Source organism: Candoia aspera, chromosome 4 (assembly GCF_035149785.1).
Source record: "Candoia aspera isolate rCanAsp1 chromosome 4, rCanAsp1.hap2, whole genome shotgun sequence".
Taxonomy (NCBI): Eukaryota; Metazoa; Chordata; class Lepidosauria; order Squamata; family Boidae; genus Candoia; species Candoia aspera.
Genome location: NC_086156.1, coordinates 47,999,638 through 48,104,852, shown reverse-complemented (window position 1 = coordinate 48,104,852; position 105,215 = coordinate 47,999,638). Strand labels below are relative to the sequence as shown.

At 40.0% G+C, this 105,215-nt stretch overlaps 1 protein-coding gene across 1 annotated transcript; it reads left to right on the top strand.

Moving 5' to 3' along the window:
* The first annotated feature begins 26,067 nt into the window (after positions 1-26,067).
* NPSR1 (neuropeptide S receptor 1) lies at positions 26,068-103,944 on the top strand. The gene is made up of 9 exons (XM_063301948.1): positions 26,068-26,320; positions 51,537-51,669; positions 85,086-85,189; positions 86,409-86,502; positions 91,020-91,221; positions 95,571-95,647; positions 97,473-97,562; positions 101,007-101,187; positions 103,810-103,944. The coding sequence occupies exons 1-9, from the start codon at positions 26,174-26,176 to the stop codon at positions 103,895-103,897; spliced, it is 1,116 nt and encodes a 371-aa protein (XP_063158018.1). The 5' UTR covers positions 26,068-26,173; the 3' UTR covers positions 103,898-103,944.
* Positions 103,945-105,215: the final 1,271 nt, after the last annotated feature.

Below are 105,215 nucleotides of genomic sequence, written 5' to 3'. Positions count from 1 at the left end.
CATCCCAAAGAAAGAGAAAACCAAGAAGGCAAAATGGCTGTCTGCTGAGACACTAGAAGTAGCCCAAGAAAGAAGGAAAGCAAAAGGCAACAGTGATAGGGGGAGATATGCCCAATTAAATGCAAAATTCCAGATGTTCGCCAGAAGAGAGAAGGAATTATTTTTAAACAAGCAATGCGCGGAAGTGGAAGAAGGCAATAGAATAGGAAGGACAAGAGACCTCTTCCAGAAAATTAGAAACATTGGAGGCAAATTCCGGGCAAAAATGGGTATGATCAAAAACAAAGATGGCAAAGACCTAACAGAAGAAGAAGAGATCAAAAAAGGTGGCAAGAATATACGGAAGACCTGTATAGGAAGGATAAAAATATCGGGGACAGCTCTGACGGTGTGGTCAGTGAGCTAGAGCCAGACATCCTGAAGAGTGAGGTTGAGTGGGCCTTAAGAAGCATTGCTAATAACAAGGCAGCAGGAGATGACGGCATCCCAGCTAAACTGTTCAAAATCTTGCGAGATGCTGTTGTCAAGGTAATGCATGCTACATGCCAGCAAATTTGGAAAACACAAGAATGGCCATCAGATTGGAAAAAATCCACTTATATCCCCATACCAAAAAAGGGAAACACTAAAGAATGTTCAAACTATTGAACAGTGGCACTCATTTCACATGCCAGTAAGGTAATGCTCAAGATCCTGCAAGGTAGACTTCAGCAATTCATGGAGCGAGAATTGCCAGATGTACAAGCTGGGTTTAGAAAAGGCAGAGGAACTAGGGACCAAATTGCCAATATCCGCTGGATAACGGAAAAAGCCAGGGAGTTTCAGAAAAACATCTATTTCTGTTTTATTAACTGTTCTAAAGCCTTTGACTGTGTGGACCATAACAAATTGTGGCAAGTTCTTAGTGGTATGGGGATACCAAGTCATCTTGTCTGCCTCCTGAAGAATCTGTATAACGACCAAGTAGCAACAGTAAGAACAGACCACGGAACAACGGACTGGTTTAAGATTGGGAAAGGAGTACGGCAGGGCTGTATACTCTCACCCTACCTATTCAACTTGTACGCAGAACACATCATGCAACATGCTGGGCTTGAGGAATCCAAGGCTGGAGTTAAAATTGCTGGAGGAAACATTAACAATCTCAGATATGCAGATGTTACCACTTTGATGGCTGAAAGTGAAGAGGAACTGAGGAGCCTTATGATGAAGGTGAAAGAAGAAAATGCAAAAGCTGGCTTGCAGCTAAACCTCAAAAAAACCAAGATTATGGCAACCAGTTTGATTGATAACTGGCAAACAGAGGGAGAAAACGTAGAGGCAGTGACAGACTCGTATTTCTAGGTGCAAAGATTACTGCAGATGCTGACTGCAGTCAGGAAATCAGAAGACGCTTAATCCTTGGGAGAAGAGCAATGACAAATCTCGATAAAATAGTTAAGAGCAGAGACATCACACTGACGACAAAGGTCCGCATAGTTAAAGCAATGGTGTTCCCTGTGGTAACATATGGCTGCGAGAGCTGGACCATAAGGAAGGCTGAGAGAAGGAAGATCGATGCTTTTGAACTGTGGTGTTGGAGGAAAATTCTGAGAGTGCCTTGGACTGCAAGAAGATCAAACCAGTCCATCCTCCAGGAAATCAAGCCAGACTGCTCACTTGAGGGAACGATATGAAAGGCAAAACTGAAATACTTTGGCCACATCATGAGAAGACAGGACAGCCTGGAGAAGATGCTGATGCTAGGGAGAGTGGAAGGCAAAAGGAAGAGGGGCCGACCAAGGGCAAGATGGATAGATGATATTCTAGAGGTGACGGACTCGTCCCTGGGGGAGCTGGGGGTGTTGATGACCAACAGGAAGTTCTGGCGTGGGCTGGTCCATGAAGTCACGAAGAGTCGGAAGCGACTGAATGAATAAACAACAACCACAGATAGCCTGAAGCAAAATAATAGACCCAATCCTCCTCCTCCTCCTTCTTCCCGATAAAAATAGTTTCTATAACTTTTAGGGACTATCTTCTTGGACAGATTATACAATATTTTGAAAGCCGGAATCCCTTGAATCTGATGAAAAACGGTTTCAGTTCAGGGCAGGAGGTAGTTTATACATGAGCTACTGTCAAATGTTTATGTACCTCATTATATAGTAATAAAAGAATTTCAGGTCAAAAGTCAGGTATTACCCAAAGCTCCATTAACTGTAAAACCTAACTGCAGAATCACTGAAGATTCCTTATTTTCTCTGCCAGCCTTTAAGTAGTTTTGAATAAATCAATAGCTCCACCTACTGGCAGTTAAAGATGAAACATGGAAGTGCAATTTCAACCTATCCAACGGTCCTCAAACTTGATGTAAGAGTGGCACCGTGAATCCCTGTTTAGAGAAAAGAAAACACCTACATTTATGGCTGACTGGAAATCCCTTATAGACTTTTTTCATGAAATGGAAAAAAAATGCACTTATGACTTGTGGTTTTGATGATTAGAAAAAAAAATGGATAATTTTGTGTAATCATAGAGTAAGAGTTAATTTGGTTATTGTACTTATATTTGCTGCAAAGGAAATTGGAAGCTTCTTCTTTCTGTTTCTGTTTCTTTTTCTTCTTTTTGTGCTTTTGCTTTTTTTCTTTCTTTGCTTCTTTTACTCTTTCTTAGTTTGTGTTAGTGTTTATGTTCTTTGTAAAGCTTTTAATAAAATTTATATATATAAAAAAGGAGTGGCACCATGAATATTACTTTCTGTGCTTGTGCACGAATGTGCAGGAAGAAGTATGTATTAAGGAGATGTTTCTGAACAAAAATAAATTAAAAAAGCAGCGTTCAGTTCTATGGAATATCTGCAAAAGAAGTGGTTATATTCATGAAACATACTGGAAAGGACAGGTGTTTGGAAGCAGGAATGATGCAAGAAAACAAGGTTTCAGTGCCTGAAGTATAAATTCAGAGAAGGGCAATCAAGACATATCAAGATCTGTGATGGGTAAATTCTCTGCAGTTTGGAAATGAATCAGAAATTGGGCACATCCTTGAAGAATGCTTGGGAAAACACTTATTTTCTAGCATTTATCATCAGCTTCTGATTCTTAGTATCTGCATTCCTTTTTAAGATATGCATTCCAGAAGAGACCTAAATTTTTTAAAGGCACACTAAGGCCTAGTTAAATTATCCTTACACTGAGACCCAGATTATACACTCCGTTTTCCATTGTATTTGCCAATAGCCTATGCAGCCTAGGAAGGATGGGTGTCATAGTGTGATAGCGTTTGGGACTCAAAGCGGGTTCAATCTGGTGTATGGAAATGAGAGATAATTGCTACACAACATCTTAGTAGTAAGGCCAAATAATTTAGGAACAAGTGAGGAAGCAGAATGCATTAAACTTAATCTATTAAATTTGTATAGTATAGGCTAAAATGGCACTACTGGAGTCCATTGGATTAAAGTGTGACAATTAACCCCTTAATCAATTGGTAATTTATCTCAAAGAGCAAGAGTTATTTTGAAGAATATTTTGCACCAACTCTACATTTTTAACTGGCAAAGCTTATGCTGGATTTTTGGTTTCATTTAATGATGAAGCTGAACAGATGCTTATTTTCCATGAAAAATAAAATATCAGAAAAAAGCATTCCAGGGGGAAATGCAGGATGGCTTTTCTCTCTAACAGATGTAACCAGAAGTTTATAGTACAGGAAGAAGTAAAGGGATTAAGGTCTCACAGGAGTTTTCCAGGGGAAGTAAAGTAAAGAAGTTAACTTAGGTGCTAAGATCTGGCTGCAGAGTTCTGTAACTGGAAGAATTTAAAAGCAGAAGAAATAGGATCTTCAAAGAGGCGACAATCCTACTGAGAAGATGAGATTAAGGAAGAGACTATAAATCAGAATTGGAAGCCTCAAAAAGGAAGGGTGTCTTTCCCAGAGAGTAGAGAGGAAAGGAATGAAGCTTAGTAGAGTCAGGGAAGATGTTAAATCCACTGGAGTGGGCAGGCATAACAAATTTAATTAATTAATTAATAAATAAATAATAATAATAATAATAATATAAACAAGCCATGGAATTGTGGGGACAGGAGACAGATGCACCAGGATATGCACAGGGAAGAAACAGAGGAACAGAAGAAGCTTAGCCTGGAGGTACAGTTAGGAAAAAGAGGAAAAGAAAAAGTAGGAGGCAGCCTAAGAGAACGAAGAGAATAAAAGCTTTTAAGTTAGGAGAGAAAGACTACCTGTGAATAAGGGGTAAAAGGAAGAAAGGGGGATAGTGTTCTTCCTGAAGCACTTTGTTCAGCTATACCTTACAGTTAAGAAGGAAAGAGGCAGCTTGGGTGAAAAGGATTAAGGAGATTGGTTGGCAGTTTCACTGCAAAGAAATCACCCATCTAGGCTGGGGGAGAATTGAAGTTTGAAAGGTCAAGAACAGGAGAAGCAGACTGGATTCAGATCAGCCAGCCAGGAAGACACAGCCCAGTAGATAGGCCTTAAGCAGCCATCAAAGAAGAAAATGAGAACAGTAGTATGTGACTTTGTTGGAGGCAACTGTTTGCTGTATTTTGTCAAAGGAGGAAGAGGATGCTTGTTTAAGTAGATAGTGGGCTTTTGAAATATACTGTACCTTTAGGGGGACTACTCACGTCTGTAGTATACTAGCTCTTCTCTCTGAGCAAACTTTTCAGAACTTAGAAAGACTAATCCCACTGAGTTCAATACTTACCATTGTTTATGGTTATTCTTATAACTCTGTAATGCTATATGGTTATTGTTTCCTAATGCAAGTTATTCTTGTCTACTCAGACTATGCTGAGAAAGGTGGAAGAAAAGAGAAGAGGACAACCAGCAGCAAGGTGGATGGACTCAGTGACAGTGGCAATGGTGTACCACTGAAGGACCAAGTGGGAGATATGCCATCATGGAGAAAATCTGTCCATGTGATCACTAAGAGTTGACACTGACTTGAAGGCTCATAAGCAATCAATCAATCAGACCTAGAGGTTTATATTTTTCTTACTGGATGCTCTAGGCATCCAGAACTTACCTTAGAACTCACCCTGCTGATGAAGGACTTGGCCATCCAGGTAGGCCAGGTCAGGAAAAAGAGTCTACAAGTTTGACTGGAATTGTACTTTATTGATGTAGGCTATAATAACAGAATCTTGAAAGCTTGACTGCGTTTTCCCTTCCCTTCCTCTTACAGTCTAGTGACAGGTGGAGCCAGTCTTCCTCACTGTAAGGATTGCCCTAGCCCCAAATACTCAGACTCACAAGAGGCTGCTAAATGAAATCTGATTTATTAGAGTACTAAAGACAAATACAGAGAAAGCTGAGAATGAGCAAAAGCGCGCCAAATACAAACTTAAACCCTTGGTGCAAACGTATCCCGCCTCCCTCGTAACAGCCCCGCCCGGCACAGGTGCTAGCAAACGTCAGAGTTGCTAGCCTGGGAAAGTAACCTTGAGCGCAGTAGATAATACAAGTACATTCCAAAACAAAGCCAAAAGATAACCGTTCCCATCCTCCCGAGAAAGATGAAACACGCATCCAATTAATGACATGCGAAACGTTACGATGCATCAAAGACATTGAAACGGCGAACATGACATACCGCCTCCCTAAAAATACACCTAGGGACCTGGTTTTGTGGGATAAGCAGCGTGGAAACGGGCCACCAGAACAGGGGAAGCCACATCTGGTGCAGCGACCCACTCTGGATGAGGGAAATGTTTCCAACGAACTAAATATTGCAAAGTATTGCGAAGGCGTCTAGAGTCCAGAATTTCTTTAACTTCAAAGTGTTGCTGACCATCAATCATGATGGGGGTGGGAGGTGGAGGTTGACGATGCCAGCGGTCAGAAGGAATAGTCGGTTTGAGTAAGCTGCAATGAAAAACAGGGTGCAAGCGTTTAAGGTTATGAGGCAAGTCAAGTTTAAAAGTCACAGGGTTAATCTGAGCGATAATCGGGAAAGGACCCACAAACTTAGGCGCAAGTTTCTTTGAAGGCTGTGATGACTTGATAAACTTGGTAGAAAGGTATACCGAGTCCCCAACTTGAAATGCAGGTTGGGGGGCCCGCTTTCGATCAGCATACAATTTATAATCCGCTTGAGCATCAGCCAATGCGTTTTGAATCATTGGCCAGGAGTCAGCCAGTTGTGTTGTCCAATCACCTGGAGTGACTGCAGCTGCTGGAGGTTGCGGTAGATCAGAGATAGGTACAAAGTCTTTACCCTGAGCTACCCGAAATGGGGTTTGGCCAGTGCTTTGATGCACTGCATTGTTGTAAGCCACTTCAGCAAACGGTAGGAGGTCTACCCAATTGTCCTGCTGATAATTCACAAAAGCACGAAGGTACTGCTCTAAAGTAGAGTTAAGCGCCTCAGTGGCCCCGTCCGTCTGCGGATGCCAAGCCGTGGACAGGGCTTGCTTCGTGCCTAACAGCTTGAGAAACGCCCGCCAAAATTGCGAGGTAAATTGTGTACCTCTGTCCGAAATCAAGCGGGAGGGACATCCGTGTAACCTGTACACGTGTACCAGGAATAAGCGAGCCAATTGACGTGCCGTCGGAATGGACACGCAAGGGATGAAGTGAGCCTGTTTGGAGAAATAGTCTTTGACCACCCAAATGACTGTTTTGCGTTGGCTGGGCGGTAGCTCGACAATAAAGTCCATGGAAATTTCCTCCCAAGGGGAAGAAGGGGCTGCCACTGGTTGCAGCAGTCCTTGGGGCTTGCCCGGCTTGCGCTTGGACATTGCACAAACAGTGCAGGAGGCAATGTAGTCTTTAACATCTTTACGTAATGTGGGCCACCAGAATTGCCTCCGAACGAGGTGCAAGGTTTTTACAAACCCGAAATGACCTGCGAGTTTGTCATCGTGTGAACGTAGTAACACATCTTTTCTGAGGCTTTCAGGAATGTAGAGGCGGTCGGATTTCCAAGCGAAGCGTCTGTCCAAAGTAACATTGTCTTTATTCGCAAGCAACCAAGTATCCGTTTTTAGTTCTTTGAGAAACTTTTGTTGCAACTGGGAGGGAATTGACAAAGCACTTGGCTGAACAGCGCTTGTGGTGGGCGGCTGCTGCGCGCGCGTTTGGCTTCGCGTCACAGCCTGCATGCCCAATTGGGGCGCCGTCCATAGGGTGCTTACCACATCTGGCGCTGCCCCAGAGTCCTGAGGTTGCCTTGACAAGGCATCAGCCAAGAAGTTCTTTTTCCCTGGAATAAATTTGAACTGAAAATTGAATCTATTGAAAAACTGAGCCCAACGAACCTGTTTGGGGCTCAGTTTTCGAGGGGTACTAAGAGCCTCCAAGTTTTTATGGTCAGTCCAGACTTCAAAGGGATGATTTGCCCCTTCCAACAGATGCCGCCAAGCTTCCAAGGCAGCTTTTACGGCAAATGCCTCTTTCTCCCAAACATGCCAACGCCTCTCAGTCTCGGAAAATTTGCGGGATAAGTAGGCACAGGGCTTGAGGCATCCTGCCTCGTCCTTTTGCATCAACAATGACCCAATAGAATAATCGGAGGCATCTGCCTGTACAACAAACGGCTTTGAGGGATCAGGATGCTGTAAAATGGGCTCCTTGACGAAAGCTGCTTTCAGCTGCTCAAACGCCGTCTGACAAGCAGGCGTCCACCTCAACAGCGCTCCGGGATTCTTGACTCTCCTAGTATCTCCCACCCCTTTGGTTCGCAGCAGCTCAGTTAGGGGCAAGGCAATCTCAGCGAACCCCTTTATGAACAATCTGTAGTAGTTGCTGAACCCCAGGAAACTTTGAAGTTGCCTGCGGGTGCGGGGACTCTCCCAGTCCATGATAGCCTGCACCTTGGCAGGGTCCATTTCTATGCCTTTAGCTGAAATCCTATACCCCAAGTAGTCAATTTGGGTTTGATGAAAGGCACATTTCGACAGTTTGGCATACAATTCAGCAGATCTGAGTTTACACAATACTTGCTTTACCAGAGCGACATGCTCTTTCATGGTTTCAGTATAAATCAACACATCATCCAAATACACTAGTACACCTTTGAACAGATGTTCATGCAAAACTTCATTGATTAATTGCATAAATACCCCAGGGGCCCCAGCCAACCCAAACGGCAACACCTTATACTGGAAAGCTCCCAACGGGCAATTGAATGCGGTTTTCCACTCATCCCCCTCCTTGATCCGTACACGATAGTAGGCTTCTCTTAAATCAAGCTTAGAGAAGATCTTGCCCTTAGCCAGATGTGACAACATGTCCTTTATCAATGGCAAGGGATATTTGTTGGAAATTGAGACGGCATTTAATCCGCGGAAATCCGTACAAAGTCTCAATGTGCCGTCCTTTTTTGGGCGAAAAAGAACCGGCGCCCCCACGGGTGAATTCGCCGGCTCAATAAATCCGCGCGCCAGATTTTTGTCCACAAATTCCCTCAACAGAGTCAGTTCCTTCTGCGTCATGGAATAAATTTTTGGTTTAGGCAATTGGGTGTTGGGCAACAGTTCTATGGCACAGTCCGTCTTTCGATGGGGGGGCAACTGATCGGCTTCCTTTTCACCGAATACATCAGCAAACATCCAGTACTCGGCCGGCAAGCCTTCCAGAGGAGAGGCCGGGTAAGGCGGAGTCGCAGCTGCCGCAACCCCCACCATCTCCTCTGGGGCACCCTTCCCCTCTGCCGCTTGATAAAACCCATCCCTAAACGTGATAGTTCGGTAGACCCAGTTTATTTGGGGGTTTTGCTGCACCAACCAGGGTACCCCCAACACCACCAATGGTCCCCCAACCGGAGCCACGACAAAAGACAACCCTTCCTGGTGACTGCCCAGTTGCAAGGCTACTCGCCCTGTAAAATGGGTGACCGGTTTGCCCCCTGCCACGGACCCATCCAATTGAGTAAAAGCGACGGGTCGCTGTAAAGGGAACGTGGGGAGCTCCAAAGCCGCCACCACGTCGGGGTGCATAAGACACCGGGAACACCCCGAATCAATCATGGCCCATACTTCCACAGTCTTGGTTTGGGAGCCCAATTTCAATTTCACCATGAGTATGCGGTAAGTGCCACTCACCGATGGAGGCTCGCGCCCGTCCTCTACCACCTGCCCAGCGGCGCCCTTTAGAGCAGGTGGCTGGCGTTTCCCGCCGGCTGCGGGATTTCGGTCTCCCCCTCAATTTCGAAGAACATCACATCGTCTCCCTCGGTTTCAGCCACCGCAGCCTTCTGTTTCCTCGGCAATGCAGGGGACTTTGCTGGCGGTTTTCCGGGCCGTTCCTCTACCTTCGCCTTCGGGCATGCTGCCACTCGATGCCCCTCCTTACCACATCTCAGACACAAGCCTTTTGCGTATCGCTTCTCCCGCTCCTCGTCCCAGGGTCGTTGTCCCGGTTTCCCCCCGGTGGTCGATGGGCGGCTGGGCTTCACCTCCCGCCCCGACTTGGCGGTCTTCCGCTGGGCAAAGATCTCCTGGGCATGTTCAGCCCTCCCCGCCAGCAGGATCCACTCATACAGCGTGTATGGGTCGTCCCTCCCCAGGGACCAGCGTAGCACTTCGGTATTCAAGCCATCCTTAAAGAGCTCGATAATGGTTGCTTGGGACCAGTCATCCACTTTCCCAGCTAGCGCTTTAAACTCCAAAGCATAATCGGCCACTGATCTGAACCCCTGCTTGAGTTCCTTCAGGGCTCGCTTTGCTCTCTCCTTGGCTAAGGGGTCCTCGAAGTGTTGCTTCAACGCCCCGAGGAACTCCTCGAGACTGTCCAGTTCAGGCGCCTCCGACTGGCACATCTGGACATACCAGTCTGCCGCCCTCCCCTTCAGTTTGGTGGCAATGGTGATGATCCTTGCCTTTTCCGACTGGAAAAACGCCCCCCATTCTTCCATATAGGCTTTCGCGTTCGTCAGGAAGAACGAGAGTTTGGTCGGGTCCCCATCAAACTTGACAGGGAAGTCTCGCATGCCGCCTCCCGCCGCACTGCGCCCCACCACCGGTGCTGCCGCGGCTTGTGTTCCCCTGGCTCGGGGCGGCACGGGGCCCCGGGGCGATCGCCCTGGCGATGCTGCGATTTCCATCTGGACCGACTGGTCCCCTTCGCGCCTCCGCACCACCCGTCGCCGTTCCGGGGACAGCCCCTGGGAAGAGGGGGTTGAATGCCTTTGGCTTGATTCTTCCCGGACCTCTCGCAACGAGGTCACATCCAAGCTCAGCTGTTTCAATATAGCCTCCAACGAATCCATTTTGGACTCCAACACTCGGATCCGATCCGGAGTGGGTGAGCCCTCCGTTGGCTGCACCTGCACCACGTTGGGGGATAATGGGTATCTCTGCCTCCAGGAGGGACCCCCCGCTGCCGTGGCATCTCCTTGGGTCTCGTCCCAGGTGAGCAGCTCGCCCGGAGAATTTACGGTGGTCTCTGGGGCCGTTTTCAGCCCCCCGGCTTCACTCTCCGACTCGGAGCTCGCCTCCTCTCGGATGGCTGACATCTCCCCACCTTGAGACGGTCGGCCGGACTGCCTCACAGTCGAGTCCGGTTCCCCTTCCTCCATCATCATGATGTCGGGTTCAGTCATCGCGGGCTCTCTCCCTCACAGGGTTAGACGCTTGTCTTTCCTGGACAGGGGCCAGCGAAGTTAGGAACTTAGATTCTCAGCTTTATGTAAGGATTGCCCTAGCCCCAAATACTCAGACTCACAAGAGGCTGCTAAATGAAATCTGATTTATTAGAGTACTAAAGACAAATACAGAGAAAGCTGAGAATGAGCAAAAGCGCGCCAAATACAAACTTAAACCCTTGGTGCAAACGTATCCCGCCTCCCTCGTAACAGCCCCGCCCGGCACAGGTGCTAGCAAATGTCAGAGTTGCTAGCCTGGGAAAGTAACCTTGAGCGCAGTAGATAATACAAGTACATTCCAAAACAAAGCCAAAAGATAACCGTTCCCATCCTCCCGAGAAAGATGAAACACGCATCCAATTAATGACATGCGAAACGTTACGATGCATCAAAGACATTGAAACGGCGAACATGACACTCACACTTTCTCTGTTCCTAGGCATTGTTTCTGCATAATTTTTCCAAGGTCATCTCCATGGGTCCCTACTGTAGTAGGCTTGTTTCAAATGAATTGGATAGGAGCTGGAGGGACCGTGCTTGGGTGAACTGTAGGAAAGTCAGCTCCATGAACTCAAGACAAGGTATTGTGTTACAGCAGGAACTCCATTATATGCAAAAGATTTGCATTTATAAGCAACATTTAGGATTGTAATCCATGTCAGAAAACATACAAAAAACTCACTGATGTATCAACTGGCTTCAAGTATTGATCCCGCTGCCATATTGCACAGCAATTCCTGATGTTGGTAAATGGAGTATTACTGAAAAATATGAAGCAGTAAGCAATGAGAAACAGGAACTCAGCCTTCCCCAATGTCTTCTGTTAAACCCAGGGGTTTCAGCAACTGAGAAGATGGTCTGCTCACCTCTTGGCCCAGTTTTCTTGACAATTTTTGCTGTTTATCTTTGACTAGTATCTAACTGGCAAATTTAACAATGCAAAGAAGCCTAAGAAAGGTAATCCCTGAAATGGCAGAGGAATTTAGGGATACATGGATGAGTCAAAGTCATCTGATACCGCATCCTGCCTTGGCAGTGAAGGAAAGATGGCAGAGGAGGAAAATGCTCCATGCGAGGATGCAGAAGCCAAGTGCCACCTGACAAGAAGTCTTGAGGTTGACTTGCTTGGAAATCTGATTAAGCAACTCAAGCAAAAACCAAAGGAGGAATGGGATAAATCAGCTATTTTGACTAGCAGGTGTGTTCTGAACAACTCTGCCTTTTCAAGTTTCACAGTCACCCATGAAAAATAAGCTTGATATTGGAAAAGTTCAAAAAGTTATTATTGACATTAGATTTGATTTGGCTGATATAAAGGATCAGAACAGAAGAAATAATTTGAGAATTAGAAGAATTAGGGAAAATGCAGAACAGGATAATCTACTTAGATATCTTATCTCAAAATTTAGCAGCAAGCGACCAGATTTAAAACATTCAGATAATGATGTGGAATGCATTTTTTCTGCTAGGTTCAGTCAAATGCAAAAACCAAGAGCTATACTAATAAGATTTGTAAATGAACAGGTGAAAGAAAAAGAAATCTACAAAAAAGCTGATAGACTAAAAGAGGTCAGTTGGGATGAATATAAATTGCTATTTTTTTCAAGATATTAGTCCTGGCATGCTACAGAGAAGAAAAGCTTTCAAACCACTGAGAGAAGAATATTTAAAAGAAGAGCAAGGTATAAATGGGGGTTCCCTTCTAGCTAATTGTGTTTCAACCACAAGGAACAGAAATTATTTCTCATGGGATACCATGAAGGCAGTAATAAAAGATGGATGCATAAGTCAAATGAGCAGGATCAAAAAGAAATCTACACAGATGAAGGATATATTATCTTCAAAAATTAAGGATTTATGGATAAAATATAATAGAATATGCTCAATTAATATAGACTGTATATAAACAGTTAGCAATGAAAAGAAAAAGCTTGATACTTTAGTAACTGAAAAAATATCAACCCATATTTTATTTTTATGAAATTGACAATAAAAACTCAGAATTATTGGCAAATAAGTTTAAAACAAACAAATGAACAAGAGCTATATACAGGCAATAAAACCCAGGATCCTATAATCAGGATAGGTTAACACAACTGAAGCTTTGGAGAGATATCAGTTGCAATAAAGCAGTGTTTTTCAGACTTGGCAACTTTAAGATGCATGGACTTTAACTTTAACAGTTTTTTCATATGTGATGGACTTGTGAAAAGATTGTGCCTTATTAGAGAAATATGCAAAGAAGGACACTTCTGGGTGAGGAATGGTGAACTAGCATATCTCCGATTGAGTGGATGTGACAATTGCAGCAAAGACCGAAGGACTGGCGAGTAGACCAGTCCAACAGAACCTCTGGTTAAGGAGAGCATGGGAGATTGCCCACTTGTGCTCCAAATGGCACCTCCTTGTGCGGAGACCAGGGGACAGTAGTTTCTCACAGGTTTGAGTGCTGGGAGACGAAGGGAATTGTCATGCTCTCAGTCAGCATGGAGCCTTTTAAAGGACACTGAGTTCACTAACCTCACTTTCTAATCACTTTTGGAAATTACCTGTTTAACTATATTAAGGATGTTAGAGATGTTCAAAACAACCAGTCTGAAAAGCCATCTGGTGAGTTTATCTTCATTGTCGAACAAAATAAAAATTAACTATAAGCTTAAGAACTAAGAATAGAAACAAATGGCAAAAAGCTAAGTAAGAATTTAATTTTTGAAAGATATAAACAGACGAAGGGGCCAGGAAATTTTGGAACCTTAGGACTTTTGCTAAAAGGTTTGGGGAAAAAATAAATTAATAAATACCACCTTGGTGGGAATACCATTTTGTTTAGTCTATCAGATTAACAACAGAGGTTTGAGTCTTTATGATTTCAGAAATTAGACACTAGAGAGAACTAAAGACTCCAGGCAGGAAAAGAAAAAAATCTGCCTTTTGTTGAATTGAAAAGTAAGAATTGGATTGCACAAAATGACAGATAATGCTGTGAAATTTGAGTCATTGCAAGACACTTTTGAAGAATGGGGACAGATTTGTAGCTACAGTGGCAGAAATAATGTTTGCTTATATGGATATATTATTTAAAAAAGAAGAAGAAAAAGTTATCAAAGAAAATGCTTTGAAAGACCTACAGGATGAAGAGGTGAAACAAGATTATGCAGATTTACTAGAAAATAAAGAAATTTTGGATTACAAGATAAGAGACAGGCAGTTAAAGTAGAAATGCAAATGAAAAGCCAAGATAACAACTTCTGGTAACAGTAAGACTGTTAGAAGCAAAAGCAAGGAATTTAAAGCCAATTTGTTTGACCAGGATTAATACAAGATAAATTATATAATAGTTCTTTACAGACTCTTTGCTGACAAGTGGACTGAAATGTTAATAATTTATGGATTTGTGGATGGATAAGTGATGGGCTATGGGAAGAAGAGATATATGCATGCAACATTAAGAAATATTAAGCTTGCCTGTACTTGTGATGACGATCTGAAGCTACTTCTTCAACTATTTTTCTTTTTTTTCTTTAATCTCTCTCTCTCTCTTTTCTCTCTTTTCTTATACTTTCTACTCTTTTTCTTTTCATTTTCTCTCCCTCTTCTGAATTTGGTTTATATTATCTTTTATTTTTTTTAAAAGACTTTCAATAAAAATTATTTTTTTTAAAAAAGGAAGAAATATTCAAAGAAGTTAGAGAAATAACTAAACCAAAAGGAGAATTTGTTCCAGAGCTGGGATTATTCCATATTTTTGAGGGAGATAATTCTAAACTAAACAGAAAGAAGCTTATCGTATTCTTACATCTGACCGCTAAATCAGTAATTGCTCAAAATTGGAAATTTTTAGATAACCTATCATTGAACAATTGGTGTACTAAGGAATGGTCAGTTGCTTTTATGGGGAAAGTTACGGATAAAATTTGAATTACATTTTTATCAGATCTAGAAAGATTACCTAAATCCGGTTAAGCAGTAATAACTCTTCTTTTGATAAATTTAGTAATATATGTAAAATATGATTGAATGTTGAAATATACAGTTCTGGGTTATTATCTTGTATTCTTGTTTCTTTCTTCTTGCATAATATTAAAAATGAAAAATTAAATATAAAAACCAACCAACATCTCTCCCCCCCACCATAAACTTTCATTAAACCCAGCCAACATGCAGAGGACATTAGAAGGTCCTCTTTAGACACTAAAGGCTGGTACAATCAAAGCTGTTGATTTGGCTGTCACTAGTCCTAATAGATTGTTCTCTTGTGTGTGTTTGTCACTCTCCTTTTCTATCAGGAGAGTCCCCATTTGATATACTTTGATAGGACTCCTGGCTGAATGCCTCCCACTTGCAACGTCTTGTAATGAGCTCCTCTAACAAGTTCCTTTTATTTCTATTTTATCACATTTTAAACTCACCATTCAACTTCAGATAGTTTTTTATCCTACTACGGAGCCTCCCTTGCTTATTTATATTTGACTTATACCACTTATCTCTTGATATGGGGAAAAGGAGGAAGAGACAAAGGACTCCCTCGGCAACACAACCCTCTTCTAAACTGCTGAAACAACAGAAGGTGGACAGATTTGTTACAAGTAAGCAAACCTCATCAGTAAACTATGATTCCCCAACTTACTTATTGAATAGAAAGGATTCTTCGGAGTGGGACTTACAGGCTGAGATAGAGAGTCAGCAATTGTTGGAGTTTTCTTCATCATTGATAGAAAATGCTTCTTCCCCAGAAGCTGTTGCTGTCTGCACAGCTGCTGAACAATTAAATAAGGACTCCTTGATCATAAAAGCTTGGAAGTCCAGAACTCATTGGAATTTATAACCAGACACAGTCTATTGACGGCACAGACAGTTCTCTCAATCTTGATTTACTGACTATGATCAAAACTCAAGTTGATTCTTTAAGAGACTCCCTGGTTGAATTTGGCATGAGTCTTGCAAATCAAACTGAGGCCTCTGATAAAGCTAAGGGCTTGCACCTGCACCGCTCCTCTCAGTCAGGCTGCAGAGGAAAGGAAGTTTCAGCTTTTGAAGTTAACCCTATATTAGGAGCTAAAAGGGAAGATAAGAAAATGACAAACATCTGTATAGAAATGGATGAAAAGGGTAAAAAACCTGTATTAGGTAAATGTTACTTACAATCCAATAAGATAGCCCTTCAAATACAAACTAATAGAATTAATGGAGGCAAATGGGAGTTGAAAAGAGCTATACTGCAATCATTAATTCAGTTACTACGATGTGAGAAACGATTTGTGGATTTACAAAAGATAGACTGGCTACCAGCCAGAGGCAGCTTTAGATGGATTCTCTTGACTTTTGGTCTTTCTGTGATACCAAGTATGCTTCTAAAAATGAAACCTTTTTTGAATACTTTCTTAATATTCCCAATTCAAGTTCTTCATTCAGAGAAAGTTAGTCCCTTATAATTCAGCACAATCAAGAGAATGTTATAAATTTAACTCATAGTAGAAATACTCCTGCAGATAAATTCAAGGACACCTCATTAATGGAGACTACGCCAAGGAACAATAATAGTAAACATTCTCTCCACCCGATAACAACTCAGTTGCCTCCTGTTCCTTTAGAACGGAACTTAATTAACTTATCCAGTGCTCCACCAGATAATAGACAAGTTGATACACTTAAGAAATTAAATTACTTAAAAGGAGCTTTAATGGCAACTTGCCACACAGCGAACCCTATTAAATTTAACACCTCAAACAATGCAAGAAGAAAATCCTCACTTGGGACAACAATATGAATGCACTGAAAAGAGAGAGCAAACTAGCTGTAGGCAGAAAGCTGTCAATGAGAACCAAGAACTACAAAATCCAGATGTAATATCTGAGATAGAGGAGCCTTTTGCTCTCACTACAAGTATTAATATCACACAGAAGCAAGTGGAAACAACTAAAGCAAAAATTATTACAGTGGCCCAAGTTCACGAGCAACCCTTAGAAATGTCCAACTTTGGCTCTTTAGAAGATGGGGATATGGATGGGACCCATTTGGGTCATAAAGAGGGTTTGTCTAGATCAAGGATATTAATGCATATCGCCTGACGGTACGCAGACCAGTGTAAGATAAATCCCCTGAAAATTATTTCATGGAATATAGCCGGATGGTATCGTAACAAAGGCCTTAACCATTTAGATCATTTGTTAGATACGGATATCCTTTTGCTTCAGGAATCTTGGACAGCTGATGATCTTGTATTCAATGGCTATTATTTGTACAAGTTGGAGGCAACCGCTGGCAGAGGGCCAGGGCGGATGAAAGGTGGACTGGGAATTCTTATTTCTAGTGCTCTGAGAGTAGGCCATAAATCCATTCAGCCACTTAGTCAAATAACTATGGCTATACTCTTGGATCTGGGAAATATTTCCTTATTAATTATTAATGTGTATTTCCCGCCAATACAAAGAAGAGCCGAAATAGAGGCAATGTGGTCAGATCTAGAGCAGTACGTGGATAACCTCCTTTTGGAATATCCTAGTGCCTCGGTACTACTCGGGGGGGATTTTAGCGCCAGGCTAGGTCCTGATGACCAAACACTGTTCTCCAAATTTCAGCAGTACCCTCCAACCCACACTCCTAATTTACCTGATGCCACTCTTGTGCGCCTCTTCAAAGGTAAAAGATCTAATTATGCTGGGATTTGTCAGGCCAAGTTTGCAAACAAGTTTAATCTATACATACTAAATGACTCCATGAAAAGCGATCACCCAGGAGAATATACATTTATGGCTGGAACTAGGAGAAGTACTATTGATTATATGCTAGCCTCTATTAATTCATTACATTCAGTGGAGTCCTTTAAGGTGCTTCCGCATCTAGAAAATGACCATCTTCCTTTATGTCTACATTTGAAGATACCTACTAGTCAGCTGCGGCCGGAGACATATTTTACCCCTGTCATTGTACCAGCAGGACAAGTTGTCATGCCAGATGGACCTTACAACTTGATCAAAGGGCGAGGAAGAGATTGGCAGAGGATGATTTACAAACAATTTGATCATCATTTATGTCTCCCAATACCTCACAAGACCCATTGATTTTGTATAAAAATTTAATACAAAAATTACAACCGGTATTGACTCGCATTACTAACCCTGACAGCAAAAGGGTTGTGACTCTCTCTAAGACATGGTTCGACAAAGAATGTGTTGAAGCTAAGAAAGCCCTCACTGCAGCTTATCACTTACATAAATCTGAGACAGAGCCTATTAACAACACAAATACAAAATCTCTTGAACACCTCCTTGCTAGCAAAAAACAGTATAAGAGACTGATGGCTGATAAGAAGAAGCAGGATATGAAAACCACATGGAAACGTCTTATTGAAGCTGCCAAACTGAAGAACGCCTCCCTTTTTTGGCAACTATTATCCAATCAGACTGTCAGATCATCTACTATTCTAGACTCTCACATTTCACCAGAGGTGTGGGAATACCATTTCCAGAAAATGTATGAGGATCCTAACAATGCAATGTTGACACAAATGAATGAAGGTCTAACCGAGTGGCCCCCAGTCTCGGTGGCTGAAATCAAATTTCTTATTGGACAACTTAGAAAAGGGAAGGCTCCGGGAATGGATTTTATTTCAGCGGAAGTATTAAAGAATAATGTTGAATGGTGGTCCCCAATTTTAGCATCACTTTTTACCTATATTGATAATTTGGGGAGAATTTCAGAGGATTGGGGCCTGGCTATTATAGTCCCGATTTTTAAAAAAGGGAAGATAAATGAACCTGCCAATTACCGACCTATTAGTCTACTGAATATAATTAGTAAGCTATATGCTAGACATTTGCAAGGAAAACTCAAAGACTGGCTGGACCAGAGCAATCTTATAGCGGATGAACAGGCTGGCTTTAGAGAGGGCAGAGGAACTGTTGAACAATGCCTGATTCTTCAACACTTGATTGAAAAATATTGTTCCAACAAGATAACATCATTGTATGCTGCCTATATAGACTTAAAGGCAGCTTTTGATTCTATATCTAGGCCTAAGCTGTGGGAGAAGTTGGAAACCCCCTCAATAGATAGCAGGCTTCTCTACCTAATACGTGCCCTACACTCAGATACGGCCTTGAAGGTCAGGTGCAATAGATCTGGGTCACTGTCCAAGCCAATTAAAGTACAAAAAGGGGTGAAACAGGGTTGCATTTTGGCTCCCCTACTTTTTAACTTTTACATTAATGATATGGTAAGATGCCTAAGTCACCCAGACTTTCATCCTCCTAAATTAGGGGACCGAAGTATTGCCCTGCTGCTGTATGCAGACGATGTGGTCATACTCTCTAGGACTCCTATAGGTTTCAAGAGAGCTTTGACATCCTTGGCCCAATATTGTATTAATAATCAGTTAGAAATAAATTATCAGAAAACAAAGATAATGACCTTCGCTAAAAGGCCGAAACTTCGCTCCTGGCATATAAATGGGCACAGAATAGAGCAAGTGACAAGCTTCAAATACCTAGGGGTAGTTGTGCATGCCACTGGATCTAAGAAACCTCATTTTGAGTATGCAGCTGATTCTGGACAAAAATCAGCCAATGCCATTCTAAAGTTTTTCCAAAGCAAAGGCGGGCACTATATTCCAGCTGCTCTTAAGCTCTTCCAGGTGAAGTCATTAGCCCAGCTCCTTTACGGGTCCTGCGTTGGTGCTCTGACTTCAAGCATTACAGCTCTGGAAAGAGTGCAGTCCAAATTTATTAGAGCAGTACTCCAAATGCCCAAATGTGTGACAAACGCTCAACTTCGATTGGAAGTCGGCATGATAAAAGTCAAGGCAAGAGTGCATCTAGCCTCCCTGAACCTTTGGCTAAAACTCAAGCATTATCCCCAAGGTTTAGCACCACTCATTTTTCAAGATTACTTCCAATCCTCTTGGTTAAAGGACATTGAATTTAGCCTCACAAAGCTAGGATTTTCTACAGATTCAATTCTTAGGATGGGTTACGAACAGGCAAAATTGACCCTGAAGCAAAGGATAAAGGATATAGAGAGACATATGGACTTACAGAAGGCCCCTCATTTCCTATCTTCAGAGCATAATAAATATATTGTCAATACTGCTAACTACCTTTCTCAACTTGAAATTCCTAGCCAGCGGAAAGCTTTCTCCCTAGCTTGAAGCCATGCACTCCCTTCTGCAGTCTTGGAAGGCAGATACAAAAAAATCCCAATAGCTGCAAGGCGGTGCCCTTGTAACAATGGAGAGATAGAAACTACAGACCATGTGCTTCTCCGTTGTCCTTTTTAAAGAGCTCAGGAATAAACTAATATTACCTTTGATTAGTAAATGCCCTAGATGGATATAGATTGTACGCAAATGTTACTTATAGATGAATATCCAACGGTCACGGCGCAAGTAGCCAGATTCTGCGCAGCTGCTATGAAGATACGTCAGATTATGATTGGAAAAATGTAGTAATGTATCCCTTGTAATAACTTTGTGGTCTATATAACACATTTTATATATGATATTTTACTTTTTATCACTCCTTTTAATATTTTACATATATTTTTATAGACACTTATACCTGATAGAATATTAGTCATGATAATGCAAATTAATAAGGTTGTTTTTAAACTTGATTAAGGGGCTCACTTACATTGTGATCCAAACGTATTTTAACACCTAATTGGAACTTGTAAACTCAAATTTAAAATTATTTTAATTTAGATGGCTCATATTTTATGGCTAATGGCTAATGTGCATATTTTTATAGAATTGTATCTTGTACTGGTCAGTGACCGTAATGAAATCAATTGAATTGAACTGATATACTTTGATATAAGCAGGTGTTCTAAAATTATGACACATCATTATGGCAATTGTTAGTTCAATGCCACAATGAGTTACATGCCAGAGAGTTAAATGAGTGTTCTTGAGTGGACTTGAGTACACAATATTATTGTCTGTTCATTCATTTTTACTTTAAACAAGATAATATTTGTTAATAAAAGCAGTACTTTGGATTGTTCTGAGCTGTTCATATCTTCCACCCCCGGCCAGGAGGTGCTATTGGGTGACAGACATCTTTACAATCAGGTACTGAGTTTGTATTTGGTATATAAGAGCCTATCCCAACCTGATACCGAATGCTGGCTGGAAATTTGGGAAGCTGCAGTCCAAACACATCTAGTAGATCTGCTATATATTAATAGGCAGTTCACTCTCAAAATGTGGATCATTCTGTAGCTAAAATAGAATTTATTTAGTTATTTTTTCATAATGCTGCCAGCATTAATTTTGAGAGTGAGGGATAATGAAAGGGATGTAGACTGGAGAGGTTTTGGGTTGGAAGGTGAGAGGGGTAGAGAAAATAGGTCAAGTGAATGTCAATATAATTTGCTAGATGGAAATGTTTCTAAGGAAGCAAAAGCCCTCAGTGATTTGGAGTGGTTGGAGACCAAGGAGAGCTCGCACAAAGAGAAAGAGGAATACTCATTGTCAGTTGAGAAGGCAGGATATGGAGTAGCAGAGATATCCATACTGCACCAGCTACAGTTTGATGATGTGAAACACAGTGGGAGAGTTTGGAGCAGACAGGAGGGAGGAGCAGAGAGAGTGAGCTGGATCAGCTTTAAGATGCTCTGGGCCATGTCAGTCCCAGCAGGAGATTGTCAGCAGCAGAGGGGGAGAGACTGCATTACCTGAGCCCTGTGGCTGCCCTGGGCAGTGCTGGGCCCAGCAGGGGATCAACAGCAGACCTAAGGGAGAGGCATTTATTGGCCAAGCCCTTTGGTTGCCACAGCTGGGCATTCTACCAGAGTGAGCTGGCAAGGGCTCCATGTTGGGGCATCCTGCTTTCCTGTTTCCTTGAATATTAATCTGTTCCTGGAAAGGACTTGACTGTAGGTCTCCCCTAGAACTCCGCTCTGAAAACTGTTTTGTCAGAGAACTAAGACTATGTCTAGCCATCTAGGTTGCCATGAAGTTGGTGAAGTAGGACAAGGCAGAGTGAAGAGGACTCTAGAAGAGTGTTTGGACCTGTTTGGGATGGGCGTATCTGAAGGGAGTGAATCACTCTCCTCCCAGTCAACCTTGGTGAGAATAGGACCAGGGAGGAGCCTCTATCATCTCTGGTGAGAGAGGGGTGTTTGAGTGCTGAGATATTGGGGGAAGCTGAATGGGATGGTGGCTGCAGAGTTGATAGTTTCTTGTCAAATGCAGCCAGGAAGTGCTTAGGGTGGTATGGACATGATTGATGGTTTGTGGAGGTTGATGGATAACAGAAGGGATGGTTAGTAGCACAGAAGCCACCTGGGACTACGCAGGGGGGAAATGGGACCATGGGAGAAGGTAGAGATTAACTATTTCAATAATTAGAGTGGGGAGATATGGTGGGAGGCAGGGGTACTCTTGGGGAAGGATTGGTTATTTGAGGCCACTTTCCACTTCTGCCCCCTGTCATCAACCTCAACATAAAGACCAGGTTGCAAGACTCTCAGAACCTCTGTCTTATAGCTGTTGCTATGGAATCCCATGTCTGCCTGTAATAAAAGCTTGCCTTATTCATGAAATTATCATGGATGAGAGGACAGACCTTGTTTGCATTACTTATACCTGGTTGGGAGCAGGGGGGTGTCTTCCCTTCTCAGAGATGTGCTCTTCTGAATTTTGGGTTTTGTACCAATCACAAACTCAAAGGGGAGGAGGTTGAGTGGTCATCCAGGAGACTCTGCTGGCATCAAGGGGCCTAGTCCTGCAGATAAATAGATGTGAGGCCTTACTGGTAAATCTGGGCTCTAGGGACAAGGTGAAAATGCTGCTGTTGTCCTGTCCTCCTGGCTGCAAGTTACCCTGCCTGAGCTGCTGGACCTCACTGTGGGATTGATAGAGTTCCCAAGCTTGATTGTCCCTGGGAACTTCAATGTTCCTTCCTTGGGAGAAGCTCATCAGTTCACAAGGACTATGACAGCCATGGACCTATCCCAGGTTATACAGTATAGGACTTGACATATGCCGAAAGCTGCAGTTTAGATTTGTTTTTTGTTTTTGTTTTGTCTTGGGTCAGCTATAATGTGATATAAGACTTGGTGACATTAAGATCTGACCCCTGTTACGGCTGGATCACTCCCTGATTGCTATGGAGTTTTCTGATGCCATGAACCTCCACAGAGGATGGGCCTCTTTAATCAGTCTACCCCAGGCATCTAATGGAGCTGCTTGGTTTCCAGAGGCCACCTGGGAAGTTTCCTGACTTGATGATGGGAAATTCTGTCAAGACTCCAACCATCTACTAGAACAGAGAGGTGACAGTGGCATTACACAAAATTGTACCTGAATGTCCTCTCCTGGTTTGCTGACCAAACATAGCTAAGAATCTATATTGAGACCTACACAAAAGCAGTGAAATGTCGATATTTCTTTGCTCTTATTGCATTCACAGATTAATGTCCAGCAATTTTTTAAAAAATTACCTGGATAGGAGTACTATCAAAGGGGCCTGAAGAAATTTCTAGGTATCTGGAAAACAAAGTCACTCAGACTCACCTGATGCTTGACCTTCCTCCCTCCCCGCTCCCCTCTCTCTTTCTCTGTACTCCCTGGTGCTCTCCCTGGATTTAGGCAGGAGCTAAGCTTAAGTTTTTTTAAAAGATAATGTTTTACTCAAAAGTTGGAGAGTGAAAAAAGATGTATTGAAACTAATTGATCCCACCCTCCTATCCCCCCTATGTTTCTTTCATGAGTAATTTCTTTTACATTCTTTTGTACAAGTACCTATAGTGATGGTAATGATGGCTAATCACTGGAGACTTCCTTGAATTTGTCCTCATGTAGTGACAACCATTCCAGGCATTTATGCTCCTGGTAGGCCACCATAGCATTCTGGGACAAGGAAATCCTCCTCCTCTTCCTCCTCTTCCTCTTCTTCCTCCTCCTCCACCTCCTCCTCCTTGTGTTTTCCTGCAGGTGCAGGGTCTGCTTTTCAGGTCAATGAATGCCATTGTACATGGCAGTTGATCCATTGGTTGTGACAGGAATTGACTGACCAGCTTGTTGCCCAAGCCTGATGTCGGTTGGTCTGTGTTCAGCTCAGTGCCACCATTGTGGGAGGGCAGTTTCCAGTGGCACCAACAAGGAGGAACGGACCTCACCATTATTCTGGGCAAGGAAATGATGGTGGCTATCCAGGAGCTATCACGTGGAGCTGCCACATCAACCACCTGAGACAGTGGCAGGGAGAAGGAATGGAAACAGGCCACAACTAGTAAAGGGAAGGAAATATTTAGTACTTTCAGCAAACTCTTACTCCCCTGGACAAATTGTCATCCCTCTTTATTTATTTGCAACCTGAAATTGGGTGGTGATCTGTGGGAGAGAAGGCATTATTGCCTCAGCATTATGGCATCACTCCATCAGTAAAATGTGAAAGCCACAAGAGTCATCCTTCATTCTAAGCTGTGATGTGATAAATATACCACAACTGGTAGGGTTCACATAACATGTTAAACAAAGTATGTCATAGCTTAGCGTGATGGGTGAACTCAGCCAAATATAGTTCTAACACTTTCTATAATGAAAAAAATGGGAGTGAGACTGAAAGAATGGGCTGCAAAACACCTAGGAAGTCACAATATATGGTTGGGAATTATATTGACCTGTCCCTATTACATGAGTTTCTGTAGTATCATACAACCTTTAAATTTGGATAATTTTTGAACTTAACCAGCTCCTGACATTCATCAGAATGGAACTGTTGAATGGATTTACTGCAATACTGTTTTCTTGTTTATAAGGAAACATCTCCTGTGATATACAGGAGGAAATCCAGTCTTGTGAATCCTGATAGAGGGCATAGTACTGCCCTTTGAAAAAATATTTTGGCCTTTATGTCTTTGGACTTGGTTTTGGAAAGCCTTTAAAAAAGTATGCTTTACAAACTGTTATCAGCCACTTAACATTCTAGAAAATACGGCTGCTGGATTTAACATTTCAATTTCCGTATCACAGCTAATAGCCTTGACTTAAAAAATGGTGCTGCCATATATAGAGAGAGGCAACAGAGAGGCAATTGTCCTCATGAGCTCAGTTCAATTTTATTACGGTCACTGGCCAGTACAAGACGCAATTCTATAAAGATGTACACTTTAGCCTTAACCTTAAAATATGAGCCATCTGATTTAAAATAATTTTAAATTTGGATTTACAAGTTCCAATTAAATGTTAAAAGACATTTAGATCACAATGTAAATGAGCCCCTTAATCAAATTTAAAAACAAGCTTATTAATTTGCATTATAATGTATGTGCAAATTAATAAGCTTGTTTTTAAATTTGATTAAGGGGTCATTTACATTGTGATCTAAATGTCTTTTAACATTTAATTGGAACGTGTAAATCCAAATTTAAAATTATTTTAAATCAGATGGCTCATATTTTAAGGTTAAGGCTAATGTGTACATCTTTATAGAATTGCGTCTTGTACTGGCCAGTGACCGTAATAAAATTGAACTGAACTGATCCTCATGAGCTTATCATGAGGCACCATTTCTGAGAGCTGTCATTTCCAAAAGTGACAATCTGGCAAACACCATTCTTCCAACCATGGCAGCTACAGAAAGCAGCACGCACTCAAAACATTCATCTGCTCTTCATCCATATCAGGGCACAGAGGCAACAAATTCTGAACCTACTTGTGTGAATGGGGAATGGCATCAGGAAACAGAAAATGAGGGCCCAAGTATTTCAAAAGTATGTCTGGAAAACCATGTAGTGCCTTCCTCACAGAAAAAGGAATGGCTGTTTTAAACTTCTAGTCCTCAACTGAAATTTAGAACTTATTATAGTGTCTTCATTTCAACTGCTTTGGACCAGGACCTTTGGAGCTGTAAGATGAAGCAGTACAGATTCAAGTATGGTGAAAGAGATGGAAGTAGTTCAATAACTGAATGAGGCCAACTTGAAAAGTTTTCGCTGGATAGTGATGACTTTCCTTCCCACTATACAGTTTTTATTTATTTATTTATTTATTTATTTTCTATCCTGCCTTTATTATTTTTATAAATAACTCAAGGTGGTAAACATACCTAATACTCCTTCCTTCTCCTATTTTCCCCACAACAACCACTCTGTGAGGTGAGTTGGACTGAGAGATAGTGACTGGCCCAAGGTCACCCTGGCTTTCATGCCTAAGGCAGGACTAGAACTCACAGCCTCCTGGTTTCTAGCCTGATGCCACCCTGCCAAACAGCTTCCCTGAGGCATGCCTATAGCCAACTGCTCCACCACTCCACAAGAGGTAAAACTATTTCATAAAGATGCTACTGAATATTTGCCAGTTGACACCTTAAATATAAGAGTAGTAGACTGATTTCAGATACTGTAAAGAAACAGCTGTCTATGGGATTCTGTTGGCAAACTGAGCTTTTGTTGATGTGGGTGGATGTTTGGGAGGGAGGATTCCAGGCTGGATATTTTGCTCATCTGCTTTGATGTCTCTGGTAGCAGTGAAGGAGCAATAAAGCTGCCTGTTCCATTGTTCTCCTAGGAGGAGAGCGTGGCTGTGTTAACTCCCTGTTGGAAGGAGAACTGAAGCAGTTCAGGAAAGAGCATCAAGCTATGCAAGTCGGTGTCACTGCAGCCAGCAACAGCTCAAATGGAAGCACAGAAAGCCTGGATTCCCCTCTCGGAACCTGCACAGAAACAGTGGCTATCACTCCAGGGCCAGAGGAAGAGGGATGGAGATCCTTTTATTATTCATTTAAGGTACGTTATGCTGTCTTGCTATTTCATGGTTTTGTATTTTTCAAGAGTTTAGCGAGCATTCAGTGCTTCAGGACTGAAAATATCTTGCTTTGAGTTGACATCCAACTTCCTTCCACCCTGACATTCATTTCAGAAGGGACTCCTAGATGTATCAGTTTTCAGTTGCCCTTCAATGTCAATGAACAAGAGGAAATTTCAGCAGAAAGTAGGAAAGTTCTTTTGAATATTCTGGGAATTATATGCAAATATAGGTGTATTTAATTTTTTTCTTTTTTTTAGTGAAGCTAATAGTTTTCTTTTTCTTTCTTACAATTTATTTCTGTAGTGCTATGGCACAAACAATTCCACAGAATTGAACTTTGAAATTTAGTTAGTAAACCTGGCTTATCTTTGACCCAATTGCCACTATCTGTTCTTGCATTTTGTTCCTTTTGTCCTTAATCAATATTACAGCTTGCTTACCAGTTCTCAAGCACCTGATGGTGGGACTGAACTTTCAATGTTTACACAATTGTTCAATCGGTCTTATTCTAGATGAGTTGGATTAAACTTCCACCTTCCACAAAAATATAGGATATTGCTGTTAGCTGCACACAATGGAACTGGGTCAAATGAAATCAAGCACTAGTTCTCGGGTTGGGGTTTTTGCTTTTCTGCAGGTTGCATTTGCTGGAAGACCTCTTCTGGAACTCTGACTCTAAGGTGCCATTGGAAGAGCAGATCTGTGAATGGAGGCAACTGGAGAGTGCCTTCCTACTTGTGAATGCTCTGGCATGTGAAGACAAGGCAGTAAAACTGCTGATATCAGGCTGTGTCAATCTCTTGATTTTAAGCTGGTGTACATCTGAATTTGTGTATATATGGGAATGTAAACAAGAATCCTGCAGCTGCATTTAAATGCTCTTTCTAGAATGTAGAACTGGAAAATGACTGTTATCCCTGTATGGAAGCAGCACTCAAAAAAACAACAACACAGTTGATTTGACCACATAGAACATGCCTGTACTGTTGCTGGCTCATGTAGTACGCACAAAAAGGACAGTTTCTGAAAAGCAGTTTTTCTTCTTATAGCACATCTTATATAGAAAGTAATAAGAACAGCCCTGCTAGATTAGAAGAACAAACCCACCACATCCAATATCCTACTTCTTATAGTAGCCAACCACATACTTCGGGAAACTGAAAAGCAGGAGGTGAATTTAGAATCCTAGCCACTGACACTCAAAAGCATAATGTCTCTTGATACTGAAGGTTTTACAGAATTCCTGTCCTGTGTTGAGTTTATAATGGTGGCCCTTGGGATGTAATGATGCATCATATGTGCATATTCAATACTCAGTGGCCACTTCTGCTCACTGAAAACCATTTTAATCAAACAGTTCAAAGTGGAGTGTGCTCGGTCCCTTCCCTCCTATAACTCTCCTGTTGCAAAGTCTGTAAAACTGTTTTCCCCTCTTGCTGAGTTCTAGGTATAAGTTTAGCTTTTCAAATACTGTATGTTTTAATATTAACAGTACTTCAGTGAGTCATGTCGATCCCTAGCCTTTAATTTCAGTGGAACAGAATTAAGCATGTTTAGTACATGTTCAGTGTTGAAATAAATGGGATTTCATGTCTTAATTTTACCTGGAATGTGCCCATTATGTGGGAACATATACTTGCCAGGTCAAAAAAACTTACTTCCACATAGTAAACACTATATGGACATATGTTTTAACTCTACCAATGGAATTTTTCATGCATGATTATGCACAGGGTTGGAGAACATTGTCCTGATTTAGAGACTGGAGCACCTACTCAACCCCTTTCCTCAGTGAAGGAATACTCAGAGGGAAGGTGTAAAACTTTTTCCCTATCTGCAATAGTAAGGCAGAAATCCACTCTGTGGTGTGGATAGATGAGTCTAACTCATGCAGTTGAATTATACATTCCTTTTTATGAATTCATTTGAAAGTGTTTTATGATGGGGCAAAACATTAAACAATCATTGATTGTTCTTTACTATCAATGAGAGTTGTTGGAACAGTAAACAGTAGCAGACCCCTATCAAAAGAAAACAGAAAAGAAGAGAAGAAGAAAGAAGAAAGAAAAGAGAAGAAAGAAAAGGGAAGGGAAGGGAAGGGAAGGGAAGGGAAGGGAAGGGAAGGAAAGGAAAGGAAAGGAAAGGAAAGGAAAGGAAAGGAAAGGAAAGGAAAGGAAAGGAAAGGAAAGGAAAGGAAAGGAGATTAGGAATGCATGTAGTGAATTTCTAGTTAACCTTGTCAATTTTAAATCAATGTCCTAGCAGCTTGTGCTTCTTAACAGTGGAGATCCCAGATCCAATGAGAAAGAACTATGACACCATATAAAGAAAACTGAATTTCTAAGGTAACAATATGTATTTGTATCATAAAAAAGCATCAAGCTGTCAGCTTATTTTCTCTGTTAGTAAATATCTGATATGGACAAGCACTTGTGTTAGCTGCCTGCGTAAAATATTCCATGTTTACAGACTATGCTAGTGGATTCTTACCACACGTGAAGCCAAAGCCAGACCATATTAAGCTGTGATGTGGCTTTGGCTTCATGTAAGAATCCATTATCATGGCTGATGTCTGAACCAGGCCTGTTTATTAATACCAATACTAATATTAATTAATAATTAATTTTCTGCCTCTATCTGGTTTGGCTTTAACTTCACGAGAGTCCAACCTCATTAAGCCATTTTTCTGAGTCAAACAATATATTGAATTATAAATGTATCAGGTAGGATCAATAGACCAATCAGCACTTTTATAGTTTATGACCAGTCATACCTAAAAATGTGAAAAAAATCCCAGATTTTACAAGAAAAGCAGCATGTGTTTAAATTCAGGAAAATATAAGGCAAAAGAGAACAAGAAAGAAAGAAAAAATCATATTAATAAATCACCTAGTTACCTAATATTTAAACATTACAGTTTTACTTACCCCTTTTTCCTTTATTGCTAGTTGCCTAAATTTCACATTCTTTAATTAATTATTTGTCCCTATATGAGCAGCTTGTTTCCGTGGGCTGCAATGCATGGAGCCAACCTTAGAAACACCACACAAGCTTTTTGATCTGAAAGCAAGAAGGCACCAGACTCTGTGGACCTTCTTGGGTAATTCTTTAAAATAGGTAAAACTCAGCTCTGACAACTATCATGATTTCAAGAGACAGTTCAGAAGTACCACAATTTCTCTCTCCTTTCTGCTGGTTACAAAGGTTACCCTCATTTGGTGAAAGGGAAGCACACTCCAATGAGCCTTTGTAACTGCCCTGCGCTGCTTTGCTATCACTACATCAATTAAGTAACAAACTGGTTTCATCACAACCAGCTCAGAAGCTGTCAAATAGAAATAGAGCTAGTTACAAAGTTAGCCCCCAGGTCCGTCTTCCCCCTTTTTCAGGGGCCATTACTTTAGTTGAACAACCGAACATGTAATTGCCGACATCTAAAGGAATGTTCATGTAATTTCCTCCTGAGTAACCTCAAGTACTTACGCATCTTTCTTCATGAGAAGTGAGCCAAAACAGCCTTAAAATCAATGAAGGCTACATATAGCACTCTGAATTTATTCAAATATGTCACCATCAGATGCTGTAGAATTAAGCCTTGTTTCAGGTCAGAATGTCCCAGCCAAAACCCTTCCTGTTCATCTCCAGTATGTTTTGTCTCTAGTCAAACAAGCTTCCAGTATAAGCACCTTGCATATGTTTTACGATTAACATGCTGCAAATTAATTGGGCTTTAGTTTGATGGATCTAATTTATTTTCTTTCTTATAAATTGGGATGATAATGGCTGATCCCCATTAAATCCTACATCAGTCTAGCCACTTCATGCATCTGATGTAGTGAGCTGCAAGTCCCGAAAGCTTACACCTTTTAATAAAATGAGTTAGTTTGAAAAGGTGCTATCATATCCTTCCTGATTTTTAGTTACCAGAGAATAACATCTATTCATGACATTAATGGCTACACTGTGGGATCAGAGATAAAAGAAGAACTGAAATTCATATTCATTATGATGGCCTCTAAATGCCATGATGGACTCTCTTAGAAGTTTAATATAGATCTACAAATACAGGATTTCATAGCATGATTGTTATAATACCAAATTACTATGCAGTAGCAACAAATGAACTAATCACAGTGAATGGCCATGCTACTTTAGCAGCCACTGTATGTATATTTTGTTTTGTTTTGTTTTATTTTATTTATTTTACACATTTATATAGCTGTCCATCTCACTAAACGTGACTCTGGGCAGTGTACAACCAATAGTTAAAACAATATCACAACTATTAAAATACTCATAGAATAAATAAAAATAAGATAAATCAGATAATAAAACAAGATTGCAGGAAAGCACCCATCTAAAGACAATACAATCATCAGCAGGCTCCCCATGGGATCCCCAAGGCTGCTGGAAGAACTACATTTTCAGAGTCTTCCAAAAGTCTAACAGGGAAGGGACTAATCTCACCTTGGTGGGGATGATGTTCTAGGGAGCCATAGCCAAAAAGGCACGTTGTCTGGGTCCCATCAGATGAAGATCTTTAGTAGATGGCACCTGCAACGTACACTTGCTGCTGGACCTTATGGGATGGATAGATGTGATCGGGAAGAGGAGGTCCTTCAAATAACCTGGGCCCATGCCAAGTAGGGCTTTAAAGGTCAAAACCAGCACCCAGAAGCAAACTGGGAGCCAATGCAGCTCATGGAACAGAGGTGTAACATGTACCATCCTAGAGGCACACATAACTGTCCATGCAGCTGTATTCGGCACCAGCTGAAGCTTCCTGATACGCTTCAAGGGCAGCCCTATGTAGAGTCCATTACAGTAATCCACCCTGGAGGTGACCAGGGCATGAGTGACTGTGGGTAGAGTATGAATGAATCTCTTCTCCCACAGGACCAGACAGTACCAAATGCCACTGAAAGTTCCGGAAGAACTAAGAAGGTGTTCTCCTGTTGCTGGCCATTTATCAAGCTGGTCAAAAAATAAATAGCATTAGGCTAGATGCTACACTCCTGAATTAAGCCTTCCTGAGTGCTATGATCGCTTTTGCTTTTGTTTCTTCCTTAATGCCAATCTGTTCGGTGAAGGGGGAGAGGGCGGTATGTAATTTAGATTATACCATGGGCATTACATGATTGTCGGTGGGCTCCCAGTTCAATTACATTCCTGATCGTTCATCAAACAAGTCTTTGGCAAGCTGTTCAGAAGGCATCTCTGCAGGAAGAGACAGCGCCTAGAGATGGACATTTTTCTTTGCCAAAACTGACAGTAGTACTGGAAAATTTGGAAGGGGAGTGATGAAAGCACCAGGTAAGGACTATATGGGGCCTCTGGCCTGTGTGCTGAAAGTGGCCCATTTGTGTGTTATAGACAGAGTGATACATCTCCAGAAAAAATTATCATCTTAACTACTTTTTGATAAAACTGCCTTTTACTCTTTGGTATCACTTCTGCAGCTAATACATACACCCCAAAATATTATATTACGCAACAGCATTTAGATTATGTAAAACATAAATAAAATGAGCCAAGGATACATTTTTAAAATTGGCTACTTCTGAAAGGGAAGAAATGAATAATAACCATCAGCACAAGCAGTAATGTACACATGGAGAAAAAGTTAGTCTTATGAATCACTCACCATTGAAAGCATTGACTTCCTTTCTATTATTATTCACCATGCATTTATTTAAGGCTACCATTCTCTGTATCATTAAAAATAAAGGCTGTGGACACCTTGTTCTCTATAAGTCTCTTATCTCTTAATATAAAGGCATCTGCAACCTCTTCCCCGTGAAATGGGCCCATTGCTGGTCATGTAAATTTGATAGGATTTTGTTCTTCTTTTGAGGTCAGTATTATTCAGTTGAAAAATGACTAAATAATTAATATTCTTCTTAAAAGGAACTTACCTACTTGATTAAATTAATACATTTATCTTTTTTTAATAAGAATTTTATTAAGTTTCAAGCAAAGATAAAAGCTACAGAAAAACAAAAAACTACTAAAAAAAAAAGGAAAAACTAAAAAAGTGTGGAAACACAAGAGAAAAAAAATTTAAATTACAAAAAGAGGTGACTTCCAACTGTTAACAGCAAGGATATACAACGATTTTCCATAATCAATCCCTTACTCTCTATTAAACCAAAATCACATTACTTCTATAAATCATTCCATTGGCACATTCAAAAATCACTAAATACAGTTGTTCCCTCCCCTTAGATTAAAAGAAAAAAAGAAATAAAAAGTTATGTAAACCTCCTAATCAACTTCCCCTCCCAAGGATAACATTTATTTAATTATTTCCTTCCTACAACTATTCTATACATTCTTATAATAAAGATCAAACGAGACATTTATTATTATTTTATTATACCTTAATAATCTTAATCCAAATTGTTAAAGAAAAATGAAGCCAGCCAAACCCTAAAAGCAATCTGGATAAATATTCTGTATTCCAAAAATAATGATAAGCACCAAGAGAACCCACTCCTCCTTGCTGTAGAGAGCCTCTCTTAAGGTACGCGTACTTAAAAGAAATGTAAATTGGGTGATTTAGAAATGGGGTGGTGGGTCTTAATGTTCCTTTAAGGCTACAGAGCGGCTTGGAAAATGGTGAGGTCCCAGCCTCCCGGCTGCTCTTACCAGTCGAGCATGAATGCTGTTTGCAATCTTCTGGCTGCAAGCAGCCGTCTGGAGGACAGATGGGGTGATTCCAGCTGTTTTCCTTTTTCCGGAAACACACTCCTGGGCTTCAGGAAAAACCTGCCTGAGCCCAAAAAGAACAGCTGTTCAGTCTGCCATATCCCCACTGGAAGTCTCAAATTAATTGATTTATCAAGCAGAAAAAAAACCCTGACTGGTTGGAAGCTTCCCATCAATAGATAAATAATCATGCTTGTAGTGTTTGGGATTATTCTTTAAATGCTGATCTGTCTTTAACTTTTTTATGTTTATTGATTTATTCCTTCTATTGTTCTTATCTTTACTTCTAATGCATACAAGTAATATTTAAAAAATCAATTCTACTTATCTTTAGATACATGAAATGCATAAATTATTTACATATCCATTCTAAATTTTATACATGTATATTGAATACATTCAAAATAAACAATCTGGCTGAAATTATCACTGGGAATGGCTCACATTTAAATAGTTAAGGGAAAACATTTGATATTGAATGAAACCTAAATTCATGCTACAGAAATAATTTGTATTGGAAACATTGATTTATATACTTAATAGGATTTCCAATGATTTTTCCTCTTGATAACACATAATCTCACAGAAAATATAATAAGCTTATTTCATAAAGGAATGCTACCTGGAATGTAATTACTAGTTATCGAGATGCCCAATAGCCTTGAAATCAAGGCCAGCCTCTAATACTGTGTCACCTATTTCGCTGCCTCTCAAAGTTTCGTATTTCCTGTATGAAAAAACAACCCACTACATAACTCAAAAGTAGACACTGTTTACCTGAAAATCTCAATTAATATCCAGAGACATGCCAGGAACTCGCTGCTTTCATCAGAATAATGAAAGCAGCATTTTTGCAGTGTCTCTGAATCTAATGTGGCAACCCCTGTAGAAAAGAGGTGGGTGATGATACCCTAATGCTGCTTTCATCACCCTGAACCCCTGGCTCCCCTCCCACAGCAGATGCTACTGGCAATACCTCTAAACTGACTGTAAGGAGCAAGAATCTCCCATGATATGCTGTAGAATATCCTGTAGCATGGTTTTCATTCTGTATCATATTTATTTTCCAATCTATAGAGCCAGAGGAAATGATTGAGGAGGAGAGAAGAATCTTCCAATAGTATGGCCATGTGGCCTTGGACATATGCTGAGGGACCAAACATTTATCACCTGAGCACGTGTCATTTGCTGTTTGTATTTCTGTACATCTTCCCAATTTTCCTAATCCAAAACCCACACTTGGATCATCTCTTCATTAGGAACATTGAAAATGAGACCAAGGCATGTGCAAATTTTGAACTGAACTCTCTAGAAATCTAACCAGGCAGAAGGTGTAAGAAAGTCTAAAAGTGAGGCCAGAAGTTTGTTGTTGTTTATTCGTTAGTCGCTTCCGACTCTCCGTGACTTCATGGACCAGCCCACGCCAGAGCTTCCTGTCGGTCGTCAACACCCCCAGCTCCCCCAGGGACGAATCCGTCACCTCTAGAATATCATCCATCCACCTTGCCCTTGGTCGGCCCCTCTTCCTTTTGCCCTCCACTCTCCCTAGCATCAGCATCTTCTCCAGGGTGTCCTGTCTTCTCATTATGTGGCCAAAGTATTTCAGTTTGGCCTTTAATATCATTCCCTCAAGTGAGCAGTCTGGCTTGATTTCCTGGAGGATGGACTGGTTTGATCTTCTTGCAGTCCAAGGCACTCTCAGAATTTTCCTCCAACACCACAGTTCAAAAGCATCTATCTTCCTTCTCTCAACCTTCCTTATGGTCCAGCTCTCGCAGCCATATATTACTGCGGGGGCCAGAAGTTACAACCATGAAATTGTAACTCGAAACTCATGATGGTGTTTTGAAACTGAACACATTTGTTTGTGGTAGGTACAATCAATACTGTATCTATTTCATCTAACATTTAGGGGCTTCTCCTGACCTGAAAATACAAACGTTATTGGTCTTTAATCTGTTCCTAACTGCAGGTTCCTGACCTGAAAGAAAGATGAGAAAATGAGAAAAAGAAACATCATCTTTTTATCAGGAAAACTGGATGGAAAATTTCAGTGTTTCACTAGTTTTTGTTTATTTCTGATGGATCAATACAGTTATAATTTCTAATTTTCTAAAATATTTATCATGGAATAAACTGGAACATACACACAAACACACACACAGAGCTAACTCCCTTGCCGTCTATAAGAAATAGAATGTTTTTGTAAAATGCAGCGCTGTCCTCAATTCATGTTCTAGATGTTTGACTTGATGAATGTCCATTGATTTGCTTTTACTTGAAGAAGACATTGGCAGTTCTACCACAGATATCATATGTTCAATGATTCTTAATACTTTTTTGTTTTCAAAAAAGTGACACAAGGCAAAATAATTTCTCTGAAGCTATTTGCAGCATTTTTTAAAATTACCCTTCAGTCAAAATCTTGAAGTACAGACACAGTCTTGTCGCTGAACACTAATGCACTTAGTTTGTGGCATGGACAATATATTTGAAAAACTAGAGAAAATATATGCAATGTCTGAGTCAAAAAGGACACAGAAATCAGAAGGGGAAGATACTTCACAAGAACATGGATGAAAACAAAACTGATGTATAATGAATACTGTCTGCTGTCATGTTCACTGTTTCAATGTGCACTGTACATCGTAATGTTTCACATGTCATGGTGCTGACGCGCGTTTCTGTTGGGAGGAGCTGCTGTGAAACCTTGTGCCAAGCTCTGTATCTATGTTCATTTCAATGGAATGTGTTTGGGTTATGTGCTCTGCTCAAGGACTTTTCCCACGGACCATCAGAAGCCGTTAGGAGCACCTGGGATTGTGAGCCTGGGAAGATTCTATGGGGGGAGGGATCTCGTTTGTACCGAGGGTTTTTTAGTTTGCATTTGGCACACTTTTTCCATTCTCAGCTTTCTTTGTGATCCTGCATACTATTCTTTAATAAATCAGATATCTTTATGATCCTGTTTATGAGTCTGATGGTGTTTTAGAATAGGCAATCCTTACATAAAGCTGAGAATCACCAAAGTTGTACCGTTAGCTCCTACCAAGATTAGTTTCTTGTGAGAGAAAAGAGTTAACGATGGCCAAATCCAAACCCACTACCGGGAGACTCGAGGAGCTGACTGGCTTGATGCACGAGTCAACGGTCAGGAGCGGAGAACTGAGCCTCACCCCAGAACCTTCAGGTTCATGGCAGGATTCGAGTTCCAGCCCTGAGGGAGAGGAATCCAAAGATGGGAGAGCACCAGAGCAACCGGCACCTAGCGAATTGCCCGCAGAGTTGATAACCTGGGATGAAATGGGAGAACCCCAGCCAGGGACATCCCAGGCGTCCTGGAAGTATCGGTTCCTGCTGGCCCCAAACGTAGAATCTACCACGGTATTAGAAGGGAGACAGCCTAACGCACGAGGGAGGGAGGAATCTCAACCCCCCGAAAGGCTAAGAGTGGTAGAGGCCAAATTAGAATGGATGGAGTACATGCTAAAAGCCCTGTCTCTGTCATGGGGGGGGGGGCAGCTGAGGCGCAAAGGAGATTCCAGCTCCACACAATCATCCTCCATCCCCTCACCCAGACCACCAGCAGAGCGGGGCCGGAGACTGCGCCAGGATGAATCTCCACCTTGCAGAGCTCGTCCATCACTGTCCCCACCCTGAGATAGGAGAACTACTGTAACCTGGGGCCCAACCACTCAAGCAGCCACTAATTCAGCTCCAACAGGAGCGGGGATGAAAGACTTTTCTGTCAAGTTTGACGGGGATCCAACTAAGTTGTCTTTCTTCCTCACTAATGCTAAAAATTATATGAAAGTTTGGACCCTGCTTCCCTTCCGAAGAGGCTAAAATAACTACCATTGCCACCAAGCTGAAGGGACGAGCGGCTGACTGGTATGTTCAATTAAGTGAGGCTAGCTCCCCTGAGCTTGAGGATTTTGAGGAATTCATGTGGGTGTTAAAGCTGAATTTTGAGGATCCTCTAGCCAAGGCAAGGGCTAAAAAGGCACTGAAGGATCTTATCCAGGGCCAACTGTCTGTAGCTGATTATGCCCTGGAATTTAAGGCTTTAACTGGGAAAATCCCCAACTGGTCTCAGTCAACCTTAATAGAACAATTTAAAGAGGGACTCAACAGGGACGTCCTGCGGTGGGCGTTGTGTAGAGACGACCCAGAGACATTGTATGAATGGATCTGTCTGGCCGGCAAGGTTGAGCATGCCCAGCATACCTACATGCAAACCAAATGACCTGAAAAGCAACCAGCCACCATGAGGGGACCCCGAAGTGCCACAACTGCTACCTGGGCAGGCTATAGAGCCTGGGAAGAGGAGAGAGATCAGCGCTATGCAAAGGGTCAGTGTCTCCGATGTGGAAAGGAAGGGCACTGAGCAGTTGATTGCCCAAAAGCCAAGGCTGGAGACCGAGCGGGCAAACTGCCAGCCAAATCGCCACCCTCATCGCAGTGGATGATGGCAGCCAAGGGGGTGGCTGACACTGAAGAAGTACCCTACTTCTCGGGAGAGGCCGAAGACAACTCTAAGGAGCCGGCGGGAAACGCCAGCCACCTGCCATGAAAAGCGCCTGCGGGCAGGTGGAGGAGGATGGGCACGAAGATGCTATGGTGAGTGCTGACTGTCCCACTCTAGCAGTAAAAGTGAAATTGGGCTCCCGCACAAAGACTACAGAGGTCTGAGCTTTAGTTGACTCTGGGTGTTCCAAGTGTCTGATTCACCCTGATCTGGTTGCTGCTTTGGACCTGCCTAGCTTTCCCCTCCAGCAGCCTTTGATCTTCGCACAGTTGGATGGTTCAACGGCGGGGGAGGGGGGGCGGTGACCCATTTCACTGGAACGGTCGCAATGCAAATGGCAGCCACCTTTAAAATTTATAGTAGCACCTGTTGGCAACCCCTTAGTAATTCTGGGAATTCCCTGGTTGACTTATCGAAGCCCCCATATAAATTGGGAACACAGAACTCTGACTTTTAAGGATGGGTTTTACCAAGCCCCTGCCGCGGAAAGGGCTTCAAGAGCGGGGGTTGGAAGGGCTGCAATTGCCACGCCGTGCCCTAGTTTGGCACATTTAGAGGGCTTGCCCAATCGATACCAAGATTTTGCAGACGTTTTTGGAGAAATGGAAGCAGATCAGCTACCCCCCATTGGAAAATTGATTGTGCCATAGAGTTGGTTCCTAACGCTCAATTGCCCAAGCCAAAAATTTATCCAATGACTCAGAAGGAGCTTGGAGCATTATGGGACTTTATTGACAAAAATCTGTCAAGGGGGTTTATTGAACCTGCAAATTCCCCAGTTAGGGCCCCTGTGCTATTCCGGGAAAAGAAAGATGGCACGCTTCGACTTTGTATGGACTATTGGGGGTTAAATTCCATCTCGATCTGCAACAAATATCCTCTACCACTAATGAAAGACATGTTAGCCCATTTGTCAAAGGGCAAAATTTTCTCCAAGCTCGACCTTCGTGAAGCCTATTTTTGTATCTGCATACGAGCTGGAGATGAGTGGAAAACTGCTTTTAATTGCCAATTGGGTTCATTTCAGTACAAAGTCCTCCCTTTTGGGTTAGCAGGGGCGCCCAGAGTCTTCATGCAATTGATTAATGAAGTATTACATGATTGTTTGTTTAAAGGGGTCTTGGTTTATTTGGACGATGTGTTCATTTACATGGAATCCGAGGAGGAACACGAACGCCTTCTCAAACAGGTGTTAAGTAAGCTTAGAAATGCCAAGCTTTATGCCAAGCTTTCCAAATGTGAATTTCACAAAACCCAACTTGACTATCTAGGCTATAGGGTATCTGACAAAGGCATTGAGATGGACCCTGAAAAAATTCAGGCGATTTTAAGTTGGGAACATCCCCACACCCGGAGGCAACTACAAAGTTTCCTAGGGTTCAGTGATTATTATCTGCAGTTTATCCAGGGATTTGCTGAGATTGCTTTGCCCCTTACTGACTTGCTATGTACCAAGGGTTTGGGAGAGACACGCAAGGTGAAAAACCCTGGGGCAGTGCTGAATTGGACACCTGAATGCCAGGCAGCATTCGAGAAGTTAAAAACCCTCTTCACTGCTGAGCCTATTTTACAGCACCCCGATCCTGAACACCCCTTTGTGGTCCAAGCTGATGCTTCTGACTCCTCAATTGGGGCTATATTGTTACAGAGGGATTCTGACAATCACTTAAAACCTTGCGCTTATTTGTCTAGAAATATTCTGAAACTGAACGCTGGTGGCATGTTTGGGAAAAAGAGGCTTTTGCTGTAAAAGCCACTTTGGAAGCCTGGTGTCACCTCCTGGAAGGCGCTAGATGCCCTTTTGAGGTTTGGACTGATCACAGGAAATTGGAAGCCCTCTGCACCCCCCGGCGTCTCAGTCCTAAACAAATTTGCTGGGCTCAATTTTTCAGTCGCTTTAACTTCCAGTTAAAATTTATTTCGGGAAAGAAAAACTTTCTGGCCGATGCTTTGTCACGTTAACCTCAGGACTCTGACCACGTGGCAGATATAGTGGGGACTGTTCTTACTGAACCTCAACTGGGCTTGGTTGCCATCACCTGGAGCCAGACACATGCACAGGCAACCCCGCCCCCAGCCCCATCTGGGAGGCGAAAAATGCAAGTTCCTTGTCAGTTACAGAAGGTCTTTCTCCAGGCACTGAAATCTGACACTTGGTTGCTAGCTAATAGAGACAATGTTTCTTTTGAAGATGGTCTAGAGTGTGTGGAACACCACCTTTATGTGCCTGAAACTTTAAGGGCTGATGTTTTGCAGCGTTCCCATGATGATAAACTTGCTGGACACTTTGGTTTTGTCAAAATGTTGCATTTGGTTCACCGTCAATTTTGGTGGCCAACCTTAAGGCATGATGTAAAGGACTATGTTGCTTCCTGTCCTGTTTGTGCCATGTCAAAGCGAAAAGGGGGTAAACCACAGGGGCTTCTGCAGCCAATGGCCAGCCCATCCCATCCCTGGGACGAGATTTCTATGGACTTTATTGTGGACTTACCCCCCAGTCAGAAGAAAACTATCATTTGGGTTGTAAAAGATTTTTTCTCCAAACAAGCCCATTTCATTCCATGTGCGTCCATCCTGTCGGCCCTGCAATTGGCCCGCCTATTTCTCATCCACATCTACCATCTCCACAGTAGCCCCTCCCGTGTGGTCAGAGACCGCGGGACACAGTTCACTTCCCAGTTTTGGAAATCATTTTTAAAATTGATTGGCACCAAACAGGCGTTGTCCACATCGTCGCATCCTGAGACTGACGGATCTACAGAGGTTTTGAACTCTGCCCTCGAACAATTCCTTAGAGCATACATAAATTACCATCAGGACAATTGGGTGGACTTGTTGCCCTTTGCTGAGGTGGCTTACAACAATGCTGTCCATCAGAGCACCGGGCAGACCCCTTTTTGTGTGATTTCTGGTCACGACTTTGTTCCCATCCCTGAGCTGCCACAAACCCCTCCCCAGTCCTGTTCTGCCTCTGACTGGGCTGTTAAGCTGGCTGATTCCTGGCCGGTGATTCAACAGGCTTTGGCTGATGCCCAGGCTGCTTACAAGTTCCAAGCCGATAAGCATCGTTCCTTGCAACACGATTTCAAAATTGGGGATCAGGTTTATCTTTTTACCAAATTCATCAAGTCCCCACAGCCCTCGAAAAGCTTGCTCCCAAGTTCATTGGTCCTTTCCCTATTGTTGGTCTTATCAATCCAGTTACTGTTAAGTTGGACCTGCCTCACAATTTGAAATGCTTGCACCCTGTTTTCCATTGCAGCCTGCTCAAGCCTGTCCACCACTCTTCCCGCTGGCATCCCCAACCTCCTCCTCCTGCTCCGATCATGATTGACAGGCAACAGCACTTTGAAGTCAAGGAGGTCGTTGATTCTCGCAAGCTTCGGGGCACTCTCCAGTACCTGATCTGCTGGAAACATTTTCCTGATCCTGAATGGGTGCTTGCTCGCCATGTTAATGCTCCTGATTTAGTTAACCATTTCCATCTGGCTTACCCTTAAAACCTTCCCCTTAATGCTTTCTTTCTTTTGGGGGGGCAGTATGTCATGTTCACTGTTTCAATGTGCACTGTACATAGTAATGTTTCACATGCCATGGTGCTGACACACGTTTCTGTTGGGAGGGAGCTGCTGTGAAACCTAGTGCCAAGCTCTGTATCTATGTTCATTTCAATGGAATGTGTTCGGGTTATGTGCTCTGCTCAAGGACTTTTCCCACGGACCATCAGAAGCCATTAGGAGCACCTGGGATTGTGAGCCTGGGAAGATTCTATGGGGGGAGGGATCTCATTTGTACCGAGGGTTTTTTAGTTTGCATTTGGCGCGCTTTTTCCATTCTCAGCTTTCTTTGTGATCCTGCATACTATTCTTTAATAAATCAGATACCTTTATGATCCTGTTTATGAGTCTGATGGTGTTTTAGAATAGGCAATCCTTACATCTGCTTAAATTAAGGAACCTGGTAAAAGCTTTTGAAGGCTTCTTTGTCCAGGACATAAAAGCAACTCTTCTAGAGATTAGCGTAGCAAAAAAGAAGATTGCTATGTTATGGTACAATTATTTTATAATGGTTTATTATGACTATGACTATGCCTATCTATATCTATATCTATATCTATCTTTATCATCTATATCTATATCTACTGTATATCTATATCTATCTTTCACTTTATAATATATTTTAATTAATGAGTTAATTAAAGAACACTTTAATCCTGGCTCCATGAGTCAGTATAGCTCTCCCTTCCATGAAAGCCTGAAATTTTTTATATGTTTTAAATGTTATTCCTTTCTAAAAGTTTCTCAACATTTTACTTCTTTGGGTAAAATAACGCTGCAGAACAAAAGGCCCTGTTTGAAAGAAGGGAGTCATGGATGATGATGATTCATGCTTTGTTCATAAAACTAGAAAGAACTTGGAAAGCTAATGAAAGGAGACTTGCTTGGCTCTGTTTGTAGTTGGGAATAAAATACATTTTTACCTGAAGTGTGAAAAATTCCATGCTACTTGATCTTACATCACCTAATTTCCATATCCATTGTAAAAGGACCTGTTGCAATCCTTTGGTAAAGTGGCTGAAATATGCTGCAAATGTATTTTATTCACTTGCACAGAAAATCCGTGAGATCAAAACATTATCTTAAATAGCAGATGCTGAAGATGACTATATAAAGATTCATTATTACTAAGAACCATTTTTACAGTTACACATTCATCACATGAGCAGAAATACTGCTTACAAGGAAAAAGTCAGCAGAAGGTCACAATAATTGCTGAAGATACATTAAAACATCTTTATAAGCTACTAGACAACAAGATAACCCTGTGACCCATTGGGTCATCCTTTGAGAAAAGGTAGTGCAGTCTGATGTGACCAGAATGAACATTAAATTTTAGGCTGACTATAGCAGTTCGAAAACATGCAAATGTGAGTAGGTTAATAGGTACCGCTTCGGCGGGCAGGTAACGGCGTTCTCTGTAGTCATGCTGGCCAGATGACCACAGAAGTGTCTACAGACAAATGCCGGCTCTTCGGCTTTGAAACGGAGATGAGCACTGCCCCCTAGAGTGGGACACAACTGGACTTAATGTCAAGGGAAACCTTTACCTTTACCTTTTATATTTACACACACACATATATACATACATACATACACACAGACACACACTGTCAGCCTATAATTTAATGTTAATTTAAATTTCTATCTTTAAATCCCATATCTTTAAATTTATATCTTCAAACCCCATATATGCCCAGTTTACTCCTAACTTTCTTAATAAAATCATCTATTACTATCTCTCCAGTATTCATGCCAAACCCATTTGACCAGGATTGGGGGAAAAAAATGGTCTTGGATCCAAGGAATCCAAAGCTGGGAACATTTCTACAAAAAGATCAGCAACAAATGTAGAGGCAATTGAGATCGGTTAGCCACACCACAGACACTCCTCCACAGAATTCCTCTTCTAGTTCCACCTTTTCCACCTCTTCCCTGAAAAGTCAGCACCTACTGTCACTGAGCACATCTAGTTTTCCTGGGGCTGCGTGAGTGTCCTCCCTCGTTTTTTAGTTCTAGAGATTATTTGTACTTTTAGACACCTTGGGGTTTTCCCCTGCCCCACTTTCTGTGTTTTCCTCTCTCATACACAGCAGTCCTCCCAGCCTGAATGTTGGAAGAGACATATAAAAAAATAATTACATCTTTTCCCAGTTACATCTACCCACCAGATCGGGGAGGTGTGGTATGTTATGGTCCCCACCTTAGGAGGTCCATCTAGTGGGACCAAGAAGAAGGGCCTTCTCTGTGGTGGCTCCCTCCCTGTGGAACATCATCCCCACAGAGATAAGATTGGCCCCCACCTTAATTTATTTATTTTATTTTATTTACTAATCAAATTTATCACTGCCCATCTCCAAAAAGGGACTCTGGGTGGTTTACAATAAAACATAAATAAAAATATAAAACTATAAAACCCTATAATACAAATACAGTAAATATAATAAAAACCTTGAGGGCTAAAAGTTCTTTATGATTTGCAGGCAGAGCTGGGTCCTTTTAAGAAACTAACCATCCCCAAGAATGACTACTCTCTCTCCCGCCCCAGGCATGATAACAAAACCAGGTCTTTAGTTGTTTCCTAAAGTCCAGGAGGGAGGGAACCAATCTCACTTCCGCGGGAAGGATATTCCAAAGGGCAGGTGCTATGGCAGAGAAGGCCCCCCTCCTGGACCCCGCCAGATGGAATTCTCTTGCAGACGGGGTCCGTAGCATGCCCTCTCTACACGACCGGGTGGGACAGGCTGATGTGATGGGGAGGAGATGGTCCCTTAGGTAACCTGGACCTGTGCCATGTAGGGCTTTAAAGGTGATAACCAACACCTTGAATTGGACCCAGAAGCATACTGGCAACCTCACAGAGCAAAGGAGTGACATGTGCTGATCTTGGGAAACCCAAGATCACGTGCACAGCTGCATTTTGCACCAGCTGTAGCTTCCGGATACTCTTCAAGGGTAGCTCCATGTAGAGCACGTTGCAGTAGTCTATATGGGAGATAACCAGGGCATGAGTGACCATTTGAAAGGCCTCTCGCTCCAGGAAGGGGCGTAACTGGCGCACAACACAAAGTTGCACAAAGGCCCTCCTAGCCACGGCTGCCACCTGCTCTTTGAGTAGGAGCCGTGAGTCCAGGAGGACCCCCAAGTTATGCACCGGATCTGTCTGGGGCAGTGCAACCCCATCCAGAACTAAAGATGACAATTTCCCAGAAATCAAGGAGCCATTAATCCATAGCCACTCCATCTTCTCCAGGTTCAGCCGCAACCTGTTGTCCCCCATCCAGGCCACCACAGCCCCCAGGCACTCAGAAAGGGTGGCCACAGCATCACTTACTTCACCCGGGATGGAGATGTATAATTGGGTATCATCTGCATATTGATGATACCTCACCCCATAGTGACGGATGATCTCACCCAGTGGTTTCATGTAGATGTTAAAAAGGAGCGGAGAGAGTACTGAACCCTGCAGCACCCCACAAAGGAGGGGCCGCGGGCCGGATCTCTCGCTCCCTATCAACACCCTGGAGGAAGGAGGTGAACCAGCACAGAACCACGCCGCCCACCCCCAACTCCCTAAGTTGGTCCAGAAGGATATCATGGTCGATGGTATCGAAAGCTGCTGAGAGGTCAAGAAGAGTAAGGATGGATGCACTGCCTCCATCTTGCTCCCACCAGAGGTCATCCATAAGTGTGACCAATGCCGTTTCCGTCCCATAACTGGGCCTGAAACCTGACTGAAAGGGGTCTAGATAATCGGTTTCATCCAGAATCCTCTGGAGCTGCAAAGCCACCACTTTCTCAACCACCTTCCCCAAAATAGGGAGGTGGGAGACTGGGCGAAAATTGTCCAGTATAGTAGGGTCCAGCGATGGTTTCTTGAGGAGGGGGTGCACCAGTGCTTCCTTAAAGGCTGCTGGGAACACCTTCTCTCTCAAGGATGTGTTTACCATTGCCTGGACCCAGCCACATGTCACCTTCCGTGCTGCTTTCACCAGCCAGGAGGGGCATGGGTCTAATTGGCACATGGTAGCATTTATAGTCCAAAGGATCCTGTCCACTTCCTCGGGTTCAACAGGATCGAACTGGTCCCAGATAACCTGGTAAGTACGTTCCCTGGGTATCTCCTCCAACTCTGTCTCACGCTTGGAGTCCAACTCAGTCCAGATCTGAGCGATTTTATCCTGCAGGTGCTGCAAAAATTCCTCAGCACGGCCCTGTAGATGGAAATCTGACTCCCCTTTTCCCTAAAAGGGATTGGGTAATCTTAAACAGGGCCACTGGGCAGCATTCTGCGGATGCAATAACTGGCTATCCATACTCAGGCAGGTTCTATTTTATTGTTTTATTTACAAATATGCATGTATGTATACATCATCAGGAAAGACCGATCGCTTGAAAGGGACATCATGTTTGGTAAAGTCGAGGGCCAGCGGAAAAGAGGAAGACCTTCAATGTGATGGATTGACACAATTACTGCAACAATGGATGCAAACATTGGAACAATCAGGCATATGGTGCAAGACTGAACAGCATTTTGTTCTGTTATACATAGGGTTGCCATGAGTCATAAATGACTCGACGGCAACTAACAACAACAACTTATATAGATAAATAGATAAATTACCTAGATAGTTAATTTTAATCTTTCTCTGCTGCTGTTGTGTATATGTGTAGCCTGAGCAAGCCCCTTAGCATATTTTGACCTAATATTGTGTTTTAGCCAAAATTATGTATTTTTCCTGATTGCCCTGATTGTCAATTTGATTTTAGATGTTTTAGATATTTGAATACTAATTTCCTTGTGCTGATTAATGACCGCAATAAAGACTGTTGTTGTTGTTGAAAATGTTGAAGAATGCCAGGCCTGGTTAAAACCGGAGCCTTATGGCACTTCTCCTGATGCCTTGCTCCAGAGTTCATCAACAGCTCCTCCTCAGACTAAAGTCCTTCACCAGGCAACAAGGCTGATTACTAGCATGGGAGAAAAAGTGAGACATTTGTGGTATATGGAATGGCCTTAAGATGTGGTTTCTCTCAAAAAAGCATGCCAGCACATGATAATGAAGGAGGGTTGCATTCATTCTGGGCAGAATCTTGTTTTGGTTTATGCCTTGAACCTCCTGCTAGAGATACTTCCTTGACCAAAGTTTCATATCTTGTCTTCTTTATTATGGAATATATTGAATTTAATAGTACAAAACTAAAAGAAACATAGATATATTGCAGGCAGTGCACCCTTTGTTAAAGCATTAAAATTAATAAAAGCATCAAACAAAACCAGCAAATTAATATGCTAGACCACAATAATCAAGCCAATCAAAACTTTATAACAAAAGTAATACATTATCAAAAGCTGGAGCCTTTGCAAAAAGTATTGGAAAGAATTTTCTCATAATTTAAAATACAGTTGGTTCATCTGTTTGCAAATATATGTTGCAAAAAGTGTTTTGTTAAAGTACTTTATATTTCCAAATAGGGTTTGCCCATTTTTCTTACTTTGCCCAAATCTATTGATAGCTGGGCACATTCTAACATGACAGTCCCATGACAATAACATCTTGAAAGAAGTCTAATATGCATTTTTATAAACAGGAATAATACTTACATATGTAATTGTTCTTTTAAAAGGAACATATACACACAGCTGCATAATATTTTAGATGAATACCATGTGCCCAGCAACTCCCCGAATGACTTCTAACATAAATGGGAAAAAAATTCAACATAAAGCATCACTTGAATTAAGCTGATCAAATTGCATGTGTACGCCAAATACTACTAACATTACTACCAGTACAGTTGTTGTTTATTCGTTTAGTCGCTTCCGACTCTTCGTGACTTCATGGACCAGCCCACGCCAGAGCTTCCTGTCAGTCGTCAACACCCCCAGCTCCCCCAGGGACAAGTCCGTCACCTCTAGAATATCATCCATCCACCTTGACCTTGGTCAGCCCCTCTTCCTTTTGCCCTCCACTCTCCCTGGCATCAGCATCTTCTCCAGTGTGTCCTGTCTTCTCATGATGTGGCCAAAGTATTTCAGTTTTGCCTTTAATATCATTCCCTCAAGTGAGCAGTCTGGCTTTATTTCCTGGAGGATGGACTGGTTTGATCTTCTTGCAGTCCAAGGCACTCTCAGAATTTTCCTCCAACACCACAGTTGAAAAGCATTGATCTTCCTTCTCTCAGCCTTCCTTATGGTCCAGCTCTCGCAGCCATATGTTACTACGGGGAACACCATTGCTTTAACTATGCGGACCTTTGTTGTCAGTGTGATGTCTCTGCTCTTAACTATTTTATCGAGATTTGTCATTGCTCTTCTCCCAAGGATTAAGCGTCTTCTGATTTCCTGACTGCAGTCAGCATCTGCAGTAATCTTCGCACCTAGAAATACAAAGTCTTTCACTGCTTCTACTTTCCTCCCTCTATTTGCCAGTTATCAATCAAGCTGGTTGCCATAATCTTGGTTTTTTTGAGGTTTAGCTGCAAGCCAGCTTTTGCACTTTCTTCTTTCACCTTCATCATAAGGCTTCTCAGTTCCTCTTCGCTTTCAGCCATCAAAGTGGTATCATCTGCATATCTGAGATTGTTAATGTTTCCTCCAGCGATTTTAACTCCAGCCTTGGATTCCTCAAGCCCAGCATGTCGCATGATGTGTTCTGCGTACAAGTTGAATAGGTAGGGTGAGAGTATACAGCCCTGCTGTACTCCTTTCTCAATCTTAAACCAGTCCGTTGTTCCATGGTCTGTTCTTACTGTTGCTACTTGGTCGTTATACAGATTCTTCAGGAGGCAGACAAGATGACTTGGTATCCCCATACCACTAAGAACTTGCCACAATTTGTTATGGTCCACACAGTCAAAGGCTCTAGAATAGTCAATAAAACAGAAATTGATGTTTTTCTGAAACTCCCTGGCCTTTTCCATTATCCAGCGGATATTGGCAATTTGGTCCCTAGTTCCTCTGCCTTTTCTAAACCCAGCTTGTACATCTGGCAATTCTCGCTCCATGAATTGCTGAAGTCTACCTTGCAGGATCTTGAGCATTACCTTACTGGCATGTGAAATGAGTGCCACTGTTCGATAGTTTGAACATTCTTTAGTGTTTCCCTTTTTTGGTATGGGGATATAAGTGGATTTTTTCCTGTCTGATGGCCATTCTTGTGTTTTCCAAATTTGCTGGCATATAGCATGCATTATCTTGACAGCATCATCTTGCAAGATTTTGAACAGTTCAGCTGGGATGCCGTCGTCTCCTGCTGCCTTGTTATTAGCAATGCTTCTTAAGGCCCATTCAACCTCACTCTTCAGGATGTCTGGCTCTAGCTCACTGACCACACCGTAAAGCTATCCCCGATATTGTTATCCTTCCTATTCAGGTCTTCTGTATATTCTTGCCACCTTTTCTTGATCTCTTCTTCTGTTAGGTCCTTGCCATCTTTGTTTTTTATCATACCCATTTTTGCCTGGAATTTGCCTCCAATGTTTCTAATTTTCTGGAAGAGGTCTCTTGTCCTTCCTATTCTATTATCTTCGTTCACTTCCATGCATTGCTTGTTTAAAAATAATTCCTTCTCTCTTCTGGCGAACCTCTGGAATTTTGCATTTAATTGGGCATATCTCCCCCTATCACTGTTGCCTTTTGTTTTCCTTCTTTCCTGGCCTACTTCTAGTGTCTCAGCAGACAGCCATTTCTTGGTTTTCTCTTTCTTTGGGATGTATTTTGTTGCCGCCTCCTGAACAATGTTGTGAACTTCTGTCCAGAGTTCTTCCGGGACCCTATCTACTAAGTCCAGTCCCTTAAATCGATTCTTCACCTCCACTGCATATTCCTTAGGAATATTAGTGAGCTCATATCTAGCTGATCTGTGGGTCTTCCCTAATCTCTTTAGTCTGATCCTAAACTGTACAAGAAGAAGTTTGTGATCGGAACTACAGTCAGCTCCAGGTCTTGTTTTTACCGACTGTATAGATGTCCGCCACCTTTGGCTGCAAAGGATGTAGTCAATCTGATTTCGGTGTTGTCCATGTGGTGAAGTCGATGTATAAAGTTGTCTCTTAGGTTGTTGGAAGAGAGTGTTTGTTATGCAGAGTGAGTTGTCTTGGCAAAATTCTATCAGCCTATGTCCTGCTTCGTTTTGTTCTCCCAGGCCATGCTTACCTGTAATTCCAGGTGTCAGTACCAGTACCAGTACAGTACTAACAATAAATTACATATAAAAGCTTTTAGTTGTACTAGAGAAGTCAGTCTATGGAAGTGGCATATAATTAAGTTATTTCCATAAGAGGAAACTATTGCCACCAAATAACTTGGGGGAAAATGAATGAATGAATGAATGAATGCAAGGAAATGGAAGAGAAAATGGAAATGGAAGGTCCCTTTTTTATTAATAATGTTTTTCTTGCACAAGCAAAATCACATGTTTAATATTGTCATGGGTTTTACATCACTCTGGTCTGCTACATATAATCATGACTGAAGAAGTTCATATTAATAACATGATTAATATGCTATAGATTTAAGTAATGTAATCTGTTAATATAGAGGAGAAAGACCTTATTTCATGGATGAGCAAATCTCTGCATGACTGTTCTATGGATGTGAATCCCAGTTACATATATGCAGTGCTCTGGGAATTACAAAAATTGCAGGGATGCATGCGGGCTGTAATTTCCTTGTAATTTATTTGAATCTGTATTCATAATACCTCTGCAAGCTGGAACCTTGGAATAATGTGATTGACATTATAGTCTTGTAGAAAGCTCTGTAAACTCAGACCTCCTTCAGCTATGAGTCATGATAAATAGCTATGCTTTTACTAACCTATTGGTATGGAGCCATTGTTTAACTGGAAGGGATCTGGATTAGAGATTGTCACACTGAATAATCTATCCACAAAACTGGAACTCTTGTACTGGGCTTCCCCTACTTTTGACTTGTGTGTGTGGGTCCCCTCAACATGACCTGAAACAGAATGTAAGATTATTCACTGTCAGCAATAAGAGAGATTGGTTAAGCCTATACCTTTCCTTCACACTGCTTTCTATTCAACAGTCCCAAGGCTGGAATTCATTTGGAAGAGCTGATTATGCCACTGTGCCCATAGTCATCTTTCTACTTAAGGAGAAAATTTGACATTCTGTCACACTATTTCAATATGAGACCAGAACTTTTTTCAGGCTGAAGCTGGACTACCTTCTTCAAAGCAGAAATTGTCAATGGTCTCCCAAAATCTTGGCCTCTTCCACGCTTCTTCTTTGCCTTAGAAAAAAGGATGAACCGCTAGTCATTTCTCAAGGAGAGGAATGCAGAACCTCATCTTCAATTCACCTCTGGCCTACTGCAAAGGGAACTGCCACCCATCTTTTCTCGCTCCATGTCAAATGCTGGGTTTTCCAGTTCAGTGGGCACAAGCCATGCTGAGCTGTCCATCTACTGGGTTTCATCTCACTGTATGCCAGGCTTCCACTCTGTTATCTAGTGTGCACTGTGGTGGAAATGTCCCTTAATCCTAAATATCATTTAGTCCTGGGCCTCCAAGTTGCCTGCCTGTCTGTAGAAAGAACTGTCCCCTTTTTTCCATCAGTGGAATAGTGAAGTACTGGAATCCTCCCTCCCCTCACCACACACCTTTTAAAATATATTACAGTACTTGTTTTTGTTGAGGAATATTCTGAATAAATACAGTGAGGTAGTGCCATTTCCTCTTCTCTAAGGCAATTTTGTATATTCCGTGGGAAATTTGCCCTTACAACATGTATCAATTATGGATATTTGGGGGCTCGGATGAGTTTGCCAGTTCCCCCTCTAGCTGAAGTGACATGTTGTCTTTCAGGGGGAGGTGATACATTATTTCTTTTTGGCCTTATATAATTGGTCATTCTGTAGTCTATTGCACCGTTTCTCAACCGGAAGCTTTAAGATGTGTAGACTTCAACTCCCAGAATCCCCCAGTCAACTATAACTAGTCAGCCCTTGGTCTTTGGTGAATCCATCCCTCTAGCTAGGGATGATGGAAGCTATAGTCAAAACATCTGGAGGATACAGATGAGAAGGGCCTTTGTAATTACAATTAAATGTCATTTTAAATGGCCAACTACAAAACCCTTTTCCACATTACCTTGATAAAAACCTCATTTAACTCTTGATGCTGCATAAACACACCATGAATTCCAATAACAAATTTTTGTAACCAACTCAACATCAGTCACAATTATTATATGATTTACAATTTGATGTTCAGCATTCAGTTCCAAACTCTGAAGAAGCCTTAGTAGAATACAATTTAGTTTTGTACATTTAAGCAAAACCTGTGTTTCGTTATCAAAAGTGTCTGAGCTTCAAAACCTAACAAAATGCAGACATAATCCTTCCATTTACTATCCTATTTTCTTTTCCTACAGACAGAACAGCTTGCAACCCTGTGGGTCCTTTTTGTCGTAACAGTTGTTGGGAATGCAATTGTTTTGCTCTCCATCTGGAAAAGGAAGAGAAAATCCAGGATGACTTTTTTTGTTACTCAACTAGCCATAACAGGTAATGCTGTGCCAGAAAGGTAACGTTCTTGCCATTTAATGAAGAATTTAGCTGACAGTGAAAATTATGGGGCCAGCTGTATATGTGCACAATTGCTTAATTGGTTTTGGTTCCATTTTTGAGGTTTGGAGGGTTTAAGTCACCCATTATACTTGTTATTTTGACCCAAACCTGATTTTTTTGGAAGAAGGATTGGGAAATCAATGGGCAAAATGGGTGTCTAGCTTAGCAAAGACTTAAAAACTCTGTGTCACTGCTTATGTTGGTCAAAGCTGGAAAATTGTACCTGTTTCTGGAAGGGAGATTGGATTGGGGGGCACAATTATGGGAGCTTTAGCTTCACAGAGATTTAACACCATCATCTAACTTCTTAATTGTCATGCAACAACTGTTAGATTGGAATTTTTCAGAGGTACAATCTGGGGTACTTAGTGAGTATATTATATCAATATAATATAATATAATATAATATAATATAATATAATATAATATAATATAATATAATATAATATAATATAATATAATACATTTCTGATGCCACTGCCTTCATTGCCACCATGCAAGGTGTCACCTATAAAGGCATGAAGTCTCTTCTCTATTGCCACTTGTCAGACTCTTCCTAGTCTCTATAACCATCTTTTGTTGTATGATGACTTCTCGCCATGCTAATTTTAAATAAATTGTAGTCTTAGGAGTGTGCACATCTGCTGAACAGCGCTTCCCCAGCATGACTAAGCAAACTTGAGCATTCAAATCTTTTTGTACCTGTCTGAAATATCATTTGCATCTTTATCCTCACTGAGGGCAGAACGTCTGTATTCAAGTCTGTCTATAAACAAATATTTTGTAGTCTGCATTATACAGTACATCTCGTAGTGAGAGATGTGGTGGTGACATATACCTGAAAAGCCTGGCTTTCTGTTTTGTTTTTCATTGTTTGTTGTTTTTGTCAGGATTACAGTATGTGTTAATGACATATCTGTGAATCGTGACTCAACAAAGACAGAGTATTCTATCTTATCTGACATCAGGGTTAAAACTTGTGGAGGGTCCTCATCTGCTTGGTCTTGATCTTTTTTAAAATTATATTTTAGATCTGTCAGCTGCTCCAGTCGAGCTGTCAGGAGTCCTAGGCGATTTGTCTTTTTTTCATGAAGATTACATGATTGTGGGAAAATCCACAAAGCCTCATCTCTAAACTGGAAGGGAAAGTCCTTTCCCTCTTTCTTTGAGCAGAACAGTTGAGAACAAGATTTGCCTATAAAAGTTGACTGTTGTTTTAGAATATTTATTTATTTATTTATTTGTCCAATTTTTATTACCGCCCCCTTCCCCCTTAAGGAGGGTATGACTGTGTGAACATTGGTTTTTTTAGCCTGCCAGAATATTGAATGCATGGCAAGCCTTGATGGAGAAGTCATATTTGTCTTTTCTTTTCTATACTTTCCTGAGCAATGTTTTCCCTTTTCTCTGTTGTATATAGAATACAACAACAATAAAGTGCCTAAATTTTCCTAACCTTATGAGACAGAGAAAAACTGAGACTATCCTAGATATCTTTGTCTAGCAAAAATTGAAAAGATTGACTGTCTTCTGGCTGAATTTTCCCCCACAATATTGCAGTTTTTGCTCCGGACAAGTGGTTTCACCTGACTGAGAAGGTATGAAGGGATGGTATCGTGCTATTCAAATTTAATGAATAACATGGCCTTGAGCAGCCTTCCCAAACCTTATAATTTTAAGAATATAGTAAGTATAGTAAGTACTTACCTGCAGCTATTCAATCTTAGCAGAGCTACAGATACTCCTGCATTATCTTGCTTCCTCCCTTTATAACACATAAATCATTCTTTTCCAGTTCATCCCACCCTCCCTCCCCTTTCAGACATGGCAGTCAGACATTTTACATGAAAATTTAAAATAAAAATAGCTGTACTCTAATTTATTACATCTCTACAGAACAGGAAAACAGGTTTGGGATCAATGGGCTACTGAAAAGACAATAACACAGGACACACTGTATGGTCAGCAAATTCCTGTAACAGTTCCTTACACACATATAACAATTACTTCTGGTATGAAGAGATTATTTAAAGGGTAGAATGGCTTCTTTCAAATACAAAATGCTTTCATGGCCTACCTAACTTTACTTTTGAAGATTCTTTTAAATCTTTAAAAAAATGCATGGGAATCTTGCATGCTACAGAGCATCTTTCTCAAGGATAACTTCTCTTAACAGCCTTAAGGACTCCAGGAGAACGCTTAGGAAATAAAATGGTGGGGGACTGCTACCCAGGTTTTATTTACGAGAAGGCAAATAAATGGGTGCTTTGTGAGGGAGCCTTTGCTGGCCCAGCACTGCTCCATAGCTCTACCTTAAATCTGAGGTCTGTAGTTGAGTCACTTTGGATGTAAACTACTCCTTTTATTCACAAGTAGACAGCCAAGCTTCTACAGCAACTCATGTGCATCAAACAATAGCAAGTATGTGATGGAAAGGGATAATTTGCAAAACATACATCTTGTTCCTGGAGGTACTCAAAATTTGCATTTGAGACACTGAGGGTTTTTTTTTCCTGCTCTGACTATATCTACTACTTTATCCAGAGTCAAGTCACATTTTCTCAACAGCCATTCTTTCAGGTGGCAGAATGTATGCCGTATACAATCCAGTCTTTTATAAGTAACTCAGAAAGTTCTCTAGATTCACATATTTGAAAGAATTTTTTTAAACTCTGCAACATACAAACCAACACCCTCTTCTGCTCCTTGAGTTGTGATAAAAACAGTAATGTCTTTCTAGGAACAAAATACACAGTGAAATTTTCTATTATTATTTGTAGTTTTTGCTTATCACCCTCCTGTCTAAATTGAAAGATGTTGTAAATCTCCTGTGCCTCTTTGCCAGCAAAAAGGAGGGGAAAAAAAGCACAGTGAAGCTGTTCTTCTTTCTACTCAGATCCACGAACGATCAGATACAACTGAAACATTTGAAGCTATTTGTGCCAATTCTCTGCAGCGTTTCTTGCTGTTGCTGTTGGGATGTTGGGATTGGAAATGAGGCCACTTTGAGTTACTCCATTGCTGAGGCCATGGAAGATTTGCTTGCCCAGTACTGCCCTGTGGTTCTACTTTAGTTCCAAGCTCTGCAACTGAGTCATTTCAGGTGACAAATGAGTCCTTTTATTTCCAGCAGTGGGTGCACATTGACCTGGAAGGTAAAAAGTGGAGTATAGTTCTGAGGAGGAAGATCACACACTTTATTGAGACAATGATAGTTGGACTCCAACTTGCAGAAGAAGAGGAGCAGAGCACAATAAAAACAAGAACATCAATAGACAATTTAAATCCTGGCACTGCTTGTTTCTAGGTCTCTGATGTGCTGACATTTTGAGAAACAGGAGAAATGGATCCAACTGCTTTGGCTAAGCGTAATTGTCAGGGACAGCTGTGCGTGAAACACTGGCAGTGTTAGAAAAGAACTTGTTAACTCTGGTGGGATAGTGACAAGAAGAACCCTGTGTCTCCAGTCCTCTATGGGAAGATGCAGTTTCTGCCTAGCTTATAGCGTTACCTCCTTGACCCCTCCTGATTAGTTTTCATTGCATGGAACAGACTCCCTGCTTTTTCTAGCCAGTGTCATCCTGCCCGTCTATTCTAAAGCAAGGAGCAAAGTTTTCTTTCCGGTTGTCAAGAAACCTCAGGGGTTTCAGAGAAGAAATCTTTTATTTTGTAAAAGGAGCTCCATGGGGGAGGGGAAAAACCCAGTCTGAGACTTTGATCTGGATTGAGAAAAGGGCATGGATGTAAACTCTTTCCTGATATCCAGAGCAGCCCTGATCAGCCTTAGAAACCTGGTTTCAAAACGTTCACTGTGTACTGAGGCTTACCAGTTGATAAGGATATCACTGAAAATAATTCTGAGTTTACACCAAAGAACAAAAACACAGCAAGTAAAGGTACTGAGGGATAAGGACACAGCAAGGTGATGGATTGTAACACAGATCAACCAATAATTAGAGGGTTTTGCCTTGTATTAAATCAATTTCAAAAGTCAGAATCTATCAAACTATCATCAATGGGGAGTTTTTTGCTTGTTTCTACATAGCAATAGTCTGTTAAGAGATGGCAGACTAAGATATTTTGGACTAGTATCACATGAAAAGGCAAAAGACTTGCAGCTGTGTTGCTACCATTTCATTTGTAAATATCACATTTATTTTTATCTGAGTTGAGGCAGAACTTCAGATAGAATCCTTTAAGTATGAAATCTTATTTGTATTTTAAAGAATGTTGTTCTTGCTTTATTCTAAAAGTACATTCATCTAGCATAATATGGTATCCTAACCCTAATATGCTTTCTTGCACCTTAGTCAATTTTCAACAGCTGTCTCTTCTCCTGCTCCTCCAGTCAAATAATTGTAGCTTGGATTGCTGTCTTCATTCAACTCCATAATTATAGTAAATGAGCCAAAGAAGACAAAATTGTTTCAAAGAGTGGCTGGTGTTTGTTCCACTCTGCAGTGTATTTCACTGGTTTTTTGCAACCACAAAGACGGTTCCTCTTTTTTAAAATGGTTAAATGGAACCATTTTGAGTAGCAGACCCATATGGTTTCAGGCAAACTTTGCCACAACTGGGCCAATTTAAATAATATCTAGACATGTAATTTTAATACAGTAATAGCTTTACTTCTGATTATTGATTTGTAGATTGAGATTACCAATCACTTTGCTCTATGACATATCAAAAATGACTGAGCCTCTTAAAATCTTTAAGCTGAAAACTGAATGGCTAATCATGAAAAAACAAAGATTGGATCACTTTTTCTTTTCCTCTAAAAGTCAGTATTGTTCTTTGATTAATTTCTGAATGCTGAAGCAGTTTTTGTTTTATATGTTGAGGCAAGGTGGAGAGAGATTAGGAAGAACATTGTTCCAATACAATTTGCACTGTTGAGAGAAGTCAGTTTTTAAAATAAAATGGATGAAAAATGTGCCAAGAAACTGGCAAATAATTCATGAGCCATGCTCTACCTTAAAACAACTCTTCATGATCAAAACAGTTTGACCAGCATGATTCTGCTGGATATCAGCCAAGATGCTGAGAGGATGAATACCTTCCCTCATCCAGGACCAAAAATTAAATTCAGCCCTATCCTTAGGCAAAATGGGATAGCTACCTCAGGCTGATTGATTGATTTCTCATGGAAAGAGTAGCAAAGATTAATTATTTAATTCATGTAATTATTATATTATTGTATTTTTCCTGCCAGGATGGAAGAGAGGTGCTTTTTGCTGCTTCTAGTTCCAAAATAAGTAGCTGAATATTGGATAAAATGTGTTGACATGAGGTGAGAGTGTATAATTTTGGCTATCCCTAATTATTTCATCCTTTATTGCAGGAGTTAAACAAATATTTTATATGCCACCATTGTCTGGCTACATCCCATATTCTCACATTCAAGTATAAATGTTGGAACCATAGGAATAGATCTACTTGCATTTCTCCCAGCCAGGAGGTGATGACATGTGAAGAACATGTGTGAAGGGTTCTATCCACATGGTCCTGAGTTTTATTTATTATTTATTTTATTTATTAAACAAATTTATAAGGCCACCCAACTCACACACAGTGACTCCAGAGTTTCTTATTACGACAACATGGGACAAACTCCATGAAAAAAAGTCTTGTGCCACTCGATTAACAGCTGAGGGGCTACAATGTTTTGGATGGTTGGGTTGCATCTCACAGCACCTTTGTCCCACTCCAGTCAAATCTTCTGAGAAAACCCTTTCAGAGAACTATCCATCACTTAGGAGGCAGGAAAAGTGGTGGTTTATGATACCACTTTGTGTGAGAGTCACTTTGTGTCACTCTCATATGTAAAGTGAAAAACAGAAAACAAACCTGGACTGAGAGGAGCTAAAAACCTTGTAATAGCCTCTATTAGCCCGTCTGGAAATGCAGGCTCAGGAACAGGCACAGAGCCTCCTTGCATGGTCTCAGCACACTGGCTTCAGGGGACAGACAAGTACTTTTTTTGGCACCTGAACAATGCTTCCATTTGCCAAATACATGATGCTGGAGATAACCAAAATAGCTTAATGCCACTTGACAACACTGCATTAGTTCTTTCATTCTTAATTCAGTCATTCATCTAATCCTGGAAGCTATACCATGAGTCCCTTTCCAGCAGGCACCACTCTATAAACTGATACCTCATGGTTCCTGCAGCATCATATGCCAGAAAGGATCTTAATATTCAGTATGCCTTCAATCTCAATACATTTCAAGTTGACCAGCTCAATAATCTAGAAATAAGCCCCACTGAATTCATTAGAATTCTGAGAAGTCATTTATGGGGTAGTTCTGTTCAATACTTGGCAAAAATAAGAGTGTAAGCCTTGGTGCTCTGGGCACCAACTGGCTGATACAGAATTAGCTATGATTTAATGCATTTACCTAATCCTCAGTAATAATACTTAACTGAATGTGTTTCCATTTTTGTGTGTTTATCCTTACATCAACATCTGGAAGAGAAAAGTATTTGATTCCACAATCAGAGTTGACCCCAGGTAGATTATTTTGTTTTGCTACTGGCCATACTAAATGGATTAGGAAGTAAAGCCTAGTTAAGCTGTGTGGAATAGATGATCTGCACAGCTTCACATAGATGTTGTATTATAATTGTTCACTTGTGATGGTCCTGAAAATATTCTCTAAAGGCTAGAATCTAAGCAGTCCATTCCTTTTCTTGTGAAGAAAATTAAAAAATAATTACCTCAGCTACTGTTCAGTTTAATTACACCAGTGGCCCATGACAGTATGAATTATTCATGGAGAGTCTATACATTTTGATGTTTCATTGTCAGTCTTTCATTATTAAAAATATGGCCCTACAATGTTTCATAGTCAATGAGGATTTTTATTTTTATGGGTATATATCCTGTTTTCTTAAAGTAAAAAAGGACAGAATTGAAATTTCAGGTGGCATTCAACAGTAATAATTCCAAATACGTTATTGGTCATGTACCGTTGATAGAGTTCATCTGAAAGGTTGAACCTTATAAAAAAGATAAGATTCCTGACAATGTAGCATTTGCCAGATGTTAAGCTTCCCTTTCTTAAGCTTCCCCTCCCCAGTTCCCCAAAATGTAAAGTATATCTTGATGTCGTTAGAGGAGCTATTTTCCAGCCAACATAAAAATTATCATTTAGGTATAGAAATAGGTATAGATATAGGTGTAGATAATAACCAATGATATAATTTTATAGAAAGCTGTAGAACAGGCTACAGCTGATCACATGTTTGCTATGGCAATTGCTCTGATTCTACCCTACCTTTTTGGCTGCTGAAATTTTGGTGACACCCAGAAGCATAAAGAAAGGATTATGAGCTTTGTATTGCTAAAATCATGTGACGTGAGGGAGACCTACTCATATAATTTTCTTCTGTATCTCTTATTAGTTAGATCCTGCTACACAAATTTAATTAATCATCCTTTCAATCCTATATTACACAGCTAACCAATAATGAATCTAAAAACCTCCCAAATTAGTTGTACAAATTGGGCATATTATTAATCTATGAATTTGCTCTCAGGTCACTATTTCTGCAATTGGAAAAGAGAGTTCCATCACTGATTAGAAAAATTTACATTCTGCTCAAGATGTGTTCTTGATACTTCTCAGTCACTCTTCAGCAGAGCTAGATTTTGAGATATGTGCTTCATTATGCCCAGTGAGAGACAAGGAGTTAACTCAGTGTTTCTCACCTCAACAACATTAAGATGTGTGGATTTCAACTCCCAGAATTCCCATGCTTAAAGTCATCTTAAAGTTGCTGAGGTTGAGAAACACTGAGTTAAATGGTAACAAGATATTCTCACATTTAGAGTAAGCAAACTAACAGTCAAAACCCTTAAAAATGTAAAATGAATGGCCGATGAATTGGTGTGTACATACTGCTGATTATAACTGGCCTGATGGCTACTGTTTTAAATTAAATAATGCTAATGAAATTAAAGTACCCCAGTATTGCTCTAATTTACACTTCATCATAAAGTTCTGAGCTGACTCAACTCAGGAGAGTTTGTTATGATTTCTTACCTTAACACAAAACCATACCACTTTCACCTATGTAGATACTGAAGACAGGGGGATAGGTGTCAAAAAAGTCAGGATGCCATTGAGTCCATGTGACCAAAGCCCTGTCCCCTTTTCATATATTTTATATAACACATGTAAAAAGAGATAGATCTTCAACTGTGTGGTCACAGCCACCATCTTGACTTTTTTTCTTATTCCCCCATGAATGTCCCTGTCTGAGATTACATGTCTCATTCATATTAGTTCTTACCTATAATAGAAATGTAGGAAGCTAGAAGAAAGTAATGCAGCCAGCAGGCTTCATTATAGAATCAGTGCAGTAGATCTACAAGTTTCCATTCAGAATCTACAGACCTTTCAAATAAGCCATGCATTTAATTGTGTTTCTGAAATGTCTAGAACTTTAATAAAAGATAATGGTTTCCAGCATTGTACTTCAGATCTGTTCCAGTAAAATTGTGCTATGGATGGAGCAGAATTTGGATTGCTAAATTCAAACTCCAGTGGAATTTAGTGGCATCCCTAATTTGAGAGGAAATAAAACTGAGTTGGTATTCACATTATTTGCCCATTAAACATATCCTTCTAGGATTAGATTTAGTGAAATTTAATACAAACTTACTGTAGGAAACCAAGTTCTTTGGAAGACACAGGGATTGTTCTTTCCTTGAGATTTCCTCTGAATTCATTAGGAATCCCAAATCCAATACAAAATGAAATCATTAGGGTAGGGTTGTTGTTTTTTTACTTATTCAGGATGCTTAACTTGTTCTATCTCTGATTCAAAACCTCTGCAGAGGTCCTTCTGTGATACGTAGCACACTGAAAAGGACAAGGGAGAATTTTAAAGTTGTAACTTTGGGGGGCTTGGTCATATAAAATATTGGTGCTTTCCCTTCCCCTTTCCAACTCTGGACCTCCAGCTTTGAAGAAAAATATCCCTTTTGTTTTCTGCAGAGACTGGAGTAGATTTTTAAGGACAGATTTCCCCCTCTGTATCTGATCTTCTCTTCTTCAGGCTTACAAAAACAAAATATCCAGTGATCTCTGAGACCCCTCTAAGGAATCATAACACTGCAGCCTTAGTTACCTGTGTAAGTAGTTTAGGTTAAATAGATACAAGTAAGTAATTATGCTAAATAATCCAGCAATTAATCCAGCATTTTATTTGTCACATATTATCCGGTAGATATTTTCTTTTATTCAGTAATTAAGCAATACATTTTCCTTCAAATTAATATTCATGCTTTTGGCATTGAATGCTTTCAGAAAATTTAATAGTAATCTGATTTCTTGAGTAACTTTCCATTTTCAGTTTCTACCGAGACACCTGAGAGCCTTTGAGAGTTGCCTTTAAAATTAGCATTTTCACTTTAGAGAAACTGCATTAAAATGATTCTTGTCAGCTTCAGGATATCATCAAAGGATGACAAGAGATCTCCAGATTAATGCTTATTAATACAATTGATCATTCAATGTGGTGATAAAACGAAGTTAACACAATTTATTATACAAAACCTGAACAGAGTATCTTGCAATTAAGAGCCCCATAAACTGTATAATAGTGCTCAAACAATATATTACAACAATTTCGTTGATTCTTTCCAAATCTGCTTTTTTTCTTTTTGACCCAAAGCAGCACAGTCAGGCTGCAAAAAAGAGTGGAAGCAGAGAATAGAGAAAATCTGCTTTATCATTTCATACTAACTCAATGTCCTTCTCAAATTGCCATTTCCTGCAGGGGGGCAGAGCTGATGGGAAGGGCAGGACTTGGGCCTTCTGTTGAATGTGGCCCTCAAATTCAAGTGACTTTTAAACAATACATTCTCATCTGACATTTAAAAAATTGAAATTATGTCTCATCCCATTGGTATATATGCTCTTTTAAAGATGATGATGACGATGATTCCAAGGATGCTGGGGAAGGGGGAAAAGAATTACCTTGTCAGGTTAAGAAGAGGGAGAGGATAGAAATACAGAAGGTAAAATTACAGAAATCTTCATAATACATTATTTTACCATTTTAATATTGGCAGTATGAAAAGAAAAAAAAAGGAATATAAGTAAGTAAGTAAGTAAATACGTAAATAAATAAGAAATTGCAAGTAGAGTGGATATTAAAGTCAGATCCTATCTGTTGAAAGATGATGCAGAACAGACCGTTTTATACAGCAAATTTGGACTTCCACCAAAATACACAGCAAATTGTAGAAATTTAATTACAGTATTAATATTAATTATTAATATATGTTATCATTGAAGGGAGGCAAATGGATTTTCTGCCTTAAGTGTCATGGAGTTTTTGGTATCTCTATAGAAAAGGATTGCCCTCAAAAAAGAGTTTTGCATAAGCAAATATTTGATGGATAGAACTGCGTTTTCAACCAGATTCATTTATAAATGTCGGGATGGCCCAGATACTAAAGAAGTTTCATATTTTTGAGAAAAGTTCAGCAACTTCATATTTAAGTTCTTATACCCCTGGATCCAGGGGGTTTATTTATTTATAGTTTTGTTAATCAGGCTTGTGATGTCATCTCTCATTACCTATATTCTCTTAGTTCACCCAGTTTTCTTCCTGAAAAAGCTAGCTGCAATAAAGACATCTTTCTTGCATTTTTGGTACTGAAGAGAGAAGCAAAGAATTATCTAGTTTCTTTGTTATTTCCTTATCCTCCTTTAGCACATCTTTAATTCCTATATCATCCAGGCCCTAGAGTGTCCCTACTGGTTTTCACTTCTGAGTATAAATAAATACCTGTTGTTGGTCTTAATATTCTTTTTCATGAGGTTACATGTGGTTTTGCATCTGCTTGCATATTGTTAGCCAGAGTTTATGTTAATTTTTGTTCTCTTCATTTGTGCATGACTTTCATTTGCTTTTAAAAGCATCTCTGACCCTGCCTTGTAGGTACCCTAGCACCCTATTGTTCTTTGCGGTACCTTTTCTGATCTGAGGTTTACATTCTAGCTTAGATTCTCCTATTGTAGTTTTGAATAACCTGCATGTATTATAGAAAGAACTGATCCTATTGGCTCTCCTTTCAGCTTTCTTTTCATCAAGCCCTCAATTTTTTAATGTTTACTTTTTGGAAGTCTGATGCGATTGTTGGACTTTTTCAGCAAGCATCACTTACTTCCATGTTGAATGTTATAGCACTATAATTGCTGTTCCTAACTTGTTTAATAACTTTTCGGTCTTCACTTTTAAATATCTGTGTGCTACTTATGATTAAAGAGCCAGTTTGGTGTAGTGATTAAGGCATCAGTCTAGAAATCTGGAGACCATGAGTTCTACTCCTGCCTTAGGCATGAAGCCAGCTGGGTGACCTTGGGCTAGTCCCGCTCCCTCAGCACTCAGAAGAAGAAGGCAAAGGCAAACCACTTCTGAAATCTTGCCAAAAAAACTGCAGGGACTAGTTCAGGCAGTTGCCAGGAGTCAACACGGACTTGAAGGCATGCACAGACATACACACACACTTATGATTAAGTCCAGAGTTGCATCTTTCCTTGTAAGCTCCTTAAGTATGGTATAAATTATAATTTAGAGGGTGTAGAAATGTAGTCTCTTTGTCATGACCAGAATGTGCAGTAATCTATTACTGTTACTTTAACATACTGCAACTGTCTTTGATTTAATTTTCCATCTGTAAGTCAGCTTAAATTTCTTGGCCAGGGGCAATAGCATTTCCCTAATACTAACATGCTTTGGGGATGGATATGGACACAGTGATTCAATGGGAGAGTTCAAATCAAAATCTGGTCAATGACCAGATGTAGGTACAATTCAGCAACAATATTACAGGAGGGAAAGGGGAGTGGGATACTGTTAAGTGTGCCATTTACACAAACAGAGGAGGAAGAGGAAGAAAAGCTGGTAAGAGCTGGAATACTAGACCCTGTTTAAATATGTAAGGCAATGGGAATGGCAAGAAGTGCTTAATTGTTAAGTAAGCACAATATTTTTTACTGACTGACAGTCTAGTAAAGCATCAAAACACTGATATATTAAAACATTTAGATAAATAAAAATATGGTAATAAAATACAGAAGTATACACTAAATAATAAAATTCTACCAAGAATACTTTGAGTATAATCGATGATGCTTACTTGGTACCGACTTATTTATTATAATATAATTTAGAGTTATGTAAGAGGAGAGGAGTGGAAGAGTTTGCTCCATTTGTGGTTCTGCTTTATGGGACTCTGTGCCTCTTGGACAGGCAGGGCAACTCCGTCCTCAATGTGCTCTTCCCTCTCTTTTCTATAGAACATCTCCCCAAACATAATATATCTCACTGAAGGAAATGGAAAGCAAAGGAAACTCTTCAGTCCTGCTGTAGAGTCAAACTCTGAGGTTTGATGGTATTGCATGACAATGAGGCAAGCAGTTTTTGAGATGTGAGCCATTCACACTGTGAAGATTAAAGAGAGAATTCAAAAAGGCACATTTCATCCATCAGGGAGTTGATACATGGTTTTCATTCATAATTTATGGGTATCTGCTGCAGGTGAACAATAATAAGTTATGGGAGAGCTATCTAGTTTACCTAGCACATGTAGTGTATACATAATCCGTCTTATCATGTACTGTATATGCAAGAATTTAAATTTATGAAAGCTACCTATTCCTAAATCACCACACTCACGTGGACAACTCCTAATCTCCTCCTCCCTGTTCCCCTTAGGCTTCATCTATCCTTCCCAAGCTTTTCTTTCTCAGCCACAACCACAGCTGACTCTGTCTCTTCCCTTCGTTTAATTGGCCTGCTTCAAGGATCCCTGTTTTTTAAAAAAAATCAAAGATTATTTCATTTCAGTGAGCAGAAGCTTTCAAACCTAACATTTGTGTAAGTTCCTCACAGTTTTCTTGCTGCCTTCAACATCCAGCCCTTCTAATTCTAGACATCATGTCAAGTATACCCTAAAGTGACTTATACTTTCCCTTGTAGAAGCTAATTTAATTCTGTACATTTAGTTGGCAATAGTTTGCTGTAAGGGATTAAAGTGTTCATAAATATTCCTTGACATCAGGACAGAGGATAGGTCCAGAGCATACTAGATTTAGAAAAGCAGGTCATTAGTTGACCATTGGTTACCTTAAACCACTTGACAAAAAATATGTGACAACTTCATGCATTTAAAGGTTGCCTTTCTTTCCATCTCAAGAGATACAGTATACTGTACTTTGTCTTGAACTTAGCGTATTCCCAGAGATTGGTTCTTCACCCAATTTCCATTCTGCAAAACTGGTGACACTTAGACCTACACTGCTGCTATATGCAAATGACATTACCCTTCTTTCCCTAACAAAGTCTACTATGTGCATTTATGGATTATTGTGCTAATAATTTTTTATTGTTAATTTAAGTAAATCTAATATTATGCTCTTTTCTTAAAAAAAATCTTTGGGCAACTGATTCATTAGGGAGCAGCACATAGAACAAATCTGGCAATTCAAATAATTGGAAATCCTTTTTCAATTTTTTCTTTTCTGGACTGTCCATGGAATTTATGCAATTCAGTCTCTCACTAACAATGTTAACGTTTCATTACCCAGCTAGGTAACATCATCAGTGCTCTGCATGCTCTACAAATGTCTGCAAGGAAGCAACCAAGCTCAGAGAGCATCAAGGACTCCACAGTTCAACCCTGAGCTACAGCTTTCTCTTCTACAAAACATTGTGCTTGTTATTTACAAGGCATACAACTGATACTGAAAAACTGGATTGTCTACTGCATTTCCTGGCTTCAAGCAGTGCCCATATATTGTGTACTCCTAATTAGAAGCATATGGAGGAAATGTTGGAAGTAGCTTCAGGAACTCATTTCCACCTGTGATTCATGGCACTTTCAATCAGCCTACTATTAAAGAGCTGTCTGCTTGAATTAGGATGAACAGTAGGCTGATTGCTTCTATTGATTCAAATCACTTAGCCCCAGTTCAAAAGAGTTCCTCAACAGACTAGATTCCATAAGGAACAGCAAGCGCATTAGTGCATTAGCTAGTACATTGCAAGGCCAAAAGGTTGCTGATTTTTTTTAATGCTGCGGTTTAAATCTGCTTTGCAGTTTCCAAAAAGAGCAGCATCTCACTGCTGAGAATTATTAAAGCAATGCTTTTAGAAAACTGATGGCAAGATCCTGCCACTGAAATTTAACAGCCAACTGTTGAGCAGTGGCGATGTGGTTTTTCTTTTGTTAAAAAAGCAGAATGAAAAAGTAAAATAGATATACTGCAGCTAGATAACAAGTACAATCATGTAGTATTCTTCTGCATTCCTAGATAAGTCCATCCAGATTCCATGGACAATCCAGAAAAGAGAAAATTGAAAAAGGATTTCCAATTATTTTTAATTGCCAGATTTGTTCTTTGCCTTCTAACTAACTCTGCCAAAAACTCATCAGCCACATTTTAAAAAATAATTTTAAGCTGCTTTTATTCATTAACAATGTCAAGGTGTGTTAATGCTGCTTTAAAATACATGCATGCATACATACGTATGAAACATTTAATTGTAACCCTCCTCACATAGACATAACATCATTTAATACCTCAGCTCATCATGGAGAAAATCTGTCTATGTGGTTGCTAGGAGTCGAAAATGACTTCATGGCACATAATCAAAATACCTTGGCTGTCCTTGGAGGTTATGTCATCTGATATACACTTGCCAGTCATCATTTGTAAAAAGTAACATCACAAATCTGTTCCTGGACTGAAGTAACTCAGAGTGCACATTTATGCCATTCTGAAGTATTTTAGATGAAGTATGTTCTCTTCCTCCTGTGTGTTCTTGGACTTCTTTAGCTCTACACAAATTGGTCACAATGCTCTCATTTCTTTATATCTTTATTTATTCATTCATTCAATTTATATAGCTGCCCATCTCACTAAGTGACTCTTTGGTTGGCAAACAAAATTTAAAAAATAAATACAATTATAATAATACAAAAATTAAAATACATAGCAGCTGGGAATATAACATAATTTGCCAATAATCAAGCAGATAACATATTCCTTTTGCTGCTGGTGTTTGGTAAAAATTGTTCTTCCATTTAGTATTTGTGAATGACAATGTCACAGCAGAAGCGTGAAATTTTAGATGGATCGATTGGACAATCCTGCTCCTTCAGAATGAGATTGAGGTTTGCCCTCATATGAGCTGAAAACATGTTTCTGTCTTTCAGCATACTTCAACCTTTATTTAAGACTAACTCCTTGAGCAAATATTTAATCTACTTACACTTCTTTTTCTATAGTGGTAACACACAGTGTGATCCTTTTCAATGATTTACTCAGTAGTGCTTTGCTTAATCTCTTTGTTGTCTTTAAACTGGAGAAATCATACAACATTTGACTCCTTGTGAGATTATTATATGCACAGAGATGGAAAGATTTGACACTGCCCTTCTATGGAGGAATGGTTGGTGAAAATGACAGATCTTGCTGAGATTAATAAATTAACTTACTTGATTAGAGAAAAGACACTACTGCAGACTCTCAGTTGACCGGCATCCATGGGGATTGGTAGATGTCGGATAAATGTAGTTTCTGGCTGCTTGAGAGTTACTATTAAACCCTAATACTCACTAGATGGCAGCAGAGAGATACAGATTTTTTTGCCAGTTGCTTGAGAATGTCGGTTGCTTGAGTTCCAGCTGAGAGTCTACTGTATCTGCATTTATTAGTGACTGGAAACCTCTTATAGACTTTCTGTGTAAAAATGAAAAAAATGAACTTGTGATTTATGGCTTTGATGATTAGACAGGATAGAAAGAGTATTATGATGTGACTTTAGAAAGGGAGAGAGATCATTGTACTTATAACTGCTATTATAAGTGAAGAATATCAGAATCCACTTCTTTTTTTTTCTATTTTCTTAAAAACTTCTTTTCTTTTCTTTCACTTTTTGCTTTCTCTTTGATTCCTTTGTCTTTATTTTTTCTTCCTTACTTTATATTAGTTTTAGTTTTTATCTTCTTTTTAAAAAGTTTCAGTAAAAATCATGTAAGAAAAATTAACTTTTCATATTTAATTCATTTCCCTGCCCTGGCTTTTCTTTCTTCTAGAATAACTACTAAACACTTTAAAGCAAAACTAGTTTGATAAAGTCTCTCCCCCACCCCCACCTTTTTCTACAGGACTAGACTGCTAGCAAAATATGTTGCATCAGTCTGAGAATAGTATTGATTCTTATTAGCTATGATGGGATAAAATCTAGTGAAAATTCAGATTTCAGAAATATTCAGTATTGATTTCTACAACAGTTCAGTGATACTAGATGGTCATAGAAGCACTTAGTGCACAATGCTTGTGTGTGTGTGTGTGTGTGTGTGTGCATGCCTTCATGTCAGTGTTGACTCCTGGTAATTGCCTGGACTAGTCTCTGCAGTTTTCTTGGCAGCAATTTTGGAAGTGGTTGGCCATGGCCTCCTTCTAAGGGATGAGAGAGAGTGATTGGCCCAAGGTCACCTAGCTGGCTTTGTACCTAAGGCAGAACTAGAACTCACAGTCTCCCAGTTTGTAGCCTGGTGCCTTAACCACTACACCAGACTGGCTCTCTGCACAATGCTTTATGGTTTTGAAATTCAACTCTTATTTTGTCCAAGCCAGTGTGGCCAATGTAAGCTATTATAAGAATTTTGGTCCCAACTATCTGGATGGCATCAGGTTGGCTATCTCTGTAATAAGGTACTGTGACCTACTGTTGAAATATCATTGTGATGATTCCAATTCTCAAGTCAGTTCTTAAATCCTAAATGTAGAAATTATCAGTACAATCCACATAGGATATAGAAGAATTCTTTATTAGGAATAAGCAACTTGAAAAGAGTAACATGAAACTCAGGCAAAGCCCTGAATGAGATTTCCCAGCTCAAACCTTTGAATAAAACTCTTTCCCCCTCCGTGCCAGCCCCTCCTTCTGAGTCTCTTATCAGGCAGTACTTTTCCTTTCAGCTTTACAACCCCCCACCAGTCCATCTTCCAGAAGCTGCTAGACACCAACAGGACGACCTTGATGCTAAGTTCTTCTGTAAACATTCTCTGTCTTTGCTGGAATGCTGCCCCTCCTTTGCCCAGGCAGAATTCACTGGTGCTGACACGCATCTGGCTTGTAACCCTCTTCTTGCATTCTCATAAACAAACCCATGGCAGGGCTTCGCAACTGAGCGAACCCTGACAATCATCTTGAATTCACATCATTATATGCCATAATGGCTAAAGAATTGGATTATCTGGTTGAAAATCCACACTTCAGTCATTTCTCCAGTCCTGACTTCTGACATTTTCCAGAGGCATCCAATCATAATTGTGCCACAGTAACAATAATAAAGACCAGCTTTACATCACTTTAACAATGGCAGGATGATACTCTGAAGACTCTACAGTACTAGTCACTAGTGGAGAAATGGTCTCAACTATGAATCATTGAGAAATTTTTGTAGAAATCACTATCTTCTGCCCCAAGTAAATGGGGGGAAAGTTGAGATTCAAATGTAATGATGTAATCATTTAATTGACATGCTTCGTTTTCAACCCAGCAAAGAAATCCATTCACATGCTTTGAAGTGGCACTCATATCTCCCTTGATGGTTTGGAACTTTTGACCATCTTTTTTCTGTTTTATGGACTGCAGAGGTGGGCATTTCTAAATTTTCCAGAGAGAAATGGCTTCTCTTTTATTTTTAATATGTTCAAAAGAACTCTAAATTAAGTGTAGTTAGCTCAGCCATGGTAAGCATGATGAAATAAGAGATCAAAAACAAAAAAACAAAACTGAGGACTGTATCTTCTAGTAAAATAAGTGGATAAAGCAAACTTCACTGATTTTCTCAGATTTATATTGTCAGTATAAATCTGAGAAACTCAGTGAAGTTTGCCATTGCCAGGATCTCAAACCACTTGGTCTGTAAGCCTTTCCACAGTTGAAGCGCCTCTTGCCTTTTAGGAATTATAGCTAGCACCTTTCCATTTACTGCTTTCCCTTTCTGCTCACTTTGTTAAAACCAGGTTTTCTGGTAGCTATGAAGTTTCCTCTTATTTAGTAAATATACAGGTGTCATTTCCACTTAATAGCAGTCAAGCTGTTTTGGTGTGATTTCTGGTTGGAACTATATTGTATCCAGAGTTATCACTCGAGGCACAAATGACCAGGCTCAAATTAACCTGCTTGGACACATTTTGCAAAAACCCAGCTCTCTGGAAAAGGCTCTAATGCTGGAAAAGGTGGAAGGAAAGAGAAGAGGCTGACCAGCAGCAAGGTGGATGGACTCAGTTACAGTGACAAAGAATGCACCATTGGGAGACCTGAAAAAACAGGTTAGGGACAGATCGTCATACAGGGAATCTATGTATGTGATCTCTAAGAGTCAACAATGACTTGATGACATGTAATCAACAATCAATCAATCAATAATCAATCAATCACTTTTAAAGCAGTATATGGTTATGACATACTTTAATACACAGAGTAAGAAGGACAATACTTAAAACTGAAAGTGTTCTGCTGCTGTTCTATCATCTACCTATCTATCCTGTATCCATCCATCCATCCATCCATCCATCCATCCATCATCACCTATCTATCCATCTATGCAGAAACATATTGCATTGTTCTCTCTCTCTTTATTAAAAGAAAGCCTGAGCAGTGAGCCACATCAAAAAATGTGATATGTCTTAGGGCCAATAGAATAAGTTACATTTCACTTATAGCTTGTGATAATTTAAGACAGGGCTGGGCAAGCTTGTTGCAGTTGAGGACTGCACTATGTTCTGGCCATGGGGAGGTGGTAGCTGTTGATATCGCTGCAGTAACCAATCTTTTTCACAGTTTGAGAGGAGGGGCGGGGATTTTAAGGAGTGAAATTGGTGCAGAAAACTTCACAGAGATTCAGATGCCCTGCCCACCTCCGCTGGCATCTAATCACACCACTGAAAATCAATAGCACCCTCTGAGAATGACAGAAGAATCTTAATTGGAACATAGCGGGGGGGTTTTAGGGAACATCTGCATTTTTTACAGAGACTCATATAGATTTAATAGCTAATACATATAATTAGCATATACAACTTATATCTTAGATATAATTAACAGTTTAGGTTTTAGATACATCCAGGAACTGACTGGTTTGGAAGATTACAGCAACCTTAATGTAGGTCCTTCTGCAAGAACAGCCACAATGTTCTGCAAGTCATTTATTTTTATTATTATTATAAAGTTAAATAGATGTGACACTGATCCACTGTTTTATGGAATTTTCATAAAAGAAGAAAAACTGCAATTGGTTATGAATACTAGAAATTACATAATCCATGCCAATTAATATTAGAAAGGGCTCTTTTGCTGTCTCCAGTGGTATTTTATTTCTGCTTTTCTGAATGGACAAACTGAACCATAACCAATGCTATACTTCTTAATGGCCTCTGTGGATAATAATTGCTAATCTTTGTGCAAATTATTACATATTTGAGCTCTTCATAGAGTCTTATTGCTGTATGTGCTATAACCTAATTATTGCTATTGTATTGACGTATGTGGCGCAGAATGGTAGGTGGCAGCATTGCAACCAAAACTCTCCCCACAACTTGAGTTTGATCCCAGCGGAAGCTGGATTCTCAGGTAACTGGCTCAGGTTGACTCAGCCTTCCATCCTTCCGAGGTCGGTAAAATGAGCACCCAGCTTGCTTGCTGGGGAAGGTGACGACTGGGGAAGGCAATGGCAAACCACCCCGCTCTGTAGTCTGCCAAGAAAGCATCGCAAAAGCAGTGTCCCCCCCCAAAGGGTCAGACATGACTCGGTGCTTGCACAGGGGACCTTTCACCACATTGACTTATGGTAACTTGTACATTTTTGTATTAACTATATATATTACATGTGTAACACCCAAAGCTATTCAAGGCTAAAAGAGGGGTAACCTGTTGTGGAAGTGATCTATCCATAGCCAATCACTTGCCCAGTTCATGGCAGGGCATTAGATAATAATAGATTTCTTGATCGGGGAATCAAAGTTGCATAGTTTAATATAATAAGGGACCTCCTTAGGCAACTATCGTTTTGAAATAGCAAACACGATAAAGAAGTAAAGTGTGAAATCATCATGTGTGCAAATATCATGTGCCCTTAATCCTGATAGTAAACAAAAGTTCTGAGCATAGAAATAGCTAATCACTGTGCTAGGTGGGATCATGAGAGGTAGATTAAGTATCTTTGTAAGATCACAACTAAGGAAAGGCTTGGTACAACTGGAAATAGTATAGATCTTGCTCTGCATGGGAGGAAATAAATTGTTTTGAGGTGAGATGAGATATAGGGGTAGGAAATGCATTTCTGAGATTCTTTCAGAGTGGGAGTGCTGGTGACATTAGCTGAAGTGGTTGATAAACGTCTTGCCATCACAAGCAAATGGGAAAGTATTAAGGCACCAGTGGCAAACCACCCCGCTCTATAGTCTGCCAAGAAAATGTTCGCGAAAGCCATGTCCCCCAAGGAGTCAGAAAATGACTCAGGGACCTTTCTTCTTCTCTTCTTATGGTGATTGAGAGAATGTAAGTGAAAAAGTGAAAAAAAATAATCAAGCAGAATTGGGTATTTTGCCCCTCTCTTTGATGTGGCTGTTGCATCTAGCATTTGAAACAGCAGGACTGCTTTGCCAGGAGTTTATGTCCTTAAATTGAAACATAAAGTTGATTTTCAGCTGGTAAATAGCTCGTGTGAAAGCTCAGAGTACTTCATGTGAACTCATACAGTGAAAAATAAGAACCACTGAATTAAGCAGAGGATTGCAGTCATGCTCTACAAATGTATTTATAAGATTTTACTAATTACTTAGAAGTTTGTTTGCTCCTCGGGATTTGAAGAAAGAGTTTCAACTACAGGATTAGCTGGTTTGAATATAAATAAGAGAAAATAATGGAGTATAAATAATAAAAAGGCAGATCTGTTGGTAGAAATATGAAACAATTCTAAAATATCAGGTTCTACTGTACTGTATTTTATACACGTGGTTATAAAGAATCCTTGTCTGACTATTGGAGTATCCAGTCATAGCCCTCTTGTTATGCCTTTGGACCTCTGGCATGATGAAAGGCATTTGTTCCTATGGTTTTTTTCCCACTACTCTGCCCCATAGAACCTAGGACTACCACCTAAAATATGCACTGCTTTATATTTTGAGCAGGGAGCATGCTTACATTCTTTACTTGTTTGGTGGATCTGCTGCTCTATTCCTTATCTAAAATGCATCAACATATCATCAGTCATTGGACTTCCCACAGAGCAGCAAATGGAGGGCAAACTGGTGGACTGGAGACAACAGAATCCAGCTGATACTGGTGGGGCTTATTTTCTGCTTGTCTCTCAAACTCATCTTTGTGCCTCCTCCATACCAAGTCTTTCTGTCTCTGTAAAACTATTATGGCCTGGAAAGGATTTTTAGCTAGTCTTTCTGGAATACTATTTTTCTGTGATAAGTTACCCATTCAGACTTGTGATTCTCCAGTGTACCTACTGAAGAAGGACAGGCCTGGGATGACTTTTTTAATGCTTAGACTGTTTTATACCCAAGTTCTTTCCTCCTCCTCCTCTTCCTCCTCCTCCATTACTATTACTGCTGCTGATCACTACTGGTATTACCAACAGCAGCCCTATGCCATTGAACAGCAGTGCACAATACATATTAAATTCATGTAATGTATTTTATATTGTGAACGTAATGCTAGTTGTGGCCTTGTACTCTCTCTGAAGTGGACACCATAAAACTTATGAGAACTTCAGCCCAGATTGCAATTCAACAGAAGAAAGAGAATTTTGCTTTTACACAAAAAGGCAAGATTCCCACCAGGAATATGGCAGTCCTTAAAAGGCTGACTCCTCTGAGTTGAACTTGACTTCTGGGGACTACATAGCCATACTAGGAATGGTACAGAAGCAGTTTGCCATAGCTTTCTTTCAGGATTTTTTTTTTCAACTTCCCAGACCACCCTACAGCCATTGGCTTTCCTGATAGTCTCCTATTTAATTTCATCGACTGATGAAAAAGCTGAGGGAAAACCCAGAAATCTTAACAGTATCCATTTCAAAATGCCAATTTAGGCTGTGAAAGTAAAGGACAAGGTTCTCCCCCCGCCTCCACCGACACTTCTGCTATATTCATATTTTCTGTGGAAGATACATTCATCGCTATTATCTAGAAATCTGATTAAACCAATAAATACTTGAAGAAATTCAATCACCTTGAAAATAATCCTTATCATCACTCTTAGCTCTTCATAGTTTCAAGACTTACAGAGTAGTCTGACATTAATGGGCAGAGAATGTTTAAATCTGGAAGACAGCAAGATTCAATAGAATGCCTTTTAATACTTTCTTCCTGTGGGTCTTGATTGAGTTTTATACACATTAGTAGTGTTTCTTGCCGAGAAGTAATATAATAGTCACCCTATATACCCCCTTTCCCCCTCAGAATATAGCTTGAATGTGGACCTTGTAAGAGTTGTGGTCCATGTATTGTAGTATTTGCAGAGACGTTATAATACAGATCTGTTAAATATTCTGTGCTGAACAGAAGTAACTCCGACAACTGGGTATGCATTTACATAGACCTTTTTTTTCCCCTTAAAGATTAGGGTTGCAGATCTCTGTATATCAAGGAGGAAGCAAATCTGGGAATTTTGCCAGCTTCCTGCCATTCTCTCCTCCCATTTCTACTTGTAAGACTGTAAATTTGCTTTTAACAGCTCAACTCTCTATATCTCAACTCCAAAATAAAGCCACTGGTTTTGGTTTTGCATGCTGTCAGGCATATGGGTATGGAATTACAGTCTAAAAATAATCTTGGGCTTATGATATAAGCAGGATATATTCTACACAGTTCATATAATTCTGATTCCGCCATCCTTCTTTTAAATTCCCCCCCACCCCCCAAAATCTGTTATCTTTTAAAATGGCTTCCTTCATCTCTCTCATCTAAAGTTGCATTCTAATTTCAAAGGCAATGTTACATTCAGCTAGAATACATATGCATGGTTGGAACATGCTATTAAGAGACCAAACACCTATTCAGGCACCTCACTTTCAAGTAATTTCTCCATCAGTCGAAGAACGTCTGCTAGCATCATTAGCATTTTTGTGTGCATACATAATTGTCTAGCAGATGGTGGTAGGTTTAGAGGGACACAGGGGGAAGTCCATAAAGGAAGTAGTGATAATATTTTGTATAAAAAAGCATGTTAATTTTTAGGATAAATAATTGTTCCAATTTCAACAGAATTATATGCAGCACCAGGGGAATAAGGTGCATATAAGAATATAAAATAGTAATTTATTATCGGTATTGGTTTCAGAGCCAGTGACAGAATATCATTTTCTTTTTTAACAAATTCCTAATTTATTTTCATAATGTGTATTTGGATAACATGGAACCCAAAAGAGCAAAATAAATATTTGGGATAATATTTATAATGCATGCATTATATGTCACAACATAATACAGAGAAAAACTTTTTAATGTATTCTGCACTAGCTTCCTGTCCAAAGGAGCGTACTATGACTAACCTAAGTCCTACTGATTTCAGTTGGTTTACTCTGGATATTATGAAATCTATAGCTAACCCTTTATCATTTTTCTATTTCAAATGGTTTCCAGAAAAACAACAACATTTTTTTATTTCTTTTTTCAAAATTTAGACTGCAACCTCATGCCACCATATTTCTGGGGGCAATGGGTAGGTTTGTACTAACAGGTTTGGTAACCTTCTAAAGTGCAAATGGAACATGGGACAAAATCATGTATCTCAATATCTTCTCACCCCTCACTGCTCATGGTTCTAGCCAGCCTTTCTTGGGGTTGTTATAAACCAGATTTCTCCAACCTGATGGTCTTCAGATGCATAAGATGGGAATCCCATCAGGAGAATACCTGGTTGGGGAGCAACGAAGAAGTCTAAGAAGGCACTATTCCTTCTCCTGTCGTACTTCCTCCTCCTCCTTCTCTTCCTCAACATTCAGTGACTTATTGCATTTGCTAAACATGATTGGTCTTCATTGGCATATTCTTTTAAGAGGAGAGAGAAAGGGATTGCACCTATATGGATTTTTTATTCCCATTGGAGTAAGCACGAGTTATGCAAGAGCATCAGTACTCTTGTGTAGCTGACCCTGCTGCTACAGGAGTCTGTTGGTCAATTTGTTCCAGCCTAAAATATGCAAAAAATAACTTGTCAACTTCTGTTCTTTATGTATAACTTCTTGAATGGCAGGACTGTCTTTAACGACTGACCTAGATATGGCATGAACTAATTATTTCAAGTTATTTTTACAATTTGGAAACAAATGGAAACAAATCAAACTAGAATTGTCCTTATTTAAAAAAAACACTGAAAAAATATCATAGCTAGTCATATTTAAATTCATTAATTCTTTTTATTTTTTTAATTATTATTTTTTTATTCAATTTATATCACTGCCCACTTGCCAGATAACTTCCTTTTAAATACAAAGGGAAATTATGAAACAATAAAATATAATGAAATAAAACATACTGTCCAGGGGCCATACACACAACCTATATAGTTGCAACAGGCACATATACCATCCTGGGCCAGTGCCTGGGGGAAGGAACCAAGTCTTCAGGGCCTTATTAAAGGCCAACATGGTTGAGGCCAACCAAATGAGGTTGGGAGACTGTTCCATCTGGCAGATGCTGTGACAAAAATGGCATGCCTCCTGCGTCCCATACTGTTTGATCAATGGGATCTAAAGCACGCAACCCTACTGCATCTTATAGGATAGGCAGAGATAATTGGAGATAGTTAGTCCCACAAATACCTAGCTCCTGTATCATGAAGAATTTTATAGATGACCACCAGCACCTGGTTCATTCTGTGGGTATGGATGGCTGTTAGGTACTTCTGATCTTGGTTCTTTGTTGTAAGAAATCCTTAAAATAACTTATAAATAAATTGATTATAGTATAACAAATTACACTATAAGACTAAATTCTATAAAGCTAGAAATTATAAGTAAGTGAATCTATTTTGTTGTTTATTCGTTTAGTCGCTTCCGACTCTTCGTGACTTCATGGACCAGCCCATGCCAGAGCTTCCTGTCGGTCGTCAACACCCCCAGCTCCCCCAGGGACGAGTCCGTCACCTCTAGAATATCATCCATCCATCTTGCCCTTGGTCGGCCCCTCTTCCTTTTGCCTTCCACTCTCCCTAGCATCAGCATCTTCTCCGGGGTGTCCTGTCTTCTCATTATGTGGCCAAAGTATTTCAGTTTGGCCTTTAATATCATTCCCTCAAGTGAGCAGTCTGGCTTTATTTCCTGGAGGATGGACTGGTTGGATCTTCTTGCAGTCCAAGGCACTCTCAGAATTTTCCTCCAACACCACAGTTCAAAAGCATCGATCTTCCTTCGCTCAGCCTTCCTTATGGTCCAGCTCTCGCAGCCATATGTTACTACAGGGAACACCATTGCTTTAACTATGCGGGCCTTTGTTGTCAGTGTGATGTCTCTGCTCTTAACTATTTTATCGAGATTTGTCATTGCTCTTCTCCCAAGGATTAAGCGTCTTCTGATTTCCTGACTGCAGTCAGCATCTGCAGTAATCTTTGCACCTAGGAATACAAAGTCTTTCACTGCTTCTACATTTTCTCCCTCTATTTGCCAGTTATCAATCAAGCTGGTTGCCATAATCTTGGTTTTTTTGAGGTTTAGCTGCAAACCAGCTTTTGCACTTTCTTCTTTCACCTTCATCATAAGGCTCCTCAGTTCCTCTTCACTTTCAGCCATCAAAGTGGTATCATCTGCATATCTGAGATTGTTAATGTTTCTTCCAGAGATTTTAACTCCAGCCTTGGATTCCTCAAGGCCAGCTTGTCGCATGATGTGTTCTGCATACAAGTTGAATAGGTAGGGTGAGAGTATACAGCCCTGCCGTACTCCTTTCCCAATCTTAAACCAGCCTGTTGTTCCGTGGTCTGTTCTTACTGTTGCTACCTGGTCGTTATACAGATTCTTCAGGAGGCAGACAAGATGACTTGGTATCCCCATACCAGTAAGAACTTGCCACAATTTGTTATGGTCCACACAGTCAAAGGCTTTAGAATAGTCAATAAAACAGAAATAGATGTTTTTCTGAAACTCCCTGGCTTTTTCCATTATCCAGCGGATATTGGCAATTTGGTCTCTAGTTCCTCTGCCTTTTCTAAACCCAGCCTGTACGTCTGGCAATTCTCGCTCCATGAACTGCTGAAGTCTACCTTGCAGGATCTTGAGCATTACCTTACTGGCATGTGAAATGAGTGCCACTGTTCGATAGTTTGAACATTCTTTAGTGTTTCCCTTTTTTGGTATGGGGATATAAGTTGATTTTTTCCAGTCTGATGGCCATTCTTGTGTTTTCCAAATTTGCTGGCATATAGCATGCATTACCTTGACAGCATCATCTTGCAAGATTTTGAACAGTTCAGCTGGGATGCCGTCGTCTCCTGTTGCCTTGTTATTAGCAATGCTTCTTAAGGCCCACTCAACCTCACTCTTCAGGATGTCTGGCTCTAGCTCACCGACCACACTGTCAAACTATCCCCGATATTGTTATCCTTCCTATACAGGTTTTCTGTATATTCTTGCCACCTTTTCTTGATCTCTTCTTCTTCTGTTAGGTCCTTGCCATCTTTGTTTTTGATCATACCCATTTTGGCCTGGAATTTACCTCCAATGTTTCTAATTTTCTGGAAGAGGTCTCTTGTCCTTCCTATTCTATTGTCTTCTTCCACTTCCGCGCATTGCTTGTTTAAAAATAATTCCTTATCTCTTCTGGCTAACCTCTGGAATTTTGCATTTAATTGGGCATATCTCCCCCTATCACTGTTGCCTTTTGCTTTCCTTCTTTCTTGGGCTACTTCTAGTGTCTCAGCAGACAGCCATTTTGCCTTCTTGGTTTTCTCTTTCTTTGGGATGTATTTTGTTGCCGCCTCCTGAACAATGCTGCCAACTTCTGTCCAGAGTTCTTCCGGGACCCTATCTACTAAGTCCAGTCCCTTAAATCTATTCTTCACCTCCACTGCATATTCCTTAGGAATATTAGTGAGCTCATATCTAGCTGATCTGTGGGTCTTCCCTAATCTCTTTAGTCTGATCCTAAATTGTGCAAGAAGAAGTTCGTGATCTGAACTACAGTCAGCTCCAGGCCTTGTTTTTACCGACTGTACAGATGTCCGCCACCTTTGGCTGCAAAGGATGTAATCAATCTGATTTCGGTGTTGTCCATCTGGTGAAGTCCATGTATAAAGCCGTCTCTTAGGTTGTTGGAAGAGAGTGTTTGTTATGCAGAGTGAATTGTCTTGGCAAAATTCTATCAGCCTGTGTCCTGCTTCGTTTTGTTCTCCCAGGCCATACTTACCTGTAATTCGAGGTGTCATTTGACTGCCCACCTTAGCATTCCAGTCTCCTGTGATGAAAATAACATCTCTTTTAGGCGTGTTGTCCAGTAGGTGCTGCAGATCCTCATAGAACTGCTCTACTTCAGCTTCTTCAGCATTTGTGGTTGGGGCGTATATTTGGATCACTGTGATGTTAGATGGCTTGCCCTGAATTCGAATTGAGATCATTCTATCATTTTTGGGGTTGTATCCAAGCACTGCTTTAGCCACTTTACTATTAATTATGAAGGCTACTCCATTTCTTCTGTGGTCCTCTTGTCCACAGTAGTAGATCTGGTGGTCATTTGATGTGAAGTGGCCCATTCCAGTCCATTTCAGTTCACTGATGCCCAGAATGTCTATCTTTAATCTTGACATCTCACCAATAACTACATCCAATTTGCCCTGGCTCATAGATCTTACATTCCAGGTTCCGATGGTGTGTTGATCCTTAGAACATCGGATTCGCCGTTCACCACCAGCACCGTCGGCCGCTAGCCGTCCTTTCGGCTTTGAGCTAGCTGCGTCATCACGTCTGGGGCTAGTTGAGCTCATCCTCTGTTCCTCCCCAGTAGCATTTTGACCATCTTCCGACCTGGGGGTCTCACCTTCCGATGGTATACCGACATATCTCTGGTTGTACTGATCCATTTAGTTTTCACGGCAAGAATACTGAGGTGGGTTGCCATTACCTTCCCCAGGGATCGCATTTAGTCTGACCTCTCTGTCATGACCTTCCCGTCTTGGGTGGCCCTTCACGGTTTAGCTCATGGCATCATTGAGGTGCTCAAGCTCCAGCACCACGACAAGGTAACGATCCTTTGCTGAAGAGTGAATCTATAAATAGCCTAAAATAATGATCATATATTATTTAAAGAACTACAGATCTAATAAACAAGAACAAAATACAAATACAAAATAATTTTAACGTATCAGGACCCAATGCATTTTAAACATTTGGTTATAAAGAGTCCTGGTCTAGAAATCCTAAGCAGGTATGGAATTGATATGTATAGGCTGGTATTTCTAAAAGTAGTGGATAGATAAGAATCCAGCACATCACTCTGTAATATATATATAATGGAGGAGAACACATTCAATATTTTTGATTTGGTTATCATTACAAGGACACAAACTTTCTATAGAGGAGTTCTTCCTCTATCTTCCCCTTAGCCCACCTGAGAGGAGGGCACTGAATGACCCAGAGAGAAGACCGTTCTCTGTTTAGGGACCTCTACCTAGTCAAGCATACAGTATACTGACTAAGGAACAGGCAGGCTTTAGAGCCAGACATTTGATTATAGATGTTACTCTAATCTTACAATATCTAGTGGAAAACTATACTGCTAAAACCTGGTCTGCAGTATGTGCAGCCATTATCAATTTTAGGTTTGTATTTAATTTTATTTCTAGATCTAGAATGTGGTAAAACTTAAAGAGTTCTACTGTAGATAAACACTTGATATTTCTGAATTAAGTATTGTAATGCAAAGTACTGATCAATAGTAAATTGGCTTTTCCAAAAAACAAACTGTTTCTCTGTTAAAAAAAGACTCTTACTCAGATTCCCATAGAAGTTTACTGATTGTATTTAGCAGGCAAGTCATATCAGTATTTATCTTTTTTTAAAAAAAAGAGGGATGACTGTTAGTCCTCATGCCTAGGTATTTGGAAATATTTATCATTATATGTATGTGAACAGAAAGGCTGTGATTTTAACCCATTCTGCAGCATCATTTTTTATAAACTCTAGTGGAACTAATCATTTCCAAGAGACTTCCTGTACCCTACCTGGGAAATCAAATTCTTCACTTAAGTTGCAGTTGTTCGTGGCCAATCAGGCAAGCTCTCGGGACCCAGCCCACTTTTTCATCCCTATTAAATGTATTGAAACATCTTTCCCAGACCTCTGACAAGATGCAACTGCCCAGCTGCATTTGGGCATAAAGTGGAAAATCTGCAGTCATCCACCAAACCAGAACTGACTCTTTTATTCCATCTGTCTGAATAAAGTGTGCTCAGTTTTCCTTCATGGCATCTCTTTTCTTATGCTGAAGCAGTTTTTGTAGCCCCCCCCCCCGCCTTTTTTTTTTTTTTTGCTTGAGAATGTCCTATGCAGCCATTACTCTTACCTTCATTTTATATGTGCTGTAACTGGCAAGAAGTCTATTTTTTCCTCTTTCTTTTTTGGTTTAACACATTCAAAATTACAGTAAACTAGGAGTTGGGGTAACACTAAAGCCAGTTGGGGCTGGCAGTATTTGCATAGATTAAGTGCTTCAGCACATAAGGTAATAGAGATCAATAAACCTTGAATTTTCCATTTCCCACTCCAGCTTCTGCTCCTACTGTGTGTGTGCTAAAACTATTCAGCAAGATCTTCAGTTGCCCAGGTCTCCTGAACAGTATAACATTATGTTTTGAAATGGATTCCATGAAAGAAACAAACGGCAGCCTGCTACAATCCAGATTAAGCGAGAAAATTTATGCTGATCTTTTTGACATATATCAGTGTTGTTATCATATTTCTTAATTGGAGACAGTACAATTTCTGGTACTATTTCGTACCCTAAAGGCATGAAGGCCATTCACTGATCAGGAACTGTACTGAGGCACCAACAGGTACATGAAACAGCTAGTATTCTTGTATTGGTGAAAAGGTTAATGTTGATATCTGGAGCGCTTGCATCAAAATGACTTGGGCATCCATTAAGACCTTATTGTCATGCCATGGGAGATTGGCAGATTCAGGAAACAAGAACCATTTGGATTTCTGGAATACCTTTATTGCTAGTATGGTAATGCCTGTCAAAGCAATCCTCCCACTCAACATATATCTAGCATAATTAAGGAGGAGTTGCTCTGTCTTTCTTTCTCACACTCCCCCCTCCCCCCCCCCAGGTGTCTGTTTTGCAATAGTCCTCCTTCACTTTCTCAAAGTCTGTTAGACCTTCCATCACAACCATATGAGCTCACACACTAATCTTGTCTTCTTCATGTGATTCATTCAGCCTTTTGCATGTTGCTATTACTCCCACTGTTCTCTAATAGAATCTGAGCTTGCAGAATGCCTAGGCAAATTATGTGGAAGATTTTCCACATTGGATCTTCAATCATATCATCTTGAAGTTCCCTTACTTGTACGTTTTCCAGCCCCTTGGCTGTAGATGTGAAATTAATATTGTTAATTTATTGGCAATATTAAACATCAAGCTGGTTCTGCTGACAACCAGAATTGATCAGAATTAATGACTATTTCTCCTCTCTCAGAATCAACTAGTGTTCCTCCCCTAAATATGTCTGAGCAATCAGTATTTTCTGCTCTACCATTTGTATCTTATTCAATTGCCCCCTATCAAATTCCTCACTAAAATGTGCTGAATTATTATGTCTTTTTTTTATTAATCAGTATGACCTGAACTTGGGGATAGGAAAGAAACAAGTAAGCCATGAAGGGGTGACTCTGAGAAAAGATTACTCAGTCCAGAGAAAGAAGAAAATGAGAAAAAAATCAAAATCAATCCTTGATTTTGTTTAGCATAAGATGGGACAGAGAGAAATTTGAACAGGCTTTCAAGATTCTGTTATCATACCCTACAACAATAAAGTATTTCTGGAATCCCTGCCATACCTGTTTCTTGACCAGGCACACCTTGAAAAGCTGATCTTACACCTCCCCACATTCAATCATTGTTTTATTAAGTATTGGTTCTAACTTCACTGGTTCATTTTCATCCTCAGTAGGTATGAATTGTTAAGTGACTCTGATGCAATTGCAGCTGTGATCCATGTTGTTTTTAATACTTTGAGTGTAGGGATCTTTTAAAACTCCACCTGAGAAATTTGAAGGACTGGATCCTTTTTTCCCCCCACCTATTTTCTCCTCCTCCTCCTCCTCCTCCCCCACTCAATTTATTCTTTTCTCCTTTACCTGCTCAAGAAAATTAAGTCTGTTACCAAATGACCTTGAGAATGATTGTGGGCAGCATCTTATCTCAGGTTGGTTATAGTGCTATGAATACTGACACACTTTCACAAGCCTCCTTGGCAACCCCTGATTTCTTTCCATATTTCAATAAAGGGGAAATAAATTATTTTAATATTTTAAAATAATTAAATTATTAAAATTATTAAAATTATTAAAAAATATTAAAAATTTATAATTTAAAATGCCAGAAATTCTTTCATTCTAATAATCGTCAATGTCAGAGTACAACATTACAAAGTTATGCTGTTCCTGGGCATGGATATTGGAATGTTAGTTAGAGCCTGTTATGTGGTTATTATTTGTCCAGATTGGATTGGCTCCTTGGCTGCTGTTTATGTTTTATATTATGTTGTTGTATTCTTTTAAATTTGTAAGCCATCCAGAGTTGCTATTGTGATCAGATCTAATCTAATCTAATCTAATTTCCAAACAAGCTAGCTAATTTCTTTCAGGTCACTAGACAACATGAAATTTTGGTAAGAAAATGCATGCTTACTCCTCTGCGGGTTAAACTGCTGAGCTGCTGAGCTTGCCGATTGGAAGGTCGACGGTTTGAATCCGCGTGATGGGGTGAGCTCCTGTTGCTAGTCCCAGCTCCTGCCAATCTAGCAGTTTGAAAACATGCAAATGTGAGTAGATTAATAGGTACCGCTTTGGCGGGCAGGTAACGGCATTCCGTGTAGTCATGCCGGCCACATGACCATGGAAGTGTCTATGGACAAACGCCGGCTCTTCGGCTTTGAAATGGAGATGAGCACCACCCCCTAGAGTCGGACATGACTGGACTTAATGTCAAGGGAAACCCTTTACCTTTACCTTTACTTACTCCTCTATTAAGCCATTTCCCCATACTGATTTCATTTTCACCAATCAGTAACTTACTATTGGTTTACAGGACATTATCAGGGTACTTATACTATAAGTACACTATAAGGTTTACAGGGTACTTGTATATTCCTGTCAGGCATTTGAGGAGCTTGGGGCAGAAAGTAGCTAGGGAGGAGGATATTTCTATTTTTATTATAAGCGGCTTTACCGTCACATCCTGCATTCCCCCAGCCCAGTTCATTTCTGTTTTGGTAACCATTGTCACTGGTTCTCATTTAACTTCTCCTGTAAATTCTCCCTGAATACGGCGTCTTACAAGCTCATCACAAATTTCTCAGGGAGGATTTTTAGTTCATCTATCTTACTTTTGGCAACCATGAGTTGGTCAAAAATGACAATCACTGTTAGAGCTGTTAATATAGGTTTCAGCCAGCTGCATCAAGCAGGAGTTATCAAAGCCCATGCTGGGATCATTACCTTTCATTGCTCTTCTTTCCTTTCATTGCTTCTCCTCTTCCAGGCATGGTAGACCCTTATTTCCCCAGTTTAACACAGCATCATTATTAGGAGATAGGACAGCATGCCTTTCACTGGTTAAGTCTTTATGGATCAGCATGTCCTTTATTTCAAGTTCACTTAGAACACCTGGTATTTGTGGATCAAAATCCTTACTACTCGGTGTTTTCAGCTAATTGGTTTAACGTAAAGATATAAATTAGCACGTGTGGTATTTTGTTTTGTGTTTTTTTGGAGGGGAGTCAAATCCATTTCTTCTTTTTGGCTGCTGTTTCAGAGCTTAACAGTACAAACCAGTGCATATCTACTCAGAAGTAAGTCCTACCTTGTTCAATGGGAACAGGGCATATATATAGTGCAGGTAAAAAAATCTTCCAGATGTATCCTCCTAAATCCGAATGTAAGAGAAATTAAAGAGCCTTAACAACCCCAGAATTTGAGCACTACTTGCAAAATGGGAAGAATAGAATTAGTGGTTATGATAGTACAGCACTCTCAAATATTTGTATTCCTCTCTAATCATATTTTTAATGTTTTGAACAGATTGTTTTACAGGCCTTATAAATATAATGACTGATATAATTTGGCGCTTCACTGGAGATTTCATGGCCCCTGATCTTGTTTGCCGAATTGTTCGGTATTTGCAGGTACAGTGCAAGAACAGCTGAATATCTCTCTAAGTGTCATAAAGTGCTGCTTTGTCTATTGTGAAGAAACTATCATTGGGACAGGGGAGAGATAAGAAGTAGAAGAAAATGCCGTACCCAGCAAAGCGTGTAGCATTGTATCAGAAAATAATGTAACCTTTTAAATAGAAATGTTCTACGTTGCAGAACTGAATTCTATAAGCTGATGTTCACTGATAGTTCCTCTTTTGTTATGTTTGTGCAGAAACCTGAAACAAGAAGAGAAATTCTATGCCATTTCCTGTATTTATATTAAACACAAACTACTTACCATTTTAAAAAGAATTTTTTCCTAAAGTTGATTTGGGGTAATCCAAATAACTGAAAACAGAGTGTATGGATTCTTAAAACTAAGTCCATCAGTGATTGCTGCATTTTAGCTTCATAACGATGTTGAAAAAATACATTTATCTGAGAAATAGAGGAAGCCACAATGACACCAGTGAACTTCCATAGATTTGCAGAGATTTCAGCCCTAAGTCGCCTTGTATAAATCTGACACTATCCACACTTATTGTTACACTCTTGTTCTCCAGTCATAAATATTTCTATCAAGGTATTGGTCTGCAGTGCAGAATCGTATATTTTGTTATATGGCAACAGAAGTGAGATTTTCCATTTTAAGCATATACAGTATTGTAGATACAATTTAGAGATAATCTGCTAACCCCCAAGTGGCCACCATAATAATAGCTGATATCTAATATGTGAATAAACTATGTATGGCCTCTTCCTAATATTATAGTTTTGGCTGTGTAGCAACTTGAGGTTCATTTCTGATAACAAACTTTCCAAATGGGAACTTTGCTCAACTTGATTCAGTCCAAATATTTTGGTATTACAATTCCCAGAAATCCTAGCCAATTGTGTCTATTGGCAATCTTGGTAAGAAATTCTGGGAGTAAGAGCCTCAGCATATCTGGGTGGCACCAGACTGGAGATGCCTAAAGCATATGCATACCTGAGGGAAAGATCTGTTCAGCATAATCAGTCTGATGTCTAAACAGAGACTCCAATTGCTCTGTGGCTGTGAAAGCATGTTTATCTATATACATTTGTGTCAATAAGTGAGCATTGAATTCAGTTGGCCCTATTCCCAATAAGTATGGTTTTATGCATAAAAGAAAAGAACTTCCAGATATCCCCGTAACCAGTGATTTCTTCTTTCTTTCTATTTTAGGTTGTACTTTTGTATGCCTCAACCTATGTTTTAGTATCACTAAGCATAGACAGATATCATGCCATTGTCTATCCAATGAAATTCTTTCAAGGAGGTAAGAGATTTCGGCAGTTGTTCTCCCACTGTTTTCCCCTCCCCTTTAAGAAGCTCAGGGTTGGTCTCCTCCAAGTCCCACTATTACATTGGGACTCAAGCCCCTTTTCTGTGGTTTGTGTAATCTCCTTTTACCACATTTGCATGAAAATTAATGATGTGGTTTCTTGTTGATTTGAGACAGAAATCAGTTTTAAACAAAACAAAACAAAACAAACCTCATTCAATCTAGGAGACTAATTCAGAGATGTCCAATTCCCACATCCTAGACTGAGAAGCTCTATTTCCTCTCAGGAGCTATTTCGTTCTGTAGAAATTACCAAAATATCTTTTACATACAACTTTACTTCTCCATTGGGCAGAAAGATCGGCTTGCTGTTTTATGAATAGCCTTTCTGCCCAACTTCTATTTTACTAAGCATACATTTACTTCTGGCAACTTTTCTTTCTCTTTCTCTCTTTCTCTCTTTCTTTTGCACTGTCATCCATGTGATTTAAAAGAAAATGTAAAGGGCCAAAGCATGTAACATTATGAACAGCCTTCACCATCAAGCTAAATGTATCCTTTCTTACCGAACTGAAAAAGCTATTTTTAAGTACTTCCTGCATAGGGGGATAGTACTAACATCTTACAACCCTAACCTTACAACTTTTATTACTAACCTTGCTGTCTAGGTTAAGAGGTGCGGAATAGCTGTACTGAACAAGTGAGCTCTCTTTTTATTTTCTTCCCAATATCCCTGATGTTGAAACATTCAGCAGGGAATAAAAAGGTGTCTCATTCACTTGGGGCTAAAGCAGGATGTTGCTTTTACTGCATACTTAGTATCCAGAGCTGTTTTGCACGAGATGTAACAACGCAATGCACAGGGAAACCAGATTGATCTCACAAGCCTAAAAAAAGTTTCAAGTGCCGATTTTCTTCCTTTTGATTTTTGTGGGAATGTTGGTTTGAAAAGGAAGGTTTAACTTTCCCCTCCCAACATCATCATGATCATAACTGTGGATAACGGAGACACACTTTTTTTTTTAAGTCTAAGATCTAACTATGATTGCTAACTGCAAATACAGGGAGTCCTCATTTAGCAACCGTCTCAGATTGCAACTGTTTGCAGTTACGATGGTGATGAAAACATAACTTTGTGACCAATGCCCACATTTAAGACCTTCGCAGTGTCTCTCTCAGTCACATGTTCACCGTTACAATAAGGTAGTATGCACTGTCCTATGCATGAACATTTTTTTTCTTCCCCTCCCTCTCAGAGTGAAAAAATTGCCTAAACAAGCTATCTCCCTGAGCTGTTTTTCTCTGCAATGCAGGGCATCCCTAAAAAGTGCTAACCAGAAGCTCAGTTCTGTGACCTTAATTAATTGATTATAACCCTAGAGCTGACTTGTGCTGCTGCCTGACTGACAAGACTCTAATCAGTTTCACAATGAATAGCCATGAGCATGCTAGGAAAACAGCCAGCACTAATGCATTCTTTTTGTTGTGTATTGCCCTTTGTATGCCTGCTTCCTCTCTTGTAATCCCTTCCTCTCCAATGAATGTAAATACAAACATCAATTTCTTTCTTGCTAATTATCCCAGTGCTGGGGTGAGCATTCCAAAGGGCAGGGGATTGGAGAAAAGGGCAATAAGAGTTGCCCTTTTACCAGGCTTCCTTGTGAGTCAAGTTCCAGAAACCTTCCCCACTGTTTGGGCTCATCTGGCTGTTTGGGGTTGTATCCTTCTGACACTGTAAATCAAAGGAAAGCTGAAGTAAAATTGTAAGCGCAGTCATGGTCACATGATTTTTACTTAGCAACCACTTTGCTAAGTGACCAAGTTGCCAGTCCCAATTGTGGTTGCTAAATGAGGACTACCTGTAAACAAGATCTAATTTGCTTTTCACTGATTCTGTGCAGTATCCCAGTTGCTGAGCCTCATCCCTGGGCAGGGAAATAAAAAACGACTCATCCATTTATTTGCTATGTGCAACTTTCCTGCATGGCTTTCAACAGTATGAAATGTGTTGCCCCCAGATGTGGAAGCAGTCACCAATAGACATAGTTTTAAAAAAAGGATAGACAAATTCATATAGGAACAGTCATCAGTAGCTACTACCTTTTGAATCATGGGCAGATACTTTGCAACACTGACAACTGGGTAAGTCATGTGTAAGGAAAGTAGAGGTAGATTGTCAACTCCTATCTATATTTCTGACTTTCCCAGATGACCACAATGCTAGACAAAACAATGCTGGACTAGAGGGGCTTTAGGCCAGAACCAACACAGCTCTTATTTTTTATGAATAGCAAGACAAACAAGTTTCTAAGGGCCCCATAAAAATCTACATCCACAATCCTCCATACACTTATTTATTTCCAATGAAACCTCCATGCAGCTTCCATTCCTCTGGAATGTCTGCTAAATCTTTAGTGGTATGGGGATACCAAGTCATCTTGTATGCCTCCTGAAGAATCTGTATAATGACCAAGTAGCAACAGTAAGAACAGACCATGGAACAACAGACTGGTTTAAGATTGGGAAAGGAGTACGGCAGGGCTGTATACTCTCACCCTACCTATTCAACTTGTACGCAGAACACATCATGCGACATGCTGGGCTTGAGGAATCCAAGGCTGGAGTTAAAATCGCTGGAAGAAACATTAACAATCTCAGATATGCAGATGATACCACTTTGATGGCTGAAAGAGAAGAGGAACTGAGGAGCCTTATGATGAAGGTGAAAGAAGGAAGTGCAAAAGCTGGCTTGCAGCTAAACCTCAAAAAAACCAAGATTATGGCAACCAGCTTGATTGATAACTGGCAAATAGAGGGAGAAAATGCAGAAGCAGTGAAAGACTTTGTATTTCTAGGTGCGAAGATTACTGCAGATGCTGACTGCAGTCAGGAAATCAGAAAACGCTTAATCCTTGGGAGAAGAGCAATGACAAATCTCGATAAAATAGTTAAGAGCAGAGGGATCACACTGACAACAAAGGTCCACATAGTTAAAGCAATGGTGTTCCCCGTAGTAACATATGGCTGCGAGAGCTGGACCATAAGGAAGGCTGAGAGAAGGAAGATTGATGCTTTTGAACTGTGGTGTTGGAGGAAAATTCTGAGAGTGCCTTGGACTGCAAGAAGATCCAACCAGTCCATCCTCCAGGAAATAAAGCCAGACTGCTCACTTGAGGGAATGATATGAAAGGCAAAACTGAAATACTTTGGCCACATCATGAGAAGACAGGACACCCTGGAGAAGGTGCTGATGCTAGGGAGAGTGGAGGGCAAAAGGAAGAGGGGCCGACCAAGGGCAAGGTGGATGGATGATATTCTAGAGGTGACGGACTCGTCCCTGGGGGAGCTGGGGGTGTTGACGACCGACAGGAAGCTCTGGCATGGGCTGGTCCATGAAGTCACGAAGAGTCGGAAGCGACTAAATGAATAAACAACAACAATGTCACTTTACATCATTTATTATGCAAATGACATAGCATGGTGTAAATGACATACAGTGTACATTTGTATACTTGCATCAGTACATAAATTGTATAACATTGACAGAAATAATACAAATTTAAGTGAATTCTCCAGATTGTTTGGAATTCAATGGACTTAGTCTGTTATTGCAGAGACCTGTCTGGACACCAATCTTTGTCCACTGCATCCAAAGTCTGATAAATGGGAGGGCATTACACTAAGCTTTACAGGATTTGTTTAGCTTTTGTGTTTTTGATTATGTTGTACCCTGTTGAAAGCCAATCTGAGCAGCTTCATTGAGTAAGCAGATCCAATGCCATTTTAATTCTCTCTCAATATAATTCCTTTAATTCCTTCCCATGTGCGTTATTTCAGAGAGCTGGTATGTTGGGGACAGTGAAAAGGAATGTCAAGGACAGCATTTTCATTCACTGAAGAATTTTGCATGCTTCTTGACAGCAGGCAGCTTGGCTTGATATTATTCTCCAAAGATGGCAGCAGCAGTGGTCCTGCTAGTTCCCAGCTTTTGCCTAAGAAAGCCTCCTGCTAACTCTAGACTTAATAGGAGGCCTCCACCAGCGTTTCTATCTGCACTATTTTAACTGAAGGTCTTGCAGATGGAATCAGTGACCTCTTGGTTGCAAACCATATTTAAATGCTGACAGTGACTTAGGGATTCTTCTCTATAAAATCAAAGGCACTTGGATGTGTTTTCTTCTGCTTTATTTCTTTGTGTATTAGCTGAGCTTCTCAGGTGGACTGGAATGAATCACAGCAATTTTGACTGACTTCTCAAATGAAAGAAAGACAGCTCACTGAAAGTATAATGCGACAGCTTCTTAATTATCCTTCCTCTTTTACAATAAGATGCTTAGTAAACAAAAGTTATTAAAGTTATTGCTTTAATTAACTTACTTAACAGTTATATTAAGCACAACTAACCTATGTTTGTTTCACTGAACTCAGCCAACTACATTTCTGTGGAGAACTCTTCTACTGATATTTTGTTTACTCTGAAAATTAATGAATTTTTTTCCCCCCATAAACAGAAAGGCAGGCAAAAATTCTCATTGTCATTGCCTGGGGCCTCTCTTTCTTGTTTTCAATTCCCACTCTCATCATCTTTGGGAAACGTCAACTATCCAATGGAGAAGTACAGTGTTGGGCTGCCTGGCCAGACGACTCTTACTGGATACCTTACATGACCACAGTTGCCTTCCTGGTGTATTTTATTCCTCTGATTATTATCAGGTAGGACTGATATGCAGGTAACACACACACACCCTACTCGAGGCACAGCTTTCATCCATCCATGGGAGATCTACATTTAGTTTAATAGAGGATCAATCTTTATGAGAAAAGAATTAATAGTGCCCATATTTACTCCCTCTTGTTGATATACAGTATACAAATATTGGTACTTGTGGATTTTAATATTGGTGCTTGTGGATTTTTTTTCTGACAAGTTTGTTAACACAGTCCTGCAGAAAACTTGAAAGAGATCAAAGGAGAATTTTGGCCAAAAGACATAAGTGCCCATGTGAATTTTTGCATGGATTAGAAGATGCATGTAGAGAGATTAATGCAAACAGAGAATAGATTGGGAAATGAATACTGTACATGCAAAGCAAATATGGGCTGAAAGTAGATTGGGGTATGATTTTATCTCAGTGCAGCTGTGCTGGGAGAGAGGGCACCAAAAACAACTTACAGTTGTACAGTGTTCTCCAAGCTGCAGCATTTTAAGGCAAGGAAACACATTTTTCTTTTCTCCTACCTAGTGGATGAGAGTGCCTATCTTCAAATGAAACTCCAGTTTCAGGAAATATGGTCCTTCCTTCCTTCCTTCCTTCCTTCCTTCCTTCCTTCCTTCCTTCCTTCCTTCCTTCCTTCCTTCCTTCCTTCCTTCCTTCCTTCCTTCCTTCCTTCCTTCCTTCCTTCCTTCCTTCCTTCCTTCCTTCCTTCCTTCCTTCCTTCCTTCCTTCCTTCCTTCCTTCCTTCCTTCCTTCCTTCCTTCCTTCCTTCCTTCCTTCTATAAACCTCTAAGGCTCTACCATTGATTTATATGGTACAGTAAGCAAGTAGTATATTTCTTTCTTCCCAAACCCTAGTGAAGTCATTAGTTTTATTCAGAGAGGAGAAGTAGCAAAATTCAATTTATCATTTTGCTGTTTCACAGTACTGCAAAGTTTGAGACTTCCAGCATGAAGGCAGCAATTTCTTCTATTAGTTTTTTCCTCCTGGCTAATTTCTGCCATTTCTTCTTCTTAAGAGCCACTCCTTAAAATCTTCACTACATCATGTTCCTAGGAGTCTGCTATAGCTGTAGATTTAGTGCAGCCATTATTGGATTAGATCTTACTATGACTACTTTTACTTCCATGTATTTATTTGGAAATTAGTACCTCATAAAAAGATATTAACCTTGCCTTGAATAGTTATTTTGAACAAGCATTGTGCAACTATGTACCATCTTCTAATCTACTTTCATCAGGGATTTAGAGGTTCATTAAAAGGAATTCTTAAAGGCTATGTGCATATAGCCAGTTTGCTCTAGTGGTTAAGGTGCTGGGCTAGAAACCAGGAGTCTGTGAGTTCTAGTCCCACCTTAGGCATGGAAGTCGGCTGGGTGACCTTGGGCCAGTCACTCTCTCTCAGCCCAATCACCTCACAGGGTTGTTGTTATAGGGAAAATAGGAGGAGGAAGGAGTACTAGGTATTTCCACCACCCTGAGTTATTTATAAAAATAATAAAGGCAGGACAAAAATTAAACAAATAAATAAATGAATAAATAAATACATCTCCCTGACTCTGTATTATCCCATCACTCATATGTTCCATTTAGAAGCATAATTTCATGCTGTTTAAAAAGCAAACAGCTATGAAATGACTAAGCCATAACTAGGGAGTCATTAGATTATGACAGATGGAACTGGACATAAGCCTTATAAAGAACAATTTTATCTGATATTATTTCCAATTTCATGTTAAATTTGTTGAATTTTGCTAGAAGTATTGTGTGTACAATCATGGTGTTGGATCCAGGCTTAATCATACTAAGAGTAGATGCTTGGAACCACTGAGGAGTCACAATTAACCTAATCTCATATATTTCACAGGTTGTATTGTAAACATGCATCCATCTCTTTGACTGCTTTCATATTTCATCTCTATTTACCATAGCATAGCAATAATTACAGAGAAAAATAAAATTATTTAACAAAGTCCAGAACACAGTCAAAATAGTTGGATTAACTGCTTTTCAAAAAAGAGTAGCAACTTGCAGAAAATCGATGATGGTTGCACTCCTATGACTAATAGAAACAACGACTGGAAACTACTATCATACTATATGCCACATCAAACTAATTTTATGTACATTACTCAAAGTTTATGAACCAAAATTCGTTCTGATTTTTCATTCATGGTGGAATAGTTGACTGGATTAAAGCAACACTCACTCTTTCTACCTTGGACAAATCTTTCTCTGAGATTCTTACAGGGGATTTCTTCTCCAGGCTACTTACAATTCAGTTTAAATTCACATCTAGCTTGCCATGCTTTGGCTCCACTTGACTGGATGTATTTAAGCAGAAGCTAGCCAGCCATCTGTCAGGGATGTTTTAAAATGGATTCTTGCACCAAGAAAAGAATTGGCCCCTTCCAAATCTTTGATTCTTTGTTGTGATGTATGAATCTCTAATCTGTTCTACTAAGGTTGAACTGTATAGCTAATTTTCATGGGGTATTTCATTCATATATTGTTGCAAAATATGGTGTTGTTCTACTTATATCCTGTCTTTGTGCCCAGCAACATTCTGCTTTTATGCCCAACAAGATTATGATGCTACATTATGTGCAGTAACAGATCTCTTTCTTCTATTTATGCTTGCAAAATCTTTGCCAAATACAGCCTTGATATAATTCATCTGAAATGATTCTTCTTTAGAGATCTCTTTGTGTCAAATCCAAATACAAATTTGGCAAGCTCAAATCAAATGAATATATAAATAGTACATGCCTAGTAAAAAATAGTAAAAGCTCTGACTACTGTAGAAGATTATTAGCTTTTGAACAAATCACTCAAAATGTTGGTAATCAAATGCTAGGTCTGTATGTATCACTTTTCAATTTTATTTTTAGTTTATGGTGTCCAGCTTTCAGATTTTTTTGGCTAAAGGTTAGCATATATAGTATGTGGGAAAAAAAGCTATTGTCATGCTCCCCGATCAAACATTCCCAGAATGTCTGATTGGACTCGAATGCATGAGTGGAATTAACACGTGTTAGGACTTGCGGGTCAGTGGAATTGGGAGGGGGAACATGCCAGGAGTGTGAAAGCATCCTGTTTGGGCTATCTCTGCTATCCAAGGTCAAGCTGCCGAGCCGTTGAAGACATCTGCAGGGAACTGAACTGACTGGCACGGGGGCTGCATGCCTGAGGAAGGGAGGGGTTTGGACTCATTGGACTCTTTAACTTGGGGAAAGCACGGGAACTTTCATTCGCAACTTTTTCTCTGTATCATATGCTACACTCCATTAAAGAGATTTCTACTTGAACATATATGAATCGAATTTAATGGCAAGCTAAGTAATACAGTCATTACAGCTATGGAGATTCAAGGGCTAGGGCCATGTAAGTCCTTCGAAAAAGCTACTTCTGAGTACATGAGGATGCATACAAATATTTGCTCTCGTCCAGTTAAATCAGCCAGGTCTTTGTCCAGGCTCATGCAGCTCCTTCAGAAGATGTTTCTGGATATCTCCAATTTGAGTTTATACAGAGACATTTTATTTCATTTTTTGTTAATTTAAATGGTTGTGTATTCATACACAAGCAAATGCATGCAGAAGCAGCTTTTGAAGTAGGTGGGAAAAGATATAATATAAATACTTTATACATGTCCCTGCATATTTCAAAGCACCTCTTTCAAAGGCATTGCATAGCTCTGCTTACTCTTAACGATTCTGGCTCTACCATCCCAAGCAGCATACGATCAAAGTGCAAACCATTCACCTTCTTTAAGATATAAAGGGCAAATAAGCATGTTTAGGCAGAATGTCATGATAGGATTCCAACACTGTGATATGAAAAGAAAGCAAAAGGCAAAGAAATGCAAATTATAATTATTTCTAGCTTTACAATATAGAGAAAAGCAATCCAAATAGTATTATATTCTAGAAAAGGATAATGAGCTTATGATAAGTTCCCAGTATCAAACTAAACTCACAGTCATTCAGTAATATAATTGGATTTAATGAGGTGTTCACACAAAGTCAAGTGTACATGTTTTCTTCAAGTAGGAAATTGAAAAATCTATTAAAGTATAAATGGATTCATTAATGAAGTTTTGCCCATTCTGTTTGAAGGGTTGACCCTAGATGTACATTTGGAATAGACTGATTGAAATCAGTGGGTCTTAAATTAATCAAGAATATGTTCCCATTTATTTGATGGGTCTCTCACTATGATGGAACTTGGGATCAAACCTATAATACACACAGTACTGATGAAATTGCACAGTGATAGCTACAACTCTTGAGTTTCACCCACACTAAACTAATAATTTGCTTGTTTGCTATTCTGTCCCCATTCTAGTGTTATTTACTTCATTGTGATTCGAACAATATGGATTAAGAGTAAAGCTCATGCTGTAATTGTATCTAACTGCTCTGGTAAGTAATTTGGGGAGGAATTAACACTTATGGCATTAAAACCAGTCATTAATTCACCAGTCTTGAAGGAGGCAGTAAAGTAGGGGGAGATCATAACTGGACCCAAACATCCTGGATAATTTTCATCCAGTCTCCATCCTTCCCTTTTTAAGGGAGGTTGTTGAGAAGGTGGTCTGTTACAATGAACCTTGGGGGAAACTGATTATCTGGACACTTTTCAGTAAGGTTTCAGGTCTGGGCATAGTGTGGAGATGGCATTGAATTATGGGAGAGCTGTGATGGGGATAGTGCTACTATCTAGCCCCTCCTTGCTCTCAGTAGCTTTCAGTACTTCAACGATGGTATCCTCTTGGACTGGCTGCAGGGAGGAGGGGGGAAATGTTATGATAGTTCTCTTTCTCTGCAACCAGTTCCAATTAACGTTGCTTGGAGGAGAGAAGTCGAGCCCAAAGCCTCTGATCTGTGGGGTGCTTCAGGATGCAACACTCTCTCCCTTCCTGTTCAACTTCTAATGAGGCCACTAACGGAGGTTATTTGTTGGTTTGGGGTCAGGCATCATCAGCATCCTCAGTATGTTGCTGATACTTAATTGCTCATCCCGAACCCTGGCTGACCAAGCAATATTAAGTCTTGTTCAGATGTTGGGTCTTCATGGGAGAACCAGGCTCAGGTTCGGACCTAACAAAACTGAGTGGCTATGGGTCCCCCCAGTCCCGGGGGCTTCTATCCTTGGTTCCGAATAAGGTATGCCCTGCCCTGCTCAAGACTGGTGCAGTCTGGAGGTCTTCCTGGACTCTCAGCTCCTGCTCTGGCCAGGAATGCCTTTGCACAGATTCAACTTGTGCATCAGTTGTACATCTTCTTGGATTAAAAGTCTTGCTCATGGCCACTCATGCCTTGGTCACTTTGTGGATGGACTATTGCAATGTATTCCACATGGGGCTGCCTTTGAGGACCACTCAGAAGCTACAGCTAATCCAGAATGTAGCAGCATGAGTGGTGATTGCCAAGCCTTGCTATGCTATACCCACATAACTCCTGCCCTCCAGCTACATAAGACAATCTATAATAACTATTCAGTCATACTCATTTTTTTTAAAAAAATCCAAATATTTAAAAGTTAGCTTCTGCCATTTATTTTTTAGAATGAAAAATTATGAAGAAAAAATTAACTGTGGATTTTAAATATGAATTTTTAATTTCAAAATTCAGAATTGCTATACTTGTTGGTATGTCTTGATTGGTTGCAGTATAAAAAAACTCATAAATTATGTTACCAAATATTATATGCTAAAAAGATATACACAATTTTTCTTGAACCAAAAGACACACTCCAAGAAATTAGGCAGGATAAGAAAATAATAATAATAATTTGCTCTCATTAAAATTAAACCAATTAAATTAATAGAATTATTTCCATATATTTAATAGTGTTTGTCTTCTCTTCTATTAAAAATAATGAAAAGGCTGAGAGTTGAAGTCTAACATATCTGTGGAGCATATAGTTGGTCAAAGCTGTGCTACAGCATAATAGTGGACACTTGAGATGGGCAGGAGCAGGATACAATCAATTTAGAAACTCAATTACAAAATCAAAATCAGTAACTTATATTTTGTTGAATTTCTCAACAATGACAGCAACAATTTCTCACTCAGAAATATTTTTAAGATTAGAAGGCAGTAAATTTGGGGCTAAATAAATTTTATCTGTGTATTGATCTGCAATTTGATTAAACTGTAGAGATGTCAGGAATAATTTCCCATTCCAGTTATGCCTCTATAATGTGTTTTTCTGTGGTGGTGGGGGGGGATCTTTTTTCTGCAGATGGTAAATTCTGTGCAAGCTTCGCCCACCGAGGTCTTATATCAAAAGCAAAAATCAAGGCTATCAAATATAGTGTCGCAGTTATTCTTGGTAAGTGGTAACATGTGCCAGTTGACTAAACATTGATAATAATTTGTTTTGGTTGCAGCCAATAAAAGGCTTTACTTATATTGATGCCATGGCTGTCTCCTGAGGGTGAATATCAGCCCTAATTCCATAGTGAAAATTCAACTGAAATGTATGAAATAATAGCATCTTCAGATGTCCAGCCATACAGAACCCAAACCAAGTATGATCCTGTTTTGCATAGAAAATTATATTATCATTGAGTACAGTGCTTCTCTTCAGACCACCTGCTGGATATGTGGATATACAATTGCACCGACCTGTGTAAGAGGTTCATTTTCACATATACTTACATGTTGGAGCCAACCTGGAACAATTTATAGCAAGATATCTCAAACATGGCTTTTGTGGCAGGCACAATATTGCTTAGATTGAATGGAATGTTTGGAGGCATTGTCACCAAAGCACCTTTCCAAGAGCAATCAGTTGAAAAATTAGAACCCTCAATCATCTTAAAACAAGTGGCATTTATGGCATAGTTATAGATGAGAAAGACACTATTCTCTACAATCTTACATTGATTTCCATTCCACATGTTCTCTTTAGACGTGAATTTAGCTTTCCTACATATTCAAAAGTAGTATAGAAGTAAGCTTGTTACTGAAGAGCAGATAAAGCTGGGGGAAGTGATCAATAATATGATTTCATTTTATGGTTTTATAGGCTTATCATTTATCATTATTTATCATTATCATTTAATAGAACTATTCAAGACAAGATAGGAAAATTCAGTCTCTACAACATCTGAATGACATTTTGAAAGCACTATGGAATTTCCTTACTCCCTTACAGCCTGAGGTCTGCAGAGTATTGCTTCTTTTTTTTCTTCTGGTGCATCTTTTTTTTCACAGCAGATTTTTATAGCAGCTAATTAAAGTCAAATTTCCAAGCCTTTTTACAATATATTTATTTGATTTATACCCCCCCCCCTTTTTTTTACTGCTTTCACATTATATGTGCTAAATTCTGAGAGTGCCTTGGACTGCAAGAAGATCAAACCAGTCCATACTCCAGGAATTAAGCCAGACTGCTCACTTGAGGGAATGATATTAAAGGCAAAACTGAAATACTTTGGCCACGTAATGAGAAGACAGGACACCCTGGAGAAGATGCTGATGCTAGGGAGAGTGGAAGGCAAAAGGAAGAGAGGCCGACCAAGGGCAAGATGGATGGATGATATTCTAGAGGTGATGGATTCGTCCCTGGGGGAGCTGGGGGTGTTGATGACTGACAGGAAGCTCTGGCGTGGGCTGGTCCATGAAGTCACAAAGAGTCGGAAGTGACTAAACGAATAAACAACAAACAAAAGCCCTTTGAGCAGAGAGGAAGAAATAGAGAAAAGGAAAAAGAGCTTCTTCAGAACTTTTGTTTCTTGACTTGCCCGCCACTGACCTGTCCAAGATTTGGAGTACCTAATACTTTCTCCAAGGTACTGCAGCTTCATTTGGATTTGTGCCTTCACAATATACCTTACAACAACAAATTTTCTTCCTCATTCTGACTAAAATGTAAATCAGTGTGGTTATTAAAGGAGAGGGGTATCTGGAGATGAAAATCTGTCATTGGATCCCCTGTCCCTGCCAGCCTCCACAGCCAACTCTTTTCATAGAAAAACTCAATGTAAGAAAGCCCTAAAAAGAAAGAAGATGGTGGAAGAAGCTTTGAATCTTAGTCCTTTGCCATGACCCCAGAAGAAAACCAGAATTTTAGACCCTTTGATTGCTTTTCACTGCTTGAAAGCAGTGTGTGTGATTTTTTTTCACAGAAAAAAATGCAGAAAAAATAATGAATTTTAAACCTTCTGAACTATTGCTTTGCCAAGATGAGCCCAGCAGGGCATTGTGTTTGATGGAAGTCCCTGCATTAAAGCTCTCCTAGCAATGCAATAGAACTGCTCTGTGTGAAGTTTCTTCAAATCAAACACAACTTCTGATTATCGGGTGCTATTGACCATTTCCTAAGAATTGTATCTATGATGGCAAATGAAGTGGGTAATGGTCTTGTGATGCAGACATAATGTTCAGGCATAAAAAGAGCACCAAGTCTTAATGCTCCCTGCTCTTCTTGCCAGTCACACCTGGTTTTGGTGTTTAGATCCTGGTTTCTTAAAATTACAGTCCTCTGTTATGCACGAAGCAGGAAAAGACTTAAGGTAAGAAAAGGTGGGTTCTTTCTGATTTAAAACTTAATTTTAAACAAAGTTGGCTATTAAAGTTTCCCATTTTAAGTGTAAATCAAGGAACTGTGGTTTAAATAAAAGGGGAGGACAGAAGAGAGGAATGTACAATTCCCCATCACTGAGGAAACTCATTGAGGAAAGGAAACGACCCATTACTTCCAAGGGACAGAAGAGTAATAATTGTAATTTGCCATCTGTTATTTGACTTAATTAATTTGGTGTATTGCAAAATAATGTGAGAAGAAATCAAGATGTCTCCCTCCCCGCCATACTGGCTTCCCCAAACACTGTTTTCCTGCCATACTCAAGCGAGGGAAAAGGTTAAAGATTACGAATAGAATGGGTTCGATACAAAAAGGATGCGAGAGATTAAAATGTAACAGGGAGCACCCAACTGTTTAGACAAAAGATTCCCTTCAGACTTAATCAGAGACCTTGTAAGACAGAAGGTTCCAGAAATTAGCAGAGCCCATCCAGGTAAACATTGTCCCCCAGCCAAACAGGTCTCCATGATCAAATAACAAAAAGATTCCTTCCAAGGTGAACTTTCCAAGCTAGTAGACAAAGCCACAGCCCAGCAGGGAACCTGGACTATCTGAGAACAGGAAACCACAAACAGCAGGGGGCCTGACCACAGAGCGCCTCCTCTCTGAACTCCAGTAAACTGCACTTTCCTAGAATTCCTAGAGAGGGCCCCCTTCCAAGAAAACAGCCAAGGGCGTTTCTTTCCACCACATCCATATACTGCTTAATCCTTTTGTTCTTTAAACTTCCCTATTTATATCATCATATTTGTGAACAGTCGCTATCTGAGGTAGTCGCTAAACGAGGACTCCCTGTAAGTTATTCAAAGAGCGGAAGCTTAATTTGTTACTCAGAAGTTCAACAGCAGAGGCAGGAATGCTTCTGAGGTTCTTTGAAAGAAAAGTCCTTTCAGTGTTTAAAAATCGTGATCTTCTAAAAGACGACATTGAAGATCTATTTTGCCTCTTTTGGTTTATTTTTAGAAACAAACCCTTGTTCTAAAGCATAAGGACCAGAGCTTATGCTGAGTTAGGTGTACCAGAACCCACTGAAATCATTAGGGCTGGCCATGTCTCAGGCTGAAAAAAAATTTACATCCATTTCTTTCAGCTTTAATGCCACAGAAGGTGTTGATGGGAGATCTGAGCAGAATGGTGTTGGCAGCTCTTGTAATATACAGCCTTTTTCTCATTGATTTCTTCCAGCATTTGTGCTCTGCTGGAGTCCTTACTTTCTCTTTGATATCCTGGATAACTTCAGCATCCTTCCAGAAACACAAGAACGCTTCTATGCAGCAGTGATAATTCAAAACCTGCCAGCTTTAAACAGTGCTGTTAACCCCATCATCTACTGTATTTTCGGTGACACCCTTTGCCATGCTTTCAGGTAAATGTTTGTGTTTTTTTTCTCACAGCATTTCAGTGGGCAAATGAATAAGAGCGTGGCTGCACATTACACCCATCAGTTCAGAGCTATCCCAGTTGAAAACTTGTCCAACACACACATTTAATAAAAGACGATAGCAGAAAAGGCAAAGGAAGCTGGGAAAGCATCAGGCAAGGAACAAAGCTTCACTCTTTGCATAATCAGTTGATAAAAGCAGGCATAACATAACATAAGAAGAGCTATTGATACACACCATTAATTGAAGCAAGGACCATACTTGCATTTGTGTGGTATCCAGAGGCCATATTTCCAAAAGGAGGTTGGATCAGGAAAAGAAAAAGCATTATATTTAAAACAATAAAATCAAAATGATGAAATCAGCCCAATTACCTTCTATTTTTCTGTTCCATACAAAAGTAGAGTTCAGTGGGGGCTGTATCCAACATCTCCTGGGATCTCAATTATATATATAGTCTCATGTCAGAGGTCACATAAGCTCCTCAACCTTTTCATTAGAACTTCCAAAATTCCCCAAAACACTCCACTGAAAAATAGGGGGGAACTGGACATTGAAAAGCCAATCTAAGCTCTATGTTTTGGTAGGAGGAGAGCAAAGCTCCTATATTGTATGGGTTAGGGTTACAAGCTATCTCATGTGATATTTATGTAAGTGTAGATAAAGCAAATAATAGTTATGAATATTTACCTCCTCTGTGGTTCATCTAGACTTAAGAATTAGTAAAATAATTCTCTCTTTGTCCATACAGTTGGTTTACAGTGCAATGCTATGCATGTCTACTCAGATGACTTCAATGAAAACCATGAAAGTATGAATATGATTCCAACCATAAAACCTTTCATTACTGGCAGTTCCCCAGTCCTTAGTAAGTTAGAGAAGCTTCCCAGAAAATTGCTTCTGTCTGCTGACTATGGAGGTTTCTCTTTAACTTACCACTCCACATCAAATTATTGGCTGCTAATTCTTTTTTTTTAAATTGGAAATCAGTGACCTTGCTGCCTTTGGCTGGGAATTGGATGAGAAGTGATTTTTAAATTTCTGCAGAGGCCACTGGGAATGGCTACTTTAGTGATATTCTCAATTCATACAATGATATCAAAGCCTCTGCACTGATTCTGGCCTTTGGATGTGAGGCCATCTCCACCAGTGCCTGCTGATTGGCACTTTGGATTGAGTATGTATAAGATCCTATCTAAATGTAAACAGTAGACTTAAATTTGGATCATGTGGTATAACAGTTAAGAACCTGAGCTGGAACCAGGAGGATACCCAGGTGTACAACCCTATTTAACAGTGGAAAAGCTCTGCCAATCCAATCAACCTTATAAGTTTAAAACCATGAGAATCAAGTAAGGGGAGGTTGTCCCTCCCAACACAAATGTACTGCTGTATGATCCTAAAGCAAGGTTGGATAATTATTTTTCACTGAGGGGTAGAGTTCACTGTTGCTACTGTTCCTTCTGCTGCTGCTGTTATTTTCAATCTCCACTGCCCTCTGGGGGTTCAGCCACTGTGATGAGCAGAGCCAAAATGTTCAAATCTTTTATTTCCAATGTTGAGGGGAGATGGGAAGCCTCTATACCCAAAACAGATGTGCTAAGTATCCCTCCCACCCTCCCATGTATTCATTTTATGTGAGCCACTCATTCAGAAATTGTGAATCAGTCAGGCTATAAATTATATAAATAATTTACTGTTTAATTCTTAAATAGCCATTTAAATATTTAATTCTTAAATAGCCATTAAATTTGGGGCATACTCCCCAAAGTATGTCCCAAATCACAATTTTCCTATAGAATTTTGGTTAGACATTCTTGGGGTTCTGGGGAACCATATGTGGTTCAATGCTAAAGGAAAGGCAGGATATAAATAGCAACAATGAACAATCATAATGGTGAAAATCTCATTTCACTAAGTTCCATCTGTTAATGTATAGTTTCAAGATTAAGGTTAGAAAACTCCTACAGGGAAGGTCCTCAGATTTAGGTTCTGCTTTGAATTCTTCAGCCATTCAGAAGAATGTCAAGTACAGTCAAATTGACAGGCACTATCCTAAGATAAAGCAAAAGATGGATGCTTCCTATGTAGATGCCTCTCTGTACTGGAGACCTTTCGAGTAATGGAGTACTATAGTCTACCAGTGGCTGGAAAAAATGCATTTTCTTGCGACTAAATGAAAAAGAGTTGTCAAAGGCCTGGCATACCAGAGTATATAGCTAAGAAACTCACATGCTTGGTCACAGATTGTCTGTCTGTCTGTCTGTCTATGTCTATGTATACAGGGTATACCAACAGTCAGGCCTGAAAGGCCAATCACAATATGTTTTAATAATTTTTTTTTCAGAGAAAATGTTACTGTACGTAAGAATGTTCAAAGGACATGTGTCAAACAAGAAAGGAAGTGTTTAGAAGAAAATGGCAACCAATTCAAGCATTTAATGTAATTTATATAATAAATCATCTATGGAGCCTGACTTTTGGTTAGATAGATAGATGTGTATATACATATATACAGAGAGAGAGATTGTGTGCACTTGCATGTATGTATGTGTAACAATAGCCCACCATCATTGCACTACATTAATGTCAGTATTCTTTTCCAGGCAAAGAAGATCAAGTAATTTGGGGACTTTCAGAGACAGAACAGAAGGATTGGAAATGCAGGTTGTGTCCAAACCAGAATATATTTAGAGATGATATGTGACTACAAAATCATATGGATTCTAAAGGCAGAAAGCTAGAACCTCAAAATTACATATTTGGGGAGGCATAAATGGGAAAAACAATTCACCTTGTGGCCAACGTAAGTTCTACCCAGCAGCTGTCATCTCACAACACATTTATTAGATATGTAATATTATATATGCAACATATTTCAGTGTAAATAGCTTTTATCCAAATGTAAAAACTTTCCTTTTCCTATTTCTATCTGATATCATAAACCTCATGTGACATATACTGAACCTTTGTACCACAGGAATGGGATATGACAAAGATCTTTTGTTGCGTTGAGGTGTGAAGTTAACTGCAGTTGGGAATGCTACTCACTAATTGGAGTTGTAGATCAAATTATAAATATTTCAGGGAAATCCATATATTTTTTAATTGCAGAAGATAAAATTTGTAAAGACACTATAACAAAATGGTTATGGGTCTTTGACTCCTGGAGACTATAATGACAAGTCCATGCAGTTTTCTTGGCAACATTTTCAGAAGTGCTTTGCCGGTTCCTTCTTCTAGGATGATTTTCAACTTCCCAGTTAGGGCTTAGAAAGAGTGACTGCTGGCTTCTGTGCCCAAAAAAAGACTAGAACTCGAGTGTCCCAGCTTGTAGCCCAGCACCTTTAATCTCTACAACAAGTTGACTCTCAAAACAAAGTTAAGTTTACTTTGTAAACACTATTTACTGTGTTGGAATATGATAATTTTTCAGCCTATTTAAGATGCAGTTAGATATATGATCTTTCTTAGGATATTAATACTATAATATTAATTGATTGATTATCTGCTTTCAAGTCAGTGTTGACTCAGCAACTACATAGATAGATTTTCTCCAGGAGGATCTGCCCCCAACCTGGTCTCCCAATGGTGCACCCATCACCACAGTAAATGATTCTGTCCATCTTGCTGCTGGTCATCCTCTTCTCTTTCCTTCTACCTTTCCCAACATTATAGACTTCTCCAGAGAGCTAGATCTTTGCATAATGTATCCAGATGATGATAATCTGAGCCTGGTCATTTATGTTTCAAATGAGAACTTTGGGTTGATTTGTTCAATAATCTATGTGTTTGCTTTCTTGGCTATCCATGGTATTTGCAGGAGTCTTCTTCAACACTAAAGTTCAAGAATTAACACTCTTACTATCCTGCTTCTAAGTCCAACTTTTGCTTCCATAGAATAGGGAAACTTTTGCTTTCCATCACAGGGAAAACTATTGCCTGCATAATTCTGATTCAGCATCTGTATATCTTTTCAAAGGTCTTTATTGGTACTCTACTAGATGCTAGT

What these genes read in the sequence shown, in the direction of transcription:
- NPSR1 (XM_063301948.1), top strand. Translation starts at nt 26,174, where the DNA reads ATGCAAGTCGGTGTCACTGCAGCCAGCAACAGCTCAAATGGAAGCACA. An exon ending in AATGAAATTCTTTCAAGGAG is followed by an intron (nt 86,503 to 91,019) that starts GTAAGAGATTTC and finishes CCCCATAAACAG; the next exon opens with AAAGGCAGGCAAAAATTCTC. An exon ending in TAGTGTCGCAGTTATTCTTG is followed by an intron (nt 97,563 to 101,006) that starts GTAAGTGGTAAC and finishes GATTTCTTCCAG; the next exon opens with CATTTGTGCTCTGCTGGAGT.